Source organism: Mastacembelus armatus, chromosome 4, assembly GCF_900324485.2.
Source record: "Mastacembelus armatus chromosome 4, fMasArm1.2, whole genome shotgun sequence".
Classification (NCBI taxonomy): Eukaryota; Metazoa; Chordata; class Actinopteri; order Synbranchiformes; family Mastacembelidae; genus Mastacembelus; species Mastacembelus armatus.
The window spans coordinates 10,686,359-10,808,254 of record NC_046636.1 but is presented as its reverse complement, the minus strand read 5'-3'; the positions used below and the strand labels follow the sequence as shown (position 1 = coordinate 10,808,254).

The 121,896-nt window shown below is 40.1% G+C and overlaps 5 protein-coding genes across 8 annotated transcripts; 4 read left to right on the top strand and 1 right to left on the bottom strand.

The window, feature by feature from the left end:
- Window positions 1-770: 770 nt before the first annotated feature.
- On the bottom strand, window positions 771-2,744 carry fam43a (family with sequence similarity 43 member A). The gene is made up of 2 exons (XM_026323816.2): window positions 2,672-2,744; window positions 771-2,556 (listed from the first exon to the last, which is right to left on the bottom strand). Coding segments are annotated over exons 1-2 (1,071 nt in total). The 5' UTR covers window positions 2,673-2,744; the 3' UTR covers window positions 771-1,486.
- A 1,202-nt stretch (window positions 2,745-3,946) lies between these two features.
- On the top strand, window positions 3,947-9,299 carry lsg1 (large 60S subunit nuclear export GTPase 1). Its single transcript, XM_026323831.2, has 14 exons — window positions 3,947-4,180; window positions 4,683-4,809; window positions 5,244-5,364; window positions 5,453-5,539; window positions 5,742-5,828; window positions 5,948-6,008; window positions 6,189-6,365; window positions 6,608-6,970; window positions 7,238-7,339; window positions 7,451-7,594; window positions 7,785-7,908; window positions 8,074-8,153; window positions 8,372-8,542; window positions 8,686-9,299. Exons 1-14 carry the CDS (start codon window positions 4,091-4,093, stop codon window positions 8,863-8,865), a joined length of 1,914 nt encoding a protein of 637 aa, XP_026179616.1. The 5' UTR covers window positions 3,947-4,090; the 3' UTR covers window positions 8,866-9,299.
- Window positions 9,300-9,666: 367 nt separating this feature from the next.
- On the top strand, window positions 9,667-15,121 carry tmem44 (transmembrane protein 44). The gene is made up of 10 exons (XM_026322890.1): window positions 9,667-9,857; window positions 9,951-10,077; window positions 10,154-10,244; window positions 10,493-10,650; window positions 10,834-10,920; window positions 11,054-11,224; window positions 11,375-11,536; window positions 11,920-11,988; window positions 12,095-12,235; window positions 14,927-15,121. The coding sequence occupies exons 1-10, from the start codon at window positions 9,667-9,669 to the stop codon at window positions 15,119-15,121; spliced, it is 1,392 nt and encodes a 463-aa protein (XP_026178675.1).
- A 2,536-nt stretch (window positions 15,122-17,657) lies between these two features.
- atp13a3 (ATPase 13A3) lies at window positions 17,658-61,026 on the top strand. The gene is given in 35 exon segments (XM_026322876.2): window positions 17,658-17,831; window positions 27,864-27,944; window positions 34,406-34,492; window positions 34,611-34,784; window positions 35,485-35,688; window positions 36,213-36,283; window positions 36,555-36,638; window positions 37,090-37,159; window positions 38,541-38,675; window positions 39,556-39,628; window positions 40,326-40,457; window positions 40,611-40,793; window positions 43,756-43,913; window positions 44,158-44,346; window positions 44,528-44,589; window positions 45,174-45,324; window positions 45,570-45,689; window positions 46,003-46,020; window positions 46,214-46,367; window positions 49,502-49,622; window positions 49,920-50,044; window positions 50,861-51,021; window positions 51,617-51,745; window positions 51,885-51,964; window positions 52,178-52,220; window positions 52,316-52,425; window positions 52,580-52,676; window positions 52,772-52,844; window positions 52,991-53,168; window positions 53,419-53,603; window positions 53,705-53,793; window positions 53,979-54,059; window positions 55,220-55,312; window positions 56,838-56,988; window positions 56,991-61,026. Coding segments are annotated over 33 exon segments (3,846 nt in total). The 5' UTR covers window positions 17,658-17,831; window positions 27,864-27,944; window positions 34,406-34,441; the 3' UTR covers window positions 57,092-61,026.
- Window positions 61,027-61,403: 377 nt separating this feature from the next.
- Window positions 61,404-94,817, top strand: opa1 (OPA1 mitochondrial dynamin like GTPase). 4 transcript variants are annotated; one of them, XM_026323400.1, is made up of 31 exons: window positions 61,404-61,580; window positions 62,519-62,843; window positions 63,034-63,130; window positions 63,366-63,473; window positions 64,937-64,990; window positions 66,038-66,117; window positions 68,080-68,235; window positions 69,914-69,967; window positions 70,255-70,359; window positions 70,675-70,761; window positions 70,909-71,022; window positions 71,132-71,212; window positions 71,317-71,391; window positions 71,494-71,565; window positions 71,684-71,783; window positions 71,980-72,110; window positions 72,803-72,875; window positions 73,000-73,072; window positions 73,156-73,271; window positions 73,979-74,043; window positions 74,272-74,348; window positions 75,346-75,511; window positions 75,808-75,960; window positions 76,161-76,269; window positions 76,937-77,016; window positions 77,265-77,405; window positions 77,645-77,761; window positions 77,870-77,963; window positions 78,460-78,570; window positions 92,594-92,667; window positions 92,828-94,817. In XM_026323400.1, the coding sequence occupies exons 1-30, from the start codon at window positions 61,552-61,554 to the stop codon at window positions 92,656-92,658; spliced, it is 3,108 nt and encodes a 1,035-aa protein (XP_026179185.1). In that variant the 5' UTR covers window positions 61,404-61,551; the 3' UTR covers window positions 92,659-92,667; window positions 92,828-94,817. The 4 variants fall into 4 exon arrangements, with proteins under 4 accessions (XP_026179185.1, XP_026179186.1, XP_026179187.1 ...); XM_026323401.1 differs by lacking the exon at window positions 64,937-64,990; XM_026323402.1 differs by lacking the exon at window positions 68,080-68,235.
- Window positions 94,818-121,896: the final 27,079 nt, after the last annotated feature.

The window sequence follows — 121,896 nt, the reverse complement described above, 5'->3', positions numbered from 1 at the left end:
TTGCCACTGCAGTAGGTATCAGATATTAAACCTGACATTTAAAATAAGGAACTCATCTAATCTTTCATCAATGACACTTCCATGTGTTAGCTGGTACTTTGGCGAACTTGGCCTATCACACAACACTACTAATGCACTTTTTCTAATTTAAGCAGCAAGGGCTAATGTGAGTGAAATTTACCTGCTGGACTCTATACCTACCTATACCTATACCTAAAGCAGAACAGTTTAGATTAACACCACATATTTTGACTTTTAATGTATTCTTTTTACTGTCTAATCAAAGGAGGACTAGTGTAGTAGTAAATAAAAACACAGTTGGCATCTTATTAAAGGATCCATGGTGCTTCTGGTGATGTGCCATTAAGGCTCCATGTGACATCTTAACAACTTGTGCTTGCGGTGACGTCCTCCCGTGTGGCCTGGCTTCCTTGAGGCCAGTCAGAATGAATGGGCCTTTAGTACCTTAACTAAATAACTTTAACAGCATGTTCCCTGAAAGCAATTCAGTGGAAAAGGTTACGGATCCAGCCAACACTATTAAAAAACATATTCACGACAATATAGACACTCTAAAAGCACTGATAATGCCTATAGCATATATACAGAAATGTAGTATCTTCCTCTGCTTCCAGCCTCTACTGTTATTCCATCGTGAAAATCTAACCTCAATTTGAAAACTTTCAAGGTAAATCCCCACTTATATTAAAGACCATTGAAAGATAGCATGGCCTACTTTCTTCCAGCATAAATCTGCAAACTTCAATGACTGGATTTCATTTTCTTTTTTATTGATAATTCTATGAGGTTCACATAACAAACCACGTTTTATATTCATTAAAAAATAACATATTTAAAACATCTTACTTTACATCATACATAAACATGTTTTTCTCTTTTGCACAGCAAAGATATGACATTTATGTTTCAGACAACATACCAACAAACATATTATGTACATGTAATCAACACAACTGTGCAAAAATAAAGTAAATGAACAGGCAGTTACAGAAGCGCCATAACAGGAAAATTAAGGGTGCCTGTTTAGACCCACTGAACCACAAAAGCAAAACGTACTTTATAAACGGAATGGTCTTTTCGATCATGACGGGCAAAGATGCCATTTTTAAGAGACAAAAACATTAGGTAAACAAGCTTGAGGCTGCAACAAATCCTCTTAAATAAAAGAGATGGAATTAGTGCCATGCGTCCTGGGGCGCACTAGGATTTTGTCGGTTAAACCATCGCTCAAACAGACATGCACTTGCTTTTGTTTGTGTTTACACAGTCTTAAAATATCATTCAGTAGTCAAACTGTGTGTCAGTGTGCGGTAATTGTCCCAGAACCAGATCTTTTCTGGATCATCTCAATTAGCCGTGGAGGCACAGATGAAACACTTTCCAACGTAAGGTTGACGACAGAGGAAATGTTTCTTGAAGAGACATGGCTCAACTAAACGATGTGTCCAAAAATGCCTGAAGTTTTTCAGGCAATTTCCTGCACCTTTACCTCCTCGAACCCGTTAGTGATTGGAAGGGGCTCATGGTTGCTCTCTATGGAGGACTCACTGCCCGTACTCTCTCCGGAAAGCAGTCTGGTGACTCTGAGGTCAGATTTCAGTGTCTGCACATCATTTCCTATGCTCATTTCTCCCAAGTCATTAATAATCTGAGTCAACTCCTGTTTACCGTTGGCAACACAATCATCGTCGGTGTCCAGAATGTCCTCACACTCAAAGTGCATCGCTTTCTCCTCCTCCTCTTCCCCTACCAAGTCCTCTGTGATAGAGCCCAGCTTCGGCGCGCTCCGGCTGCGCTCCACCGGAGGTTTGTAGTAACACTGTCCGTTCAGCAGCTTCCTGAGGGGGACCAGCGGGATGGTTTGCTCCCCTATGAGTTGCTGCTGCTGGTGCCTGGCATCGTCCCTACGTTTAAGTCTTTTGAACTCTGCCAGGGCTGTTGCCGAGGTCTGGTACAGCAGCAGAGCCATGGCCTTCGCCTTCTCTGGCTTGGACACCAGTACTGCGTGGCAGCGCAGCATCACGGCTTTGTGCTTCATCTCGTGCCTGTAAATCCAAGCGAAAACCTTGGGAAGCCTCGGATCCGCGACGCAGTAGGTTACCCGGTGAAGCAAGTACAAGTGTCCCGGCCTCCTGGCCTTGTCATCGACATGCACCATCCGGATGCCCTGCGAGCTGATAGTCAGCCTCATCTTGGTGCCGTTCTTGCCCATCTCACTTTTGCTCCAGATCTTGCTGACCGCTACGTCTGTGCAGCCGTCTCCTTTAGACTGGATGGTAGTGGCATTCCCCAGGTAGAGCACAGTGTACGTGGGGTCCTCACTTGTGATCTTTACCTTTTTCCTCTTTGACTTGAACATGCTGCCCACCCTGTTGAGCGCGCTCTCGGGGCAGGACTTGGCGAAGGACGTGAGCGCAGAGTAGTTGAGACTCACCGCATAACCCTTCTGCTTTGACTGCTTGTCTTCTTCAATCAGGTCAAACTTATTTTTCTTCCAAGGCAGCATTTTATTTCTGGTTCGAGTCAGCGACAACACTGGGAGAGAAAGGGAAAAAAAAACTTTTTAATACTTCTAAAACCTAGAAGTGCTTCTTGTCTATCAGGTCATTTATGAGCTCCCGTATGAGAAGTGAACGCAAAGACACCGTACTTCATCTGGCCATCTCTTGAAGTACTCTTGCCCATGGTGGTGGATAGACTCCTGTCTAATTGTAGTGCCGAGTCCAAACTGCTGAAGCAAGACGCGCTTCGTGGTTTATATACAGGGAGAATCCATTTCAGTGTGAATGTAGGGGGGGACTGAACCAAATGAGAACAGAGCTGTATATTGATTTGTGTTTGTGTTCATTGATAGAAAACTCTCACGTTTGCCTACTTTTTTCCAAATGGATACAGCATAATTTGGAAAACACATAGTATTAAGTTTAGTAATCGTAATGATAAAAACACGTTAACACATTACAATGGCATTTAATAACAGAGTATAGGCCTTTATAAAAATGCAATACCTTTAAAAAAAACATTTGAATTCAGTAAGGAATATTCGAGTGATGTCCTAAAAGCTAAAAATATAAAGCCTGTCATTTCAAATAAAATATTAAATGATACTAAGGAAGCAGATATTTCAATTTATTTAAGAATAACTGACTGTGATTTTGCACTTTTAGGTCTTGAGTATAATTTGGTTGCCAAATTGCCCTACAAAATAGTAAAAAACGTCTACATATTGGGTCTCAATTTCTAAGTTATGTTTTAAAAATTAATCTTCCGTTTTAGTATTAAAAAATTGTTTAATCTGTAATTGAAGGTGAATGTTCACTTTGCAAATAAAATCAACAATCTCGTACATAAAATGTCAATAGAAAACTAACAGTGGAAATAAGGTGGATTGAATTGTTTAAAGTAAGATTGGGATAATAAAGTAGATAGTATATATCCAGCCAAATACTTGCCGTGTTGATGTCAGTTCATAACTGTTTTCTTTTCTATTGTAAAGTTGTTGTTTAATACTGCCATCCTCCGGTTCAGATTGGAAGCGCGTCCGTGTGATGACCGAACAGGATTACGTTGTTATTTTGCATAATATCAAACTTTCCTGTATTATAGTTTAAAATTGTGCTATATTTTTGAGGATGGTAGGAAATACAATTCATTTATTTGACTGTAAAACTGACTTGTTAGCATGAGGAACAAATGTTGGTACAGTCCCATTATCTTCAGGACACATTTAATAGCTGGACAGACACATGGACTGTACCATAGCTACGTTGTAATCTATGCTTACAATAAAGCATATATTACGTCGACATTTAGGCATTAATTATTAAAATACGATATGTTAAACGTTATCGATTTAAAGTAAACATATATTTTATTTACTGAGTAGCTAATATAGATTGTTGGGATATTTGTCACTCTATTAGTTTTACCCACTTCCGGCTTCTTAGACAACAACGTAGTTTGTGGCCTCCACATGGGACACAGTAACGCTAGTCAGTGACAAGCAGCGCTTTAGCACGCTGCATTAGTAGCACACTGCGGTGTTTTGTGTGAAGTGTCAGGAGTTAGCATGGGAAAGAAGAGGACAGGAGGACTGGGCAGAGCTCTGATCAAGGAGCGACTCCAGGCAGGGCGAGTTAACAAGAGAGGCGACTCCTGGGTATGACATGACATCAGCTATCGTTAGCTTTTATCATAGATGGTAGCTCAGTTACTGTTCATAATGCATTATTATGTTGTTTATGATACATTTATTATTACCGTTTTTGTCGTCGTAACTCAGTTACTAGCATAGAGTGCATGTAAGAATCGTCATTACCCGCAGGCTTCGGCAGGGCTGCTTGTACTATGCCTCGCCAAACCTCTTATTTTGTTGTTGCTTTGCTTGTTAGAAAAACGAAGTTCATAATAGAATCTTTGGGTAAATTCGTCGTGGTGATGAGTCATAGATGTGATACTTTCTCAAAGATGTCAGAGCTGCTGCTGTTACAGTTTGTTTTGAGACAGGTCGAACATACACAGTGCTATAAGGGCTATTTAAGCAGGAGTTAAAATAAGTGTTAATGGCAGTTACCAACTTAATAGGGTGTTATTTTTCTGCAGTCCTCACTGTAAGAGTGGTTTAGGCCTTATTTGAGCTTTTTTTCCCCCCACATATCCAGCTCCACACCAGTGAACTGAATGATGGCTATGACTGGGGAAGACTCAACCTGCAGTCAGTGACAGAGCAGAGCTCCATGGATGATTTTCTCGCCACTGCTGAACTGGCAGGAACAGAGTTTGTTGCAGGTAAGTGAATCAACTCATGTTCAGTTATTAGCCTATACGTTGTAGCCAAACAATGTCAGTAATTATCATCTGCCAAGCTTGCTCTATTTCAGGCTTTGTAAACTAAATCTATTTAAATCTTGATGCCAGATATTGGAGTTTCTTAGCTTTTAAACCAAATTTATATTGATCACTTCACAGGGTAGTATGTCTTTTGTATGTATATGCGTGTGTAGGTGTTGTATTGAGTTGTGTCTCAATGTATTGCAGGGACCTGACTGCTTAAAAGAGCAGAAATGATTTTTGGTACTATTTTGGAGGAACTTGGATTTTGGAAGCCACTTTTGGAAAGCCTACTCTTTAAAATATCATGGCGTCATCCGCTTTACCTCTGTCCATTGTTGTCTTTGACTATTTCTTTTGTCTTTTTTTTTTTTTTTCTTTTTTTTTTTTAGAGAAACTCAATATCAGATTTGTACCTCCAGAAGCTAGAGCAGGCTTATTAACAGCTGAGGAAAAAATCAAGCTGAAGAAGCTGCATGAAGCAAACAAGCAGCTCCTCAGAATTCCTCGTCGGCAAGTAGAACACGTCCATTCAGTTTAATACAATTCCAATATATTTAGCAATTTTTAAGTTTTGTGATATTCCTGTCTTTATTTTTAGGCCCCACTGGGATGACAGCACTAGTGCAGAAGCTCTTCAACAGGCAGAGAAAGACAACTTTTTGGAGTGGAGGCGGGAACTTGCACAGTGTGTAATAGTCTATATTTTTAAGTCATGTATGCTCTTATGAAGCAGTAGTGTTATCCAGTGCTTATTGTTACATTTTTTTTCCAAGTCAAAAATTTTAGACAAATTCACCATTTGTACATTTTTGTGATAGGTGGCTAATCTAACATTTGTGTTGGATTATCAGGTGTCAATAATCTAACCACATATATTATTTCCTAAGACTGGAAGAAGAACAGAAACTAATTCTCACACCATTTGAGAGAAATCTTGAATTCTGGCGGCAGCTGTGGAGAGTCATCGAGAGGAGGTAGAGACAAAAACTTAAACAAAAAACTGAAACCTAAAGAGGAACATTGTATCATGTGATGATTAATGCAACATGATTGATTTATGATTAAGCAAGACTGTTTTTATGTTTTCTTGTAGTGACATTATTGTTCAAATAGTTGATGCCAGAAATCCTCTGCTGTTCAGATGCCCTGACCTGGTAAGAACTTTAGTTGTTCAGAGGGGAAGGAGATGACATTGACAATTATCCCTGCATCAAGATAAATATATACAGAGTGCTGATTGTCTTGCACATTTTTACTATTTGTACTATTTGAAATACTGCATTGAATGAACTTAACATTTGAATGAAAGAAGTGCATCTTCTTTCTTCCTCCAGGAGTCATATGTAAAGGAGGTGTCGAAGGATAAGGTGAACATGCTGCTGGTGAACAAAGCAGACCTGCTGACCAGGGAGCAGAGACGAGCCTGGGCCAGAGACTTTGAGAAAGACGGGCTGAGGGCAGCTTTTTGGTCTGCCCTGGCTGAGAGCCACAGACTGGATGCAGAGGACAAGGTGAGGAGATGGAGGTTTAATGAGCTGTACACTGAATGTGACCTGTAGATTATACTCTGCGTTAATACATTTACAGTATATTCTTTGAGATCATGTAACTAGGTAATTTTTGTCTGCTGGGGAGGTGGATCAGTTTGTAATTTGAAATTGTTCTAGAGAGATCTTTGGGAGTTATTTCTCATGTTCAGACTTGATCCTTATGTAAACTCAGAAATAATAATAGCAAATTTCTGTCCCCACAGGGTATGGAGGTGGAGGATCCAGAGTGTGCAGAGAGTGACCCAGAAGAGCAAGGACAGCTAGACAATGATGACTTGAACCAAAACAGAGCTGATGGAGGGGATGTGAAGGCAGAGGAGGAGGATGAAGAGGGCCAACAGAGTGGTATAGACGAGGAGCAGCAGGAAAAGATAATTGTAGATGATGAGGAGTGGTACACCTGCTCAGAAGATGAGGACGAAGAGGAAGCTAGGACTTTTGGTTCCTGCAGTGAATCCTTATTCCACAACTCCAGCCGACTGCTGCACAGGGATGAGCTTTTGGACATGTTTAGGTCTGTTCACAATGGGTCCCGGTGTAAAGAAGGACAACTGACAGTAGGACTGGTGGGTAAAAATTATTGCTCTGGTGCATCTAATGTTGACATATATGTTAATGTCTTAATGTTTTGCAATGTTCTGTTCTTGTTTTTGCTGATAAAAATAGTCTCTAACATGCCACTGTCTTAACATTAATGGGTTGAACCGTATGTGGGAAAGCCTTATACTTGCTGCTAATATGCAGCAAGATTGTGGTCATTAAATGTGTAGTGTGTGTGTGAAGACATCTCATAAATGTAAATAATCCTTTTTCATAACGTATTGATGTAATAGGTTGGATATCCTAACGTGGGAAAGAGTTCCACCATTAACACTATTCTAAGGAACAAGAAGGTCTCGGTTTCTGCCACTCCTGGACACACAAAACACTTTCAGGTACAGCACTACAGTCTTAACCTCTACACACGATTTTCATGTGATGGATTTCATCCGCAGAAAGCCTGAGATGTGTTTTGTTTTGTTTGTTTGTTTTTTTGTGGCTTATAGACTCTGTATGTGGAGTCAGGCCTGTGCCTCTGTGACTGCCCAGGCCTGGTGATGCCTTCCTTTGTTTCTACCAAAGCTGAGATGATTTGCTGTGGGATTCTACCCATTGACCAAATGAGAGACCATGTGCCTGCAGTGTCTCTTATATCCTTTACATATTTTCATTTTTAAAATGTAAGAATTAACATGCCTGAGATATCAGGCCCAATATATTTAATTTTCAGCCTAGTAGTCATTGTGATCGTGGTTACATTTTTCTCAGTTTCTCAAAATTTTGTAACTTCATGCATTACTTGGATGCTTACTGTCATTAGGTCCTTAACAGAATTGGCACATATGTCAGACAATACCACGACATGTATTGGAAGGCACCTATGGCATCAACATCATCCGACCACGAGAAGATGAAGACCCTGACAGGCCCCCCACCTCTGAGGAGCTGCTGATGGCGTATGGATGTGAGACCAACAGATGTTTATAGAGTGTTCCTAAAGGCATTTATTAGCAACAGGACACACACACAGGATATAACTCTGGGTGGACGTAACCTATGGCAAAGATTATTTTTTTTCGTGTCTCGCACTACATAAAATCTGCTTGTTTTATTTTTTGTTTTTCCTCAGACATGAGAGGCTTTATGACATCACATGGCCAGCCTGATCAGTCCAGATCAGCCCGGTACATCCTGAAGGATTATGTCAGTGTAAGTTCCAGCACTGGCTCAGATTGAAAATGTTTGACTTGCAAATAAAGTTGTATTACATATGCAGTATTAAATACCAGCTGAGAAAGTATAAGAAGTTTTGATTCCATTTTTGGATTTGGACAGTTGAGGCTATACCATTTATATATTTTACATGTGCATCCTGAGTCAAGCTTTGTCTCTCTAACACTCTTCTTAACAATGTTGACTTCATACAGGGAAAGCTTCTGTACTGTCATCCTCCTCCACATATTAAAGCTGAAGACTTCCAGCCTCAACACAAAAATTTCCAGAAGAGAGAGTCAGACAACTCTGACATTTCCACAATAACAAACAAACAGAAAATCAAGAGAATCGAAAATGTGGTTGACAAGAACTTCTTCCATCAGGTACACATACATCCACTGTCTGGTTATCAAGGGAAAGTCATGAATAGTAATTCTAAATTTTCAGGAAATCAAAAGCATATATGGAAGTATGGCTGGATATAAAATGAAGAGTTTTTTTGTATTGATGGGATATGTGTTTTTAGGAGAATGTGCGGGCACTCTCCAAAGGAGTTCAGTCTGTCATGGGCTACAAACCAGGCAGTGGACCTGTCAACCCAGGCGCAGCGGAATCGGAGGTGGTGATGGGAAAACCATGGAAAAAGCATGGCAACAGAAACAAGAAGGAGAAAGTACGCAGGCTTAACAAGCATCTGGATGCCTGACAAAGATCTGAAATCGAAACAATTTAACCTTCAGATCATTTCAACTGAAATGGACAAAAACCAACATACAACTGGCACATGATTCCAAGGGAATTATTGCTGAGTAATATCTGTAGGCATAGATTAAGGCCTCTTAACTCTGTGGGCATGGAAAGGTCAGGTCATGTTGATATGAATTAATGACGAGCATAATCTGGCATATACTACTTTGGTTTGAACATTATAATTGTGCAATGCATTCCATCATCTGGATCATCAGCAGATATCACCACACTTTTGACTCAACATTTCAGTGTTAAATTTATAAAAACTGAAAAAAGGTTTCACATCAGACTTAATTAACTGAATTACTGTATTTTGGATACAGCTTTTTATCACATACAATTATGATAAATGTAATCAGATGGATTATAAAATAAAATGACTTGATTTTATGCGTGTTGCGTCTATCTCATTTACAAGAGATTATCTCTGGTTACTTTTTGACAGTGAAATGGTAAAAAGTGTTTCTATCTGATGATGTCTAAATTATCTGCATACCTCAAATCATTTGGGACATATTTAAAAAAAACAACCCAGATTCAAACCCTCTGTAAAGAACGTTGCATTATCTCAAAATTAGCCTGCAAAAGCGATACTGCTGCAGCTACTTTCCCACACCAAAGACTATTAGTAGGGTTTATCACAGGTGAGCTCCTCCCTGAAACAATGCAAGCCCTTCCTGTGCCTGATGAGTTGCACGGTAGGATCGCTGCACGGATGAATTTCTTTTTAGTGACATAGAATGTAAAAGTGTAGAAGATGAATATGGGGACACGTCCATTGATCGGGGATGATTCCACCAGTGGGAAATCAAACAATCTCTTCTCTGATCTGCTTGATTTTTGCATCGGCTCAGTCGCCACCTGTTCCTCTCTAGACGCAGACAAACTCTGCGTCCCCGTCGGTCTCTGCGCTCTTTCTGCGCTCCTTTTACTGTTGTCTTACCTTGTGTGAGTACTTTTTGTTTAATCAACCACGCTAGTAGTCTATTGTGAATGCTCTGGTTTTAATTTTTTTTTTTTTTTTTTGCTTAAATGTGTAAGGCTCGTCCCTCAGAGACGCAAATTTCAGGTCGAAAATCCAGGAGAAACTCTCCTTTTCTTCTACTGCTTCGTGGGTAACTTGTGCAGTACAACTGGGGCCATTCTGTCAAGACAACTGCGTATACAGGTAGTATACCTTCAATTTATAGTGCTTTATACCTTTTGCAAGAGCAAATAACTTATTTCTGCGTCCACCTCTGTAGATTTTAATGGGTGCGTTTGCTGCTGGTTTGGATGCTGTCGGTTGCATGACCTGCTGTTTCCCAGTCTTCCTGTACTGGAACTCACAGACAGGTATTTAGAGGTTTGGAGCCATATCACAATAATGTAGACTTCCCATTTCCAATACTCTCAGTGTTCAAAGAAAAGCGCAAAAAGGCAGAATAGGTGTTTTCATATTAGCCCTCAGAAGGCCAAACCTTTTAGGCAAAAAAAAAAAAAATGTAAGGAGACTTATTGAACTTCTACAGATAGCTAAACAAAATGACCTGCACACCTGTCACAACCTACAACTATTTCCAAGTGCATGTGTTCTTCCTCAGAAAGGAGGCTAAGGATGATGAGGAAGCGCAGAAGACAGCACTTCCTTGCGGTGTGTGTCCTGATGGCATTTGCAGGAGGATTCGCAAAGTTGGGTGTCAACCACCGCTCGGCCGATGAGCCTCACATCAGGAGGAGACTGCTGCATGTCATCCTCCAAGTAAACAAAAGCCATCACTGTGGTCGTTTGGAGGATTTTGATAGCTAATGTAGTTGCACAGAGAGTTGGTTTGAAATTTACATATTTCAATATATCCAGTCTATCCAAATTGCTAAAAGATTCATTTGCCATACTTTCTGTTGCATCTAATATTCTAACACCCTAAAACGGTTCTTTTAACAGGATAACACTGAAGTCCTGGGTTACATACTTGGCTTGATATCTTTTGTCATCGCCTGTACCTCCAGGTTCCCTGCACTCTGCAGAGCTGTAAGTGAAAACTGTATCATAACATGAATGTTTTAGTGTCAGAGCCCTTCAACTTTGATTTCATTCATTAATGCTTTTTTCCATAATTGTCTGAAGAATGAGTCAGTTTTAAGGGATTTGCTTTTTACTTTAGTACAAAGGACAGATGTTGAGCTGGGCATCCATGCTCTCTGGACTGCTGTGCTCACTAGCTGGTGTCCTCTACGCTGCTGCCCTTCTCGTCTGTGACACTCAGTTTCAGTTTCTTCTGGAAGTCATGCCATGGCTTTTGTCGGCAATATCTGGTGCTGCTCTGAACCTTCTTGTATCCTTCTGTACATCACAGTATCACCGCACCTGTAATTAGTCTCTCAGGCTCAGGATTTCAACTCCAGAATTCAAGTCAAGAAATAACACCCATGCCAAAGTTCATCTTTAAAGTGTAATGTGTTGATCTTTAACCCAGTGCTGTCAGATTCTAGCCATCCACTGGTGCAAGAGAGGAACTAGACAGCACCCTGTGTGGTTTTCTCCAGACAGAGAAAGCCTTTTGGGCAGCTCAGGCATCACCACTGAGGAAGGAGCGGTCATAAAAAAAGACAGAAAACAGCAATTGCTTTCATCAGCACAAGCAAAGGTACGTTGTCATCCTTTATGTTTCAGGTCCTATTGGTTTTCTTGCTGCCTAAGACTCATACTGGTATATTTTTCCACATCTATTGCATGGACAAGGTTATTGTTTGCAGTTACTAGTGTTGATTAAGAAGTCATGATCTTAGTGAGACTTCCTGAAATAAAGAGCTAACTAATTGCCTTACATTTAACATTAAAACATTTAGAAAGAAATATTTCTCATTTATTTGGACGTTTCTGCTCAGATGTGCATATAAGTAAACATAGCAACAGTATGCAGATATTCCTGTGCAAATTTTGACTCCTTTAAGGAGGTTTATCACATCCTGTACTTTTACTGATGCTGTGGCATGAGTTTGAACATTGTCCAATACCTTTTCCTCAAAGATGAAAAATGTCCAGAACAATGCTGAAATGGACTGTTACATGGATGTCAGTGTTCACCCTGCAAGAAAAGTAAGCCAAGAAAACTACAGACCATTTTAAACCTATTTTTTTATTTTTATGTTTCATTTTTGTCATGCAGTTATATATATCTTGAGTGGGCGTGTTTCATTCACAGATATGCCTGAAGGAGGTGATGTCGTCCAGGGAGGAAGTGGTGGACAGGCTTCCTCACTGCACAGTACGAGTCATCAGAGTTGACAGATTCTGCTCTTCAGACACATCCTGTGACTCTTCGTCCGTCAGTTCAGATCTGGAGGTGGGTAGTACTCATTTTCAATACTTACAATAATATTTAACCTGAAGTAGGAACTGCATAATGTCATCTTTCACAAAGATGCAGTACATCTCAATGTAAAGTGTTATTAATATAAATACCTATTGCCCAAATAATTGTCATTAGTGTTTATGGGCCTTTGTTAAACTGTCAATATTATGACATGTCATAATAATAAAAACAAAGGCGGAACTACGAGAACTGATTTCTAGACTGCTGATTTAGTAGCTGCAGTTTCATGGTCCCGGTTTTGTGCATTTTGGCTCACTGTCACACTATTGTGGTTTAATATTAGACTACAATGGAGTAGAACTACTTTTAATGTTATTTGTATGACCTGGGCTTTTGTAGTCAAAATATCTGCTATGAAAAACATATTTTAACAGCCTTGTACACTCCTCTGATTTATTCTTACGTTTGTTTTTCCAGTAAAATCTGAAAGTAGTATTTTACATTTAGACAGTTTTAATCAGTTGTGTAAGAGCAGGCTTAGGTTCTTCAGGCAATTTTTTTTCACATTGTAAAAAAAAAAACAACATGTTTACAGTTTTGCCTATACATATAATACTCATTTATTATATTTTTTGGAAAAGATTTGTCATTTTGCAATATACTGAGGATGAAAACTGGTCTCAACATTGATCTTAGATTTAGTGATCATGAAGTATTGGAGGGGAAGCATGATAGCTGAGTAGTTAGCACTGGGCCCGGGTTCGCAACCCGTCAGGGACCTTTCTGTGTGGAGTTTGCACGTTCTCCCTGTGCTTGCGTGGGTTTTCTCTAGGTACTTTTTTTTCCTCCCAGTCCAAAAACATGCATGTCAGGTTGATTGGTTACTCTAAATTACCCATAGGAGAGTGTGTGTGAGGTTGTTTGTCTCTATGTGGCCCTGTGATGGACTGGTGACCTGCCTTTCACCCAGAGAGAGCTGGGATATGCTCCAGCAGGTAGATAATGCATGCAAGGATGGATGGAGAGATAATGGATGGAAGTGTTGGAATAAATAAAACTGTGTGTGTAGTTTTTAAATTGTACCATTAGGTGGTGACAGCATATTGACATATTGTGTGGTGCACAACTGGTGAAAGGTGTTTCCCTGCTGTTGCCTTGTCATATCACTGTGTGAACCACTGTAATGACTTGAATGTGTTCTTTTTTTTCCTGTTTATATGGGCTTATGTAATGGATGCTAGACGATATGTATTTTAACTTTCTTCTACAGTGTGAGGTTGTGACCAAAATTAGCTATTGGCTATATAGCAACTGTTTTTGTAGGACAAGTCCCATTTATATGATCTCAGCCTCTCTGAAAAATAGGGTTTAAGTTTTCAAGAGGAGTTAAATTACAAGCTTTTCCTCTCCAGGTCTTCCTACTTGCTATTTTGGAATTAACAGACATTATCGCTCAGTGTCTGATGTTTAATCCTTAATACACAGAACTCCAAATGTGTTCAAGTCTATCAGATTAAACTTCCCCTTTTTATCTACCTTCCCTCTGCAATAAACCACAAGGTTACCCAATTGTAAAATGCTTCAAAGCATACCTAGGCCATAATGGACTAGACCACAATGCTAGTGAAGTATTTAGAAGTATTTATAGATAACTTGAATTCATGTTTTTTTTTCTTCTTCTTTTCATAATAACCCCATAATTACCAATCCTAATAAAACCACATGACATGCATCGTCTGCTGCCTGCCTAAACCGAGCAGCCAGAGTCATTGTAGTCAACAGCTTGTCTATTGTGCTGTGTGTTTCTTGGATGTTTCTGCTGAGTGCCAGTTCTTCGCTGGGGTGGGGAGTTGGCTGACTGGTGTGTGAGGGGTGGAATTGTTTGAGATTTGCCTTGTGGCCCAATTGTTCTGCTGTAAAGGATTTTTGATTAAAGACCAAAAACTGGGCTGGGCCTGTCTGCGTAGGAAGTCATGTAGATTCTTGTATAATGCCCAATGGCCGGAATTTAACTGTGTGTGAACACAACTTTTTATATTGTAGGAATGTTGTTGATTCAATTATATACATACAACAATAGTCATTAAAGCAATAAAATGAACTGCCACGATCTCTAACAACAAACATCCAGTTTTGAACAGGGCCAGGATTATGGCCAAGGATTAGAAAAAGTGATAAATATTTCTGCATTCTGAAAATGGTTAAGTATGATTGAGAAGTGCTAGATAAAAGGTATTTGAAGCTCGGATACAGCTGATTTGTTAGTAAACCACAGCCTCTGTGAGCAAAACACACCCATTAATGACAAAAGCATCATTTTGATCACACATAGATCTTCATCAGGTCACTGTGGTGTGGTAGACACACCCTAACATACATGTTTTATAAAAACACTGTAAAGTGTGTTTTTTTTTTTTTTTTTTTTTTTTTGTTAACCATTGTGAGCACATAACTGTATTAAGTTTTTTTTAAACCTCAAGGATACACGTAACACATTTTGGTAATTAATGGTGAATACAGAGTTTACAAAAAACTCCACAGGGACCTTTTTAATAAATTATTTTAGAGCACAATGATTTTTAATTTGTCTCCAAGGTTAGAATAAGTAATATTTGCTATGCAGATCACTCTGTATAGTATACCATTCTATAGTTAGAATATGACAAAATCCTTTTGCTGTAATTCTCTATGATAATACTGTGACCTGTCTGTAATTTCCAGTGGGATTTTGAAGAGGCAAATGCCCAGTGGAGAGAACCAACAGCACAACAACAGGAAGGGGATAAGTTCCCCCTACAAGAGTGGCCAGAAAACCCTAAACTCTTTAACTTCTGTGTCACATCTGGATTATCACAGAAAACACTGTCTGTCACAGGAGAGGGTCAGAGTGTTTTTGCTCTAAGTTGTGAAAAATGACAAAGAAATATTATTCTCAGTTAATAATGTGTTAGATATACACTCTGTGCTTTAAACGTAGGATTGGTGATTTCTTTCAGAAGCATTTCTGTTACATTTCTTTAATTTGTGATAGGTAATAAAAGCTGCAAATAATGACCAGTGGTCTCCGTTGAGTTTATGCACTTCTTTGCAGTTAATAGCTAATGTGTGTGTAATAAAGTGTAACCTTAATTGATCAGTAGTGGTAAAATGATGATGAGGTTGCAAGGTTTTAATAGTGGATGTTTTACTATATGTATGCTGTTCAGTTGTACTGTAGCTGTTTATCAGTGCAGAACAGTAGCTATACTTACTGTCAAAACTCTGCCCTGACTGCATTCATCATCAAACTGTCTGAGAACTCAAATCTCTTAGGAAAGTTTACGGAAAAGACTTCCCCTAATATAACAATATTGCTCCCTTGCTGCTTTGCAAGGTTATTGGGTTATATCCTGTATTTTGCTAGTCGACCTGGGTTATCAGGGCTGGACAGGGAAAAGGGCCGACAGAGCAGATAAGTATCCGACTAGATGGCCAGGGCTTGTCTGTCCTCTCCATCATCCCTCAGACCTCTGTCCATCTGCCTGCTCCAAAGTTTTAAAACGACGATGCTTGAACAACTAACCAGGGCATTTTTATACGAAGGGACATCCTAAGGCCTGATAACGGAACAATACGTAGATTAGCACAAAGTTACTCCTCCCTGTTACATTTCCCCAAGTGACATCTCTGAGACAAATGACTGGGAAACGGCTAATGAAGTGTAACAAAGCAATTGCTGAAATCAACAACAGAAATTCATTCATTCACTTAGCACCTTGTTTGCTTTGTAAGCATGATCCAGTAGGTGGTGAGATAATTCAATAATGTTTATTGAAATTCACCAGCATTAGGATGATATATATATATATATATATATATATTTGGCAACTTTATTTCACTCAATTCCTCTTATATTCTGTAACAGTAACTGTTATGTCTATGTTTGTATGTGATTAATGAACCCAAATTTTCCTTCTGCTCATAAGCCAGTCTAATGTTGCTGATGGATAGTGATGTATCCCATGTGTAGCCTGGTAAGTATGCTTGAAATCTGAGATGCTGAATAGGCTCAATCATTACGCACACAGTACCAGTTTAACTTGAGCTCATGCTGCACAGTATGTTTCCTTAGTTTTACCAGTTTTGATAATACATTAGTCCATTTGATTGTTGTTCACCTGAGAACTTAGACCTGCGAACCACCATGAAAATACGGGTTTCTGCTTTTAATCTGTATTTCCACATGCAATAAAAGATTTGTACTCTGATAACATCAGATGGTATTGTTTCATCTCTGGGCCTGGGTTTTGTCTCCTCTGAGACTGAGTGAAAGGAAAACAAACTGTCCACCCTAAAAAGGGGGAATTCTGTTTGCAGAAGTGTTGAAGAGCAAGGATTAGCACATCTGAAGCAGCAATGGGGAATGGGACTTTCTGTTTTTCTTGGCCCCATATGTCAGTGATCACTCCACTGCAGTGGACATGGAAGACACTAGATGAGTCCACAGAACATTTTGTTTACCTTGCACATTAGCCAGAAGGGGAGGAGGGAGAGGGCAAATTGTGAAGAAATGTCATAAAATCCTGAGTAGTTGCCACTGAATAAGCAAGAAATGAATTTGAAACTGAATGCTTTTACTGAATACTTAGTTGTTACTGGAAAGAAGCACACAAGCAGAGTAATATATAGTTTTATGTTTTTTGATGAAAGGAATCCATTTAAAACGTAACTAGTAATTACAGATAAGTGTAGTGGAGTTTAAAGTACAGTATTTCCATCTGAAATAAACAAGGGGTGAGAGGGCCCGATGTTTTCACTTGGAAAAGATAAGAGATGCATAATGACCACACAGAGATGCATACTGGTGCAAAACCACTAAACAGAGATGCAACTCAGTTGAGAGTCATTTTGTGGCTCTTTTCATCACATACCAGATTTGGAGTCATCATTCTGAGCTGTGACACATGATAGTAAATCAACCCTTTTTTATAGCCTTAGTAATATTTACTTTCAGATGATGATCTCTTTTTTGTTTCATGTTTAGATAAATTGAGAGTAACAATTGTACCATATCATGAAAATCAAAAATATAGGCTACAAGAAAATATGGCAAACATAAATATTTGCATACCTGGAAAGAATTATAGCTAGGGGGTAGATAAACAGTGAGTTTATATAAAAATATCAGTCTAAAGTTTATTAGTTTTTACAGTCTTTGTTATCAGAAAAGCAAATGGGTGATATGTAGCCCACTGCTTAGCCTCCTTTAAAAAAAAAGAAAATGTAACTTTTCTTTCGCGGTAAATATGCATTTATGACTATGAGACTCTGCTAATGAAATAGGTATATTTATTACCTATAATTAGGAGGTAATAAGGGTGAGGAGCTGTGTGCCCCTGTCGCAGTTTCCCGCGGTGATGTCATGGTAACGTTATGTCACTTCCTGCCGTTAGACAGCCAGTTCAGGCCAGTTCACTACTCAGTCTGTCAAAACACACAAACCTTCCACTCTGCCTGTCTGCTCCGACAACATTCTCCTCTCAAACTTAGCCCCTTTTCTTCTACAACGACGTTTTCCTTCAGATAGCAGCTACTCTCGTCTCACTATGACTCTTAGGTGATCTTCAGAGTGTCCAGGTGGTTCTGGGTGAGTGTTTTTTGTTGCATTTTGCCTTTATCTCTGTCCATGTGTCAGGGTGTGAGGGCTGGCTAAAGCTAACGCTAAAGGATGCGTGTCAGCCTGTCTGTCCTGCAGGGAGGCAGGACAGTTCCGCTCACAGAAAACAGAAAGCGCAATCAACACATGGGCGTTATTAAGGTAGTAATAACTAAAAAGCGGACTAACAGTGAGGCTGGGCTACCGTGAGTTCCGCTAGCCAACACCCACCGATGGCTCCTCGATGAAGCCTTTCCCTGGCTGTCTGGGGCTTTTTGTAGCCATGATTCATTGTCAGCAATTTGGTATTTACCGCTATAGCTAACTACTATTATCAGGGATGTGAGTTAGTTATTATGAGCTCGAGAGAGAGATAACGTTAACTATATGTTATTCTGCATCCTGTTGTCATTTTAAAAATGTAATGTGATGGATGCACGTTACACAGAGGTGATTGGACAGAAAGTTGTCTTTTGGCATATTGTAACGTTACGACGTAACAGCAGTGATTCAGTTAAGAAGGAAAATCCTATATGTACATATAGAACTGTATACAGCAGAAAAAAAAATAAGAAATGTAATCAAAGCGACTGAACTTGTCTCAGCATCACTTAACTTACAGTTATCTTTAAACTTTAAACAGGCCGGACACATTAATACTAGTTACCCGGGCGGTAGGCTAATCATGGTATGGGCACCTCAGAAAAGAAACATACACAAAAAAAGAACCCTGTATAACACACTTACTTTCTGACAATGTCATTTCACACCTGCCACACCAATGTATTTTCCAGTTATCTGGCTTAACAAAATCATCTGTGACATGCTGATTTTCATCTGTTAAAACCTGGAAAGAAAACAATAGTGAGCAACACTGCTACCAATTTGGACAATGTGTTAGATTAGAGGTTGACTGATACAGGTTTTCTATGGTCGATGCTGAATTTTAGAAATCAGGCTGATTTGTGATGCCGATTTTTTTTTTTTTTTTTTTGGCTGAAATGATAGACCAATATTCTTTTACTGGGTATTCAGATTTTCTGTGCCTAGGATCACACTTTTAGGTGTGCTCACATTTATACAGTGCCTTATATGCACAGTGCTCTTTTTGCTGACTCCATCCTGCTTTCTTACCTTGTTTCTCTCCCTCCTCTTTCCTTTGTGCTTTCAAACAAATGGCGAACGTAACATCCAGCCACAGAATATATGATTTAGTAAGAGGTATAAATGGACCTGTATCTAAATGAATAGATATGAATAGAAATGCTGGTTTGCTAATTAGCCATGTGGAGCAAAGTTACAGTAATGTAAACATAAAACTGAATTTTCTTTCAGTTGTTGCAATGCTTTCTAATACTGCATATTATTGCTATTTAATCTCTACCTAATAAAGGTCATCAATTAGCTCATTACCTGGCAAGTATGCAACTAAGTCACCTAATGTTAATAATAACAACCAGTTTAACTCAACTTCCACAATCAGACCAGTCAGCACCTGTATTTTATAAGGGTGACATCAACTTGTGGTTTTAAGCTCTACCATGAAATCCACCACTACTACTTCTTCAACATTGCTTTTATGTGAATGGTGGATTACAACAACACTGGATGCGCCTGCCTGTTTATCGGCTTAATATGCTGATTATGTTAAAAATGGCAAAAATCATTCAAACTTGTTCCTCGACCCTTCATAGCAGCTTCTTCAGAGGTGCCCTTGGCCTCTTTGTGATCTCGCATTATTCGCCTTCAGGTAGAGCAGGTGCGGGCAACTCCCATCTTGAGCTGCTTATTTTTCAACTATCCCTGCTCTAGCCACTGATGATTACCTGGATTAGGTTCTGGCAGCCAATAGCTGGAAGAATTTGCTTTGTCTTCTCACAATCCACCCTCAGATCCACCCTGAGATCCACCCTTGAGATCCACCCTTGAGATCCACCCTTGAGATCCACCCTTGAGATCTACTTGACTTGACTTGACTTAATTCCCTTATTAGTCCCACAGTGGGGAAATTCTATTACCACCCAAGTGCACACACCCGGAGCAGTGGGCAGCCAATGCCAGTTGGGGGTCCGGTGCCTTGCTCAAGGGTCTCATTGTGGCATTGAGGGTGGACAGGGCGCTGGCTGTTCACGCTGCCCACCAACAATTCCTGTCGGACCTGAGACTCAAACCCATGACTTTCAGGTTACAAGTCCGACTCCCTATCCATTAGGCCACGACCGATCATATATGTATTATATATGATATTTTATTTTTTCCACTTTATCTTTTTATCTTACTGCACTTATATAGGGATTCATTACCATGGATTTTTCATTTGTATAATTGGTACTTTATTACGTCACCACAGATCAGTGTGGAATATGACTTTGTCTTCATTACGTATATATATATTTTTTTATGTATTCTGTCATATTTTAATAATACGGTTTATGTCCATTGAACTTTATGATATGCCCAGAAATATCATGACATTTTTGTTATAGAATTATGTTTGAGCACTTGTTTATTATATTTATTTGGCATGGGCAACACTTTTCAAATATTCACACAGTTGCTTTATTTAAAAAAAAAAAAAGAAGCAAATTTGTCTTTAAAAACAATGAACAACTGTTTTCCTTTGCTTTACCAGTGCCTGGAAATAAAGCTGTAATAAGGGCAGTATATCATTTTACTACAGTGCCAAATGCAAACAGCACAAACAAGTAAACTCAGGCAGGTTAAGTTAGCATATTACAACAACCAAGTATCTTATTTTATGGAGATTCATTTTTTTCCATGATAGAATCTTAAGCCAGAATCGCTGTTCTGTCATTGCTTGTGACTGGACTGGGGTTACAAATTAAAAATTTTTCAGTAATTAACAATCAACAACAATAATAATAATAATTGTTATTTTTATTATAATTAATGTTATTGTACCTCTCTAAGGGAAGTCATAGGCTTGTTCAAAGTAGTTTAAGAGCTCCACTTTTATCTTGCACTGCAGTCATCTGGTGTAGTATACAGCATTGTGGTACTTGGCATGGTTTTGCAGTATTTACAATGAGCAGTATACCATTTTAGTGTGTAGACTAGACTTTATTTTTCCCTCTTCATTATGCCTATTCATTTTCCATGGCCAGCTTTGTCATGTTTCACAGAGTTGCTCATAGTGAGGCAGAGGAAAAAATTAGTTTATGTGACTTTGATGACAATGTAATCTTTGAGTTGGGAGAAATGATGATCTACACCAGGAGCCAACGTGGTATAGATCAGGGGTGTGTTCAGCCAATCTGAAGCTAAAAAAAAGCATGGCTAGCTGGAAAACAAGCAAGGCTGAAAATTTTTCAAAACCAGGGTTGACCACCACTGATCTATAGCTATTCCCTTAGTCCATATGAAGGTGTCCCACTCACACACACAAAATCAACACAAAATGTTGGTTATATCAAGACTTAATGTACTTAATTTAGCTGTGATGTTACAAAAGAAACGAAAGTGTAAAAAGGGAACTGCTGCCTTCATGAAATATGGGTGTGATGACTCCTTGATTCTAGGAGTCATTCAGCAACATTGGTAATCACATGTCTGTGCATGCACAGCAGCCAGTGTGATGAGTCAACAGGTTCTCACATTTCTCACATTTCAGACTTAATTGTTTCCCAAAAAACATTTTTCAGACATGGTTAATAAGATGTATTTATTGTTCACAAATAATTTTCAAAGTTACTGTAACAATAATATTACAATTAAAGTTAAAAGTTAGAATGAAGAAAAGCCACCCCTATATGAAAACACTTAAAGCATGATGATATATAATGTGTTGTGGAACATTAAAAAATAGGCTTAAAAAAAAAAAACATGATCATGCACGTCTGAAATCTCTCTAAAAAGTTGAGACTATTCACTAAGAACAGGAATTGATGGAGCAGATTACTGTCGGATCAAACTGTTAACTTGCCAGATTCACACGCCACCAGTTCAAATTTGCACCTCGTGTCTTTTAAAAGCTTCGCTGTTTATATTTAAACTCCACTGGATTAATGTTAAGAGAAATGATTATTTGATTTTGTCATTATAAAACTGTGGCACGTAGAATAGTTTTAATTTTACTGTGTGGCTAATGGGATGTTTATAGTCCTGTTTTAGTCCTGCCCTTTGCAAAATAAATGATACCTGAAGCTCTAAAAATTGGTTAACATGTATGTATATTTATATATTGAGTCACGATGTACAAATGAAAATTTATTTGATTTTCTACTTTTTAGCTGAATACACTTTGTTCGAGTTCATACCTGATCAAATTTACAGTACTGTATTAAAGTGTTAACTTCAACAGTCCTACATAACACTTTAATAATTCAGCTTTAGTTGAAGTAACTTCAACAGTGCAGTCCTGTTGCTATGACAGATTCTTTATTATTTATTTGAAGATTTTACTGATCATTTAGGATTTGCATAACATTGCCACTAACAGTTTCAAAGTATGAGACTTTACAGTTTAAGGATGTCTTTTTAAAAGCATTTGGACTGCATCACTGTGACACTAATGATTGTTTGTGAGGTGGTTTTTGGATATATATGGCAGACTTTCATTTGAAGTTTATGTGGTGGGTCCCACACTGCTGGCTCTAGCTGCCCTTATCAGCAAACAATGAGATGATTCAACAAATTGAATTTGAATTGAACAGAGCTCTGGATAGGCCCCTTCCTAAAGTACTCTACATGGTGATGATCATGGAGAAGCTCAAGAGATCAGATGCTATTGAAGCGCTGCAGTCATGTTTACATCCCTTTCACAGATCTGGTAAAATGGCCAAAGAGCACAGTACTACTATGGCAAAGCTGCTGTTGACACCACTCCTTCATCTGGCATTAAGTAAAGTGACATAGCCTCACACTGACGCATCATGAGTTGTACAGTGGTTCATTGTGTGGGTGGTACATATCTGCTGAAAATCAGACTCATATGCTTTATGACCATAGGAAACTGATTCAGCAACAAAACCCTCAAATGAACACCCCTACCAAAAAAAAGATACCCCTTCTCTTGGGAGCATGTGTGAGGACACACTCTGAGTTGTATTTATTTCCTTCAAATATTTCTCATTTGGCATTTAAGACTGCAGTTCAGTTGAACTGATTCACCCTTTTCATCTTGACTTGCAGATGACATTTACGATTTAAATTTACTAATTAAATAAGGATATCTTTTATTAATTCAGTAGTCTGGTCTATAACATCCTTATAGAAATGATTCTATCAATAAGCTGCTCTACAAAGTAAAGCAGTCTCTTAATCTTTTATGCAGTGGTATCAGTTGTTTTTCATAGACTGTCAAGCAATGCCACTGTTAATCCAGGAGCATGTGCTCTGACTTAAAACTCAGCCCACTTTTGATCTGTTGGAATATTGCCTTTTCCCAGGCGTTTCACTTCATTTTTCTTCTCATAGATCTTTCACAAGATTTGCACCATACGCAGCCTCAGTTCTTGTACACCTCTTACTCTCCATTCATGTTAACTCCCATTTCTTTCGCATTGCATTAATTATAGGTCACTGTTTGTGATCTAAAGCTTGTGTATGTCATCTGACAACTTCCAGTACAGCCATCTACAATATGTTTGAGGAGTTGCAGATCTTTCCTTCATTAATAGATGAGCTTCAATGAATATTTATATTGTAAATGACTCCATGCTTTAGATAGCATATCTGCTCTATTATTGTTTTGTGTTTGTTTGTTTTTTAATCAAACAAACAAAACAACTCCACTGACAGGGCAGCTTGTGAGGTACAGCAAGTGCCTACATGACATGTCCTTTACACAATTATCGAGCTGATGTTTGGTTAGTTGTTGGTATGACAAGATTCTATTTATTATTAACCTCTGCTGAAATGCAGCTTTGACCTACACTGGAATGATTTTCCAACAGGCCAACTTGTTAGCATCTGGTTGAATTGACCCTGGCCATTCTCTGTGGTGTTTTGTGATTTGTAGTGTCTGTAAAAGTTGAGTACTGAGAACATACATTTCATCACATTGTGTTTGACTGCAATAGTTTCTGAATTGATAGGATTTAGGTCAAGTGCCCAGTGTAAAGCTGAAAGCTGTGCATTCTAGTCAGATATGGGACATGGTAATCAGCCCATCTGAAAGGACAGTAAAGCCATATATAACAATATGTAACCGTCTCTTGGCATCATGCACTGCAGTAATTTTTAGGGATTTCTGATCAAGTGTTTTTGCCCCCGATCCCATCCAGATCATTTAATATTTTTATTTATTTATTGTTATTTTTGCATATTTTGTAAATAAACCAAATTCCCTCTCTGATGATTAGTAAAGGTAAGCATATTAAGTACAATAAAACGCATTGCAATGTTGTCCTTTGTCCGTGACAAATGCATTTAAAACATGTCTGCATCCAAACTATTCCTTAGTTTTTTTTTTTTTTTTTTTTTTTTTGCTTGTCTCACATGCTCGGTTGTATGAGATGCACAGAACTCATTAGCATGCAGTACTGCTTTCTTTAACTTAAATGTGGAGTCAGTCCAGTGGGCAGTTAGGCTAAGCAGTGACATCAGGCATATATCAGAACTCCACGTCTGGTAAAGGCAATAGCTGTCGCGTCTGATAAAATATTTCCTAGGTGGTCACAAACTTTGTTGTGAAGTTCTGGTATAGCTGAGAGGGTAGCTAGTACCTTGGCTCCAGATGCTCTTACAGATGCAAAAATATGTAAAGTATGCAAAAATAACAGAGCCTTCAGCCTTTGCCTGAGCAAACTCGCTGTGTTTCGTTTTGTGGTTTTTTTTTTTTTGTTGTTGTTTTTTTTCTAGGTGGAGAATGAAGTTGGTAGTATAGAATTTTGCTCTACAACTACCAGCTCACAAAACAGCCACATTGCACACTTTACAAATTGCTATTCGACTGCTCTTGTTTACCAGTAAAAAGTATGTCTACACCGCAGACATGACAACAAAAGACTGGCTTCGCCACATGTTTAATCCAATCCAATCCAACCATTTAAAAAAATGCCTGGATCTGCCCCAATATCAATCTTGCAGATTGGATTGGGACATCACTAGTAATTTTAAACATGTACCTGTACCCTTATTAGTTTATTTAAAAATTTTTTTAAACATTTTGGAGTTCTGAGCCTTATTGAACTAACGTACTTCCCTTGTTACGATTTGTCTACTTCAGATGTCCTTCTACAAAACACTATAGAATTTGTCATATTTTGTGATGTCTTCATCCAATATGAAGCAGCTCATATTTCAGCAATTCATTATTAATAGTGTGTCATGTAACTGGAAATATTTTTTCTGGCATTTGTTCTCGAAAATATGGGTGGAATTGGAGATATTTTAACACTTCCCCTTTGATCGAGCCACCTGGCTGCTTAGTTGCTTTTGACATTACAACAGGAATTTCACTTCCCTATTACATGCCACATATACTAGATACACATTACATCAAATGACAAAAAAAATGTGGTGTTTTTCTTACTGTAATCAATTATAGTTCTTCAAACATCCTAAATTTTTCTGATAACATTTTCTCTGATTGTAATGATTGTACTTTCAATCAGCAAATTACATTTCCTTATGAATATATTTATTGATTGATATGATTAACATTACTCGTACATATTTACTTTTAACATTTTAGAAGAAGAGATGGCTGGTTCTATTATGGAACCAGTTCCAGGTTTGTCAAAAACCCAGGTCCATTAAGCTTCTTAGCAAAATGAATCCTGAAGATGTATAAAAACTTGTGACAGCTCAGTGACATGGTTTGTACAGTAGTATTTGTTAACTGTGCCAAAGTCAACTATACAACAATATGAGATTGTTGTATAGTTGACTTTGGTCAGTGATGCAGTCCAAATGTATATTGTGAAATATGAGATTTGCAGGTGGGTACTCAGAAAAAGGCTGGACTGACAAGTTTAACATGTTTAACTGTTTCTGCAGTGTCTGACAGGTAAAATCTGGTGTATTGTTGATAACTTCAGAAAAACAAGTACTTGTAAAATCACCAGTTTTGTCAAAGGGGAAAAAGATCTATTTTTTTTTCTAGGAAATTTTCCTAGGAATTTTTAGTGACCAATTGTGCTTCTCCTGTTGCAGAATGGGTCTGTTCTTGTTCTTTTCTTCTTCCTCTATTCTTTCCCTCTGGGCTGGTTCTGATCTGTGACACCACTCTAATGATGAAACTGTATGGGCCTGTGTGCTTGGTGCCTTGTTGCATCTCCTCTGTACATATGAATGCTTTCAAAGCTGGTGGAGGAAGAGTTCATAACTGTTCAGGTGTGGGGTGGGGTTGATGTTTTATAGCATTTATTTTATACTTTATCTACTTCATCACTCAGTGATTATCTGTTCAATAAATCACTGAGGTTTTGCATATACAATGCAGTTACATTACCTGAAGGTAAACAGCAACAAGTCGCAGAATATTATGAGATGCCACATTTATCCTTCTTAAGTTATCCAAAATGCACAAAGTTGTTACTTTAACTGGTAAACTGGTAGGAAGGGCAGGTGTTTTTTTTTGTTTTTTTTTCCCAGCAAGGCAGCCACAGTGATAAACCACTCGATTGGCAAATGGTGGGCAAACAAAACTGGGCTATATACCCCCTGAGTAGGAGGGGAAGTGATAATGAAAGCACATTGAGTGCAAAGCATGATGGCAACAAAACCTTTTTTCCACCAAATGCTTCCATGAATTATAGACTTCTGTCTTTGGGTCATGGCTCATTGTTCACTTTTTCCTTTTCGTCTCAGGAAAGACAGGGAAAGGATAGTGTTTATGCTTAGTGTTAGCAGTCCTCAAGTTATTTGTGTTTTTTTTTTTAACTTAATTTTGTACAGATGCATTTTTGAGACATTCCATTCTCAAACCATGCAAATACAAGAGATAAAACCTGATGGTGGAGTCATACCAGTGACCTTTTTAATTGGACTTATCTTATGCTCGCTGCTTTTGGACTCATATAGCTGGCCAAGTTTTGACCTCTGTTGTGCTTAGATACACACATACTCAGTGGGTTTTTTTTTTCCCCAGCATCTCACAGTTTCTTTCCAGGAACACCGATGATTGTCAGGTGTAATCTTGTTTCAAAATAGAACAGCTGCTTTTTGTTTTCCCCCCACCCAGCATTGCTTATTAATACAATAGCAGACTAATCAAATCAGAGACAACAATGTGGCTTTAGGCTGGGCTCAAGAAGGCTATAAATATATCCAGGAGTCATGCTGACTCCTAGAGGCCCCAAACAGGGTAATCTATGTTCCAGTAAGAACATTGGTCTCCCCTGTCAACTTCATATACACAGCTTACAGTATCTGTTTTTTTTTTTTTTTTGGTTGGTTTGTTTGTTACTGTTCTAGTAGGCAAAAAGGAGTGGGAGATGGTTTACATTGTGTCATCAGCATTGATACAGAGATGGAAACAGCAAGCCTCATGTGTAGATAGGAGTCAGGAGGAATCACCTGTCAGTTCTTTCATATACTGGAGCCATTTCATCACTGGGTCATGATTTTTTGTTCAAATTGTTGCACATGATGTTATCACAGCACCCAGCTTCCTAGTCACTGGGAGTGACGCGTAAAGATGATCAGGTTGAACAGGGTTGGTACATGAAGTCAAGTAAAACCAAAAAAAATTGTGGTCATATTTAGTTGGACAGGGCCAGTTTGACTAATTTTTGCTTTTTAGTCTTTTCCCTTTCAGGGGATGCCTTAAGCACATTTCCATTATGTAGCTGAATTCATACATAAAAGGCAGGTTCTACTCAGTACTTTCTAAGCGCATACCAAACGAATATATACTGTCTAACAATATACATCAGTGAACACCTTGGCATGTGTTTTTACCTTACCTAGTTTGTTGAAAAATTCTTATGCAGCTCAGTACACATTAACCATTATTTTTCTCTTAGGATGAATTGTTACCGTTTTGTCAAAATGTGTAAAAGTTTTGGAAAGCTGTGTTTGTAATGTGCATTGTTAAGTTTGTTCTTTTTTTTCCAGGGTTCCAGGTTGGTGTGGTGAGAGAGTAAACTAACTGCAGGGAGGAGGACTGCCTGGGGCGTCTTGTCCCTGGCTCTCAAGGTAAATGGCAACTTTTGTCTGTGTTATTTTCTTGGAGTGCTGAGAAGATGGAGTCCAGAATACTGAATCTAGAATAGCAACATTGGACCATCACAAAACTGCACAAAAGCTTCTTCAATGTTGAAGACTGCATTGGACTCTGAATGTGAGCTATATTTAGTTTCCCCAGTATATTTTACGGACACTGTAGTGATCCTGGGCAGCATGGTGGCTGAGTGGTTAGCACTGTTGCCTCACAGCAAGAAGGTCGTTGGTTCGTAACCCGGCCTTTTTGTGTTTGCATGTTCTCCCTGTGCTTGCGTGGGTTTACTCCGGGTACTCCGGTTTCCGACCAAAAACATGCATGTTAGGCTGATTTGTGAATCTAAATTGCCCGTAGGAGTGAGTGTGAGTGTGTGAGGTTGTCTGTCTTTGTGTGTCTATATGTGGCCCTGTGATGGACTGGTGACCTGTCCAGGGTGTACCCCTTCCTTCCACCCGAGAGAGAGCTGGGATAGGCTCCAGCAGATCCCCGTGACGCTGATTCAGGAAAAAGCGGGTATAGGGGATGGATGGATGTAATGATCCTGTATAGCAAGATCACCACCTTCACTATGTCATCCTTAGAGGTCCTTCAAATGACCACATGCCCAGGTTGTAAATCCCCATTGAGCTGATTGTACTGCCAATATACTGCCAAGCTATGTGAAGTAACTCAGAACCTAGAATCTAATGAACCGTGGGATAAGGGTTTACTCTGCATCATTTTGGTTGTCTGATAATATTTATGAGCTGTGCTAATTTTTTAGATTTACTCATGGGGATACTGTGCTGTTGCCTAAGTCAGCATAATGTTTTTTTTTTTTGTTTTTTTTTTACTTTGCTGAAATGCATACTGTAAATGTTCTTGTTAGACATTGCATTATTGTTTGTGCCACTCCAGCAAAAAGAACATCCAGTGATTAGGTGAACTCTGCAGAGGTTCAACTAAATGAAAATATAACTTGATCTATCCATTGCCCCAGTTAATGTGTAACATATTGGTACTTGAGTCTGTGACTCACCAAGCTTTAACTTTGGCCTGTCTGGAGCTTGTAATTATGGAATCCTTTATGCTTCCTGAGGTTATCTAAACAGTTTGGATCCAATATAACCGACAGTATAACACTCTGGTTTCAAAACCCTCATACTTCATAATTTTGAATTCTTTCTGAGTGGTGTTTTTATTGGTATGCTAATCTCTCAGTCACCATATTATGACAGCAGTCTTGTGATAACCTGGTGTCGACATTTCCAGTCATTGCATCCACTGGGGAAGGAATGTTTCTTGTTGCACTGCAGCTACTGCCTATTGCTGGCCAGTGGTCTGCTATTGTGAAATAGAGGGAAGGGTATGGCCTTAAGCGAAATGTCCCGCTGTATGCCGGAGAAAGTCCACCCGGGTAGCGCCAGCAGATAAAATGTGTGTGTTCAGAGCATGGGGATAGTGATAAAGGATCGCTGGGTCTTGATGGGGCAATAGCAGAGTGGCTACATTGGCACCATGCCCTGATGCACCATGCTGCTGTTTGCCACTGATAACAGCGTTCAGAGAACCATAACTGTCTGTGTGTGTGTGTACTCTTTCTGTTTTGTGTCTCTCTACATTTGAAAGAAAAATATACCAATGGCATTTCTGAATCATGGCATGTCTCTTCAGAATTTGTTTCAAAGATATAGTCACAGCACTGAACATAGGACCCAAATGCAGGACAAGAGTTTAATTCCCTCCTGGGAACTCCAGGGCAAAATAAAATACAAAAACCAAGGGAACCGGATGAGATGGTAAAACCTAAGAAAGACTGGAGGAGACAGTTGTCACAAAAAACTCACTTTACTACAAACTAGCATTACAAACTCTCTGTCAACTAATTAATGCTTCGGCAAGGAACAAAGGAAAGAGGGGGGTACAGTATCTCACAGAAGTGAGTACACCCCTCACATTTTTGTAAATAATTTATTATATCTTTTCATGTGACAACACTGAAGAAATGACACTTTGCTACAATGTAAAGTAGTGAGTGTACAGCTTGTATAACAGTATAAGTTTGCTGTCCCCTCAAAATAACCCAACACACAGCCATTAATGTCTAAACCACTGGCAACGGCTCTGAGCACCGGCCGAGGAGGCGGCGCTGGGGACTCTGGAGACTCCGGCCGAGGAGGCGACGCTGGGGACTCTGGAGACTCTGGCCGAGGAGGCGGCGCTGGGGACTCTGGGGACTCTGGAGACTCCGGCCGAGGAGGCGAAGCTGGGGACTCCGGAGGCGATGGCTGACGAGGCGGCGCAGGAGGTGCTGACCGTTGAGGCGTCACTGGAGGCGCTGACCGTCGAGGCGGCAGAGACTCGTCTGTAGGGCTGGGTATCGTTCAAATATTTCCGATACCGATACCTTGACTTCGATACCGGTTCTGCTCGGTTTTCTTGCAGTCAAAGATGGAGCAACCTTCTGCTCTTATGTTTATTCCGTGCACGATTAAGTGCTTCATCAGATTTGACGTGTTGCCAGTCTTGGCAGCAATTATTTTGTTGCAAATGTTGCATCGCACGCTGTTGTTGTTGAGCTTAGTGAAATGCAGCCACACTGCATTGACCTTTTCCACATTGTGTTTAACACTTCGGGGTTAGAATGATTACACACAACAGCCTCACGTGTGAACCGCATCTCTGGGCGTAACCGGTGTAAACTAGTGTTTTTCCTTGGTGCCTCACTACAGCCAATCACCAGCGTTTGAATCAGGCATATCAAGCGTGCTGCATGCTTATTGGCTTGGCTCACTGACAGGATTAAACTGACGAGATTAAACCCTTAGGTATCGAAATTTGGTACCGAACGAAAAGAAATTTTTCGATACTCTATAGTATCGAGGCAATTCGGTCGGTGCTTAAAAAGTATTGAATTCGATACCCAGCCCTACTCGTCTGGCTGGGGCTCAAGGGGCAGAGGTTTGCACAGCGCTGGAGGGTAAGACTCTGGTGGCATCGGCGCTGGAGGGTGAGACTCTGGTGGCTGCCACGAAAACTCAGGAAACTGTGGCGGCTGAGGAAACTCTGGTAACTGTGGGTTCAGTGGCGGCTCAGGCCAATCTGGCGGCTCTGGCCACTCTGGGCCCTGCGGACAATGTGGACACTGTGGTTGCTGTAGACACCGTAGTGATTGTGGACCGGACTCTGGTCGCTGTGGACCAAGTGGTCCGGGAGACTCAGCAGGCTGCGGCGGCGGTGACTTTGGAAGCTCTGGACGCTCGGCCGGGAACTGGAGAGGATGCGAGGCGCCAGCAGGGGACTCAGACGAGGGGCCCGCTGAAGATTGAGGCGATGAGCTGGCCGGTGACTTAGGGAAACAGCCGGGGAGAGCCCATCTTGGGAATCTGGTGCCAGGCCTGTCGGAGGCCGGGAGAGGACCTTAGTGGGGACGCCGTCGTCAGCACTCTGAGGGTCCGGAGGCTGGGGCAGGACCTCAGTGGGGATGCTGTCCTCGACATGCTGAGGGTCCGGCAGTAGGGGCACCAGAGACTGGGAGAGACCCTCAGAGGGGACGCTGTCATCGGCACACGGAGGGTCCAGAAACAGGGGCTCTGGAGACGTGGGCTCTGGACCAGCTGGAAGATTAGGGGCAGGGCCTGCCAGAGACAGAGGTGAGGTGCTGGCTGGAGACTGAGGCGGAAAACTGGTCAGAGAAGAGAAGGGGACCACGGCGGGGACGTCGTTGTCGGCACACAGAGGCGCGGGGATGGAACCTCAGAGGGGACGTGAGCGTCGGCGCAGTGAGGTTCAGGTCGCTGGCATGGATCCTCAGCGGGGACGCTGTCGTCGGTGCACTGAGTTCTCTGCGAGGAGGAAGGTAGAACCTTGGTGGGGATGGCTTTGTCGGCACATCGAGGTTCAAGGGGTGGCCTCTTTGGACGGCGACGGTTCTGTCATTGTCGAGGCTGATGGTCCAGTTCTTCTGGCGGCTGGGATGGAACCTCAGCGGGGACGGTCACGTCGGCACACTGAGGTTCAGGTTGCTGCTGCTGTGGCGGCTGCTCGGGAAGCTCTGGCTGCTGCTGCGGCGGCTGCTCAGGAAGCTCTGGCCGCTGGGGCGCTGGTGGGGAAAAGGAGAAACAGGCTGAGGAGAGGTAACCTCAGGCTGAGGAGGAAAACACTCAGCCGGGGAGAAAGGGAAACCAGACCCGGTGAGTATAGGTTCAGACTGAGTGAGTGTAAGCTCAGGTGGAGAGGAAAGAGACGACTCAGTCTGAAGAAGAAGAAGGGGCTCCAGCTGAGGGAGTGAAGTCTCAGTCCATGAGAAAGAAACCTCAGGATGAGGAGAAAGGTACTCAGACTGGGGGAAAGCTAATCCAGACTGAGGAAAAGAGTACTCCGCCTGAGAAAAATGACGCCCAGGCTGAGAGATAGATGAGACCTCAGAATGAGGAGAGGAAGCCTCAGGCTGAGGAAGAAAGCACTCAGCCTGGGAGACAGGAGAAACAGGCTGTTGAGGAAAACACTCAGCCTGGAGGAAAGGAAAACCAGGCTCCTAAAGGTCCCCTGGCAGGAAGTCCCAAGAGGGGAATCATGACAGAGGCATTAACTTCATAAGTTTAAGTAAGTTTGCGATGTTTAACATTTTCTTGCTGAACTGCATTGTGACTGTTATTGGTCTCTTGTGTGCGCTTTCATTACGTTACACCAACGTTACAATGTATCAGCCTTGCTATAATAGTTTAACGTTTCATAACTTATTCCTAAGTAATAATCACAGAGCGAAGCTGTGTTGTTATAAAGTGTGAGTAAACGCAAGAGATTTCCCACAGTGCAGCTAACGTTGGTAAAAAGTTATTTGGCTGTTATAAATACTAACATTCGCCTGGCACCGCCAAAGAAGCGGAAACCAGGCATGCCTACTGTGCTCATGGTATGAAAATTACCTTTATAGTCTTATAGTTTTATTATTTTAAATATTTCATTATTTAGATTTTTTGTTTGTTCTAACTTTGATTGTGAAGTGTACAATTTAAACATAAATCTTATTAATACTCGTTTAACTTGACTTTTACATTGAAATTACCATCCAAAGGTAATGTGTGGTGTGAGAAGATTGCGTGTATAGCGTTGTAGTAGTAATATGGTGTGCGTGTTAACATGCAGCTGTGCTGTTATCAAGCAGACATGCAGAGGCAAGGTTTGCCTTGCCTTGATCTAAATGCGAGTTCAATCCAATCTAACATGTAAACAAAGATGCCAGGCATAGATTATTATCTCTAATTTGTTCCTTCCTTTATGTCTTAGGTGGCGTGATTGGAATTTGCAAGAATAAAGCTCTTCAGCAATGTTTCAGCCTGTGCCACTTACTACTTAAAAACTTGATTGGCAGTTTAGCAGTGTGTTATAGGGTATTACCAATTTCTCTAGAAGCCCCAGTTTAATCCTGAGTGAACATGGTTGATTACCAACTCCTGACATTAAGGCCAGTAGCCTAATTAATCTTTCATACTGCTTACTCACAGTTTGACTGTTCACATGCGGTCAGCTTCACCGTTTTTCCTCTTTAACTCAATGCTCGAGTTACGCAATTGCCAAGCAATCTATTGGAGCTTGATTCTGCTTTTGCCTTCATAGACAGATTTTCTGCAGCCTAACTGGCATTTTCACAAGTGTGTGCTTTTTGACCTAGATGCCCCTCTCTGTCAGTTGCAGCAGAATTGACATACACACTTGTGCAAAGTGCCAGTGTACCTTCATTGACATCTAGCAAGTCTTCAGGGATAACTGAGAGGAAGATAGCAGGACAAGCATCACTCGCAGATCTAGAAATTTTTACATGGATGGCAAAAGGTTTTTGTAGGGTGGCATAAAAAGGTGATACACGTGGGTCCTAATACACAGTAAAAATACAATTCTAAATAAATAGAACACATCTCGCTGCAGTGCAACTGAGATACCACAATGAGATGCAGTATGTTAGGATGCTTTTTATAGAGCAACGGTAAAAGGTTTACCAGCAGTTCTTGTGGCAGTCTGCCTTTTTTAAGTGTCCTCAGGAAAAACAACTGCTGCTGTGTCCTTTCACCAGAGCAGTGATGTATGCGGTCCAGGTGCATTGTGAACCCCAAGGCAACGGATGCTACGCACCCGTCCACCATCTTTCCATTGATGAAGACCGGAGCATGATCCCCAAACTGGGATCTCCCATTATTCCGGATGGTGCAGAGTGAATGAGTGATGATTTGCCAGTCAGAGACATGCATGAAAAGTAAAACAGTGGGTTTCCTCTGTGTAATGAATGATGATATGGGTTTTTTCCTTTTCTGGGCTTTTGTTCAGAATCTCATAAAAATGTAAAAAATGTGTTAATAAATACTCAGCATTTTCCAAACAGTACTTTTGCTGGTCATCCCTTAAAAGCATTTTGTGACCCCTGCTTGAATTGTCTGACCATTTTGTCTGTTGTTTGCAGTGACTAAGGAAGGGGCTTGCCAAACTGTTCTGCAGCATGGAGAAGGAAGACCTGAAGATCCTCAACAAGGGGGAAGAGGAGGAGATGGTATACCTCTTTTTCATTTTACATTAATGCCAGTGTGAGAGTCTTTTTTTTTCACACTTACCCAGACTACACCCTGATTTTTTTTTTTTTTTTTTTCTCTCTCTCTCCCACCCTTTAGGAATTGCTGGGCTACCGCTTGTGTCGGTGGCGAATGGCACTGGTGAGCCTCGGAGTGCTGTGTACAGGGGGCTTCCTCCTCTTGTTGCTCTACTGGATGCCAGAGTGGTGTGTCAAATCCACCTGCTGCCGTACCACAGCCCGTGATGCTCAGGTGGTGTTGCTGCGCACCACGGTAGGTGGCAGGTAGAGTTATAACAACAAGACACAAACGACTGAAAATGTGTCTTGATAATTAATTGTTTTAGTCAAAATCACAGATATTCTCTGGTTTCAGCTTCTTTAGTGTAATGATTTGCTGCTTTTCTTTGTCAGAATCAGTGTCCAGCAGTGTCTAATGGTGTATTTGCAGTTTTTAATCTCTGTTCTCATGCATGTGTTTGTTCCTAAATACCCTCACAAGAGCTAAAGCACAAATCAAGCAGCTGCCTCAGTGTATCATTGAGCTGTCACCTGTTATGTTTAATTGATCGTCCCTGATAGTGGCAGTCTCTGATAGTAGCAGTCTGTTAGCTTTCAGAGTCCAGTAATGTTCAGTTGACTGTGTTCAGCATTGGTTAACCAATACCACAAACTCTTTAGACACTTAACCTTTTGTACTTTAAACTTTTGCCCTCTGTCCCAGCAATATAAACACCAAGCAAATACTCAAAATGCCTCACCTTTACATGCAATATTTTAATAAAGAAATATTTAAAAGATCTCTGTGGGTCTGTCTCCTGGGAGAAAAACATAACTTTTAGAAAGACAAAACCAAAATTGCTAATGTGTGTTACCTGCAAGTGTGGAGGTAAGCTTTTAAATGGAGAGGAGTTATGGCATTAACGAATTAAGTGCCTTAAAAGTTAAATAACGTAACTTGTTTGTTTGACTAGGATGAATTCCGGCGCTGGTTCCTGGCCAGGGTCCGAGTGATGCTGGCCCCGGGGAGCAGCCCCTTCCACAGACTGGAGACCCAGACCACCTCCCCCTCCTCCCCTACCACCTCCCCCCTGGACAAGAAACACCCTTCCCACCTCCCTGATCACAGCCCCACTGAGGAGCTCATCAGCGGATATGTCGACTACCAGCCCATTCAGGTGCACATCCATCTCACACAGATCTTACATGTACCTTGAAAACATTATTGACGACAACCACACATGTGGTGCCAGGCTGACGATCACTTGTCTCTATTAGGTTTCCAGATTAGTAGAAGGATTCACTTGTTTTAATCGTGTAATTATACCCCATATTTATGTTGCTATTGTGAGATCACAAAATGTTAAGCATATATTGAATAAAACTGAATTCTATCCAAACAGTTTTTGGCTGTTCTTGTTGGAACTCTATAAAACTTCCATAACACTTAAAAAAAAATCAAAAAAAAAAAAAAAAAAACAACTATAAAAATATCAGAAATATGTTATATCTTCCAGTGGTTTAGCTACTTAGATGATCCTCACTGGAATTTTATATTGTGCATTTTGTAACACTGCTTGTCTTCACTTTTCCTTTTTGAATTTTTCCTTGTGTGGACATTACAGCAACACTGACTTGTGTCAAATAAAAGTCACCTTTTCCTCCTTCTCCTTTTGCCCCTCTCCTCTTGTGTTTCTTTTAGATTCGCTATTTTACCTTCCATAGCACAAAGTATTATTGGAAAGATGAGTTGCAGAACTTTGAAGTTTTAACGTAAGCATTCTTTGATTACCTACTGAAGTTTTATAGATCGTTTGCTGACTTTTTCACTTCAAAAATTTCTTCTGTTTAACTACATTTAGTATAAATAGAAATGTGACTTATACACTGAAGTGATATATATATATATATATGTATATGTTTTCTTTCTGTTCAATAAAAAAAAAACAAAAAACTTTTTGCTAAAAGCGACTAATAGTCCAGAAAATATGGTAATTGTTAATGTTAACTTTGCCTCCTGCTTTGACCTATATTGCCTTTGCAGAGGCCTGGAGGATCTGCAGATCAGCTGCTCTACCCTTCACTTGGAGCACAGTGCAGGCCTGTCCAGGAACCAGCAGGAGTACAGGTAAAATCTGTCTGAAGGATAGATAGATAGATAGATAGATAGGTAGATAGATAGGTAGATAGATAGATTATTCTATTGTGCAAGTAACAATAGCTGCAGATGTTAAGAGCTTTCCCTTGACAGGAATTATTTTCATATTCTTTGGATTTGTGAGGCCGCATTCCAGCAGGGATTTATCAGAAGTGGCCAAGGAAAACAGTCTGTAAAATGACAATTTGTGCTATGCGAAGTCCAGAGGATCTCACAGAATAAAAGATCTTTCTGCAAGAAAGGAGAAACTGAAATCATCTTTAGTAGATGATTTCAGTTGTTTAGTATTGTTTAGAATGAAAACATACATGCACCTGAGTCCTTTAACAGTACATTGTTGTGCATCTCTGCTGTATAATATGTGTTCATATATGAAGGTATACAAAACACTTGACTAATGAATGCCTCTTTGACTTGTCAGGAGACTCTTCTTTGGCGTGAATGAAATTGCAGTGAAAGTGCCTTCGGTTTTCAAGCTGCTTGTCAAAGAGGTAGGGCCCTGTTTGCATTGGCTTGAGGCGTTTTAGGGAATCAATTCTCAGAAGTACCCCACTGAGGAACAGACCAGAGAGAACCTTTTTTTATGTTTGCATAACTGAAGTAGCATAAACTGGCTGCAAGAACCAATTTTAGTGAAAATCTTTTCTGTGATTCATCAAAATCAAAATTTCTCTGAATTTGTTGTGAACACTCAACACACAATTCTGACTGGTGTTGGCGTTTGATGTTTGAGTTTCTTTCTTTGTGGAAAGCTGTTGTTTACAATACTGAAAACTTTTAAAAAATGGGGGAGGCTGCATTGGCTTAAGTTAGTGTTTGACAAATCAACATTTACATCACTCATGATTCCTATTGTACTGAGAAGTATGTACTTCCAAAGTAAATGTCCCCCCAGAAAAATGTCCCCCAGAACAGCATTCTATGAACTACACCGGGCTATAAGGAGAAAGCCTCAGAAATGAAAGTAGCTAAATTTTACCAGATTTGCAAGCTAATAATAGGAAAATGAAGTCCCGATTGTTAATTGGCTTCAGTTTTGAAGACACAGCTTCAGGTCAAAATTGCATCAAAATAATTCAAAATTAGGAGGTGAGTGCACGATTATGCTCCATAACGTGTTTGCAAAATGTGATATAACAGTGAGAATGGTACCACACCAATCATTATGAATTTATCTTTTTTATTGATACCAATAACCTAACCTTCTATTCATTTATTGGTTTTTCATGTAACATTTTCATGTTGTTTTTTTCATGAAAAGCTGACCAAATTGTGGGTGGGTTGGTCCCATTGCTGTGTAGCTTCTACCATACTTTGTCAAGAAGTTTTGAGGCATCATGATCATCAGACCCCCCCCCCCCCCACTTGTAGGCAAATATACTGGCCTGTGTGTAGATAATTAAGTTTGAATTTTCCTTGAAAAAAGTCATCTTGTCAACTTGTGTGCTCATCTCATAGTGTTTGACACAATGAGATGAGATGTTCTAGGGCCAATGTTGATGATGTGATGGGTGTGTGACAGAATTGATGGACAGCAGACATATTTTCCAGCAGCTGTCAGAATTCTATGTGCTGACATTTTGTATTATTTTTGAAAGGAATTTGATCACCTGTAAAAGATACTGCGTAGATGCACGTCTTTCATTTAATTATTGTGACTGATACCTCTGGAGGCTGTCTGGTGGATTTTACAATTCACTGTTTCAGTTCCAGCAAAAGCAAAATTTATCTACTAAAGCTACTACACACATGGGAACCTGAGTATTTGTATTCAGAAGATAAGCACTTTAGGTTACGTTTGTTGTATATTTATTGTTATGCTCTCACATTTGTATTTGACACACTTATCTTGCTCTCTGTCCCCTACTGCAGGTCCTCAACCCTTTCTACATCTTCCAGCTCTTCAGTGTGATTCTGTGGAGTGCTGATGAGTATTACTACTATGCTATGACCATTGTTTTGATGTCGGTTATATCCATAGCTACAACTCTGTACACCATCAAAAAGGTAAGCTCCTCAAATTGTCGAGCCTTTGTTAAATCTTCATTTTCTGGTGTGCTTTCACATCTTCTGTATCAAAAAATGAAAATGTCAGCTTTGTACACAAGATATTTCATAATCTCAATGTCAGTAGTGTGCACTGTGTCTGTTTGATGTTATGTTAATTTTTTGTAAATGTCTTTTGTCATTTACATAGAGACTCTGGGACTGTCACAATGACATTTAAAAAAAAAAAAAAAAAGAAAAAAGTCCTATAAACATTTATGCTTTACTGAGAGCCACAACTCATTTCTTTGAAAAAGCATTTCTGATATAATTCTACATTCATACTCTCACCTTGTGTAACAACTTTTGCCCCTTGCTGGAGATGCCGTTTCCATGCAGTGAGCAGAGACTCAAGGCTTGTATTGAATATTACTTGGATAAGGCAGCATGTATATGGTATTATTTTAACTTTTGTATGTCTGATGTTGTGTGTCCTTCTGGATGTTATAGGGACATTAACAATAAAATGTCCCTCACTTTGCTGTTTTTTTTTCTCAGATTGTCTGACAGCTGTATGAAATACATCAAGTAACAAAGAGAATCACAGAAATACTTACTGAAAGACGCTTGCCCCATTCAAATGAATGACAAAGGCAGTGTTATTTCATGCTAAGTGAACTCTGTGAACGTAACCAAATCCATGTTAGTCACCACTCCACTCGGGTCTGATCCAGGCTTTTAAGGCTAGCATCAAAGCTCATCTGCACATGGTCTGCTGCCCCTGGCTTTGTAGCTCACAAACTCAGATGACAATATCCTTGCAGTAACACAGGTGATCATGGAAATCAAGATTCTATAAGGTTCTTCATCACTTTTTTTTTTGTTTGTTTTCTTTCTCCAGCAATACATCATGCTTCACGATATGGTGGCAGCTCACAGTATTGTCCGTGTATCTGTATGCCGATCCAACAATGGTTTGTCAATTTTTTTTGGTGTTTTGTGTCTCCTTTTATAGATTGCCTTTCTATAGTGATTTTAAGTAGTAGTATACTTAAGCTATTATTCTCTACAGCCTCTGGCTTTCCTGGAGTGCTTTCAAACCTAAACATCACACTAGGTGTTTTCTGCCTCTGTGCTGAACCATATTTGTTTAAACAATCACTCAGCTTTGGCTTTCTGCTATGGCAGGACACTGCAGACTTTTAAGAGAGTGAGTGCATGTCACAGCACTCTTTAAAGGTTCTGCATACACTTTTGTATGCCTTTTAAAATAGTGTTTGAAGAAGTACTATAAGTATTGACAGCCTTGTCAAGTTAGTTAATTCCAAACCAAAAAACTTAATGTTTACAATTGCTATGGAAGTGTGTACACTGCTTATATTTTTGTTTATGCATCATTTTATTGCATTGGTCCCTGCTTGTGATGCCTCAGCTTTTTTCCGTGCTACTTAGTGCAGTGCAAGTAATGAGAAATGTACTGAGCAAGTCTCTGGGGTTCTGACACACAGAATATCTCCTTTTTTATCCCTACCCACTCTCCCCATCCTCTGACTGTTACTGTTGCCTCACCTACACACTTTTCACCTTTCTCTACACTCATGTTTTGTTTTTTTGTTGTTGTTGTTTTTTTTTTTTTCCTCCATTCTCTTTTACCACCGTCCTTCCCGGCAGAAACTGAAGAAATTTTGTCTACTGATTTGGTACCTGGAGATCTGATAATCATCCCCAGGAACGGGACCATCATGCCATGTGATGCTGTGCTGGTCACAGGCACCTGCATTGTCAATGAAAGCATGCTCACAGGTTAGAGGAGAAATCAGAAAATGCAAGACTGATAACTCAAAAAAGATACTGATGAAATATTTGCTAAACTAAATAAACAACCACCATGACTCTTTCCATCGAATCCTAATGACCTCCTAGCAGCCAGTCCTAATAGTAGTGTACCCCTATCAGGTGAGAGTGTTCCTGTGACAAAGACCAACCTCCCAAACCTGATGCCAGGGGATATAAAGGAGGAGGCCAACTGTGCCTACAACACAGAGGAGCATAAGAGACACACACTGTTTTGTGGCACCAACGTCATTCAGACCCGATTCTACACAGATGAACTGGTCAAGGCTGTGGTGGTCCGCACAGGTACATATGTGTGTCTGGGAACTTTAGTAGACAATATGAATGTTGTGTTAAATTTTTGTAAATGCCTTTTATCTTTAACATAGAAATTGTGGGACTAAAACAATGACGTTCAAACAGGATTTTATATATTTAAGTTTTACTGAGAGGCACAAATGTTTATGAAAAGCATCTCTGATTTAATCCATACTTTAGGGCTCCAGTCTTAGATGTTTTTTATTAAGGGAAGTTAGATAAAAAAAACAATGGCTTGCGACAGACAAACAAGCAAAGTTCAGTAATACCCTCTTGATTTAGGCAGCCAACATTCTTCCTAAATGGTACATTTTCTGTTTAAACATTTGATATGTTTTCTAAGTTCTGTTAAAATATGGGTTTATATGATTTGCACATCATTGCATTCTGTTTATGTATACTAGAGGTCGACCGATATGGGTTTTCTCTGTCCGATGCCGATGCTGATATTTAGAAATCAGGGAAGCCGATGGCGGATATATGATGCCGATTCTTTTGGTCGATGTGTTTTGCCGATTTTAAATTTCCCCCCTTCATTTCTTTCCTGTGTGTGTCGAACGCACAGACACATTTATTGAGGAAAGTTATCCTGCGTGTTTTAGCAAGAATATTCGTCTGAATTGCACGCGTTTCTACTTTGATTTGCTGCACACATGATAAGCATGGTCAGCATCAATTCTAATACGCAACAGTGTAATTATGCGTTTGAAATGAATGGTTTTCCCCTGCCATCATTAGCTGAAGCCGTGTGTGTAAAATGTAAACAGGGCATGGCTACAGTGTGTGCGTTGCTCCGTCTCTCATGCAGAGGGAGAGAAACTCTCCGGTACAGAAACAGAATGAATAACATATGAGTTTATCCATACAACGCATGCTACTATAATAATTTAGCCGCTGGGGTTATTAGCATGTTTTGGTACCCATGCCTATGGCCTAAACTACAGCTTGCTAACAATACAGACCCAGAAAGTTACTCGCAATCACTCTCCCAAAGTAGCTTCATATTTAACCAATGAAATATATAAGGCTAAATTAAAAACGAAAGATAAGTACTTTCTTACCGTTTTTTGGACACTTTTCAGCAGACGGGAACATCAGCTCACTGAACACCAGTTGAAAAAGGAAGAGTGAGTGGCTTTCAGAGATGAGCTGAAACAGGCTCTGGGAGGTTCCTCCAGATGGAGGTAGATAGGAGGGTACTTGCTGTGTCATCTGGAAAGAGGAAAGCAGATAAGGAGACTTTGTGGTAGAATGAGGAAGTTCAGGAGTGTGTTAAGAGGAAAAGGTTAGCTAAGAAGAAGTGGGACACTGAGAGGACAGAATAGAACAGACAGGAGAGATGCAGCGTAAGGTGAAGGTAGAGGTGGCAAAGGCCAAACGAAGGCCGTATGAGGATTTGTATGATAGATTGGACTCTAAGGAGGGAGAGGTGAATTTGTACAGGTTGGTGAGGCAGAGAGACAGAGATGGGAAGGATGTGCAGCAGGTTAGGGTGATCAAGGACATGGATGGAAATGTTTTGACAGGTACCACAAGTGTGATGGAAAGATGGAAGGAATATTTTGAGTTGATGAATGAGGAAAATGTCAGAGAGCACAGAGTAGAAGAGGTGACTGTTGTTTAGTAGGAAGTAGCAAAGATCAGTAAGGATGAAGTGAAGAAGGCGTTGAAGTGGATGAAGAGTGGAAAGGCAGTTGGTCCTGACGACATACCTGTGGAGGTATGGAAGTGTTTAGGAGAGGTGGCAGTAGAGTTTTTGACTGGGCTACTTAATGAGATCTTGGAGAGTGAGAGGATGCCTGAGGAATGGAGGAGAAGTGTACTAGTGCCCATTTTTAAGGACAAGGGAGATGTGCAGAGGTGTGGAAACTACAGAGGAATAAAGCTGATGACTCACGATGAATTATGGGAAGGAGTAGTGGAGGCTAGGCTGAGGTCAGAAGTGAGCATTTGTGAGCAGCAGTATGGTTTCATGCCAAGAAAGAGCACCACAGATGCAATATTTGCTTTGAGAATGCTGATGGAGAAGTAAAGAGAAGGCCAGAAGGAGCTGCATTGTCTTTGTAGATTTGGAAAAAGCGTTTGGCAGAGTGCCGAGAGCGGAGCCGTGGTTTTGCATGAGGAAGTCTGGAGTGTGAGGTGTGCTGTAGGTATGACAGAGGAGTTCAAGGTGGAGGTGGGACTGCACCAAGGATCGGCTTTGAGCCCCTTGTTTGCTGTGGTGATGGACAGGCTGACAGATGAGGTTAGACAGGAATCTCTGTGGACCATGATGTTTGCCGATGACATTGTCATCTGTAGTGAGAGCAGGGAGCAGTTGGAGGAAAATCTAGAGAGGTGGAGGTTTGCTCTGGAAAGGAGAGGAATGAAGCTTAGCTGCAGTAAAACAGAGTACATGTCTGTAAATTAGAGAGACTCAAGTAGAATGGTGAGGTTACAGGGAGTAGAGATGAAGAAGGTGGAGGATTTTAAGTACCTAGGTTCAATAGTTCAGAGCAATGAAGAGTGTGGAAAAGAAGTGAAGAGACGTATGCAAGCAGGTTGGAACGGGTGGAGGAAAGTGTCAGGTGTGATGTGTGACAAAAGAGTGTCAGCAAGAATGAAAGGAAAGGTGTACGAGACAGTGGTGAGACCAGCAATGTTGTCTGGTTTAGATACAGTGGCACTGAGAAAAAGACAGGAGGCAGAGCTGGAGGTAGCAGAGCTGAAGATGTTGAGGTTCTCTCTGGGAGTGACAAGGATGGATACGATCAGGAATGAGTACATCAGAGGGACAGCTCATGTTAGATGTTTTGGAGAAAAAGCCAGGGAAGCCAGATTGAGATGGTTTGGACATTGGGTTTTCTGATAAGCCCATGTTTGCAACATTATTGTCACAGTTCAATTTTTGTCCATGTCTGATCAAATATTGAAAATAACCTTTCACCCAAAACTTAACCTCTTCACCCAGGTTTCAGCACAGCCAAAGGCCAACTGGTGCACTCCATCCTTTATCCAAAACCCACCGACTTCAAGCTGTACCATGATGCCTACCTCTTCTTGTTGTGTCTGGTGGTTGTGGCTGGAATCGGCTTTGTCTACACCATCGTCCTCTGCATCATCAACAAGGTGATGTAGGAGGCAAACAAGCATGTTAAGCAGATGCACTATTCTGATTTTGAATTGCATGAGTTCAGTCTTGTGGCAGTAAAGAGGGTGAAAAGAATGCAGCTGCAAGAAACCCAAATACTACACTGTCCCATGGAGCATTCACTGGCTGTGTCTTTGACTGGTAGTCATATTCAGTCAGTTAAAGTAAGACCTGTTCAGACCTGGTAAAAACCTGTTCCTTCTCTGCCCCTCCATCCCCCAGGTGCCAGCTGGAACTATTATCATAGAGTCCCTGGATATCATTACCATCACTGTGCCACCAGCACTGCCAGCTGCCTTGACAGCTGGGATTGTGTATGCCCAGCAACGCCTCAAAAAAATTGGCATTTTCTGCATCAGTCCTCAGAGGATCAATATCTGTGGGCAAATCAATTTGGTTTGCTTTGACAAGGCAAGTTCTAGTGGTCCTTTCTTTCATAGTCAAGCATGAAAATACACATCTGAAATAAAAATATATGACTTTTCATATAAACAATAATGTTACCCAAATAAATTCCACCTGCCTGTGGTCGTGTCACAGTACAGACCTTGCCTGTTTGATGCATTTTTGTTCTGTGTCTTTGTTTTTATAGACTGGAACTTTGACAGAAGATGGATTAGATCTGTGGGGAGTCCAAAGAGTTGAGAATGGCAGGTAAGCTGTCCTGTGCTCAAATCAAGTAAATGCACATGGAATTACTACTGTTTCAATGCATTTCATTTGCACCACAAAGAAATCTGAAGTTTTTTTTTTTTAGTCTCTGGTCTTCTCTACTCATAGTTGTTATGTTCAGACATTTTAGTTTAACCATAAATGCTAAATAAACTGAGTCATTGAAGATGCTAATATTTCTCTAAATGTAGTGATACTAGCGAACATTTGTAAAATCCTCAACTAACCAGTCTGTAGTTAGTACATTTTCATGTCTGCATCAATGTAAAGTAAATAATAAATTTCTTAAAAATGTCATATTATAGCAGTATGATTTTTTTAACCAAAATGAGAATAAGAATTATTATGTAATATCTATAGAAAAAAATGCTTTAGCACAAATCTGTGATAAATAGAATCTAATAATGCACTGTTTTTCTGCTTGCTTTCATAATTGTTTTCATACACGTAATTTTATTACCATCTGTTTTTCTTACTTGCACTTCTCCCCATTTATTTATTATTTATTGTTTGAGCAAAACTTGTCTTCTTATCTCATCTACCTCGTACTTGTCCTGTCTCTCCAGTTTCCACCTGTCAGAGGAAAGTGCCTACAAGCAGAATCTTGTCAAATCCCATTTTGTGGCTTGTATGGCCACCTGCCACTCTCTTACCAAAATAGAGGGACAGCTGTCTGGAGACCCCCTAGACCTGAAAATGTTTGAGGCTACAGGCTGGGTGAGTTGTTTTGTATCTATCCATACTGTAAGTTAATGTTGGTGAGGACTCTATAAAAAGATAAATGGAGACCAAAAACCATGTGGACTCCTTTATGTGTATTCTACCATAGTCCACCAGAAAGTGGGACTCTAAATTTATAAATATAAATTTTAGATATTTATTGTGTTAAGTATGTTTACCCTTTCGTTATATCTTGCTTTGCTGGCCTGAATCCAATTTTCTCTGAATCTTTGTCTGCCTAGACCCTGGAGGAAGCCACTGAGGAGGAGACATCTCTCCATAACCGTATCATGCCCACTGTGGTTCGACCCCCAAAACAGCTGTTGCCCCCAGAGCCTGTCGTATCACCAGAACAAGACATGGTATGTACAGCAACCCAGTAGATCAAATATCTGCATATAGACATATATTGAAGTACATACAGATCTATCAGTCTGATAATATCAATAAATATATAATAAATAAATATTATTTATTTTTTTTATCCTCATTCAAGTTTAGTTACGTTTGTCCACATCCACAGCATATTGCCTATAGTAAAATCAGCATATTCACAAGCCACACTGTAGAAGAGACATTTAACATTAGAGTATAGTGTGAACACTTGGTTTATTTGTTTTTTTAAATTTAATTTTCTTACCAATTCATCTCTTTCTGCTGTTTTTCTTATTCTAGGAACTTAGTGAGCTCTCTGTGAGTATTGTGCTTCCTTCTTGGATATATGGTACTCAGATTCCGTTTTCTTCAGAATTAACGATGCAGATAATTTTTAAAGAACTGTGAAATTAAACATAAATTGTCACTTTCAATTGTTGATGTGGGGCGCTTTATCTCTTTGAAAAATTATAAACCACGTTGTTTTGTTTCTGTCTGTGTGCGTTTGCAGTCAGCGTATGAGATTGGTATCGTGCGGCAGTTTCCTTTTTCTTCAGCTCTGCAGAGAATGAGTGTAGTGGCTCGGCTGCTGGGGGAGAAACGAATGGAGGCCTACGTGAAGGGAGCACCAGAGGTGGTGGCTACTCTTTGCAAGAAAGAGACAGGTGAGGTGACTAATTACTGTAAGTGCTATGCTGGCGAACAGCGCTAAAAAACACATCACATATTACTTAAAGCCCACTAGACTACTAAATCTGTGGATTTTAGTATGTAGTAAGTAGCAGTGTATTTGGATAAAATGGTTACAGAAAATCCATTAATCTTAAACTTCATTTGATTATGTTTTTACGTGCTTTTTTATGTTACTCGGTCAGATATCTATTCAGTTCAATTCACTTTATTTGTATAGCAGCAAATGGCAATACAATCATTTCAAGGCACATTTCAAAAACAGAAACCCAAAAAATCCCTTATGAGCAAGCACTTGGCAACAGTGGAAAGGAAAAGCTCCCTTTGATGGAAGAAGCCTGCAGCAGAACCACAACCACATGTAGACCTGCATTCAGAGAATGAAGTGCTCTATGGGATAATATGGTGTTATGAGGTCTTTAAGGTATGAAGGAGCTTGGTTATGAAAGCATTTGTGTGTGAGGAGAAGGATTTTAAATTCTATTCTGGATATTACAGGGAGCAAATGAAGAGAAGCTAGTATAGGAAAAATATGATCTCTCCTGCTAGTTCCTGTTAGGACTCTGGCTGCAGCATTCTAGATTAACTGGAGGCTTTTATGAGTTACTGGGACATCTGGAGAGTAATGAGTTACAATAATCTAGCATTGAAGTAACAAACGCATGGACTAGTTTTCTGCATTTCATTTTGAGATATGATGTTCTTAATTTTGACAATATTGCACAAATAAAAGAAGACAGTTCTAGAGACTTCTTTTATGTATGCAGATTAAGTAGCTATAATGTTAGAAAAGCTATTTCTGGGGGTTTTAGGCCCACATATAATAACTTCTGTTTTCTCTGAATTTAAAACTAGAAAGTTACTAGTCATCCAGGCCTCTGTGTCCTTTAGACATGCTTGAAGTCTTAGCTAACTGGTTTGAGTTATCAGGTTTCATAGCTAGATAAAGCGTCATCTGCATAACAATCGTAATTAATAGAGTGCTTCCAAATAACATTGCCTAAGGGAATGTATGTATAAGGTGAAGAGAATTTATCCTAGCACAGAACCTTGTGGAACTCCATAACTAACCTTTTGCGCGTGCAAGGTTCATCATCATCATGAACATAAACAAATCTGTCTGATAAATAAGATTGGAACAACTTTAATGCTGTTCCTTTAATTCCAATCACATGCTCCAATCCCTGTAATAAGATGCTGTGGCCCTTAGGTCTAACAGGACAAGTACAGAGATGAGTCCATTATCTGAGGCTTAGAGTAGATCTTTGGTGAGTTTTAACAGTCCTGTTTCTGTACTAAGATGTGCTCTAAATTCTGATTGAAAATCTTCAAATAGTTCATCTCTGTGTATATGGCTGCATAGCTGCTTAGCAACAGCCTTTTCAAGGATTTTAGAAATAAATGATAGGTTGGATATAGGTCTATAATTAGCAAAGACTCCTGGATCAAGATTGTGCTTTGATTGTTGGGGTTTGATTACTGCAGTTTTAAAAGCCTGGACATAGCCTGTTACTGTAAGTCGAATAACGGTGAGCTGATTAATGGCAGGGTGTCTTTGAGCAGTCTAGTTCAGATTAGGTCTAAGAGACATGTTGATTATTTAAATGAAGCAGCTGTTGACATAGATTCAGAGAGATCTACAGGGAAAAAGCAGTCTAAACATAACTCAGGTCTTACAGATGATTCAAGAGCTACTGTAGCAGAAGATTCACTTGTTGCAGCTATAGGAAGCATCTGAGGAATTTTATAGTTTTATAGTTAATTTTTATAGTTAGGATTTTATTTGTAAAGAAACTCATTAAGTCATCACTGCTGAGAGTTAAGGGAACACCGGGCTCAACAGAGCTGTGACTTTTTGTCAGCCTGGCTACAGTGCTAAAAAGAAACTTGGGATTGTTCTTATTTTCCTCTATTAGGGATGAATAGTATGTAGTTCTGGCTTTATGGAGAGCTTTTTTATATGTTATTAGAGCAGCCGAAAGGAAAAGAAGAAGACTGTTTTTCCAGGCTAGATAAAATTCCTCTAAATTTGTAGGCCTTTCCAGCCTTTGTGATGGCTCCTTTAAGGTGTTCTGATTCACTAATATCTTTTTCAGAGAGGCTACAGCACTGTCAACAGGATAATCAACTTGGCAGGAAATAAGATTGAGGCAGCTGCCCTCCACTGTGATCACACAGGGCATAGATCTAAATAAAGATGGAATCCATCCATCCATCCATTTTCTATACCCACTTATTCCTTAACCAGGGTCATGGGGATCTGCTGGAGCCTACCAGTTCTCTTTTCGGGTGAAAGGCAGGGGTGAGACTGGCGGGTAAGAGACCCTGGACGGGTCACCAGTCCATCACAGGGGCACATATAGACACACAAAGACAAACAACCACACACAAACCCACGCAAGCCCGGGGAGAACATGCAAACTCCACACAGAAAGGCCAGGTTGCTAACCCAGGACCTTCTTGCTGTGAGGCAACAGTGCTAACCACTCATCCACCATGCTCCCCTAAAATCATTTTCTTAAATTCATTAACAGCGTTGTCATCTAAACATCTGTAGTGAAATTTTCTTCAAAACACTGTATGATTATTATATTTTAAATTCAAAAGTTATTAAAGAATGGTCAGACAAAAGAGGATTTTGGGGAAATACTGTTAAATGTTCAATTTCAATGCCATATGTCAGAATAAGATCAATGGTGTGATTAAAACAGTGAGTGGGTTTATTTACATTTTGAGAGAAGCCTGTTGAATCTAATAGTGAGTTAAATGCAGTGCTGAGACTATTATTTTCAACATCTACATGTAGGTTAAAGTCTCCCACTATAATGACTTTATCTGAACTAAGCACTAAATGAGATAAGAAGTCTGGAAATTCATTTTAACACTGAGTAAGGGACAGGTGGATGGTACACAATGGAAAGTAGAACTAGTTTTTGTGTTTTCCAGTTTGGATGTGAGAGTGAGAGATGTGAACAGTGAGGCTATTTTATATATATACTTTAGATATAAGTGTACTATCCATATAAATATCATTGGATCCTCATATATAACAATTATCAATATTGTAACCCCCCCTCTACCTCTCCATTGTCTGCTTGTATCTTTGCAGTGCCAGAAAATTTTGCAGCGGTATTGGAAGGTTACACCAAACAGGGTTTCAGGGTTGTTGCTCTGGCACACCGTCGTCTCGAGTCCAAACTCACTTGGCACAAAGTCCAAAACATCAGCAGGTAGTGTTTATCAATTGTGTTGTTTTTAAACTTCGATTTAACATGTCCATATAGTCACCATACTCTACACTAGTAATGTTTAATGCTGTTACACCTGGACCACTCTAACATATGACATAAATGAGAAAACTTTTTTGTGTTGAGCGAAGAACTTGCATACTCAACGCATCAATATGATTGATTTATTGGGCACCATAACATGATAGTAAGTACTGGGAACATGAAGTTACACATAGTATAAGGTTTTAGACTTGACAGTTACTTTAAGTACAAATGTGTTCATATCTTCATTACTAGGGATCACATAGAGACAAACATGGAGTTTCTGGGTCTGATAGTCATGCAGAACAAGCTGAAAGCAGAAACCCTGGGGGTGCTGCAGGACCTGCACCGAGCCAACATCCGCACTGTCATGGTTACTGGTGAGAAAAAGCACATATCTACACCTATATACAAACACACACCTGTAATGCACCCAACCTTAAATGAAACATATATTTGCATCGTTGTCACTAATGAAAAATGAACATGCACAAACACAGTTATGCAAATAACTACTTACAATACGTGCACACACAATGTTCACGTTCTTCTCTGTAGCTGGTTAAACCACTTGAATCGCTCAAGACAAGCAGCACAGTAAGTTGGGTAATCTTCTCTACTTTGACACTCAGTATGGTTAATCCCTCTGGTATATACTCAGCTTGTACCCGTAATCTTAACTAATTCTATTTCTAGGCTGCTCAGTGTAACCTGCATAAACTAACTCTAATGTCCACCACCTGATCTTATTTTTCTTTTTTCTTTTTTTTTACTTTTTGCATTTATTTTCACCTGTTCCTCTGTCTTCTGAAGATTGCCACAGGCAAAGAACAATGAAGCTGAACATGAATTTAGTATCACAGGCATCCTCTCTAACCAGTTGTTTGTTAGTTCATTCTATTCAAGCCCATTTGAAAACAGTTTGTGACCATCAGTCACAGGCAGGCAAACTCTGTATGTGTATTAGAGAGGTGGAAAAGGAAGTGGAGGAGCAAAGTGAAACACACAAATTGGTAACAACAGACAGACACTGTAGCAGTCTTTTTTTTCTAATTTGATTGACCCAGGTGGGTAGTCTTGAGCTTAAAGACTTGAGCTTTTTTACTAAATGGTTTCTGGTTTAAGTATTGAATCTGTGTCAGGAGGACAAGGACTATGGAATTTTGGGGATAATGTTTACTCCCTCCACGTTACAGGTGACAATATGCTGACAGCTATCTCAGTGGCCCGGGACTGTGGAATGATTCCACCACAGGACACCGTCATCATTGCTGATGCCTTTCCTCCCCATGATGGACAGGCCGCCAAGATCACCTGGAGATATGCTGATAAACCAAGCAATGCATCTCAACTGGAGGTGAGGCAATGTGGCTAATACTAAAACAAATACTTGCACAAACAAAAGAAACACACATGCACACAAAAGGCTGAATGCAACCATACATTAAGTGTTGACAAGAGAAATATGAGTCCATGTGCAACTACACGGTAATCCTGGTGTTTCATCCAGCTGATAAAACTCTTTTTGAAAAAATGTCAGGTCAGTTGGCTGCTGAGCCAAACAAAACCAAAAATATTCACAGGTGGGCTGGCACATAGACTGAAGGGTATGTTGTCTAGACTGTAGACTGTATCGTGTGTGACATTTGACACAAATTATTGTATCTATTTAATCAGTCATGATGCATTTGCTCCACCAGTAAGAGATGACTGGATGAAATAAGAAAATTTGAAACAAACTGATTTAAATTGCTCACTGAGGAATGTTTTGCTGGATTTCATTTAGACTTTTGGTACAATCTACAAAGCTGTAGTTTATATATATTTCTGAATGTATAGAGAAGAAAAACAATTTGAAGTTTGTTTACACAATACAGTTCAGTATTTGATATATGTTTGTTCAACTCTGGTATCATATAATGTTTTGGATCCATCCATATTGACTCTGACAGGAAGTGAACATCAGCCTGGAGGATGTGTGTCACATAGATGAGCCCAAAACACAAGAGCAGTACCACTTTGCTATGAACGGAAAATCGTTTGCTGTAATTTCAGAGCATTTCCCCGACATGCTTCAAAAGGTATGAGCTCTCTTAAATGAGACAGATTATCTCTAACCTTTTTGTAACAGGAGATTAAATGTCCAGGTTAATCCTATTAGGAGCTATCTCTATGATGCCTTATATTTCTGCTGTTACGATCATGCATTCTGCCTTGTAGCTGGTGTTGCGTGGGACAGTGTTTGCCAGAATGGCACCAGATCAGAAAACCGAGCTTATTCAGGCACTGCAGGATGTAGAGTGAGTATCCAAACACGGTGAAGCTATAAGAAAAAAGTTTGACAAATAATTTAAAGCTCAGGATAGTATTGCATACACAGTGTAATCTGCTGGGTCTGTTAGGTTATCATCAACAGGACATTCAGCCTTCAATAAAAACTACAAACAAAAACAAAGTATAATGTTTGCTTAAGGGAATTTGTGGTGTCACTGCTCTTTGTCATTTGCTTACAGCTACTTCGTAGGGATGTGTGGAGATGGAGCGAACGATTGTGGGGTATGTACAGCCACTTTACAGATGAATGTTGATTAATAAAGTATACACCAATTAACTGCAGTCTGTATATAAGAGTTCTGTCTTCCCTAACCTAGGCTCTGAAGAGGGCTCATAGTGGTATCTCTCTGTCAGAGCTTGAGGCCTCAGTGGCATCTCCGTTCACTTCCAGAACACCAAACATCTCCTGTGTCCCTAGCCTCATCAGGTGATTCTGTCCTTTTCATTTGCTTATCACACAATAAATCAAGAAACACAAGAGAAAAATTTGAATGTCTTACTTCAAAATAAGCAATGGCTTGTTGATTTTCTTGGGGTTATGTTCGGTAGAGAGATCACACAGTCTTTGCTTGCTTTTATAGAGAAGGACGTGCTGCTCTCATCACCTCGTTCTGTGTATTCAAGTTTATGGCCCTCTACAGCATCATCCAATACATCAGTGTCACTGTCCTGTACTCTGTATGTACTGCTGCAGCTATAGTAAAAAGTAGATGTGGAATCAATGAGAAAGAAGCCTGGTGAAGTCTCTGACCTGTTCTCTCTCTGTTTCTCAGATCCTCAGTAATCTAGGAGACTTTCAGTTCCTTTTCATCGACATTGCCATCATCCTATTTATTGTCTTTACCAGTAAGTATAAGGGGAGTAGCAATGTTTAGGCAGTATGCATTGTACCTCAGTTATGTTACATATTTATTTTTCTGAAGCAATATCTTTATTTCCTGTTTTTTTTTTTTCTGTCTGTCTTAATTTTCACCTGTTTTTCTCCTCTTAAGTGAGTCTGAACCAAGCATGGAAAGAGCTGGTGTCTCGTCGTCCCCCGTCAGGATTGATCTCAGCGCCTCTGCTGTTCTCTGTGCTGACCCAGATGCTCATTTGCTTTGGCTTCCAGATCATTACATTCTTTTGGGTCCGTTGGCAGCCATGGTATACTGTCTGGACACCACTTACTGAGTGAGCATCGTTATCATTACAGATGAACTGCAGCTAAAAATACCATCATAGCATGAATTTGGAGAAGTTTTAACTTTGGAGCCTGTTCTTTGTGGGGACAAAGATCATTAATGATTTAAATAACCTTGTATATCTCTATGATTTTTTTGTTTTGTTTTGTTTTATTTTTATCAAAAACAAACATGAATTCTGTGTTTTGACTTCAATATTTAATTGAATTGTTTTTTAACTGAACTCTGTCCGCACCTAGTGTCTGCAACATGTCATTACACCTCAATGAGACCGACCACTACGACAACGACACGGAAATAGACGAGCACAATATCCAAAACTTTGAGAACACCAGCATCTTCTATGTGTCCTCCTTCCAGTATCTCATAGTTGCCATTGTTTTCTCAAAGGGCAAACCTTTCAGGCAGCCTAGCTACAAGAACTGTAAGAATCATATTTTTAACATTAGTAACTCTGTCCTAAAACAAAGTTACAAAGTTAATTTTCTGTATGCCCAATTTACTTGTGATTGTGTGTGTTCCTAGGGCCTTTTGTGATGTCAGTCTTGAGTTTGTATTTCTTCCTGCTGTTCATCTTGTTCCACCCTGTCGAAATCATTGACGAGTATCTAGAGGTAGGAAACATCATTGACACAAAAACACACAATTACTTAGCTCCGGTGTGTATAGTAGCTTATGCCAAGCTCTACAATATCATCTCTTAATAATGCAGACACATAGTGTTAAAACAAAGCTGTCTTAGTAAATATCGCATGGTGGTTTTTTTTGTCAGTGTTGGAGGGTCTCTTTTTTTCTACAGATTGTTTGTATCCCGTTTGAATGGAGGGTGAAACTCCTGCTTATCATCTTATTCAATGCCGCTGTGTCGGTTGTGGTGGAGGTAAGACACATACAATACATAAACACATGGTAATAGTAGGTGCTTTTCTCATGTTCAGTTTTTGTTTTTTCATGCAGTGTGCTCATCTTTGTCTCCTTTAAGTAGACAGCAGAAACAGTGTTGTGCTGTGAGAAGACATTATGTTTAAAGTGAAAATATTACTTGGCTTTAAAAAGACAAACTACTGTTTCAGTAGGGCTGGGCGATATGGACAAAAATATTATCATGACTTTTTCATATTGAGCAATGATAATTTTTACACCATAAGCACATGTGTAACAATGAATGTAAACAACTTGTTTATAAGACAACTTTGCAAAGTGTTTATATATTCATTCAAAAATATTCACTTTAGAGCTGCTAAACCCCTGAATTAATCATGTCATGGTTCTAAGCGATCATTTATTTTTATGCCTTAACATATCAATTGATCCCATCCCATCATGTGCACAACCAATCTAACAATGCAGAACAAATACTTGTATCAATGTGTTTAACATCGTTATTCAGGGAAATTTTATTGTAATAATTATTGATTAGTTATTATTTTTGTCACCCAACCCTATGTATCAGTAATTGTAAATAATCAAAGAATGTGAGAAAGAACTGTTTTGGTGAAATGTATACATTTGGGAGGCTGCTCAAAGCAGCATTTGTTTTTAGGTTAACAGATCCTCTTTAAGAAACTACGACTGTATAACTGTACAACAAATGTACAACTGCCCGACAATGGATAGTTTATGCTGACCTGCCATTCTCAGCGGAGCAATATCACTATGCCTCTGCCTTCCTTTTAGACAGCTGCCCTTGCATACATACACTTCTTAGCAGACACCATAGACTAATCTGTTTTTCTAAACTGCCAGTACAAAGTCCTTTCACCGTTCAAGTGAATTAATTAATCAAAATAAGTTTGCACAGAATTAAACATTTCAGCAGTTCTTCATATTTTGAGCCAACAGTATCCACGCTTCTTACTAATTTTATTTCATCTTAATCTGACATGCAATGAATAACACACAACTTGAAAAAGTTTCTACACAGTGTGGTGTTGCAAACACAACTGAAGACCTCTGTGCACAAAGCAATAGCTGGAGTAATATGAAATCAAATTAGCCTCTCTGTAATTTTTTTCCCCTGCCCACTGCACTATTCCATAGACCTTCATCCTTGACATCGTCTTATGGAAGCTTGTGTTCAGCCGAGACAAACAGGGCAGCTTTGTCGTCACTCCTGCTGCCTCGACACCACAGGTTGGGAAAATCTGACACCTTCTTCTCTAGTGCTTTCATTTTCCTCCTGTGTGGTGTTCCCTCTTTCTGTCCCCACTTCTTTCTGTAATGTCACAGAGCATACCTTCCTATTATAACATCTAACTAAGACATGCATGTGGGAGATGTTAGTCTCATTCTCTCCTCTCCCTCTTGTGTCACTCTGATGGACACTTTGTTCAGGGCTTGATAACAGTTACAGTTGTACACCAAAATTCTTTTTTTGACATAAGCTCTATAACTGTTTTTTAAACGAGGTACTTTAAGAGATGAGATAAAGCTTTATTTGTCCCACAGTGGGTGAATACTTGATGTTACAGCAGCAAAACGTATGACATAAGAATATCTTATCTTTTACTTATTTTGTTGTGGGAGCTATTTGCAAATGTAGCACTAGTGGCCACTGTTAAACACAGTAACACTGAGATAAGTGGGTCTATGACTGGAAAGTCATTGGTTTAATTAGAGGCTTTAAGGTTAGGTGGATGAGTTATGATCCCACTTCTTTCGTGAAACCAGCATGTGAGATGCCCCTTTAACAAAGCTTATTGCTCACCTTTCAATATCTTATATTTCTTATGCATGTGTTACTGACAATGCATTTGTTCAGCCAAAATTCAATCGCAAAATTCAACACTTAAGCAATGTCAATGTAGTGAGTCAGAATGAGGATGACAGAGGAAGAAAGCTGAGGCATGTGATATCAGAAGGTGGTGCTAAGATGGAGGTGATACAGAAGAAATTATTGGAATCCAGGCATGATAGTATTTAAAATAACATATCTGTGAAATAATATGTAATTTTGGTATATACTTCTACATTGTTTTAATAGGCAGTTGCCAAGTAAATGTGTACTGTACACATTATTGTAGTAACATTAACATTTCAAAACAAGAAAGGAACTTTATTGTTATTATTACATTAATTGCTCAAACTGTTTCCAAGCCTTGGATTTCTTCCATTACTTGCTTCTTTTTGCTGCTTCTCTTTTAGTTAGCTAGTTAGCTAACAGTTAATCTGTGTCTGTTGTTGCTATTAGTGGTTCCCATCGAGTATGGGATGTTTAACAATTGAAGCACGTCTGCATTAATCATGAAATCTTACTTTATTTATTTATTTTTTTAATTTGTAAGGATCTGCTGTTGAATCCTTCTATTTGTTTGCTCCTTGACTCCATGAGCTTGTTTTTAAATAGTAAGCCCACTCTTTGAGATGTCAACTGCCAAAACATTCAGATTATTATCATGCACAATTTTGTTTTGAATGACTGGCCTGCATGCACACTGGTTGTAGTTCACCATTGTAAAAATTGTGCCTGTGTATCACGTAAACTGCACCTCTCCAATTTTGTATTTTGTATTCCACAGTTACATTAGCAAGGTGCTGTCTGATTCGACAGTAAAACTGAACACACTGTCCCAACAGCTGAAAACTTTAATCTCTTTCTTTCCTCTTTCCTCTTGTATTTTTATTTTATTGTATATTGTTGGGGCTCTGCGGTTTTCAGGGGAGCATTGACCTGCCAGCACAAAAGTGTCCGCCCTGGCTGTGTTGCTCAAACAAGATTCCCAAGGCTCGCTACATGCATTTGGCCCAGGAGCTCAGTGTGGACCCTGACTGGCCTCCAAAACCAACCACTACCACTGAAGCCAATTCCTGTTCAGAAACAGCTCTGCCTATCACATCATGATCAACTCCTTTCACCCCAACAATCCCTTCCAGTATTTAGTCTACCCTTTTTACTGGAGACATCATGTTTAATGGACATGAATTCATCTCTACATACAAAATTGCTGCAGGATAATTGTTTGCTGTTTGCTTTTCAGAGACTTGCGTGTACTTCTGTAGTTTCAGACACATTATAAAAACTATAGGATTACTTGTAAAGTACAGCTGCATTTCAGCGCTCAGTATTTTGCTCTCTCTGGCTTCTTGCATGTTCTCAGGTCTCTGTTTGTCTTTAAATACTATAATACCATCAGTGACATTCAATTGAATTCCCATGCCTCATTGCCCAGATGTGAGCAGAATCCAGCCCAGGCTGGGAAGAGACTTCATAACCCAGGTGGACCTCTTTAAGCTCTGGCCAGATTTAGTATTCCCTCTCTTCATCTGTCTGAAAGGGTTATACTGTAAATGAGAGCCAAAGCTCTAGTCCACATCAGAGATTCTGACAAATGTGCCACAAGATGCACGGAGTTGAATGCCAGAAAATAATTACTCTTATTCCAATATTAACATAACAAGGTCTTAGCAATCATAGTACTACTGTTAAGTATTTATTTTAGAGTAAGATTTAAATAGCACACTCTCGCATCTGAGAAAAATCATTGAAAAAAAAAAAAGAAGTGAAATGAATGAATGACATGCTTGCCGAGCAGACGGATTGTACCTTGGCCCTCTAAGTGCAACACTCACACTAGTTAGTGTTGTACTTTTGTGTGTGTGAAACAAGTCACAAGAAACTGTCTAAGTTTCTTCTGTGTGTGCTCTGGGAAGCATATATCCAAAGCAAGCAAAAAGATTTGCTTACCCACAGGCTTGGAGCGGATCCATTAGTCCATGCTGAAATTTTTCAAAATCTGAATGTACTACAAAGAAATCTGGTAGTCATTAATTCTTATGACTTTCTTATAGCTCATGATTATTTATGTCATGTCAACAACAGGTTAACAATTTTTCAATTCATAATGGGTTACCTGTAGAATTCACGTTAGCTGTATTTTGATTGCTAACGTAGCATGCTACCGTGCTAAAATGTTTTCATCCATCAAAAAATGTTTTCTGTTGTGTAATGAGCTTCATATTCTCATATTCTCTGCTAGTATATCATGAACTTATCCGATGGTTTTGCATTGATGAGCCATGTACTGACAACATCAAATGACATTAGACATAAAAGACTAAAAATATACCAAGACTTGATTAAAGCCAGCTCACTATCCATCATAGGGACTTGATGGTTGCAATACTAGAAATACTACTACAAATATCCATTGTTAACGTAGAACTGGGAGGTATTTACATTTCAGTATTACAAGAACATCTGATATGGAAGGTTACGTGTGACCACATAAATCGGTGCATCATATATCTACAAACTGGTCTCAGATTAGCTAAAGAAAGCCATTTGTCCTACTAAATGTATTTTTTTAGAACATTTCTTCCTATGGAAGATTGATTTCAGTGTCATAGTAAATTTAGGTCAAGAATTATGCATCCTATATACTCACACAAACATTCATGCAAGAGCACACCCTGCGTAAGGTGGATGCTCATTACCATACACAGTTGTATTCATTTGTTACCTTCATAGAGTTAAGGGCTATATTTTATTTTTTACTGCTCTCTCTTTGACATTTAAAGAGATGCTCCTCAAAATCTGTGTAAGTATTCCTTACATTTTGACCTACTGTAGACTTTGATGCTGGCTGGATGTAGCCTGTTCCTTAACAGATTTTTTTTTTTGCCTTAATTTTGATCCTTTTTTCAACCCTGAAAATTAATACTATTGGATATCATAACAGACTACAAATAGAGTAATGTACAAACAAAAGCCACTAGACAACATGTTTGATAGTCAAAATGGAAAGGCACACCAGGGCAGTTGGTTCCCTGTCAGTAAAATTGTGTAGTCTGTAGAGCAGTTAATTTTTTATATGAAGATTTCAAATGGTATGTTTCCCTAAAGTATTGTATAAGTGCAAATAAGTGGTTATGTAAAACAAATGTGAAATAAAATGTAAATGCAAATTATTTTTTTAAATGTCTTGTAGCAGTGCTGCATTATCTGACATTTTATCATATACGATATGACATCACATTTAGCTTGCTCACTGGGATTTAATGATTTTTTTCATATAGAAAGTTCATATAGTAGATTTCTTTAATACAGTATTTGTATTAAGACAAATTCAGTGGCAAAAAAGCCATTATCTATTACAGAGATTGCCTATCTCTGTAATAATACTACAAATGCATATGAAACTTGTTGAGGTTGCCCATCTCTGTAATAATACTACAAACTTATCAAGGTTGTTCTATGACTAGCTTAAATGTGACCACATTTTTTATGGATATGTTGTTTATTTGATGAGCAAAGTCAGTACTTTGTGGATAGATTGCTGGTATGAGACAATTATATAGTATATAGCAGATGAAACTGGTGAGGAATGCAAAACATGGCTCAACTGTACATTTTTGTGCCAATTTGCAGGAAAATTATGTCAACAAAATGTTTGAATTTGTTGGATTTCTGCAATGTTGCTGATGCTTCTGAATATGCAGTAGTATATATATTTTTTTCTTTTTCTGCAAATTTACTGAGACTAAAGCATAAAATGAATGTGTAAAGAATGACATTTAATGCAATGCAATACTTATTGATTCTATTTCCAAAGACATTTTTTATCACATCTGTATAGGTAATTTGAGTAATGTTAAATTGATTTGACACAGCAGAAGTGGCGATAATGTTAGACTGGATTTAATCTGTATATGTGTGGTTTACATTTATGGTTTTTGGACCATCAAAGGGCTGGTGTGTGTTTTTTCTTACTACTATTTGGGTACAATAGTTCAGTTCTCCGTATACTTAATTTGAACTGTACTGATTTGTTGTCCTTTCATGTTTTTTAAACATTAGCTTGGGTTCGATTGAATCCTGGGCATTGATTTCACATACTGGATTAGTTATTGTAAGGTGAAATTAAGGCACCTAGATAAATATTTGTTCTGTCTTGGGTAAAGCAGTAAATGTCTTTAGAGTTTGGGTGAAGTTAAACATTATCCTGAAGAGAAAGATTTTTCTGTGCAGGTTTGTAAAGCAGGTCTGCTAATTGGCTTTTCTTGTCTCTTTACTTTGTATAAATCCAAGAAGGGAATTCAACTGATAACACATTTGGCACTTCAGCAAATTAAAAATTTGACAAGCATCTGTCTGATCATTCACATATTTTTACATTCCTAGTGTTGAACTTTTTCAAGAAATGTTTAACATCCATGTGTAATTAAAATATAATTAGTAAAAAAAATGTGCATTGCTGCTGAGTACAGCGGAAGAAGTCATATTGCTGTTAAGGACAAAATGATTCAGTCTTAGCAGTGTCATCTGCACCTTGATACAGAAATTATTGAATTTAATGATGTGCAAAGTGTAAATGCTGTTGCTTTTCTATGCTACAGTTTTGCCTTTTTATCCTGACACAGCTTTGTCAAAGCAATGAATTTTACGCTTAAACCTCTATGCTCTTATACTGGTACAACATATAAGGACTATTGACAGGTCTCGTAGTCACGTCATATATTTTAAAGAAATCATCAAATGGCATTCAAATTGAGTCAACCACTGAGTGTACGAAGACTCACGTGGATGTTGTTTCCTCAGGGAAATGTCTATTTGTAATGAATAGAGAAAATAAAATTAATACCCTAACTGAATGAAAATGTAGTCTTTGTAAAACCTTTTATTACAGTCAAGCTCTGTCAGCTTTTTAGTACAATTTATGTAGTGTGCTTTTTATTTGCACCTCCCATGTTGGTAAGAGGCTCGACTGGGTTGTATTATTTATTTTTTTATTGGCAGAGATATACAAATTGAAATTTTTTGTATAATTTATTTTTTATTTTAATGTCTTCCCCCTCTAAGGATTGTATTTCAGATATATCTTGATTTATTTCTTTGCAATAAATGTTGTCAAAACAATCTGTAACAAGTCTGCAAGTTATTTGTCTCCAGTGGGCCTGGACAAGGAAAAGACCAGGGATTAATCAATGCCATATGTAAAAGAATTCCAAAGACCAGTGTGGTGCATTGCAAAGTGGTCACAAAACATATTTACTACTGTAGTTGACACTGGTTGAAAGAGATCATTTATTAATAAGCAACCTAAAGCATATATAAGATTAGAGAAATGTCCTGCATCCCTCATATGCATCCCTCCTGCATATGATTTATGCAGGACAAATCATATCATGTTGATAAATGTAGCAGACACTGCTATACTGTATAGGAACTCACGTACTGGTGCGTTTTCTGGCAGTGCTAATTTGGAGGTAGCACCGCCTACAGGAAGTGGACTGTCATTCTGGTTGTGTCCTTGTTAGCTAACCAGATAGTTAGCTGCCATGACAAGCGAGCCAATGTGTCCCAAGATAAATTAAACTGCATAAAGAGTGACTTTAGAAGAGATTCGTGTTTGCCTGCTGTCGGTAACAGCAGCATGCTGCGTGTCGGGAGAAAAGCTGCCTGGTAAGTTCTCATTTATTAAAGCTAACCAGCGAGTACAGAAGCTAGCTCTTAGCACTTAGCACTGCACCACTGCACTGTGGGCAGCCTATTTGGCCAGCAGCTTTGTTTCAGTAAGTCTAGCTATTTTCCCAGGCTCACTGTTACTGACAGATTTATTATAAACTAGAAATCTGTCCTACTGACGTTATCTTAGCCTGCTAGCTAGTTAGGTAGGTGAGGTGAATTGTCTCAGTCTGGGCACGGCTTAGTTTGAGAACAGACTGACTTGTTTGACAGCCTCTTGTGATTTGACTTGGGCATACTTCTTTTTAACTACTAGTTCTACTAGTATTCTACTAGAGATCATAGACTGTGAATGTGTTTACTGTCTGTAGCTGACAAAATCAGAATATGCTTTATTGGTGTGTGTGTGCACACAAACACGGGATTTGACTCCGGTTCACTAGGCTCTCTATGATCAAAACCTTAACATGAAAGGTTCAAGTTTAGAGAGGAAGACTGGAAAATATTATGTAACTGTAACAGTGGTGTGACACCTTATATCAAGTAGGTACAGATACATACTGCATACAATATTCTGCCACTCTGTGACATTAGAGTTTATCAAAGCAACAACCTGGAGGAAGAAATCGTCCCTGTGCCGGGTAGTTTTGGCGTACAGTGCTCTGTAGGGCCCAACAGAGGGGAGGAGGCTGAACAGTTTGTGTCCAGGGTGTGAGGAGTCTGCAGAGATGCTACTTCCCTTCTAGGTCTTGGATGAAGGGAAGATTGGCCCTGATTATCCTCTCTGCAGACCCGATTGTCCATTGCAGTCTGTTCCTGTCTAATTTGGTGGCCGATCCAATCCAGACAGTGTTCGAAGTGCAGAGGACAGTTTGTATGATGAAATAGAGAAAATTCAGCTTGTTTAATTTGTTCTCATTTCCCTGTCTTTTCAGCATGGCCTGCAGGAACCTGGTCTCCACCAACATGGGGGTGAGATTTCGGATACCTCTACAGAAGCTTCACCCTCTGTCCCGTGCCATTCACCACCGCTATTCGGGAAACAACAACCCTCAGCGGCCTCCTCATTGCACGGCAGCCCGATATTTTACCTCCATGTCACGGTTGCCAATGCGACCACCCAAGTCTCACCCTGGGACCAGGGGCTGGGGCTACCAGCAGCAGCGTAACTTTTGGGTGGCCCGCCTTGCTGCTAGGCTGCTAAAGCTTCGATACATTCTGTTGGGCACAGCAGTGGGAGGAGGTTACACAGCTAAAAAGGTCAGTGTTGGGTCACCAAATTTGTGTGTGTAGGTCAGTAGGTGTAATGCCTTAATTAAATATTCCAGCTGCAATGTGGTATTGCTGATTATTGCAAAAATCCAAAAGTATTTCTAATGTAATGGAACTCACATCTATGTTATATCCTGTAGTCTGTGTGAACATAACAACTTTATCATTTTACTTTCAGACCTATGAGGAATGGAAGGATATGCTGCCAGATTTTAGTGATTACAACTGGGTCATTCCTGATTTTGTGTGGGAGCTGAGTGAACAAATTGATTTTGGTAAGCAATTTTGTTTGTGTCCTGATTCATTAAGAGAAAAGCTACGCAGTTCACACATAGATTATTTGTTAATGTTCTAGCACATGACCATAATTTTATTATGCAGGGTTACGGGACAATAAAGGGACAATAATTATCAGGTTATATTTGAAACATGCCTCTAGAGTTATGCATTATGCGGGACTCCTGATCTTTCTGTTTAATCCACTTGAACTGCTATCTCTTATGTCCATAGAAAAACTGGCCAAAGCTCTACCAGAAATGGAAGAAATAACCAAACTACTACCCGACTTAGATAAGATTGGAGAAAACTTCACGTTCCTCAAAAGCCTCCTGTCATCTGGTAAGTGAAATAAACAGTAGTTTTATTTACACAAAGTTACACAAACTGCTACTACAAAAAACAAAACAGTTGTTTGCTGACATCACAGTGTCTAGGCTTGAAAGAGGGGAATATTAATTGTACCCAAGCAAAGAACTCTTTTCATTTTGCCCTGATCTTTGCTTTTTTATATGTAACAATTCACTTGAATGTTGTGACCACTTTCTACCCTACTTTAAGAGAAAACACAGTCTGATTGTTCTGAAGCAATATGAGGAAGTAGCCAGCTTTGAATTGCTAGTTTTTCAGCAACAGCCTCCTTGCTGCATTTGCAAAAGAACCCTCTTTGTAAGTCAGTAGTTTGTAAAGAATATGTTTTGGATCAGTAGTTTTGCAGGCAATACTAAATTTTATGTTCTGAGTGTTGTCATATTTAATATTTGTTATTTTCACCATATTTATTAACAACTATTAACTAACAGCACAGAGAAACTGCTTTGTTTCACTTTTATTAAGTCATTTTGCCACCGTGCATGTCTGCTCACTCTGCTCATATGATGAATGTTCTTACTTTAGGTCTGCCCCTTACACCATCTTTCCAAAGTGGTTCTGTTTTGTTTTTCTGTTACATCTCACAGATTTATTCCATAATAGGACTTGATGGTGATTATTGAGTATAAAGGGTTAAGGTGAAGCCCAAACCTTCAGTCTGTTATCAAGGAAGATAGTAAACTTAACCATGCTGCTCCTTTCATATATAAAAATATAAAAACATTCATGTCATTGCTGCATCAGTGGTTTCAATTTCGTTTTCTAATACCACACTTTGGCTCACATATCCCAACCATACAGAAGAATAATTGACAAAAGAGACAATTAACCCTAGAATAGAATCATGTTGATGAAATATTATATTAAATAATATAATATTTTATTAGTTTTTTAAGAAACTTGCGCTGTTGGTTTCTGTCTCTCTCTGTCTCTCCACTACCAATCTGTTGAGGGTTCCACAAAAGATATAAAATAATCATAAACCACTTTGAATTCAGCACTTTGTGATTTATTTCATCGTCCCAGGGTAAACAGTAAAGATCAAAGGTAAAATATTTTAAGTCATAGAACAACATTTAACAAAGACATCTTATTCTGGATTCAGTTCTAGGACCTGCCTTTAGAAGGCAACCTCTCAATGGGCTAGTACTTGAAAAATATGAAATGTTGTCCTACTGACATTAACTTAGCCTGGCGGTGAAATGTCCATGAAAATCAGGCCCGGTTTGGGGTGTGCTTCTATCTTTTAACAGTTTCTCATTACTTCACTCAGACCTCTGGCACAGCAGTGGCTTTGTTTGATCACACATCATTAGTCGTGTCCTTGCTTTGACCACCATCCCTCCGCTTCTGTTTTTTATGATTTTTATCTTGTGTTGTTCTTCCTATCTCCTGCTCCCCTTCCCTCCTGTCCTCCTCAACATTCTTCACAGGTGTGAGTTTGGGTAGTGAAGTCAAAGGAACTTCTGGTCTGCATCTGTTGTTAGGTGTGTAAACCCTTCGCTCATCAATGCTGCCCACTCCCCCTTCTCTTACTTCCACTGCTTAAGTGCTATCTTGCTACAGCATCAGTATGGATGTGGGTTTCCTCTTGTGGTCCCAGGGCCATGGTCTGACTCTAAAGGCAGGAAGGGTCACTGTCATGTTGGTGTCTAGTTTGCAGACCAGTGCTGCTGTCAACAGCAGCAGTATTCATGGTTGACACTGGTTTTTAATACCTGTCAGTAGGATGGTATTCAGAGGAGTATGCAGACATCCATTTTTACCCTGTGGTTGACATCTGTTTACTTGGATCAGTAAAACACCTTTTCTGTTGATGTCTTTTCTCCTTTCAGAGCTTTTTGTAAAATTAAACAGAGCCCAACTACTTCACCTGTCTGATTTCGTATCAGAGCACAAGTCTTAAATAGGAGCAATAACCTACCATGCTCTGAAATCTGCTCTTTCTCGTGTGGAAAGTTGTAAAATGCAGAACCACTATGATCACCATTTACTTTATGTTTATCTTCCTCTTTCGTTTTTAAATTTTTTTTTTAAAACTGACTGTCTTAGGCTGTACTTTGTCTCACCTGTGTAATTTTTGCCTCCTTTGACTTCCACCTTCTCTCTTCCCTGGCCTGTGTGAGCCACTTTCTTTAAAATTCTAAAAATCCGTGGGCTGATTCCTTTCTGCTTTCAGTTATTGACACTCAGATGTTTGGAAGATGTGCATAAAGAAAGTACATATGAAATTCAGTTAAGTTGAAAAATGCTTGACAGATGCATATGTTGACAAATACTTGTGATAATAATAAACTAATAGTGAATATGAGAAATGAGAAATTTTTGTGAGGTTAATGCAAAGCAATATTTTCCAAACATTTGAAATTTAATCACACTGCTTTGTTTTCCTAATCAGTAGGCATGCTTAAATGATGGCTATTCACATTATTGTCTCCATAAGCTTCTTTATATCCAGCATTCGATAGTCATTGATGTATTTTTATTAGTAACTTTATTTTCTGTTTTATTTTGTGCTATGTCTCCTCTTGTAGAAACCTCAGGTGATCCTGCACTAAAAGCCACAGATGCAGCTGCAGCTGCACAAGATTCCAGTGACAAGCAATACAAAAAGGCAAGTTTCTAGAACCTGCTGACACTTTTCTACCTTGCCCTCTCTACTCCACCATGGCTCCTGTCTGCAGCTTGGCTACATTTCACTTTGGTGGCAAACATTGGTGGATTAAATCAAAATCAAAGAAACTTCATGTGAGACAGCAAACAAGCAAAAGTATTTAATGTATTTCAATGTACTGTTGCAGAGCACACTTTATTTCATAAGATAACACAAGGCAAATCACATCATATTTAAAGCATCCAGGTTATTCATAAGTGAAAGACAGTTTGTGTCAAAAGGTCAATTACAGTGAATAAAATTTAACAGCTGTTAAATCTGCCCAAAACACATAGTAAACAGTATAATCTAGTGTCAGAAAAAGGTCAACATACAAAGTATAAACAGCACAGCCCAGTGTGGCTGCATGCATATACAAAGATAGATAATAGGTAGGTAGACAAATACTGTAAATTATTTTATTTTTTGTCTTAGCTACCCAATAGAGAACTGTGATTTTGTATTGTTCAAGGATTCTATGTAGCATTTAATGATCCAGAGCCACCAAGCAGACTTTAGTAATTTAGCAGTAGACCTTTGCACTCATGAAGCACGTTGAGTAAAAGTGTCCCCTAGCCAACAATATATTTTGCATCATAGAGAAATTTAATATTTTTGTGACGTGTTTGGATTCAGTCCGTTACACTGAACATCAAATGTAAGTTTCATATTGGTTGTCAGCCTATGATAGAGAAAAGCTTTTGAGGTCTTCTAGCAATGTTATAGTAAGGAAATTACTTGTTTTATGCCATCAACAGTACAATTAAGTGCAAGTCTCCAAGACACCTCCTTCGTGGAGTCCTTCTTCTACAGTGTGTTATATGAAACACTTCATATACATGGGTTTCATTTCTGTTGTTCTTATTTTGGGTTTAGTACTTTTCCACAAAGTGGCCAGTTTTCATGTCCCTCTGGTGTATTGTGTCTATGTTGTAAGTTTTTGTGTGTTTTCTGAGTTGATACAGACTTAAGGCTCAAACATTGAGAACATTACATGAAGGTTTGGCTGAATGTTTTAAGGGGAACTTTATTTTAAAAAATAGATGACAGCTTCCCTCTCCATTGCTTTCCTATGCTTTGTGTCTGCAATCATGGTCTCCAACATGAACACATATACCAGAACAATATTTGAAAAATACTCTGCATTTTGCATTTAACATGTATATGTATTTCACAAAACATAGAAGCAAAAAAACAGCACAAAATTGTACAGTTATGTCATGATGGGGACCCCTGAACTAAAGCGGACATTTTACTTACTTTGCAGTGTGCTTTGTGCTTTACAGTGGATACAGCAAAATCCCATTGCTTGCTTTGTTTATTTAGAATCATTTGCTTATTTAGAATCATTAGAATGATTATGCTCAGAATGTTCTAACATGATGTTTCTGTGCACTGAAACATTGTCTGAACTTTATTATTTTGTTGTTACAGTAAACCCTGAATTTCTAGTGGTTTATACAAATTAAAAAACAGTTGTGTTGTCTGAATCATAGATGAGCATATAGTCATTAATCCACAGTGGTTCATGATGGCAGAAAAAGAGAGTAGTGTCACTGTTGTTGCCACTTGCAAAGAGGTGCTGGTTGTTGTATTAGTCACCTCATCTGCCTTCAGTCTAGCAAAGTTTGGCATCTCCCTTTTGTGGCTGAGAGAGACTGACTTTGTTGGGTCACACTGATGATGGTGGCAAGATTACCAAAGCCAGGGAGCTTAATACTGTTGAGCCTTGACTGAATTGTGATTCTCCAGCCTGAACAGCACCAATGCCAGTGACGGAGACACATGCGAGGTATCCTCTTTGTTTTGGATGCAGCATTGCCTTGTATGGCTGACCAACCCGGTAGCTGGTTTTTGTCTTTTTTTTTTTTTCTTTTTTTTTTTCTGCTCGTACCTCTCTCTCATCATGACGTACCCCACCAGGGTCTGGTTGGCGAACTCATTCTTATTCAGCAGCAGATCCAGCGGCATGAGGAGGAGGTCCGGCGAGCCGCTGCAGCCAATAGTGCGCGTTCCCCACCGCCAGAGCCTGCTCCCAGTCCGTCTCCGAACCCCAGCCCCCTTCAACAAAAACGCAAGGTGAAGGTCTCACCCCACTTAGGTCCGCCCCATCCCACCATCGGCTCCTAAAAATTCACAGCTGCAGATTAGGAACGGACAATCTAATTTATTTGAGCAGCCATAACAAAGCACTGATGTAACTTAACATCAGACCGAAAAGCAAATTTTCACTGCCCTCTCTTCTAAAAAGTTTCAACTCTTTTCACCTCACCACCCCCAGCATTACTGATAGGGGTAGTTGGATGTGGTGAGAAATGTGCCCATTTGCACCTGTAACCACACCCAGCAGTGATGTGACATCTCCCCGATGTGCACGTCAGCATCACTGCACAGAGGTGAGATGGTGAGGTCAGCAGAAACAAGCTTTTCAGGTATTGCTAAGTTGCTCTTTAATTAACTTTGAATGAACTTAATTATTGAAGGATTGAGCAACACAAGGCTCAGATTATATCAAGATCTAATTTTTAGTGGCTGTTCTTTCTGTTAATATAGTTGTTTTTGGACTATAACACTACAATGCTCAATTTCAGTTAAAGTCATGTAGTACATGAAATACCACCATGATCTTTAAAATAGATGTTGCTATAATTTTATATTGCATCAATGTTACAAAGTATTGACGGTAGCATTGGATTCCAATGTATTTTGCAGGTGTTTGTGTATAGATCTATATTTTAAGACATGGTGTAAACTTTTAAAGCTCATTCTATTATTATTTCTAGTGCAGACAAATTGGCCTGTCACTCTGCCCCATACAATACCAGGCAGTAGCCTCCACATATCACGCCATAGTCTGTCAGGGTGTGCTAAGATTTGTTTTGCCAGTGGGCTGTGGAGAAAGCCTGCATGGACCTGCAGAGCCCAGTTCTGGAAGCACAGTGGCATTGTAGCTCAACCCCTATCTCTCACGTAAATCAGCAGTGACACACCACTGACATACAGAAATACTGCATGGTTTGGAGTGGCAACCCATTGCATGGTGTGAGCAGCATGTTTTCAAACAGACATAAATGGACTCCGTGTTTATTAAAAAAAAAAAAAACAACAAAAACAAAGCTGATTAGGTTATTAGGGTCAGGGGAGCAACAGTTTTCTTATGGATAAGTAATGCTCTTAATTATAGAAAATCCAAATATTTTTAGTACATAATGCATATTTGTGGAAGATTATTTACAACGCCTTTCATGTTTTTGCTGTGGGATGTAGAAATTTTTGATGTAGTTTGGCATTTCTGACTGTCTATTAAATTCCCCTTTTCAGCTGCTAATCCCATTTGTTCATGTATGCTGGGTCTCCTGCTGTCTGTTCTGTCTCTCATTCTGTCAAACAAGTTCCAAGTGTACAAAATCCATAATCAGATGAGAATTGCCAAGTATAAATTCATCAAGCTGTAATGACTAAATAATTTTGGGGTTGAATTTTGTATTTTTCCAGGCTTATTTTGTGATTTGGCTATTTTGGGAATGAGTAGTGTCTGTCTGAAATCTGATTTTGTTCCTTTCGTTATACATTAACTCTCTACTCTGGTTCTCTTTGAAAAACAGTGTGCACTCAATGAATCTTGGTGATGCTGGTGGCGTTTTATGCTTGTGAAGTTGCAAAGAGAGTAACAGGAAGCCCTTGTTTGCAAAAAGGAAAAAAAGTTTTAACTCAATTTGGTTTTTTTGTTTGTTTGTTTTTCTACTTCAATGTTTAGTCAACAGACAAAGAAAAAATAGACCAGCTACAAGAGGAACTCCTTCGTACACAGGTACTGTAGATTATCTGTTAGTCTCGTTAAAATGTATATTTTGGTTAAAAAGAGCAATACCTACTGGCCTTATTTGATGATTAAATAAAATGACAAACAGTTGACCAAAAGGTCATATAGATTAAGATTTTTGGTAGACCTGCTTAGAGTTGTGATTACACTGTTCATACATCTTGAAAAAGATGATAAATCCCACAGTTGCAAAACTAGATCAAATAGAGCAGCATTTTAGATGTGAAATGTTACTGAGTCTGATGGTTGATCAGATTCTATTGTTTATCCCATAGCTAAGGTATCAGCGCATGCTGGAGAGACTGGAGAAGGAGAATAAGGAGTTAAGGAAAGTGGTGCTGCAAAAAGATGATAAGGGCATTCACCAAAGGAAAGTGAAGGTGTGTTGGATTTATAAACTCACCTCCATACACAATAAATGCAGCAACTTCAACTTGCAGTTTTTCCACAAGCCTTAGATTCTTGATTGTATAAATGCATATTCTGCTGACAAGATATTTTCTCAGCAGCTTTCTGTGCCTTTGATGGCAGTTGTGAGCAATTGTGTTAAAGTATTAATTATTCCCCTATTTCTTTACTTTTACCTTGTATTCCGCCATTTGAAAGACTTTGCGGATAAAAATATCAACAATATGTTTATAAAGGTGATGTAAAGGTATCTAACGTATAATTAATGTTCATTTTTGATTCCGTAGAAGTCTCTCATTGACATGTATTCTGAAGTTCTGGATGTCTTGTCTGACTATGATGCTAATTACAACACCCAGGATCATTTACCAAGGGTAAGGAGCAGCCACATTGAGTTCCTCATTCACTGTAGTTGCGTTCAAATGAAATTGGCTTGTCAAAATTGTGCTATGTTTTTTTTTTTTTTTTTTGGTTTCTCTGTCTGTGTACTATGTCCACAACCTTTCCTCTATGTATTTCAGGTAGTTGTGGTCGGGGATCAGAGTGCTGGAAAGACTAGTGTGCTGGAGATGATAGCTCAGGCCAGGATCTTTCCTCGGGGCTCAGGAGAGATGATGACACGCTCTCCTGTCAAGGTGTGTGGGGTCAGATATTTTGGAGGGGCAAATTGTGAAGAACCTCTGTTTTCAGGGATCGATCTGTAATATACTGAAGCTCTTAACAATGCTGATCATCTTTCTGCAGGTGACACTAAGCGAAGGCCCCCACCACGTGGCTATGTTCAAGGATAGTGGCCGAGAGTTTGACCTTAACAAGGAGGAGGATGTAAGTCACAAAGTCATTCACTCCACTCACCTCATAGGAATTTTAGCATCAGTTATTCACTCATTTACCCCATTATGTCTGGCCTCCCTTCTTCTATCCTGCAGCTGGCTGCTCTGAGACATGAGATTGAGCTGAGGATGAGGAAGAGTGTGAAAGAGGGTCAGACAGTGAGCTGTGAGGTAGTACATAATACTTCCATTATAACTGCTACAAAGCTGCTACTTGCTGATTTGCTTGTGTAATGTTTAATAGAATAATGGTCTTTCTTTTTTTCATGTCAGACAATATCCCTAAGTGTCAAAGGCCCCGGCATCCAGAGGATGGTGCTCGTTGACTTACCAGGTGTCATCAGTGTGAGTAGGCATTATTGAATAATAAGGGTGGCATCTCTACATGCGTAGATTGTGTGTGCGTGTGTGCGCGTGTGCAGGCACTCTTTACAAATACAGTTTTGTTCTGTGTCTTTCTCAGACTGTCACCACAGGCATGGCAACAGATACTAAGGAAACCATCTTCAGCATCAGCAAGGCCTACATGCAGAACCCTAATGCAATCATCCTCTGTATTCAGGGTGAGCTGTGAAAATATGACTCCCTGTTACAAGTATATATAAAGGCAGCAGGGGTCATAGTGAGCAGACATGATCTGTCACAGGACTCAACATCAGACCCTTCCAGTGTTTGATCATTTTTATGCTTTTCACCATTCTAATTTTTTTTTCTGTGCACCTTTTCCCATCTCCTGTGACCTTTCTTCTGTCTGTTCAGATGGCAGTGTAGATGCCGAGCGGAGCATTGTAACTGACCTGGTTAGCCAGATGGACCCCCAGGGGAAGAGGACCATATTTGTTTTGACCAAGGTGGACTTGGCTGAGAAGAACCTGGCCAGCCCAAGCAGAGTAAGATGGTTTAGCTGGCAACCTGTGCTACCACAGGGGCTGTTGTGTCTATGCAACAAAATCCTTTAATGAACTGACTATTCATTGGTATGAACAGTACTATTCCTGTCATAAGTGTGTGTATTTGTCTACATCAGTGGTGGCCAACTCCAGTCCTCGAGGATCTTGCTCTTGCTAACCCCTGCTTGTTTTCCAACTGTCCCTACCCCACCCACTGCTGATTACCTGGACCAGGTGTGTTCAGCCGATCAGAAGTTAGCATACTTGAAAAGATAGTTGAAAAACAAGCAGGACAGTGGCCCTTGAGGACTGGAGTTGGCCAGCACTGGTCTACATACTTTTGATTACTAATGACCAAAAAGGAGCAGTGGCACAGTTGAATTTTGCATTGTTGGTTAATATATTATTGTCACTACTTTTAGCAGCCCTACATGGACTGTTGTCACACAGATAGGGAGCAAAACCATCCCAGCTCACATCAGACAGCTTCTTTACTAATTTCATCAAAACGCTAGATGAAGTACCAAGCCATACAGTAACTATGAGTGGTGATTATATGCAGCTGCTCCACAAGAGGGAGCTCAGCTCATTTATTTTACCTTGCTGCTGCCTCAGTGAGCCAGTGTTTAAGAAGCCTGTAGTGTAGACTGGAGGAGCCTGAAAATTCACATCCTTTCTTCCACTTATTTAAGATCCAGCAAATTGTGGAAGGAAAGCTGTTCCCCATGAAGGCCCTGGGCTACTTCGCAGTGGTCACAGGAAAAGGTAACATCCTCTGTATAACTTTGGTTCATGACATGAATTGTGGTAATTATTGAGCTGGTAACTGGTTCTGCTGTTTGTTCCTTTATCAGTTACTGAGACTTTGTTCTGCTGTCTCTGTGTACAGGGAGCAGCGGTGAAAGCATAGATGCCATTAAAGACTATGAGGAGGACTTCTTCCAGAACTCCAGATTATTAAGGCAAGTTATACATAATTCACCAAGATGAAATGCTACATTGCATTGATTGTTTTACAGTTGAAAATGTATATGTATCCAACCAGGGACGGCATGTTGAAAGCCCCCCAAGTGACCACAAAGAACCTAAGCCTGGCTGTCTCTGACTGCTTCTGGAAGATGGTTAGTGAGTCTGTTGAGCAGCAGGCTGATGTCTTCAAAGGTAAGAGTGCACTGATTCATAAGCCTTGTTATCTGCACCATTTGGTGGATGTTTATGTTCATTTACAGTGCCAGGCATGTTTTGATAGCACAGGATTTTATTCATTAACTGTGATATGTGTTACCACCTGTCTCAACCTATTACATTGAACAGGGAACAGGTGTTGGTCTTACTCAGCCCATCCTGCCACACTTCTCCATTCGCCCCACTCCTTCCTTCCAACTACAATTAGTCTAGACAATCACAAGCCCATAGCTAATAGTACAGGAGATTTATTGCAGTGAGACTACAGTTCCCTTAGGCCCATTGTGTGGAGTATTGATCCATAGCCCATCAAATCACACATAGCCGGCCTCCATTCCCCATGCTTGGCGCCACCGTTGCCCCACAAACCAGCAGTTAGCCTAATCTCCACTGTGGATGGTGAGCTGTGGAAAGAGACATCAGGCTGGATGTGCCAATGCATCTGTCTGTGTTGGTGTGTGTGACTGTCTCACAGTGGCTGTCTTTAAGCACATATGTGAAAACTAAAGCTCTTGACTTCTATATTGATTTGATGGAGCATAACGTTAAGGCTGAAAAAGCAGAAGAAAGGAGATGAATTTCATCCATGCGTAACAATGAACAACAGGGAAATGAGCTCATACATGTTGATATAGAAAAGGTGTGTTCAAATCAAAAATCGTCACTGCCCTCCTTCATCCCAGCATCCCGCTTCAACCTGGAGACAGAATGGAAGAACAACTACCCTCGCCTGCGAGAGCTGGACAGGGTGAGAAACAGAAACATAAAATACACTCCTGCATAACTAGTATGAAAGTAAAGAAAGAGATATCATCACAAATTGTTGTGTTAAAATGCAACTGTTTACTGCTTATATTTATGAAAAAGAAGGCATTTATATTAATATAAAAAAAATAGATAACATAGCTGCACACCCTGAAGGCTCTCCAAAGACCAATCATATTTATCTTATAGTGCCTTTTTTATATTTTTGCAGAATGAACTGTTTGAGAAAGCCAAAAATGAAATCTTGGATGAAGTCATTAGTTTGAGCCAAGTAACACCCCAACACTGGTAAGAAGTTCATGATGACTTAAAGTGTATCTAATGAAAGTATGCAAAAATGCAACCTTCCCGTCTGTACCAAAGTCAGACACCAGTTGTCACAGTGTAGATCATCACTCTGATATTTTCATTGTGCTGGTTTATGCATTAGTCATTGACATTGGCCTTAACAAGATGCCACCTTGTGACTACTGAGCTTTGCAATTGTCAACCTAGTCTTTACATGAAGGCAGATATGTCAGGTCTTTGCAGCTGCACCAGCACTCAACAATATATGACTGCATGCAGTCTCTGAATGCATTTAACTTCATGCAAATGTATAGTTATACCTCATCCCCATGAGGAAAACCTTGCTAAATGAGATGTACAGTATGTATGGTGGTGTGTCTGTCCTCAGTGTGCATACCATCAGTTCTACCAGATCAATACTCTGATGAATAGCCCATGGATGGGAGCAGGGGTGGCCCTGTTAGCCAGCCTGCAGCCAGCCAGCACTATTGAAGATAGCACTTATTGACAGTGAGCAGTGCCATCCCAAACAAAAGGGAAGCTTAATGAAATATGACCATGCATTTATGATAAATGAGAGAGGCACAACACTGCTCTAGTCTCCAGGGGACTTGGAGAAGGTTTTGTTCCATTGTCACGCTGCCATGAAGAGATTAAATGAGAGTTGGGAGGCTGTTAGTTAACAGTGTCAGAGTGGAGCTGTATTGGAATCTACAGTCAAGTGCAATTCCGGTAACACTGACTACACAAGTGGAAGTAGCTCAGCCAAAGATGATCCCTTTTCACTCATTGTTTCCTGTCCCACAGGGTTAGTTAACTGAATTCAGGTGGTCACCTAAAACCTAAAACTTTGCCAAAAAAAAATAACTCAAACCTAAAAAATATTTTTAATTGCTGTATCCATGTTAATGTTATATCTGTGCTAACAGACAACAGAAAGACAAAGTCCCAACAACCAGCTTTAAAAATTGTCATGAATTATCTTTTACCTGGGCAGGGAGGCCATCCTGCAGAAGAAGCTCTGGGAACGTGTTTCCACCCATGTGATTGAGAACATCTACCTGCCTGCTGCCCAAACAATGGACTCAGGTACCTTTAACACCACTGTAGATATCAAGCTCAAGCAATGGACCGATAAACAGCTTCCACACAAGGCACTGGAGGTAAAAGCACTGTCTGTCCTCACACATGAAATCAGTTTTACACTTTGCATGAATTTATACGTATTGCGGTTTTTTTGAGATATACTGTATGTTTCGCTTTTTTCAAAGTTATTACTTAATTATTTGGCATTTTGGTGACATTCAAATTCTTTAACAGTGTTCATTATTCATTGTTCATATGTACTTTGCTCAACTGTTGCCGTACAGACTGTAGAAATTGTAAGAAACATTCAACCATGCAGTGGTGTTAGAATTGTATGATATTTCTCTTTCCCCAATACTCTGCTCCCCACCAGGTCGCCTGGGAGACACTGCAGGAGGAGTTTGCCCGTTTCATGGCTGAATACAAAGGCAAAGATCAGGATGACATTTTTGACAAGCTGAAGGAAGCTGTGAAGGATGAGAGCATCAAGAGGCACAAGTGGAATGAGAGGGCTATGGACAGCCTGGTAAACACACAGTAAATCCACTCACTCTGGGCACTAGCATATAGAGAGCTTATGCATATATAAGTTGATTTAATCCATCTCTTCCAAAAGGCAATTTAGTCAGCATAGTCGTCTAGTGTGGCAGTTATTATGCATAGCTATAACATTGCACCTCAACTAATAATTAGATTTTCCTCTTTCCCCTTATGTGTGTTTGTCAGAGGGTAATCCAGCACAATGCCCTAGAAGACCGTTCCATCACAGACAAGCCCCAGTGGGATGCAGCAATCCAGTTCATGGAAGAAACCTTGCAGTCACGCCTCAAAGATAGTATGTGTTCCATAACTGCCTCAAATAACTTCACACCCAGTGCTAGACTCACCTCTCTCAATTAACCATGTGGTAACTTAGCTGCCAGAATGTTTCATAGATCTGTGTAGATAAACTGGAAGTTGCAACAGCTGAAGAAAACTAATTGCCATGCTTTTAAAAATATAGTTGTTGAAAGCACCAACAAATCGCTTATTTTCTTAGATCTTGTTGTGACAGTGCAGTTCATCTGTTTATTCTCCAAAGACTACACACCAGTGAGTTGAATGCCTTTTGCATTTTTTACATCTCTCTGTTTCTGGTTAAAGTCAGCATCTAAATAACTGAGCTGAGTCACCAGGCAGATTCAATTCTTCACCTGTTCAAATGTCCTGCATGGTTGAATTATATAATTACGGCTGCCACATTTAGAGGTAAAGACAAAGACATATAGAAAATTTACAGCTGGTCAGAAGAAGTCATGCTTTTGCATTATCTTGCCCAGTATGTTCGCCTGCTATACTGCCACTGTTCAAGGTTCTATTTTGCAGGCCATTTTTACAGCACCCCAGAAATTCATGTTGCATAATCTCATGGTTGTGTTAAATACTTCAGATGGAAGTTGGTATTACAGTTGATGGCATAATGTATGTATTTCTTTCTCCTTTGTTTTTCTCTCTTCTTGTAGCTGAGTCAGTAATCAAAGATATGGTGGGTCCAGACTGGAAGCAGAGGTGGCTGAACTGGAAGAATCGCACACCAGATCAGGTCAAACACTGAGGGCCCTCCCCAGATTTCTTAGTATAATTGTGCTGCTGTTTTAGATGCACCTTATAAACTATAAAGTGGAAGAATAATAAGGGGCTGGTTAGACAGTTAGGGTACAGTATAATAATGTCCATAAGAGAGCTTGACAGAAACGCACAGTGCATCAAATAATTGTCTACATTGAAACAATGAATGGGTGTTCACTGCCATGAAGACTGTGCTCACTGCCTTTACTTTGACATTTTTAGCACATTCGAAATGAAACAAAAAATGAGCTGGATCGTTTGCTGAAGCTGCATGATGACCACACAGCCTACCTGGCCAATGATGAAGTCACAACAGTAAGGAAGAACCTTGAGGGGCGAGGGGTCGAAGTTGATCCTATTTTGGTGAGATCAAAACCTGTCTCTAAATAAAAATTAGATGACTGGAAGATCATTTTCATTTATGATGATTGCTAATAGTTAAAAATGTAAAGTTGTTTTTTTTTTTTAACCAAAATATCTTTTGGAGTTAGAATTCTATGTTTTACTTCTTCATAACTTACAAACTTTGTTGCAGTAGTCCTTTTTGTCATGTTTACAATCTAGTAACACTCTTGTTATCACTTACTTGTTTTGCTGGACAGATCAAGGACACATGGCATCAACTGTATCGCCGACACTTTTTGCAGAAGGCGCTGACCCACTGTAACCTCTGCAAGAGAGGTTTTTACTATTACCAGAGACACTTTGTTGATTCTGAAGTAAGGGGAAAGGGATAGTTTTCTTCAGTTGTCTTTCTTTTCCACCTAATTCCCACCTGTGTAACATATAATTGTGTGTAAAATTGTGTGCCTGCATGTTTTTAACAGTTGGAGTGCAATGATGTGGTACTGTTCTGGAGGATCCAGAGGATGTTGGTCATCACAGCCAACACTCTCCGACAGCAGCTCACCAACACCGAGGGTAAGGGTTGAGGAATTAATTAAAATGGAAGACTGATCTATTTGATGTTCTTATTTACATACAAAAAGCGCAGATTGGGATTCTTTTGCAAAATGCAGTATGGTAAAGTATCAAACCTGTTCATCATTAGTCTCACTTAGGTGGGTCTGCTTGTTTTTGTGCTGGTACTCAGCACAGCTGCTACTCTGATAGGTTTTACCTATTTCTTTTAGCTTTAGCATTTTTTTCATGGAGTAAATTGATGCCTCAGTTGCATTTTCAAGTATTTAGGTGGATGACTCATCACCAAGAGAAGAGAGACCAAACCATATATTTTAAAGTAGTCCAGATATGTCGACTGGGCCATCACTGCTGACCTGAGTTTTGTGATACAATTTACCCACCATCTATAACTAGTTACCCAGGGCATCAATAACTATTCAGTTAAGAAATTCCATTGAATTGTTGATGGATTGGATTGATATTTATGCTTCGGTGTTTGTGTTTTTCATCTTAGTGCGCCGGTTGGAGAAAAATGTGAAGGAGGTGCTGGATGACTTTGGGGAAGACATGGAGAAGAAGACGCAGCTCATCACTGGGCGCCGAGTTCAGCTGGCTGAGGATCTCAGTAAGACACACAAACACTTACTATTGCAAACTGACAAGTAAAGGCTACAGTTAAATGAGTCACAAGGGCAAGAAGTCATTGCTTCAGCTTGAGCCATTGATAGTTGTGGGAATCCATTCAAACTTACACGCTCAAATAACTCATACATGGGTCTACATTCATTCTAATATGGTTACATGGGTCAAATGATGGTCTGATACATAAATGACTCCATTATAAGTAATTTAAAAGTTGTCAGTAGGTGGCAGTGGTGCTTAACAAAACCAATTGTCTGATGTTATTGCACAACGTTTATACACTACAGGTTAAAATAACTTGGATTTCAAGTGATCAGCTGCTTCTAAGATTTTTGTTTTGCTATTTTTAATGATCGCCAAACACTTTTAAGCAAAAAAACATTATCCTCATCACCACATGTGGCCCCAAGAGAAGACAAACACTTGATGCTCTGTGTTGATGATGTGTTTTTACAATGTATTTGGAGGCTTTAATTGGAACAATAGGATACTTTGTTTTGTGGGTGTGTGTGCATACTGTATGTGATGGGTAGCAGCACTGTGCTGGCTGTCTTCCTGTCACGTTTAGCCACCAGCTCTCTGTTAAAGCGGCCTTGCTGATTAAATGCAGCATAATTTGCACAGTGCCCATGTGGCTAAAAGGCAAGACTAGACTTGCATGTTCTGTCTCTCTCTCCATCGTGATAGATCAGAGTTTTTTTTAACACACACACACACACATACACACACATACACACATTTCAGAGCATAGTGAATGATACTTCTTCAATGACTGCATGCACTAAACCGACAACCTCTTGTTCTACAAAGTGATATGTCTAAACATGATAAAATATCCTTAGTCATGTCAAATTAGAAAATTCTGTCTGAACTGCTTCAATAACTTGCATAGCTTGTGAAAAATCTGGTTCCAAAATCAGACGTACCTCTTATGATTGGCACCCACTTTGAAAGTTGGAATGGTGGCGAACTTTATCAGTTACTGTATACAGTATGCTATGTTTATATTAGTCTAAGGCACTAAATAGGAAGAAACAATTGACTTTTTTTTCATAGGTCATCATCCCAACTGAAATACACGATACTACAAACAAATGTGCTTTTTTTGTTGTTGTTCATTTGTTGTGTAGATGGGTGGGATGTGGCTTGTATGAGTCAGACAACCAGCTAATGGCAACCAGAGATGGATGGAGAGAATATCCGTGCTTTTGGCACTGGTGCACACACGCACACACACCACCAACAAGCCCTCTAGTTGTTCAGTATTAGTCATGTCTTGAACTGTGCCACCAGTGACATGACCAGACCTGTGCATATTCTCTAGTGTTTAATGGATGTGAATCTTTTAGATTGAGGAAGACATCAAGTCAACACCACAGTTTTTTGGACTGCTAGAAATTAGATTTTTGCTGAAATTTTGCCTTCGTACAGGATTTATGCACTTCATGTGTGGACCAGTCATCTCCTTTCTCTTCACTGATCATTTATTTACACGGTTAATCTTGCCTGTATGAAAATATGTATATTCATATTAGATTCAGAATCAGCAAATGTAAGGGAATTTGTTTCATTTTTGAAGCACTTCTCTTCCACTTTCCTATACATATACCTAAAGTTAGCCATAAACTGTCTGTTTGCTGAAGCTTCTTGTTGTACAAGAAGTATTGAGGGGTATCCAGCTTTGTTCAGACTCATCAAAACATTGTTTGCTAAGCAAAATCTGTATTAACAGGGCACGTGAGGTGTGCTGCCGTTTTTGAACTTCATTGTATGACACACATACGCATAATGAGAGCTCCCGTCACCGCAGAGGCACACAAATTGGCAAGCATAAGTTACACACACATACCTCCAAGTTGTGCACACAGTACTGTATGAGTGTGAATGTCTTGAAACAAGACAGAACAACATACAGTACATCTGTGCTGTCATTAAAGCGTGCCCCAACACATAAGTCAATCTGAATTAGAAATACCTACAGTAATCTTGTGCCATTATCAGATTTTTTTGTAGCTAATACTTGGCCTGAATGACTGAATGGGCTTTTCATTGATCATTCATAATCTTAACTTTTTGAACTTGATTTCAAATCAAATTTTACTTGAAATTTAAAGTGCTTACCTTATTTAAATTAGAATTACTAAAATTAGAGATCCGCCGACCATATAACACATTCATTAGCCATATTCAGTGGCTAGATAGTGATCTTTTTAAATACAAAACTGGTGTGTGTTCTTCAGGTCTCACACAATCAAACATTAACCAGATCACTTTTGTACTTTTACAAGTGCACACAAACCATATTGTTTCCCTTCTACATGTGGACATCCTAACTAATGATAGGAGACCCACAAATGAATGAGGCTAGACCTGTGTGGTTGGTCTAGCCTGATGTGTGTTGGTTTGGTTGACCAAGACTTAGTTATCGCCCTAAGAAAACACACACACCCCATTCATTGACTTTGCTGCTATCAGTGTAGACATACACATGCACACATTTACTCATATCTTATAAAGACAGAAAACATACTGGTATTGTGCATTTAAGAAGCCACACCTTCAGATTAATATACAAGCCAGTCAAACAGGCACAAACACAAATTTCATATATGAAGGCACAGTGAAACAACATGGAGAGATATATAGAAAAGACACAAACACACAACCTTTTTTTGGCCCTATGGGATTAAACATGGGACTGCACTTACTCTACAAGGGAGTCAGGTTTTCAGTAACAGCAGCCTAGGGGAGAGGAGAGAGCACACACTCAAACCCACACAGTCCTCTCCACTCACTGTCAGGAATGCCCAGACCTGTCTGGCCTTGCAAATCCTATAAGGCAACTCAATCCCAAACTTACTGAAACAGGAATGATATTCCCACATCCCACCACCAAAGACATCCCTTAGCAGTAGCTGTTGGAATGTGGTTGGAATCTGTCACAGGATCCTACAGGATAGAAACACACCTGTTTGTGTGCATATATATGCACAATCACCCACAGTCCTTTCTTTATTCCACACATTATCAGGAATGCCCAGACATGCCTGGCCTCACAAATCCTATAAAGCAAGTAGATCCCAAACTTTCCCAAATAGGAGTGACATTCCCACTTCCCACCACTAATGACTCCCCTCAGCAGAAGGTGTGGGAATGCAGTTGGAATATGTCATGGTATATGGTGCTCATGCTCCCATAGTGTATATGGTATGTTAACAGGCTCATGGGGTCGAGTATGGGAACCTTACAACTTTTCAATTGCAAAATTGCAGTATCCTGCAAATATACCTCATAGTGTGCTTATGTCACTCAGCCGTAAATTTATGATGGTTTTCGTTTTCCACCTAATAAAATGTATGCTTCAGAGTTTTAGTTTTGTAAGCCTGTCAGGTTGAGTTAGTGGGTGAGTGGAAGATCTGGGTCGTTAGCGGTCTGACACTTTGCACTGGGCTTTCTCTAAAACACAGCCTAGACCCGTATGTGTGGGCGTGGGTATGTGGGTCCATCAGCCTAGCCTGAACTGCATGGCTGATAGGCTGACTTGTTGACACGGCTCAAAGCACAAAGTGAGTGCATTTACTTGCGGCCAGCGTTTTTCGAGTAACAGCTAATACCAAAAAGTTTTTTGTGCAAAAATCTTTCACTTTTGTTGATCTTTAAATTTCTTTAGGAGTCTTGTCCAAAGTTTTAGGCTTAAGTAAATGTATTTGCCATCTCCAGTTACTGCATTACAATGCTCCTGTTTCCTCCAGGGAGGGAAAATTGGCATTTCTGTGGGCATTCTGTATTTTCAGGAAATTGGATAAGTCAAAATACACTTGGTTTGTAGAGGAAATATATCACCCACTTTTACTAAAAGACATGTCAGTTCTTGGCAGGCCTTGCACCTGTGGTCTTTCAATTGCCGTATTGTGTTTACACCTTTCACCACAGTTAATTTTTAGTGTAGTTATTCAAATCAGGGGTTAAGGATACTTGATAGGAGCAAAACACCTCTTTCTAGTCATGCAGTTATGGGCATGACAAGAAATGTATGTCAGTAAAGCTACCTTACTCTGTGCTACCTTACTCTTTGCAATCATCCCTCGTTTTTCAGCCTGGCAGGTCAGACTGCCCCAGGCCAAAACAATGACCTGACCTTACAGGTCAGCCGGCTAATACCACAGGCTACTTGATCCAGCTAGCTTTCTTTTCTACCTCTCTGTCATCATTTCAAGACCTCTGTGAGATTCGGTCCTATCTGTTCTTGTCCCTTTTACTCTCCCTTGACACTGGAGGGGAGAAAAATAAAAGGGTAAACAGAGAAGGGAACCCACCTTCATCTGACAACCTCTCCTATAAGAGAAGGGGGGGGGGGGAGACACACACTTAACCAAGGCAGCAATGCACTCCCAGGGGCAGATTTCTGTTAAGCTCTATCTGCCCCTACTCGCAGACAGGCCTAGCATTGCTCAGGTTACAAATAGAGGTCAGGTGTGTGCGTCAGTGAATGAGAGCAGAAAAACACTGTTAATGTGTGGGTACAATGTGCGTTACAAAGGGGTGTGTCTGTATGTGTGTGTAAGTCAGCATGTGCCAGCCAGCTATATGGCACAGTGTCATCTCTGGAGCCCAAGCCTAATATGCGAGCCCTCTAAGGAGACCAGTAGGCTGTCGCTTGGCTGCTTCATTGTCCCTCACGGACCCTGTGTTTTGTTGGTGTTGTACTGTGATGCTTGGATTCTGTTGTTTCCAAAATCACTTTTGTGTTGAATGTCATAAATAGCATTAGGATAAGCTTTATACTCATGGACAAAGATCTGATAAAATGTTTCTGATAAAAGGTTAGTTTGATACAAATTATGTTACAATGGAAATCATTTTTAAATCATAACATACAGACTGTCAGCAGGATTTAATGGTTATGTTAACTCTATGGCAGAGTGAACACATTCTGTACTTCCACAGTACTAGTGTTGAATTTGAACCATTTTATCTTTTCTGCCACCATGCATAGTCCTTATTTCTGTCTCTACCAGTTACCCACAACCTTGTGTTGCTTGCAGTATTGGTAAAATGTTGTGTAAATCGCACAGTGGTTATTGTGCTGTGTTTCTTTCTGCACTCCTCCTCTTCCTCTGTTACAGTTCATGAAAGGCAGTAGTTGCTTTATGGATGTCACTCCTATCTCGGCGGCTGTTTGTCAGCCTTGTCAGATTGATTGAGTGCACTGACGTGAGCAGTTGCATGTACCCGCATGCGCTGACACATATATACACACACAGACTCATATTGGGTTTACTAAAGTTGTGACGATACTGACAATGCTTTCCCCCTATGTGAAAACTCATGATGGTGTGTGTGTGGGTGTGCGTGCGTGCGTGTGTGTGTGTAATTATATGATTAATGCATGTGTGATATATGGGTGACCTGTTTTGTTATACTTTTATTCTGACTGAAATGATTAACTTTTTTTTCTATTGAGTTTCTAGACTTGTGTTTAGGATTAAATAAGATTTTAGGCAGGTTATTTTAAATTGGATTATTCAGTGAATTTACACAATAGCAGTGAAAGCAGGCTTTTTTAAATCAGTCAATAAATGCCAAAATATTTATATTCTGCAATACTCGCAATATTAAATTCTAGTAACAGTAGTGATTAGTCAATGCTGAAATCTGTATCTTCTAAGATGGGTATATAGTATCTCTGTATCTGTCTTAAAGCTTATCAAGTATATCTCATTGTTCTGTGGTTAATTTAACAGACATTTCATCCCATTTTCAGACATCAAAATCCAGTTTTTATTATTGCACCATAGTTGCTGGCACATTTTTGGAAAGCCTGATTTAAATGAACACCTGGCCACCGCATAACCTTTTACAATAAGTTCACCATTTATGACAGTGACAATGTACAGAGGATGATGGATTTCAGCTTTTGTGTTAAATCTGTGTAAGGGTTAAGGAATTAAAGGTGTCAACAGAAGGTGCTTTCAAGAACAATGATAATGTGTGAAGTGTTTGCATGTTTGCACATGCAGCCACTTTCTCTCTTTCCTTTCTCTTGCTTAGAAGCAGAACACAATAAAGCTCTGGTTGTCTGGGCTTGCTCACCGGAATGCCCTCTCAGCCTCACGCTCACTTCGTTTCCTTTTATCTCCTTCCCTTCCTCCTCCACTGAGCAGCCTCCTCCAGAGTGATTAGTGAGGGCTCAGTGAGAAGTGCTCCTCTTTTCTCTGCTGTAAGGGATGACGTATCGTCTTAAGATGCTGGGTGCACATGTGCATGCTTTCAGGGAGAGATAGAAGCAGAGACTATCAACACACAGCAGCTCTTACACAACCTTACAGCTGGTCCATGTTTTCTATGTGATTTAAATGAGTCTAAGTATTTTTGCTTCTGTTGCTTTAATGACCTTGCTTCTAAAAGCTAGATTATTTTTTGACTGTGAAATTAACCACAAAAACTTCATTTTCAACCTAATCTTTCAAATTGTGCTCCTGCATTCATTTACAAAGGAAGCACTGGTTAGGCTTGAGCACCTCCTAAGCAGTAATATTCTTAATCACTGTACTGATCAGCCATAACATTATCACCACTGATAGTCTTGAAGTTGATGTGTTGGAAGCAGGAAAAACAGCCAAGCATAAGGATTTGAGTGACTTTGACAAGTGCCATTCTGTGATGGCTGGATGACTGGGTCTGAGCGTCTTCCCAGACTGCAGGTCTTGTGGAGTGTTCCAAGTCTGCAGTGGTTAGTAGCTTCCAAAAGTTGTCTTAAGGACAAACAGTGAACCGGCAGCAGGCTCATGGGCTCCCAAGGCTCACTGATGACGAGGTTTACCTACTGTAGATTAAACTTTTATATCCTGTACACACGGCAGGTGGCCATAATGTTATAGATGATCAGTGTATATTGACATACAAATGGAGCGAATACAGAAAGTTAGCCTCTAATGTTGTATTTAGATGTTCAAACCTGATTGTGTTCAAGCGTCTGAAGGTCAAGACACATTTTTGAAAAGTTTTTACCTCAACATCACAATCCATTATCTTCATAATCACTGTTCATAGGTGTTCTTCTGAAAGTCTATTTGTGATGTGTTAAATGCCACCTGATTATGGATGGAAAACCAAAATAAACATATACATACATCATTGTAGAGATGGCCAGAGTCTGCTGAATTTTGGAATGTGGGGGAGGTTTTCTGCTGTGAGATAGTGGGCAGACTGTCTGCTCTTTGGGATGTGTTGTCTGTACATGCACTCCTACTTCAGCGTGACCTTTATGATTCCAAATTACTTCACTCCACCACCCTTTTTTTTTTCTTTGCTCCAGCATTGGTCTTCCTGACCAGAGTCTTGATTGTCCCTGAGTTAAATAGACGCTGGCTTAGCAGTGTGGCTGTGTAAACGGAGAGGCTTAGTAGTATTGCAATAAAAAAAAAAAAATTCCCACAAAGGAGGAAACTTCAGACTGCAGAGTTGTTGCCAAATGATCCAATTTCTCTCTAGGAGCGTCAAGTACACAAGTGGTAGATCCATAGTTGTCATAACACTGGCATGGTTGAGGTGGCCCCTCCAGTATTTTCTCTGATCTTTGCCTGTTAATGTTGTATGAAAGCTGCTTTCTGTGCAAGGCATACTTAACATCTTTAAATGTCTGTAGTATTTTTTTCTCCATTTTTTCATCTGACAGTTTGTTTGTACTGTGTGTCCCCCGCTAGATTAGTGGAGAGAAAAATGAATACTGTATGAAAGACATTTTTGTCATTATGTTTTGTTTATTATACTTGGCTTCCTTCCCTCATTATAACTGATCTCCTGCTGACATTGATACTGCCCATGTATAGTTTCAGAGTTAACCACACAGGTCATGTTTTCATTAATATGGTCTAATATTCGGTGCCTATACCAATTCTCTGCTTGTTTCTTTTCTTTTTATATTTGCTTCTCTCTTCAGTTTCTGACCATCTTTTGTCTCTCCGATCATCTCTACGCTCACAAGACAAAAGTCATAGGAAGCATGACTGATTTTAAACATGTGGTATCTCTTTTCGTTGTTACACTCTTCTACATCTGCCTTCAAATGTCTCCCTGTCTTCAATTACCATAGTTCCCATTTTTCTGTATGTTTTCTGTTATAGTCTGCAGCACAGCGTCTCTATTTTAAACAGCTGCAAAACACGGGAGATTCTTTCACCTCTGCTTGTCTACTTCATCCTCCTTCCGTCAGAGCTCCAACCAGTCAGCTGCCCCAATTTACCAAAGTCAAGACCTGCGTCTCTTTCCACTTTTCATCATCCATCTCTTCTCCCTTCTTCCCTCTTCAACTCTTGCTTCCTCCTTTCACTCTGATATGTCCACCTTCCTCTTATGTCAGGAATTAGGGATGTTTTTGCAAAGACTTGGAGCTGTCCAGTATTGAGTTGACAAACATGATAACACAGCTTTAGGTGATGGTATTTTTTTGGTGAAACACTTAAGTACATTTTTAAAGTAGCTCAATTTGAAAAAGGCATAATACAGTAGTAAAATAACATGTGTTTGACACATACTGCGAGTTCTTGTACACCAAGGTTTTTGCAGTTCATCATCCCCAAAGCGACATTGACATTTTTGTTGTTAGCAAAGTTGCTGAAACACCATTAACAGCCAGTTCTCACAGTCAGGTTAAGTTGGCTGACAGACCATCTGCAGGTTACGTGGCTGCTGCCGAATAGACACAAACTACGGAAATAAATTCACTGGACCAAGGAAAGAAGGAGAAAGAAGTGTGTGTTTTAGACAACAGCCAATCAGATGGGATGATGGAAGTGGTGATAATTTCACTCTCCTCAGGGAGAGGGAGCGCAAGTGTGGGAAAATAGGAAAGAGAGGAAGATGTGCAATGAGTGGGGGGGGATTTCTGTTCACATTTCCAGCATAGTGAGGGCACCAGGGACCCATTCCCACTGATCCTCCCATCACTCACACATGCACGCACAGGTACTGTACACACATAAAGTTCTGACATCAGGTGCCAGTTAAGATAATATGAAAACCATTCACATTCCACTCAAATTTTAGGTTGGAATTTTCTCAAGTTGTGCTGTCCTTGCAGGGTATTTTAGCCTTCTTCCTTGATTTATTGTTGTCTAATTAATGGTCAGAAATGGTTGGTTGGAATTTTTTTTTTTGTTTTTTTTTTTCTTTTGTAAAGGTATATTATACCTTTTATTTATACCTTTTCTTTTCCACACACCTGTGGTTGATTCTGCACAGGGAAGTTTTTCTGTGGGGATTATGACAGGACCTCATTTAAACCAGAGTTGTCAACCTTACATTCTCAGGCTTCACAAGATTGATTGCCACTTAGGCTCAGCATAGGCTCCATTTGAGTGCAAAAGGTGAATCTTGGAAAAATTTAAGACCCCTGACTTTCTGTGATTTACACTATGAGTGATAAGTAGAATTACTGTCTCAGACCTGTCCATTTCATTTCAGAATCACAGAGGAATATTATGCTGTTTACTGCTAAACTTAGATCAGAAGTCCCAGTTTGTCAGGGTTCTTCCACTGTTGCATCATTTACCATTACCACTTTATTTCTTCTCCCAGTTAAACCCATTAGTCCTGGAGCTAAATCCATCCATCTTCTATACCCACTTATTCCTTAACCAGGATCACGGGGATCTGCTGGAGCCTATCCCAGCTCTCTTTCGGGTGGAAGGCAGGTACGCCCTGGACAGGTCACCAGTCCATCACTGGGCCACATAGAGACAAATAACCACACGCACTCACACTCACTCCTATGGGCAATTTAGAGTCACCAATCAACCTGACATACATGTTTTTGGACTGTGGGAGGAAACTGGAGTACCCGGAGTAAACCCACGCAAGTACGGGGAGAACATACAAACTCCACACAGAAAGGCCGGGTTGCGAACACACGACGGAGCTAAATCCACATTGCCCAAATTTTGTCACCACTAGTCTCATCTTTACAGCTCCGCTGCACTAAAACCTTTAATGGCTGGCCCTTCAAAGACACAAGCAATGCTTGTCAATAAAACCTGTTCCACACAGCCACACAACAGTCCTCACCTGGCTCTATCAAAGGATCTTCCTGTGTTATGCTGTTTTTGTTTGGTCTTCCCTCTGCCTGACCTTAATCATTAACCTGTTCAGGCCTACCTGCGTCTTTCCCCAGATTGGCCTTTTCCCTGCCAGACATCTGTTTTCCAGATAAGAGCCTTAAGTATGAAGTCTGATTCATTGCTCTGTCACGTTTTGAGCGGCATCATCACTGTTCTCCCTGCGTTCGTGTCTCCCTTGGTCCAGTTCATACAGCACGACAATCCAGATTTAGTGACAAATCAAGCAGCATGCAGTGGAAAAAGGCTTCTCTGTTGGTTACATTAAGAGATCATCTTTCAAAGAAGGAAACGGCAGAGTATTTAAACAGTCAATGTCCCCACCTACACTGTGACCTTGACAGTCAGCAATTTTAAAGAAATAACTTTTTCATGAAGGATGACAGGTTGGGACAGGAACCAAACCCTGCACTCCACTCTCTCTCTGGTGACCATGCTGTGAACTACTGCTCTCTTGTCAGTAGAAAATTTCAGAGCAGCATCTTAAAGTAGCCTCAACCTTGGCACCAAACTTGATCCACTGAAATCTTTCTGTTGTCACTCCTCCATAACAGGCAGATTTTTTTTTTTTTTTTTTCTTTCTTTACGGTTCCCTCCCTTTCACTTCCAGTGAAGAAGAGTGGCCTTTCCCCATTGCAAGAGGATTAGTGTTTTTTCTATCTCACAGTAAGTTACAGGCCTCTCTCTCATCTGTCTCACTCCTCAGTTCTGCCTCTTCACTGTGGTGGCTGCTTGTCCAGCAGGGCCCTGCAGTTTCACAGTCTAATTACAGGTCAATTAGAGGCTTTCTGGCTCAGCCCTCCTTCTGCCAGCGCTTCAGCTGTAGCAGGCTTTGGGGACTCTGCAGAGTGAGAGTGAATGAGAGATCATTTCATGTGGAGATCAGCCGAGAGAAGGCTTTGAAAGAGGGGATTGGGGGGAAAAGGCTCCCCTCACATTCTCTGAATGGGCGAGAGTCCCTCCACCCTTGGTGAACCACACAGCACCCAACATCTTAAAGAAGGGGCCTCTGGGATAGAGGCCAGAGGATTATGGGAATATTCATGACCAGATAAAGGGGTGAACAGTTGAATGACTGTGTTTTGGGGCTCATCTCTTAGGTAAACAGGAGCCTAAATGGAGTTTTAGATCGTTACTCCCTCTGCTCCGTAAGGAAGAAGGAATGGTGACTCTGTCCAGTTTTTTTTTTTTTTTTGCATTTCCACAGGAATGTGAAAAGAAAGCCTTGTTGTGGCCTTTTATTCCTTTTGCTGCTGTCTTCTGGTGGCAAACAGATGGTGCTGGGGGAAATAAATATCTGTTTCTCACAGGTTTTATATACACAATATTGGCTTTTCGGCAAGATGTCATGCCCATTCACCTGTGGCCCCCTGGACTGCTGAAAGCTGATAAGGACTCTTTTTAAAGTCATTAAGCATCCCTGTGTAAAGGGACAGTTGATGTGCCTCAATCTTTTCGTTTATTTCAGCCTATCTCCAAAATAAAATGGTGGGTCTTTAATGTCCAGATATCCAACACAAATAAACCTAAACATTTTAACCACGTTGTGACACATGAGGTGGGGTTAAGGTACTACCAATGCTTGCTTGAGAAAGTCCCTTGATTTTTTTCACTGATATTCTTCCAAACACCTCTTCAATTTACCATCACATTGCAGTATGTAACAATATTACATTCTATATAAGTTGAAAGAAAGAAACTAAAAGGCTGGTTGGCAATCAGCTGTTTGGGGCTGAAGTAGACTCCACCAGCAATCAATATTGTGGAGTATTTTTTTATTTTTTATTTTTTTGGAAGCTTTCCCTGCCAGACCAGTGTCTTCCCTTATCACAAGCCATCTAATGTGCACCACTTCTGCTCCCAGGCATCTTTTTTCAACAGTTGGCAGGATCCATATCCGTTATGTTTGACCCCTGTTAAATGGTCATCATCGCACACTCTGGAGCTCCATAGAGCACTTTACCATTAGCAACATCTAAACCCAGTCAGAGCCTTTGAAGCTGGAGCCTGGGGATTTCCCATGTTTTGTTGATCTGACAGTCACTGCTCCCCTTTCCTCTGCTAGCCAAAGTGCCACACCCCGCACCATACCACACATCTCTTATTCTTCGAGTCAGACAGATGTTGAAAATCCTGCTCTGATTGGATCAGATTGAGTTATGTTGTCCTGTGGTCAGGGCTCACAACCCACAAGGCTGAACTCAGTCAGTTGCCCTGCGGTGAGCTGCCTGTTGGAATGGCGAACCGCAGGGTTATGTTTCATTCAGCTCCACACCTGCTGCACTGACTTGTCAGCGTGCCACCGGCGGGGCCCCTTAATGCTTCCATTAGGTGTTGTAATCTCCCCCTAACGCCCTGCCATTTTGTCTGTGTGTGTTAACAGAGTATCAAAGGCTGGGGACTTTTTTACCACCTGCCAGCAGTGAGTGTGTAGGAAGGTGAAAAGAGGTGGAGGTGGCATGACTGTACAGCTCCTGCTGGTTTTCAAGACATTGGTGTGTGTGTGTGTGTGTGTGCGTGTGTGTGTTTAAGCTCTTCTGGCTAACAGTCCGTTTTTTTCTGTTCTACCTACCTGGTTAGGTCTGTGTGTCACTCCTCAGCTGTGCTAGTGTTACAGGACATGTGTGGGGGTGTGCCTGCATCTCTCCTAGCATTCATTTACTTTTCATCCAGCAGGAAAAGGATACCACAGCAGCCATGCTCCCTTCAAAGGGGCTGCACATAAGCCCCTTGGAACGATATTTAGTTTCACTGAAAAGCACACACACGGTTATCACCTTTATGGCGAAACTGATGCCACTAGTACTCTGTGATCCAAACCACAATGATTTATCTCCCTGAAATCACTCTCTGGACAAGTCTTTTTAACGCTATGTTTTCACTGGACTTACTTCTAGGAAAACAAATGACAATAGGTCGCCTAAGGATCCCGTGTGGCTGATTGATCAAGATAGAGAAGTGCTAGTTTGTTCTTCAGAGTCGGTGTTTGAGTTTGTGCTTGGGGGAGATCCAGACAGATTAGAGAGGGTGACAGGGAAGCTGAAGAGCCAGCCAGGCCTGGATGTGCAGCTGGCATTGCAAGCCACGGCTTCTTTCTCTCTGCGTTGGCCCTCAGACTTCCTTCAGCCACTGTTTAATCAGCGATTAAGACTGCTTTAGGTGGCTCTCTCATCTCGTGTGACAGTACATATTGGGGGCAAGGATTGCTCGTCTTATACCGTCTCTGGACAATAGGAGTGTAATCATGAAAAGAAGTGGCTGACTGTTTTTCCAGTAGATTCCCCTCCTTTCATGTGAAATGTTGTTGTTATGGTATCTCCTTCTGTCCATTAGCCCTGTGCCCGGGAGGTACACACCTTGAAAAGAGGAGAGTGAGAGCTTTGATGTGGTCTGTGCTAACTGGAAAAAGGAGCACAGATTTGTGACTGAGGTCTACCTTGAGGTTTGGCTGTCGCTGTCAGAGGGGACCATCTGGTGTTTTGGTGAAATATGTGAGGGAATTTGTACCCTGGAAAAACTGGAAATTATTTTTCTGTTTTCTTGTTTAAAGAACCAGTATATTAAAGATGTATAACCAGGTTCTTACACACACACACACACACACACACACACACACACACAAATGGATATTCAGATCTAGACAGTTTACTATTGTAGAAGACAAAAACAATTACCAAATCAAAAAATTTTAAATAGTTCATTCTTCTTGTTTCTTTTATTTAACATATTGTTGAATTTTCAACATCAGGGACAATCAATATCCTGGGGAGTGACTAATTAACTGATATAGTTTTAAAAATGTGTGTGTGTTTTTTTTGTTTGTTTGTTTGGGTTTTTTTTGTTTTTTTTATGTATTTTTTAAAAACTAACCTTCTTTGTGTTTTTCTGCAGAGAAAGTCCGTGAGATCCAGGAGAAACTTGAAGCCTTTATAGAAGCTCTTCACAAGGAGAAATGAGAGAACCAGGTATTTATAATAAATTTTACCATGTGCCCTAATGACGCACCAACATGACATAATGTTCACATATTAATAGAATTTCTAAATGACACTTAAATTCTGACTCAATGGTTATTGCATACAAGCTGTATCTGATTTGTTTTTCCCCTATTTGTCTTCTTTACAGAACTATAGAAAATACACTTTTGGATTACAGGATAAAAATGCACTGAACAAAAAACAACAAAATCTGTAAATGACCCTCATCATCCTCTGGTCCAGTCCGACCACTCATCTGATTTTAATTCCTACCCTTTAACTTCCTGTTCCCCCATTCGCTGTTGAAAACAGTTTTCAAGCTTTCTTTTTAATTTTTGTTGTTTTTCCCAAGCTAAAGCTGACCCAGGTCAAGAGGGGGCAGAAATCCAAACACAGTCAAATCAGGAGACAACTGAGAAGCTTGCACAGCGTTGTTAGACATCTGACCACCCGTTTTCAGTAAAGGAGGATTGTGTAGATGTATTTCTTCCCATTTTCTGATTTCATATTTTCCCTTTCAGTCTGTTGGTGTGTATGTTAACAAGATTCTACGTCTGTGTATATTGTCTGATCTGTTTACGGACACACACCACTAGCACTGGCACTCTTGATTGGCGGCCCAGCTGTTGGACACAGAATTTGCCTCTGATGTTCAAAATAAATTTAGTTGCACTTAGGATCCAGAGCACTTAAGTTATCTCTCCAAACTGTCACTGTGTTCTCCGTTTACAGTACATGCAACCCTAAATAAAACAGAGTTTAGTTCCAGCGAAACGTTCCAGTCTTAAATCTGTAAGAATAGAAAGTAACTTCATTGTTCAATATGAAGTTTCCTCTGGAAGCAGTTAGCTCTAACAGTGATGGAAAGAATATTATTTGTCGATTTTCTTTTTTTGATCTAAAGTTTTGTTTTTCTGCCAAATGCACACAATGCCCAGCTAATGCCTCTAACTTTTCTTTCTTTATTTTCTCTGTAAGACTGTTTGCAATGTTCCATCATTGTACCTTAACATTTTATCTACTGTAAACTCTCCTCATGTTACAACTGACAGATAATACAGGTTCCCACAAAATGACAGGGCACAGTCAATAGAGAAACATTGTATCTCTTTCTAAGGTTTAAGACATTACACAATAATTGTCAGTTTAAAACCTTAAAAATGCTTCGCCGTCTTGTCATAATAACAGCATAAAAACACATCTCCAACCAATTTAAAGGCACATTTCATAAAGCTATTATGTTATATGTCAGTTGTTAGACTCAACAATTCTACTCTGGACCTGGTCTTTTTGTCTTTATCTGTCTAGTATCCAGTCTTTCTTGATCACTTTGTACAGTTACATGGGATTATATGGGCTTGACCTGTTTCTGTACTGTAAATTAATTTAGCAGGGCACTGATGTACATGTACACAGTACAGTGGCTACTTGTAACCACTCTTCTTCTCTCCTGGCTGTGACTGATATGGCATTAAGATGCTATATCTCTAGTTGCTTCAGGGATGAAATTAAACATCCCAAAACCAAACAAACTAGCTAGATCACTTTTTGTTTTTTACCAAAAATGTGTTGTTTTTTTTTTTTGTTTGTTTGTTTGTTTTTTAAAATTCACAAACCACAGCTTATTCTCCCAGCCACTGTTCAGGGCTAGATGTTATCCAATCTTCTATTTCTTCCTTGGACTCATCTTTAACTACCCTCTTACCTCTAATAACACCACTCTCTTTTCACCGCCACCATTTGGACCATGCTGACTGTTTCCATCCCCCTACTAAACATCCCCTCACTCTACCTAGCTTAAATAATGGTCATGTATTTGAACTAGAAATGGGGGCAAGGGACTGTCAACCCTACTCTTTCATTCATCTATGTATATGGGTACATACATAATATGCAGTGTATTCTGTACAGGTAAAGTTAAGAGGAAGTCATGGAGCTACTATCATGTACAGCACGTGTATGTTGAGTAATTCCCTCGTGTAACAAAATGGGCGAGATGGTTGAAAAAAAATGTTTTATCTTGTAGAAAGTAATGTTTGCATGGTGTACCCCATCAGATGTGCTTTATTTATTTAAGTTGTGTTCAATTGAAAAGGTGAAAATAAAATTGACAAATAAAAATGATTTTTTTTTCATGATGCGTCAGGTCGGTCAGTTTTACCCCGTTGGCAGGTTTGAGGTCCTCTGCTTTTAGGTGCATTGTCATATAGCTGAATATCAGAAATCTCTTTTCAGCCATGCTAATGCAGTGACTCCGGGCATGGCTGTCTTTTTTTTTTTTTTTTTTTTTTTTTTTGGGCAGTGCTCTATTTTGGTCCGGACGGAACTACTCGATGGATTTTGATACACAAATGTTCACTTTTCTAAGATAATGTAATAACCTATTGTGTTGCACCATCATCAGGCCATTTTCTTTTGTAATCAGACCAATACTTTTATCTTATGACCAAACTAAGCACTCCTTTTAGCGTGCTAGGTTAAGATGCTGAACATCAACATGTTAGTGTTATTACTGTGAACACATTAGTGTTTAGCTCAAAGAACAGCATCACAGAGCTGCCAGTGTGGCTGCAGACCCCAGTGCCATGGGACGTTTTCTGTAGATGTAGCACAAACGCTGTAAAAACACTGTCACAGGTTTCATATTGTAATGTGAATGAAAATTAATAAGAATTATTAGTTAAGTGCACTTAAAATATCAAAGGTATTCACAGCTGAATAATAATGAATGTGAATGTAACGTTATTTTTTGAGATGGAGCTAGTTGTAGCTGTTTTATATGTTGTTGGGTAAACTATGTATTGTACGTTATTTAATTAGCATAAAAATATAACATTCAGTGTGCAAATACAGTTATAGTATAGCACTTTTACACTGCTGTTTTGTTTAGAGATGCTTTACACAGACTAAATTTCCATTTACCTGATACTTTTTGAGAATTAAAAGGAAAAAAATCTTTACTGACAAACTATAGGGAATCACTTTTGATGCATCCTTTTACTCTCATCCTTGGAGACTTGTTTTGTATGTATTGTTATTTCCATTAAATAGTTTGCTGTTATCCTACAGCTACTTGGTGAGTGCAGTGACCTGTGTGCTCTAGGTCTGGGCAAACCCTCTGAGTATTTAACTCTGCAGGCTGTTATCTCATCCCAGAGCAGACTGAAGACATACTGTAGCCTGAGGCAGCAGCTAGGGAGAGGCAGGCAGGCAGGCAGGCAGCTGAGAGCCTGACTGATTAATAAGTCAGGGTCCAGAGGTCTTCCACTCCTGGGTATCCTCTCTTCTTTCACAAGAGCCTCACTACAACTCCACATCGCTCGAAGGGCAGCACAGTGGGGAGAGAGAGATTGCTCGTCCTCACTACCATCACCTGAGGCTTTACACGATGATAACCGCCTCACGTCAACTTGCTGTTTTTCTGGGCAGCTATTATATTCCCCTGTTTTCTGAAAAATGAGGGAAAAGGAGTGAAAAGGCCTAATGACTTTGTAGCAGCCGTGAAAAGAAAAGGGGAAAAGTCAACCTCCAGCAGAAGCCTTTGTGCTATCAGATAGCCATGTTCTGGGTCTGGCCGGGACACACTATACACCATTAGCATCTGCAAAGGCCGTCACGTTGACTAATAGCCAGCACCACAACGCCACAGTGGTTCAGTTTGTGTTTTCACTCAATCCCCATTATGCTGGTGACACAAAAGGCAGCCCGGCCAGACCTGTCAAATGTGCCACGGCAGAGGATGCGCACAAAGCTTCGTTTCTAGTCTTTCTGAAGAAAAAGAAAGGCCTGATCTTTTTGCTTCATTTTTTTTAAATCCCCCACCTCGTCACACAAACACATTCTGGGTCTTTTGGCTTGGGGGTGTGGCGGGTCAGTCGATGATGAAAACTTTTTAAAACTCTTAAAAAAAAAAAAAAGGGCAATAAATTGTGGGGATGGGCGTTTTTCGGCAGCAGTAGTAGTGTTAGCATTTGTTTGCCTTCTTGTTGGCAATGCTGGCTTTGTTCTCGTCTTTCTGTCCCTTCTGTTATCGAGTTGTTGGTGGAGGTTGTGAAACAGAGATTAACGCACACAGCTGTCAAATGATGAGACCCTGACTGAAAACCTAACTTAAAAACAGCATCCTCAGGTGGACACTGACCAAAGCTGTAATGGTTTAAGGGTTTACTTTACAGATTGATCATAAAGCTAACCACTCATACAAAGGTGTTGATTTGTTCTTATATAGTAAAGACATTGGAATAGAAACAAATCTTTTAATTTAGCCTTTGCACTGTTTTCTTACTAGGGGACTCCACATTGTTATTAATATTGCAAGACATTACTAATTAAAGGCCCTGAAAATCTTTTTGTCTTATGTCTTACTTTTCCTTCTTTTTATTTTCTTACTCTGAACAATTGTTTCCTATGTGAACACAAAATTCTCAACTGTCTGATTGTTTCACATGAGAGATGTAATGTGTGCTGTTCTGTAAGGTATTTTGTGCACTGAGGAGGATTTGGATCAAAATGTAATTTTTAATTTGATTTGGGTGAATTTTAAGTGTTTGGTTGGTAAATAATCTATCTAGAATAATGTTCTTCCTGACTTTAGTATTGATAAAAGTATTGACTTTTTCAAGATTAGAGAGGGAAATTTTAATGTATGTAACAAAAATAACATTTTATATTTTGATTCCTGAACAGTAACCCTACGTATTTCAGATAGTCACTACCCTGAAAAGAAATATCACCAGCTACTAAAATCATATGTTCAGATTTCTGACAAATGGTTAAATAGTAGTTAAGTTTTTGATCTTTAGTAAGCTGTGGGTAAGCCTCTGTGATGCACCAGTACGTTTTGGTATACTCCACAGGAAAACAGAGAGCACTCAACTCCTGGATGACACTGACCATGAAAAATATTGACAGTACGCTGTAAGAAAGTTGGCCTTAAGTGTCGTTGTATAACATTTGAAAAGACAATATTACAAATACACAAGAGACTGTTTGACTCACTCTGTATGACTAAATTTGTTTAATATTTGAAGAGACAACAAAAAAGACAATGATTTGGCCAATGAGAGTCAATTATCAGCACTTCAATCAACAAGTGCAGATAAACACAGTGGATGTAAATCTAACACTTTGCACCCTGGGAGTCAAGCTGCCACTGCTGAGGCACTGCTGATGGATCTTATCAGAGGCTTGTTGAAGCAACAGGCTTCCTACTTCATTTCAGCCAACAAAACCTTCTACTGTCCCTGAGGCCTGCTGCTTTCTGCCCTGCAGAGAATAGTGTCACAATTGGCCTTTGTGTTCATTTTGTTGGAGGCATCTTCCCACTGCGCTGTGGGGTCCATTCCGATGCTGAATTAGGCCCATGGGGATTTTTGCCAAGTCACAGAGGTCAATGACCTTCCTTGTGATACCCCCAACACACACACATACAGAGAGATCTGTTCTTATTCTGTGTGAGCTATAAATTACGGCAGTGCTTAACGCTTAAATTTTAGAAACTGAAGGAGGCTCGACCGTGTGAATCCTGTGGTGGTCCTGTATCTGTATATGTGTGTGTGTGGCTCCCACAGGGGTGGCAGGGTGCAAAATGACTGCCTGTTCTCACAGTTCTTATGTGATGTCCACTCTGAAAGAATCCATAGAATGACTTCATCATCACATGGCACAAGATGTCATAAATGAATCAGGCCATTGTTGAAGGAAACTGCATTAATAAATATGATTGATCTACAGTATGTGTTGCTTACTATCCTCAGTTGATTTGACTGTTCATTCTATTGAACAAGCATTATCCAATACATCTGTCCCATACACAGTACTGTGCAAAAGTTTTAGGTACTAAAAATACACAGGGGATGCTTTTAATATATATATATATATATATATTATATAACCTCCTGAGACCCAGCCCACTGACTTGTGTCCTTTGTAGTGGACAGTTTGTTCACATCCAAATGGTCCTATGGTCCACTACAGTGGACATGCTATAAAATTAAAAATAAAAATAAATTTAAAAAAGTCTAAATTGTAACATGTTTTTTTTAACCAAAAATAGATAGGAAATTACAAAAAACAAGAAATTGGAAGACACTTATTTTCCTTGGTTCTCAGGAGGATATATATATATATATATATATATATAAAATATATATATATATATATATATATATAAAAAAATAAAAATATAAAAATATATAAAATATAATATATATATATATATATATTATATTTTATATATTTTTATATATATATATATATTAAAAGCATCCCCTGTGTATTTTTAGTACCTAAAACTTTTGCACAGTACTGTGTATGGGACAGATGTATTGGATAATGCTTGTTCAATAGAATGAACAGTCAAATCAACTGAGGATAGTAAGCAACACATACTGTAGATCAATCATATTTATTAATGCAGTTTCCTTCAACAATGGCCTGATTCATTTATGACATCTTGTGCCATGTGATGATGAAGTCATTCTATGGATCCCGTTAGGGGTCGCCACAGCAAATCAATTGATCCCTGTGTTTGATTTGGCACAAGTTTTATGCCAGATGCCCTCCCTGACACAACCCTCTCATTTACTTGGGCTTGGGACCGACACTAAGACCTCACTGGCTTGTGCAACCTAGTGACCCCTGGTCTTCCAAAGCAGTCTCCCGTCCAAGTACTAACCAAACCTGGCCCTGCTTCTGTCATCTGATGGGATCGGGCACTCATGACACAATATACCTGCTCTTGAGGATGCTTTTAATAAAAATTTCATGAATAGCTGTGTCATTTACCAACTAACCATACAAAGTGCAGTAAAGAGAACCAGACCTAAATCTAATCAGTATTCTTTAGATTTCTAATCAGTTCTTTAGGTTTATCTGCACAGTTTCACCACACTGATTCCCAGAGGTGGCAAAAGTACGCACTTTCTATACTTAAGTAGAAGTACAGCAGGTATCTGTGCTTAAAAGTAGAAGTACTGACTCAACTCCTTTACTCAAGTAAAAGTAAGAAAGAACAGGGTCTGAAATGTACTGTGTACATTGTGTATGTATGAAAATTTACCACTTTTGCTATCAATGATACATAAACATCTTTTGATAACTCCACAAAACTAAAAAAGTTCCAACCTAAAAAAAAAGAAAATTCTTTTATTAACAACGTGCACAGGGCTGGTACAGGGAACAAAACACACCGTATTCACCATGAATCATTCTTGGAGTTCTTTTAAAGCCTGCCATGGATGGGGAATGTCCTGCTTTTCCGAATCTACTGCATCATCATCGGACTTGGCAGTACTCCCTGGATCCCTTTCTTCCTCCATGTCACACTGCAAGTTTTCTCTCTGTCATAACCTGTTCACTCACTTGATTTCCCTCTCTAGTTAGTTACGTCTTTTACATCGAGATTGAAAGAGCAACGAGCCTGTTTTGATAATGTAAGGAGTAGAAAGTACAGATATTTGTGTTTAAATGTAGGGAGTAAAGGCAGCATGGTGGCTGAGTGGTTAGCACTGTTGCCTCACAGCAAGAAGGTATCTGGAGTTTGCATGTTCTCCCTGTGCTTGCGTGGGTTTACTCCGGGTACTCCGGTTTCCTCCCGCAGTCCAAAAACATGCATGTTAGGTTGATTGGTGACTCTAAAATTGCCCGTAGGAGTGAGTGTGAGTGTGTGAGGTTGTCTGTCTCTGTGTGTCTATATGTGGCCCTGTGATGGACTGGTGACCTGTCCAGGGTGTACCCCTGCCTTCCACCCGAGAGAGAGCTGGGATAGGCTCCAGCAGATCCCCGTGACCCTGAGCCAGGAAAAGCGGGTATAGAAAATGGATGGATGGATGGATGGATGTAGGGAGTAAAAGTAAAAAGTAATCAGAAAAATAAATACTCAAGTGAAGTACAGACACCTGAAAAATCTACTTAAGTAAGTACACTAACGAAGTATTTGTACTTCGTTACTTCCCAACCTCTGCTGACTCCAAACTGCTGAGATAAGGGCTCTATGGGGGTAAAATCATCTGCTGCAGGACTCCTGGTTCTTCTTGCCTCTGAAAATACTTATTCATGAACTTTACATGCTTGTTGTCCTGCACTATGAATCTATGATCAAACAGACACCTGATGGTGTTCTGTGATAATAATATAAAACGTAAATTGGGTAAAGCTTCTGCGCAGTACTGTAGAGAGGTCAGTTGGGCCCTTCTCCACCTACTGGAGGCAACCAGAGTCTGCATCCAACAGCAGATGGGTGAAGACCTTTGAGATGGTAACCTACTGAACCTTACAGCAGGTAAGTAGGGGCCTACATAGCCATAACTATGGTCTGATAAGCCTAAAGAAGCTATTGAATAAGCTGATAACATTCCAATCGTGTGCAATCCCTCACATACTGGAGCAGTAATATCAAAACAATAAGCAAATGTGACAACATTCACTCATGTCATCAGCTGTCATTTTTCTGCTGTTCACACCAACTTAGTTAAAACAAGGTCCTAAAACATGCACTTTTGTAGGCATGTCTGATAAAAATCATGTTTACTGCCTGCCACCCCAGGATGGTGGGCAAAGTGGTAAAATGCTGAAACAGCAGATGAAGGAAGAAAAAGGGCTGTGTGTGCGGGTGGGAATTTTCCTGCGCAGAATGGAGATATTCAAAGTTGCCATGGATAAACTGATGGTGTCACAAACTGTTTCTTAATCGAGTGGAGGTCTTAGAGAGAGGGAGGGACTGAACTTTTAGCACAAGAAGCGGCTCTGCGTTTGCATGGACTTAGTGGGATTATGGGAGCATTCATAGCAACCCGTGAGGCCAGCAGGTGAGGTCTGGGTTTAGCTGCCTTAGCCTTTAGGTAAACACAGAGAACGACAGCCAGATCTTGGCCAAGTTGCCAGGCTGAAATTGTATCTGTCCACACTACTTACGTCAGTCAGGCTGATCTGTCTTGCAGAGCTATGCTGACAGGGAGGGGCTGCACTTGTTACAGGATGGGGGGGGGGGGCGCTGAGGACCAGCTTTCATAGTCTAAGAGCCACAGTGAAACCAGACCAAAAACGGTCTGGTGACATTACTTGACTGGCCATCAATAGTATCTTAGCAGGCACTAAAACCAAAAGTAAACATGCAGTAAGGCTGAGTGTGAATGTTTGAGGTGAGGCTCTGTAGCAGCGTCACATGTTGAAGCAGAGCAGCAATGACAACAGCGTTTGGTAAAGTGATCAAGTTGGTGAGCTTTTGTCTCTTTTCAGGAAATGCTGATCTGCTTATACTTTTAATTAGATTTGCATTTTCAAACAGGCCTGTTCTACATGTGTTCCGGGAGTTAAACAGTAAAACAGGCTTATGTTACATTCAGTTGTTCACTGTTTTCCCAGAACACTTCAGTTTCAGCCTGCCTGACATCATGTCAGATTAAGACGAGAATTGCCATGATACATGTAGAGTGTTGTCAGGAATTTTTGCACAATATTTGCATGCACGCACAAAAGTGTTGATAATAAGATTAGAAGAGATTAAAGAAGATGTTGAGCTGAATAAAGAACAGCCTTAACAAGGTGACGTTTGTGAAAATGAACATAATGCATGTTAATAAGAAAACGTTTTCTGATTTATTGATATCGATATTTAACATCGATATGAATTGAAAATGAAGGAATACTGAAACAAAAATGCTTCTTCATAGTGCAGCTCTGGGCATTAACTGATATAAATTTTTTGTCATGTACTATAGCTGTTTTTTTTTTTTAAATGTAAGCTTTTTTGGCTTCTGTTCACTCGTGCATTTTTTAAAACTAAACAAAGCTCTTAAAGTGAAATCAATCTCTGTGGCATTATAACATGTGATCGCTGTGCTTCTCCACTGCTGCAGCCTCTCTGTTTGTTCACCTGCTGGTCACTCATGTCTGGGCTGAAAGGCCACAGCTTCGCCCTGCTGACCTCTCGACCTCCTGCAGCCTCCACACGCCTCCTCTCTGGACCAGCAAACACTCAGGCTGTCAGTCAGCCAGTTGGGCTTTCTCTGCTGCCCAGTGCTCGGCTGTTGCCAGATAACAGTTTTGCCACCATCGGACACTAACAACAGCAGGCCCAGGGCGTGAGTGTGTGTGAGTTGTGTGTGTGACTGTATATTGCTACTGGTCTCATAAGTGCTTGATTTATATTGTGGGTGTGTGTCACAGTTATAAGGTTTTATCAGTTTGCTTTGTGTGTGGGAACTGAAGGATGTGCAAAAACCAGAAGTAACTTTAAAACTGGATTTTTAGGTTTATCTTATGGACTTTTACATCAAAAATGTATATGTATGTATGTTTTGAAGTAAACAAGGCTCATTTATGGGCTTTACACTATAATTTTAAAAGTGTTCATGTGTCTCCCTGATGTTTGACTGTCAGAACTTCTAACTTTATTCAATTTCTAATCAGGTTCTAATTGTTGAATTGAACTGAAATTCACATTTCAGGACCAGTTCAACTAGAAACTGTTTAACTCTTATTTTAGATTAAGTTCTTTTAGTGCAACTGACTTCAAGTGTACACAGAGTGCAATAACTTTGACTGTCTCAATCCACACTGTCCAGTAACACTTTTGCACAGTTAAGACAACACAATCAAACTGACAAAAGTATGACTGCTGATCTAAAATGTGTATGTAAGTGCAAAAACATTGTTATACAGTATTTTCAGTTTCCATGATGTACATCAGTACTGTGTGTGCATGTGTGTATGTTTGAGTGCTTGAGTTGTTTTGTGAAATTTTTGCACAGCTGAAAGTGTGTGTCCTCCTCTGCAGTATGCGCGCGTGTGTGTGTGCGTGTGTGTGCGTGTGTGTGTGTGAGTGATACTGGGTGCTCAGGAATGTTTGCTCTGCCAACACTCAGTGACTGTAGTCGTCCGCAGCTCTCCAGCCTGGAGTGAAACAGACACTCTGCAGCCCTTTATCAGCCAGACACGTCCCGTCCCTTAAAGAGGAGGAAGGTAAATAATGGCAGCACTTTAATAGGTGGATAATGTGGTCACAGGGCACAAGACTGACTGTCCCTGAGCAAACAGGACCAAAGCAGCCTGCACGCACACACAAACACAGGCTCTCTTAAACAGAAAATATAACAAATGTGTACATTTACTTTTATCTCACACACCCTGAAGCACAGTCCAGCAGCTTGCAGTGCTCTGTAAGGATTTAAGGATTTCAATAACTACACATACTCAGGGTTTTGGAATTAGCTTTTCCAGCTACAGCTTCATGACCCACTGATACACATTGTCAATGAATCCCATGGTTCTATACATAAACGCTGATTAGTTATTTTTGTTTGATTTTATCAGGAAATCACTGCTGTGTTTTCTCAGGACAAATATAACTATTTTCTCTTTGGAAAACACAGAAAATGTAGTTTTAACATCAGTTTCATTAAATTGTTTTTCCTCCTTATACCTCTATAGAAAATATGATAATTCTATTTTCTCTCAATTTTTATTGAGTGGCTTTTTTAAAAATTTGGTAAGTTGAGATAACTGCAAATATTCATAGAATAGACATTTCTTTGATCCCTATGTAATGACAAATAACAAGCCACATGTAATAATAACACCAACACACAGAATAATACATATTCCAAGAGAATGTAAGTTGAGGAGCTCTTCCAGCCACTGAACCAAAAATCAATATATGCTCAATATATGTAATACAATGGAACAGTTAAAAGGGCAACCAAATGAGGCAATTAAAAGTGGGAGCAGTTAAAGATGCCTGACATATTATACATTCCTTAAAATAAAACAAACCTTTAAAATGATGTCATAAAAACAAACCAATCTCCCTTTTGTTTCTCCTTCTCCTCCCTTTTCCGTGAGACTACTGCATCAGATGTTCACCTGTAGTCCTCCTCTGCTGATCTTATAGATAGATAGATAGACAGATGCTTTATTCATGCCCCATGGGAGAAATTCAGATACACAGACACACAAAAATCATCATCATCCTCTCATATCAAATCCATGAAGATACATGTGCCTTATCTTCACATACAGACACACACACACCAACAACACACACACACTCCCTAAAGCCTCTAGAGGCCAATTAAGATAGTCTACCTACCTTAGGGCATGTGCACCAACCCCACCCCCTCTTCCCCTCTTGCCATCACCAACTACCTCCTCCTCATCCCCCCACAGACCCTTTGACCCCTGACACACGACCTCTGTGGTGAATGAGTACACACAGGGGCGTCAGAGCGAGACCCCCGGCCATTCCTGCTCCACCATGACACACACGCACAGACAGACAAACCCTGTGGCTGTGTACACTGAACTGAACAGTAAAAGAGGTATGGATCACTGGTTATACAAAAGGCGTCTCACTACACTGCCCCTACACATCACACACACACGCACACACACATACATACATAAACACACACAGCTGCAAGGTAAGGGGTTAGTTGTGGGTCACAGGTTAATATAGTCCAAATGGACAGGACAGCTGCAGGGTGCAGGGGGTGCTGCAGAGATGAAGAACAACTCAGCTGGTTTAGCTCCTTAAACTGTTTTAGCATTAAAGGTGTCACTGGTTAATAGTGGGACACAGAGAATGCATTGGAGTTTTTAAACAGATATTGTTATTGTAGATTACCTAATGCAAAAGAGAGGGTTGGAAGAAAAAAAACCCCTGAGAACTGGGATAGCTGAAAAGATGAAGGTGGAAAGAGAAAATTAGGGAGGATGGGAGGAGAGAAGGAAAGAAAGAACCAAGGTAGAAAGAACTGATGCATGTGGAGTAACCTGATAGCAAAATAGGGCAAATAAATCATAGAAATTAAATATTTAAACTTGATCAATTCCCACAGGGGTAAAGAAAGGATCAGAGTGACAGAACTAATATAGTATTTCAACACTGATCATCAGTGTAGGACATATAGTCATAATGAAGCCAACATTGAGCCCAAGAAGCCTGAAAAGGTCTGATAAAGACATTACACCATGTAACTATTTTGTTTGTGTGATACGGTATTAATTACAAATTATGATGCAATACAATTTTGTTAGCAATATTTCTTTCATATAAATCACAGATCTGCAGTGCAGAAAAAATGCAAATCAGTGACTTTGACACAGGTTTCCAGAATGACCGTCCCAGTTAATCCCACGCTTACTTCAGTAGTTTTCACTGGAGCTAAGACCCAAGCCCTTTAATTTTTAAACAAAATGTTGGTTGCAATCTGGTGGTCAGTGTATGAGGACATCAAAGGGATCACCTCGTTGTTGGTGGCAACATTGGGAAGAGGATAAAACCAGAGCCAGCCAACAAAACTAAGCCCAACCTGAAAGGCTGGCAGGGCCAGTAATACGGGATCATCCCTGGTGTAATTCCTCCCTCCTGGCCACCAACAAAGAGACCTAGGACAAGAGCTGCACATCTGGGGGAGGAGAGGGTGTTTCAAGGAAGGTCCGGTGGTCTGGCAGTCACTGACCAGGTCGCCATGCCAACAGTATATATGCACATATACGCACACACAACCAAACCTCCTGCAACAGTCCGACGCCCTCCTGCCCTTTTTTATTCCCTCCATATTCTAATTGGCTGTGCTGGGCCTCACATTGTGTGTGAATGTGTCTAAACATGGCGGGAGATCAGAGGTCAACCTGGCTGCTGACCTTGGCCTCAGTCGGCCCCTACCAAGGCCCTCTGAGGGAGTTGTTATTGGATGTGGGTGGTGTCAGGCCAACGCTCTGTCTCTCTGTGGCAGTTCCAGTTCCTAATCAGCTCAGAGGCCAGTAGGAGGCCAGAGACCAATCGGTATTGTCCTGCTGCATCTGAAAGTCCCGATGCTGAAAGGCCGGGGCAGGACAGGGTCAGACTGGCCACAGTGCTCTGTTGCCTTTCAAATGCCATCGATACCCTCCTTCATTCTGACCCGCTCTGCATGGTGAGCACCCAGTCATGGAAAACATCTGATGTGACCAGTGAATGACACGGCTCTGGACATGTGCATCAGCCGATAAATAAGAATGTGAAATACCAAAATAAATATATTACAATTCTGCTTACCAATCATAAAACATCAATTTAAAGATTTAAATCCCTTTTCCTTTCCTTCAGCCCTTCATTTGGGACCCAGAAATTAGCCCTGTGATAGGCTATTGGACCCAAACTTATAAAAAAAAAAGCTTAAAAGTTTGCTTTAAAAAAGCAGAAAAGGATTTTTATGACAACGTAAATAAAGACTAATATAAAGTCTGTGTCTCCTTTTGTTTACTTTCCTCAGTTTCTTTGCTCCTTCTGAGTTTCAGTGTTTCCAGGTAGCAGACAAGTGATTGACCATGCAAAATATCTGTTGGTGGAGATAAAAAGGATTTGACAGTCTTCAAATGGAACAGGACAGCGATTTCAGGAGTCCGACATACTGTCTAGGTTAGCTCATCCCACCACACACACACACACACACACACACACACACACACACACACACACACACATGCCAGGCAACCTTTAATTGTTGACTCAGGACTCACTTAGCAGCTGATAAAAAGACATTGCCAGACTCCTGATTCACCTCCACTCATAGAGCTGCTGATGTCTTAAGGCTGCCCTTACAAATGACCCCCACGTGCTAATTCTATTACAGCCATCTGTCACACTAATTTCATCAAAGATCACACACTCACATTTTCACCAAACCTAATACTGATCAATGAGGTGTGCAGGGAGATGAAGTGATGTGGGAGCATGCAAGGGCCACTGAAATAACACAAGCCCCTATTTAAGACACATTCCTCATTCCAGAGAGACTAATGACAGAGTAAGGTTTCTGCAGAGTGCTAAAATATGAGTCGACAAGCACAAGGTATTTAGATGGTGATAAATTCAGGGTTTAAATGGGACAGTTTGTTCAGAGGCCTTCAATACAAGAGTAAATCTGTATGTATTGTGTTGGCCTATTTTGTACACACAGCACCATTTGCATATCTGTCTGTCCTGGAAGATGGATCCCTCTAAAGGAAAGTCCTTCCCTAAACAGCATGGGTCTTGTGTGTTAAGATTAATTCTTCGAAACAGTAGTTTAACTGAATAGTATTCAAGCCCACTTACTATATCTGTCTAGAGCTCTCAACCAGCCTTAACTCCGACACCCTCCATGACAACTTAAAGAGACAGATGGAGTGTGAAATGAAAGCTGTATAAAAAGCAGTTCATTAGCCCCTATGTTAGCATTATTTTGTCAAATCTGGGTCTTAATTTGTCGTTTTTTTTAGTGGTGATGTCCAAAAAACTTTGCCTTTATACTTGATTACTCTTTACATTTTAATAACCATGTTCAGCAACTTGTCAAAATAATTTGATAGACATTCTAAACATGAAATGTAGCTGGCTGAGGATGTTTTAATGGATATTTTAGAATGTGGTGCATTAGTTTTACTGAGACTGGTCTCAGTAATTTTAATTAATTCATTTTTATCTAGAGAGCTGTCTTAGCGTTTAAAGAAATCTTAGTTTGACTCAGCAATCTCAGAACCTAATGAATACAGTGTTATGATATCCTATAGAAATGCTGGACTAAACTAAAACAATGAGACACAGTTGTAACTGGACCCATAACTGGACCCAAGTTGTATGAAATGGCCCTTTATTAATTTGACTCTTTGTCACCCATCCTCTCTACTGTCAAATATTTCCAAATATTTCATACAACGCAGCGGCACAGCAAAAGTCTAAGGAAAGTCCAGTAGCACTTAAGTGGGTGTGTTTTAATGAAGTGGGCTACAAGTCCTCTTCAAACACACACCCACAGAACATGTGACATCCCATACTCCTCAGCTCTCAGTGCCTTGCACACTAATAGGACCTGCCAATGGAATTGTCTTTCCTCTCACAGTCAAGAGAAAGGCAAGCAATTAAATCCAACTTGAGCCTACAGCAATGCTGGAACCTAGCCCCCAGGAGGCCCCGGTGGCCCGGATGTTTAATCATCATCTGACCTAGTTGCTGGTTCTGATAAATGGGCCCGGGGACGGAAAGCATTGGCTGGTCATTAATCTACAGTCAGATGGGGACAAGCACACACGGTCGCCGCCAAGTTAATTGGCCACTTATTTTAGCACGAGCGGGTGGCTAAAGCGAGATGGAGATGGATGTTCCAACGTTGATCCATAATTTGGCCCTCCGGGGTACTAATACAAGCAAAACAAACAGAATAAGAGACAGAGGTGAAGAGGATAAGAGGAGTGGAGTGAAGAAGAATGGGTATGTCTCTGTGGACATTTGAGGGTTTTCCACAACTCCATGGGTCATAAAAATTTTGTCCAAGGAAGCTTGAAAACAGCCAGTTTGACTTGAACTCCAGAGGAAAATTGGCTCCCTGGTTAAATTTGAGAATCATGACCTCTCCTTGGCTTTTTAAAACTGGCATTCATCGTTTAATATGAAAAAACTTGATGGACTTCTCCAACCTCGCTATGTCATGAAGCAAAAATGCTGAATTACAAGAATGTGCTCAGGCTTCTTCTCTATCTTATCACTTCCACTCCTGCCTGGCTGCCCAATCAGGTTGTAGTGAAGGTCAGCAGTTGTCCAGGTGGCTGATGGATGATGGGAACAGGAGGGGCTGACTCAGTTGTGATAAGGACCCTATCTTGACAGGGGCTTCCTCTCCAAACCTGAATTCAGTCTCACAGTGTTGACAGAGAGAGATGGATGTGTGGTTAGGTGGATGGATGGATAGATGAGGAGGAGACAGACATGGGAGTGTCTTTTGGAACAAGGAAAAACCTGTCCTTCTGTGTTATCAGTTCACCTCCTGACCCCTATGCTTTTTTTCCCTTTTCTCTCAGCCTGAAACCCTGGGGAGAGCATGGCTCGCTGGGTTCACTTATTTTGGTTGTGTATTTTGGTTGTGTCAGTCTACCACTTTGGTTGATACTCAAATATGTCAAATATTCCACAACTACTGGATGGATTGCCATTAAATTCTCTACAGACATTACTGGTCCCCAATGTATGCATTCTGGCTTTTCACGTAGCACAGTCATCTGGTTGAACTTTAACTTGTACATTGCTTTAGTTTATGACTTAATACCTAAAAAACTAATGACATTCCCATTAGCTTCAACAGCATCAGGCTGAAAACTAGGTAAACGTTATACCCACTAGACATCAGTGTATTAACATTTTCATTGTGAGCGTGTTCTTAGCTCTTAGCTCAAAGGACCACTGTTGCTCAGTACAGATCCACAGGGAGATCTGTGTTATTGTTACTCTTTTTTCTACATGTAAATGTTTGAACCATCCAATGTCTATTATGCAGTGTGAAAATGTGTGTTATTGTAATCTTAGGGGGTATGGCCATCTGGATTTTCTTAAGGTTAGTGCTGCATGACTTGTTCTGCTTCTCACCTTCATGCCTTGATGAATATGAGGAATTGGACTGAACACCAGGACTCTGATCAATATGATCAATTGGGCGTCACTGCACTGTGAAACCTAATTCCAGCTAATTGGGACTTTTCACACATATCTATCCCAAGAAGAATGCCTATTTCTAATAAATGCAGCTGCTTTTACTCTCTGATCTGTGGCTAGCAGCAGGAGCCTGTCCCGGCTGACCTGCTCAGTCTCTGGTGGTCAGCAGTGAGCCGGACACAGCTCCTGGTTCAGCCACAGTGAATAGCTGCTCATCCCCTGTTCTCTGCAGGAGACCTCAGTCTTCTGAGCTCCAGGCCTGACCCTAAGGTAGGGGAGCAAGCTAGGGTCAGGTTCCAGAGTCAACAACCCTGGACCGGGCTCCACACTAGTGCTGTGCCCTCCGACCACCAGTCACCATTGCCCTGACCTCACTCAGGCTTGGCAGGGCTCCCCTGTGGTGAGTCAGGGGGTCAGTCTCCCCAATGGTCATTGTGGCAGTTGGTAACCAATGATAAAAGAGTTTGTGGTGAAGCGAAGTATGCTATAGGAGTTGTGAACACAAGGGGATAGCAGCACCCCTGCTGCTGTGGTCTAATTTGACAGGATGCTGGTACGCCAGTGACAGACTTCTAACCAACAATGGTTCAGGACTGGTAAGCAATAATGTTTGTGCAAGGTCCCTTTCTTTTGGGCCAATCTAGTGTTCACAAAGCCCATCTGGCATCAATAAGATTTCCCAAGATACTATTCAGCACATCAGTCTTCATTTTGCCCTGCTTTTCAGCAGAAGTCCTCTCTGGATGCTCAATACCCAATGTTGGCTAACACTTATAAAACTGACAGATGCTATAGATCTCAAGTTTTGGAGGTGAGGTGAGCACATGTGAAATCTGTCTATTATTAGATTAAAGATTTCATGCTGTCTTGCACTGAAGTGTAAAAAGACTTGCACAGAGTCAAGGAAGCCACATTAGTAGGCTGTTAGAGTTGGTCTGACAAGACTCTTTATTTGGAAGTGACATTTATTGGCTTTAAACAAAATTAGTATAAAAAGAGTATAAAGAGTAAAAAACATCCAAATGAAGTAAGAATATTTTACAATATTTGGTCATTGGGTTTCATTCAAGAGGTACTTAAATACGCTGATAGATTCTTAGTAATTATTCTTAAACATACAAAATATGTATTTTAATTCCTTTTAAGTTTTATCATACAGTTATTGAACATTTAGTGAGGTGGGTTAGTCCACGGTGAAAAGCCGTGATGAGAAATCCCTTAAGGATGTGGAAATCATCTTATTCCACACTAGCAGCATCATATATATTTTCAGTATCATGTTTACACTAGTAAAATGTAAACACTTCAAACACTAGACCTGTTGCCCGTTATGGCTGCACTAGTTATAAACTTAAATGGAAATATTCTAGATGTGGGCAGTACGATGACGTAGTGGTCAGCACTGTTGCCTCACAGTGAGAAAATCTCTTCTTCAAAACCCGGCAGGGGCCTTGTTGTGTGGAGTTTGCATGTTCTCCCCGTGCTTGCGTGGGTTTACTCCGCGTACTCCAGTGTCCTCCTACTGTCCAAAAGTGTGTATATCAGGTTGACTGGTGATTCTAAATTGCCCATAGGAGTGAGTGTGAGTGTGTGGTTGTTTGTCTATATGTGGCCCTGCAATGAACTGGTTACCCGGCCAGGGTGAACCTCTGCCTTTCACCCAACGAGAGCTGGGATAGGATCCAGCACAGCAGGTCCCTGTGACCCTAGATAGGAATAAGCAGGTATAGATGATGGATGGATATTCTAGATGTCTTGTGCACCTCTCCACTAGAATTGTAAATAGACTCCTGTAGGTTTGAACAATGTTTTGCTGCACATCATTAGTTTGTAATGACTGACAAGTCATTGCTTGTTGAGGGGTTAATGCTACATGCTCTTACTTAGGTCCAAGAATGTAGAACACTTCCCAAGTTTCCCCCCTCACTCTGAGAAAGTCCCACATGTAAAAACCTCCTCATTCAAGCTTGATTCTGGCGCATATGACTCATGTCTTTATACAGAGAAGAGTGGGAGGAAGCTTGGAACAAGACGACCAGTTAGTATTTTGTTCCCAGTACTGGGGCTGGGCTGGGGTGAATAGTCAGGAGGCTAATGAATAAGGGAGAGAGAGCGTGAGAGTGAAGGAAGTGAGCACAGCAAGTGGCTGTTGGAAGCCAGGACTCTCTCTCTCTTTCTCTCTCTCTCTCTGTGTGTCTCTCGTTCATTATGGGACAGGAAGAAGGATTGTTTGTGACCAGCACGTGATCCACAACCCAGCATGCTCTGCTCTCCTGAGGGCTGTCAGGCAGGAAGTGGCCAGGCGTGGACTGTGACCTCTGGGTAATGAGTGAAGACCATCAGAGGGGTTAGCTGCCTGCTGCCACATTTTCCGCACACACAGGCACACACACACACACACACACACACACACACACACACACACACACACACACACACACAGTAGAACACACAGACACTCCACAGTCATTTGGAAACAGTGGATTCAAAGCAGAGATTCTGGTGAACTCCTGCAGTGTCAGAATAAATTAAAACCACCTCAGTCATCTTAATTACTACATTGTACAGGTGTACTAATAATATGCTGAGCCATTTACCATTAATGATGCTGCTCTATGATATTTTCAGCTTTTGAAAAATTAGCCATACATGTCAGGCATTATGACATGTGCAACAGCAATGTGATTTAACATTTTTTCTTTAAATCATGAAGAAAGCATGGAGTAAACGCTCTGCTGTGTGTGTGTGTTTGTGTAGTTGAATCTCACTTTGGCAAAGTGCTGTCTTCCCATGCCTCTTGCCCTTTCTCTGGCATACCGCTTGTTAAGCTCTGCCACTGTCAACCCTGTGTGTTTGTGTGTCAGCATTTCAGTGTGTATTTGCATGTCAGCATCCATTTGTGGGAATGTGTCTTCTTCATACATACATTGTGTATGTATAGTGTGTCACTGAGTGGCCAGTCAGAGTGTCAGACAGTGGGCTAATAAGACCTAATTCATGGGTTGGCAGTGGGTGGGTTGTTCTGGTTGTGGTGGTGGGGGGGTGCAGGAGGGTGAGCTGTCAGCAGGGCAGGCAGCCAGGTTCCCAGGACACCATCTGAAGACCACTTAAGATGAAGAGAAACAGAAGAGAGGGAGCCAGGGAGGAGGAGAGCGAGAAGACCAGAGAGATGTTCCCTAAACAAAACAAAAATCTCAATGACCCACAAAGTCAGGGAGCCATTCAGATCCCACGCAGGTAGCTGGGCCAAAGAGAAGCACACAAGACCCATTCAGTGGGAACAGGATGCTGTCTGCGGGATGTCGCAGACCCCTCTGTGCTAAATTGTAGCATGTGCGTTTCGGTGCGTGTGTGTGCATGTCTGGCCCAGTGTTGACTTTTGGGAAAGACTGAAGAGGGAGGACTTGGCTCTCCTCTCTGTCAAACGTCTGACAGTGAATGAATGCTTCATGGACAAACTCAATTAGGCAGCATGGAGATTTGAAGGAGGTGTCTCATATGACAATAGTACCCTTTTTTGACATATGGCTGTGATGAATGTATGGCAAATGTATCTCTTTGTTGGTTCTGAGACAGTGGCAGACAGGTTAAGGGCAGTCTGGTGAGACAGACAGAGTAATGGAGAGAAACCCATGAGCAGGCAGTGTGGGAAAGAGAGGGATAAAAACAGTGACAGCCAAGGAGACAGATGGATAATATATACACAAAACCATAGTAATTTAGTGGAGTCACCTAAAACTTGAATTGATTATTTAAGTTTCATTAAATTCCAGTTAATGTAACCTTTATTTTATCTTCAGAACACTTTAGAATTAATAAACTTGGTCAATTTGAAATAATACGTTGAATGAATGGACTGCTGGGAGTTCACTCAACTGCCACTACTTTCAAAGGAGTGTTTTTGAAGCATGTACTTCGTATAAAATCCTATCATCACCATGCTATGTCGCTGAAATCTGGTGCTGTGAAATGTAGGCTGTAAGTTCTTCATTACCTGTTGCTCAGAAGCTGAATGAAAACATAACCTTAACTTCAGGTTAAAAATTTAGCTTGATATATTTGAATGACAATGTATTTATGATGTATACTGTATATAGAAGTCTCATTTTAATCATAAACTTCTCCTTTAGCCCTGTTCCCAAGATAAAGTAAGTAACTCCAGACATATGTAAATATAATACATGTAATTAAGTGAATGACTCCATGTTAATGTATACACATGCATGTGTTCACTGAGTGCTTGAACATGTTGCACCATGTACACATGTTCCAGTGTACACTTCATAATATCCAGCATGTGTATTTGTGGTTTATGTGGCTTTCCCGAGGTCATGTTTAACCCTACACTGCAGTCAGCTCTGTTTCTCATCTGTTCTCTGTGACTCTACTGAAAGCCCTTGATGAATAGCAACTGGCAGTTTGTGGTGGCACAAGCTGAGTTATACACGAGACCTTCCTCTCACCCCCGGGCCAGACCTTCATAAAGCATATTTCACCCCGCACTGCCGTTATATTACAAAAACACAAAGCTTCCTGGTTCATATTTTAAGGCTAGGTGCTGAAAACTTCTACATGATGGGAGACGAGCCAGCATGTCCTGCACAAAAGAATGAATTTATGTCAGCTAAAATCAGCACAAGGAAGCTGATGAAGGGGGAGGCAGTTGTGTGCTCGTGTGTGTTCATCCCCATGACAACAAGGATGAAAACAGGCACTTCCTCGCACAGTGAACCCTTATAAGGGGGCCGCTGGGCCGAGGCTTGCTCAACAATACCTTTAATGTCATAGCTCAGTGACTGCTCTTTGTGAGTGGGGTGGCGCGCTGCGACCCACACAAAAACTCAAAGGCAAAATGGATTAGAATATGAGAGAAAAGATGACTGAATCAAACCCAGTGGATTGGAGGAGATTAGCTGAAGGGATTATGGGAGAAATGACACACTAATTACTTTCTGTTGGGGTAGGGAATGAGTGTGAGTTTTAAAGTTTTTTTTTTATTATTTGAGGGCAGTGTTCACATTTTGCATATCATTATCATTGTGATTTCAATGCACTATAGGACAAACGGTAGACCAAGATTTTAAAGTTTACGCTGAAATGTCAAATCAGGAACAAAAAGGTTTTTCTAAAATGTTGTGGAATAAGTAATTAGTTAATAAAAGGAAAATTAATCTACGGCTGTTTTAATAATCAATCAATATTTAAGGTTATTTTTGGAGTATACTTGCTGACAGGTGTGATGATTTGTGACTTTTCTGTGTTTACAGTATTGTAAAGTGAATGTCGTTTGGGTATAGATGAAAAAAACAAGCAAGTTGAATACTACAGGTATGACATGATGAAACAAACTATCTAATTAAAATAATTGGGAAATTAATTTTCTGTGATGATAATTGTTAATTGAATGAGTCTGCTTAAAAGAAATATAGACATGATAAATTGTTTCATTCTACCTGAGAAAGCAAACACTAAAACCTGTAGAATATCTACTGCTTGGAAAGTGACACACACTATCACAAAATAGTATGTAGAAGAAAATCAAATCTCATCCGAAAACGCTGAAGTTATTTGATAACTCTTTTGTAAATGTCATGGACGGCATTTTGGACAGTGCTCCTTCTCCTTATCTTTTGTTTAACCAGTTTGTTAAATCAAGAGGACTTTTAACTGTCTGCCTCTTAAGAAAAAGTTAAACATCACAAAGCTTTAAATGTGAAGCTGACTCTAATTCCTGTCCTGGTCTACTGGAGTACTCAAGTCCTTCCTGTTGTGTTTGTGAAGAATTCAACCACTTTAAGAGAAACAACAGCAAGCCACTCAGTCCTGCAGTTCGACTTCGTGACTTTCATTCCTGTTGAGCGAAAACTTAATTATTTGACCAAACTGGAGTTGAGGAGCTTGTCTGGAGTTTGTTCAGCTCGCAAGGTCTCCAATTAGCCTAAAAAGACCACAGGAAGGATAGCAGAGACAATGGAGGAGAAAATGGAGAAGGAGGCCAAAAGAAAAGCAAAACACAACAATCAACAAAAACCTCCAGGCATCCTTGTGGGGGAAGGACTCTCTCTCTCTCACAAACACACACCTCCTCCCATCACTCACAAATGCTGTGGTGTTTTCTGAGCTCAGGCCGTCACTGTGGAAACCTGGAGCTTTTACCGTTTGTTTCATTCGTTCATTTCCCTTCCTCCCTCCTTTAGTTTTTCTCTCATTGCACACACAGACGCGCGCACACACACACACTGACATCCCCCCAGTCCTCCCACCTCCCGCTCTGCCATTCACGCCCTCCTTTCTTCCTGGGCTAAAACAAAGCACTGGGCTGAAAGGGCTCTGAGGTAGGTAAATGTATTCAGTGACACCGGCCGGATGATTCCATTCTGCGCCAGCCCTGTAACATTTGTTTCAGTCCTTGTCTGAGGGCAGGAACAGCGTGTTGGGCCTTTTGTCCCATGTGCCCTCTGCACAGCCCTGCAGTTAATGGTGGCCTTGTCCCAGGCTGCTGGACCAGAAACCTGCAGCCCCATGGGATGGGTAGACATCGTGACACGGGAAGTGGGAGAAGCTGGCGAAGTTGAGGAGGGTGAGGGGTTGTTGGAGTGTAGCTGCCCAGCTGGTGAGCCCATCTCATAGGTTTCTAATAGTTAGGATCTGTAAAAACCACTAAAAAGGTTGAATGTTTGACTCAGGGGACAAAAGGATAAAACACATACATGAGGGAAGGCTTTCAGAGTCTGAAGGTTTAAGAGGATGGACAGACTGCCCTGTGTTTTCCTCTCTTCTCCTCCATTTCCCACACTTTCCTCCTTTAATTTAATTTCTTTTAGCTGTATTTTCTTTCCCTTTTCTCTTTTCTGCTCACTTGAATTTTCCATCTAGAGATTTTCCCTTTTCTTTCCTTCCTCTCCACTCAGCTCTTATACCAGAGTCTTCTACTGTGAGTGACAGGTCGTCCGGCAGAGGGGCCCAGGTGCTTGTAGAGAGGTTGAACCTGATCACTGGGGGGATTGGAGGCAGACGTCCTGCTGCTATCTGTCTGAAGAGGGCCACCCACATTTAGCAGTGAGGGTCCCCACTCTTAAACTGCCAGTTGCTTGAGAGAGCATCTTCACTCCTGTTTTGTGCATCTCTCTTGCTGAGAGAGGAGTGGGCTTTGGGGCTGAGAACTATACCACACTTGACTCTGGTAATCTGCTAAACACCAGAGGAGCTGGAGTCTCTGTCTATCTAAGAGCATGACCGCAGTGATTTTTATTAAACTGTTATTGTTTTTAATTCAGTATCATTTGCCTGAAACTGTCAAGAGAGAGTACAGGCAGTCATAACTGTTAGAAATAATAACTGGTTGACAACATTTTTACAGAGGCTTGTCTTTAAAAGTCTGCACCATTTTTTGGTGTCTTTGCTAAAAATATGATATTAAAAAATATCAAATTGGGGTTCTCAGACACAGTAGATAGAAAAAGTATTGAGAACCTTATCACATTATAAATTCTCCACTATAAATAAAATCAATACTGTACTTAAGTATGTAAGTATTAACAGTAAAATATTTGTAAAATGTAAAAAGCAAATGTATTCGTTATGCAAAATGGGACCCCTAAGGGTTTATCATATACAACAAATTTTTAACAACTGTATGTACTGTTACAGTGGTCATAAAAGGTCATATATTTTATTTACAAAAGTATGAACACATCCAAATGGTATAAAAAATTGTAAAAAAAAAACAAAACATCTCCCATAATCCAGACTGTGTTTTCATTTCTATCAATTCATTTAAATGCCCATCTGCTATTATGCCAGGAATCCTAGGATTCCTACCAGAGTATTCGCGTCTTTGTCTGTGTTTGTGTGTAAGTGGGTGTGTGTATATCCATAAGAACCCAAACTCAAATCCACACTGCTCTCTCTCGGTGTTTGGCAACAAAATCAGCTCTTGTGTTGGGGCCACCTCTACAAACTGTGTATGAGGGGATTAGGGGCTCCTTGACTGCTCCTTCAAAGGCACACCCAGCATGGCCGCCTCGATTATGACCATTAGATACCCTGAAAATGAGACTGAGATGAAAGGAGGGAATACTTAGCGCTTTTCCCAGGGATGAATTTGACCACACGCCCAGTAAAAATGAATCTATAATCCAAAATCTTACAAAGGCCAGAGTGGAAGCTATCCTGGAGTGTTGTGCTAGCTTGCTGAGAGAGGCTTTATGTTTCTATTGCCTTCATTGAGCATGGGAGTGCCATAATAATGATTAGAGACTTTAAAGGCTAGATTAAAGTGAGGACAAGGGCAGATTAGTCTGTGAAGTAATTTTAGGGCAGTTGAACAGGTTTCTTAATGGGGAAATTCCTCTGAACAGCAGTGAAAAGGACTCTGGACTCCCTCCAGCTGAGGACAGGGTTGTGCTCAGATCAAGCTGAGACTTTGAATGAGAAAGCAAAGGTACACACTAAGTTTACTCACACCAACACATACAATACCACCACACACTACCCTCACACACACACAGTTATTTTCATTCTCCATGGGGACTTTGCGTTGACTTAGATTCATTGCCATAATCACTGCTCACCTAACTTAACTCTTATCTTAATTTAAAACTAATCCCTAAAATTCAGTGGGTTACACAGAAGTCCCCACAATGTGAGTGTGTAAATGGGTTTTGCACATTGTGAATAGTAAGTGGAGTGCGCACGCACACATATGCCATGGAGCGGCTCTGCTCTGGGCTGTGTGTTCGGTAGAGCTGCAGGCAGTGCAAGGTGAGCCTGTATTATCTGGGATGCTTTCACTCGGCAGGTGAAAGTGCTGTGGGGCAGAGGGGCTTAACTTGGCTGCTGCCGAGGTAACGCAGGGCGCGGGCAGCAGCTGGGAGGCCAAGAGGCTACAAGGCCTACTGCATTTCAAATGACTGTCGCCGAAGAGGCAGCACACACTGGCCAAGGTGTGCTAACACTGCAGAACTAGAGTTCTGTGAAGAGCATGTGACTGGGTTGCGAGGTCTCAAGACATTAGCACTGTCTGGCATTGAAAGTTTTGTTACATCCTGTTGGTTGCTGTTGGTTGTGATTTCTTTCAAACCTGAGTTGAAACATGGCAACCTGTGCTTGTCTTTCTACTCTCTACTGTTATCCTTTCTTAAAAAAAAAGAACTAACTATCAGTTGAAGATTAGTTTTACTTGAGTCACTGTTAATAGTCACATTGTCAGGCTAACATATTTTAGTCATAGAACTTATTTTTAACTAAACTGGTGTCAATTTATCATATAATTTAATGTTTATCTAATTAACTTGAGACCAGACCAGAGTTTTACAGTTAACAAACTGGTAAGTGCTAGAGTGTTAGAAAAGACAGAACATCTCTGTTGTTATGGTAGCTAAGTGTAGAACATAAGTGATTATAGCTATAGCTGATTTTGAGTATTAAGATGGGACAGTTTAAGTAATGGGGTTTGTTTCTGATTGAGTGCTGTTAAGCATAGCTTTCAATTTAACAGTTTGCTCCTACTCTCATGTGTGATCACAAACTTTGAGAAGTGACAGAAAGAATTATAGCTAGAAATGGCTAAGATAAGTTTCCTTTGTATGGTGGGTTTATACAATAGATCCAGTAGCTTGGTAGGATATCATGGTTTCCTTTAAATCTATGCCATTTGGAGTTTTATCCAGGGGAGGTAACAAATAGATATGTGTATTAGGTACCCAAATAAAATCAGTTGGCTCTTTTCAACATGAAAAAGAAGCCGATCAATACTGAAGTCATCCTAAATGAATGTATCATCTCAACAATCTTTGCTAAAGAGGGATTATGGCTCGCTTGGCACAAGTTTTTCACAAACTTAAATAAAACATCCACTTGATTCTATAACATCAGAAACTGCACAATAAATTTATTTGCCAAATATAATTGCTTATTTTCAAATGTGCCAAAAACAGCAAACACATGAAAAAGTTGCTCAATTACATTAATAAAATAACTTATTTTAAATTTAATTGTACGATCGATTGTGTGATAGGTCTACATATATTCAACATCAGGAAACTTATGAACATTTTAGTTAGTTAGTTTAGCACTAAACAATAAACTGTTCCTCACACTGAGGTTTTACTGGCATAAAGAACTTCACAACAAAAAATCCAGATGTAACCCATAAAAGTATAACAACCTGGTACACTCAACACAAATCAAATGCACATTTTGCTTGTACAATATACTGCCAAGTCTATCCCACCCCACCCGCAGCCCAGGATTCCCCTCGAATATCCCTTAATTCTTAACTGGAGCTGATAACAAAGCCATACGGGATGCCAACAAAGCCTCAGGAGACCATGGAATATCCCGCTACCACCTCCTTCTCCCCTTCAGGCAGAATAACTCCCTTTCCTGCCAGAAATCCTCACTGTTTATCTCAGGCCAGACAATATGTATTACAGAGAATGTGAAACTCTGCGGATGGGCCCTCAGGGACAAGTGCTCATCACGTAGGTTTGGGATAAAGTCAGACCCACTGGGAGAAGGGAAGGAAACTCAAGCATGGAAAGAAGAGAGGGGACAAGCCGTTAAGAGAATCAGTGTTTGGAAAAAGCAAATGTGGGTTCACTTCCCTCTGCACGTGGCTCCCACACCTCCAGGCTCAGGTGTGTTTTCCTCTCCTCTGGGAGTATTTACTGAGCTTAAGAGCACTACTTTCACCAAGGTCTGGAGTCAATTTGCAGTCATTTCAGTCAACTCTGTGAATTTTTATCATAATAAAACAAGAAAGGAAAACATATCGCTAAAGAAAATATTCCACTATGAATGTACAGACATGTCCATTATTTTCTGTGATCAGCACCTTAACGTGATTTATTAACCAGACAAAGTTTTCAGACTTCTTTAACAAGTTGGACCATTTGTCATCTGTAAATGTGCAGAACCATTAGCATATGTTTTCCACAGAATCGTCAGAACAGTTGATCCAGTCCTTCCTTCTGTAAAATGTTTTCACCTAATGGGGAGCACTTTCATTCTTTACTATGGTTTGTGTTTTTGTTTTAATGCTCTTTAAGTTTGAGTGTCATATTAATTTAAAACATAACAGGAGACACAAGTGAAACAAGTGGTGATTGAAATATTGCAGCAGCCGATTTTGATCCAATTTATTTACATTGGATAGTAGCAGAAGCCTCTGAATTAAAACTGAATTAAATCTTATCTGCTTGTATGCCAAATGTCTAAATGTGAAATGTTCAGAAGCTGCCAATTCACACTAGTTAATGCATGACCCCCATGTCCACGTAGTTTTACTAATCAATAGTTTGATGAATAATAAATTACTCAGATTGAAATTTGAATGATGTTTTTTTTTTACAGAGTACCACCCTGTTGAGTCCGACAACTGCACATATCTAGTAGCTGCTGTTCATACCTCCACCACTAGAGGGCGGTGTTGACTCTGAATGCTCACTGAAAAACTATGTGAAGTGAGGAGAGGCAGGAGAAGTTTCCTCTCACACAGAGCAACGTGGATGTGTTTGCAGGTAACAGCTTGTATGCATGAATGGAAGGAAAACGGAAAAAAAAAACACACCAGTGCAAACAGAAAATAAGTCACATGACCCAGTCATACATAGAAGTTACTGAAATAGCTTTGACCTGGTGAGGCAGAAAAATGAATCACATCCAAACTCACGTTGGATTGTTGGAAATGACGATGCGCTTCTGTACATTTGTTGTGCTCTAGTTGTGTGTGAGCAATATTGTCAGCTCAGTTTAGGTTTTCAAGCAAA

Excerpts from the sequence above, each read along its gene's own strand:
- lsg1 (XM_026323831.2), top strand. The coding sequence starts at position 4,091 with ATGGGAAAGAAGAGGACAGGAGGACTGGGCAGAGCTCTGATCAAGGAG. Across the intron at positions 6,366-6,607 it reads GACTGGATGCAGAGGACAAG|GGTATGGAGGTGGAGGATCC; the intron begins GTGAGGAGATGG and ends CTGTCCCCACAG. Across the intron at positions 6,971-7,237 it reads GACAACTGACAGTAGGACTG|GTTGGATATCCTAACGTGGG; the intron begins GTGGGTAAAAAT and ends TTGATGTAATAG.
- tmem44 (XM_026322890.1), top strand. The coding sequence starts at position 9,667 with ATGAATATGGGGACACGTCCATTGATCGGGGATGATTCCACCAGTGGG. Across the intron at positions 10,245-10,492 it reads GTACTGGAACTCACAGACAG|AAAGGAGGCTAAGGATGATG; the intron begins GTATTTAGAGGT and ends GTTCTTCCTCAG. Across the intron at positions 10,651-10,833 it reads TGCTGCATGTCATCCTCCAA|GATAACACTGAAGTCCTGGG; the intron begins GTAAACAAAAGC and ends TTCTTTTAACAG.
- opa1 (XM_026323400.1), top strand. The coding sequence starts at position 61,552 with ATGCTGCGTGTCGGGAGAAAAGCTGCCTG. Across the intron at positions 71,023-71,131 it reads TGACACGCTCTCCTGTCAAG|GTGACACTAAGCGAAGGCCC; the intron begins GTGTGTGGGGTC and ends ATCTTTCTGCAG. Across the intron at positions 72,876-72,999 it reads CGCAGTGGTCACAGGAAAAG|GGAGCAGCGGTGAAAGCATA; the intron begins GTAACATCCTCT and ends CTCTGTGTACAG.